Here is a 117,376-nt window from a genome sequence, read left to right as displayed (position 1 = left end):
GTACTTATTAAAGTGCCAGTGGGATATGAAAAGAGCCTGATGTATCACCTATTGCCAGAACTTTTAAATGGAAAGGAAAACGATAATGATTGTTTATATCATGTAATTATATTGTCACGTGATTCCAAGCGTTGACAGAGGTGTATGTGAAGCTTGCGTAACGCCCCCACTGATGAGAGAATGGGAATATGCAGGACGCCATTCGTGGTTTGAGAAAATCAAATCCCCGGATGTGTAACCCGGACGCAATTTACCCAAGATCGAACAGAGGTATATATTTCTAAGTGTTCCATGATTGGCTAATATCAAGGGTAAAACTATTTGAAATTAAAAGAATTGGTATAGAAGTTTAGATTAATTCTCGGGATGAAAAAGTATCGAAAAAATCGAAAAATGACTAAAGAAAGTATCAGGATAGAGGAATCTTTGACATAAAGGGTGTAATTCACTCTACATCATTATATATACGTTAAAAAATGTACAGATATGACCTATAAAAGCAATGGGATCTTACATCATTTTTTCCCGTTTTTTATTAGCACTTGGAATGAACTTTTAAATGTTTGCGATCATTTGTCTAAAACGAATGTTAATTAGTGAGAGAGCCAAAGGTTAGTATTGAGATCTACAGGAAATGAGGTGATGCTCTTTTCTCTATCGCTGTGTACCTGATCTGTGACATTTGTTGTGGTATTACATAGCACGATATTCGCTTTGTACTTGGTCACAATCTGGGTAATAATCACAAATTCTCACTTTCGAAAATAGTCCTAATCGTAACGTGGGATTGTCTATAAGGTCTACTCTATGATTTTACTGGTTGTGTATACTAAAGATCTTAGTGCAAAGGCTACATTGTCTGTTTAAATATGAAGAAATCAACAGTTATGGAAGTTCCATATTCCCACCGGTGCACTGAGGCGTTTGGGATCCATATTAAAATACTTTTAAATATACTGCAATTTGTATATTGTTGAATTCAAACTGAATTATTAGGGAGCGAAGTTCGCGACAAAAAGCGAGATAACGAGTTCACGCCTGTGATTTCACATTTGAGTCACATGATTTGCTCTTCATTACCTGGAAAATGATGAGGGTTACCCATAGTGCTCTAGAAAAAATGTCGTTGACGTCACTGCGGTATACTTCATTGACAAAACCGTAAACAATATAGATGAATTGTTTGTTACCACAAACGTTTAGAATTACAGACAAGCTTTCCCCCATCGTCGGAAAACCACGGTTTATTACGCTCCATTCATCTCTCCATCATCCCTATTCGCTCATTCTCATGCATAAGCTTTTAGAAATATCGCCCAATCAAAGTAATCGTTATAGTAACGGAACTCGTCTGTTTTTAAAGGTAGCATTACCTTAACTTGCTATCACAACAATTTTATAGCGAAATTGGGCTGAAAACGTCTTGATGGGATAAATTCACTCAGGATGTACTACCAGCGCCCAATCAACTTGCCTCATTAATTATTCATGAGAACGAGCGAGTAGGAATGAGTGGACCCACGGGTGACGGAGAGAGGAACGAAGCATAATCAACCGTGGGTTTCCGACGATAAGGTTTCCTATACTGTAAATGTATTACATTTGGCGGTGTATTCTATTTAGCGCCTTTGGCGGAACGCAGCTTCCGCTAAATCAAGTACATAGCTAAATGCCATCCGTAAATCTAGATGTTTAAAGTAATTCAGGAATGCACTAAATCAAATCTACAGTGTACGCTAACTTGTTGAAAAAACGATTTCCGCCAAATATCGTACACGCCAAATATAATACGTTTACAGTATTTTCGTATGTTTTGTCATTGTTGATAATTGCTTGGATCGCAGCTAATACGACAACACAATTGACTGTTTACATCGGCTGCGTCATATAGCCCACGTTAAATGAATAAACGGACTTAATGTCTAAAGTTCTGTTGCAAGACGTTAGGGGATTTTGTTCGCCTCCATGGTCAAACCGTTAAACAAAGGTATTTGATTCGTGATAACAGACCTATTCATATTTTTCATATTTATATGGAAAATCAATTATCAATCTCCATACTGATAGTCTATATCACTCAACTGGAGTCCTATGTTTCAATATACGTGATTTTTAGAGTTATAGAGGCCTCCCAGCGGGTATGGCCGGACGACAGGGAATGCTCAGTCCTCGGCACCTGACCCCACCTTTGGTGTGTCCAGCGGTCCATATTTGCCTAACTCTCTATTTTGTATTCCTTCTAGGATTTACTGTAAATGTATTACATTTGGCTGTGTATTCTATTTAGCGCCTTTGGCGGAACGCAGCTTCCGCTAAATCAAGTACATCGCTAAATGACATCCGTAAATCTAGATGTTTAAAGTAATTCAGGAATGCGCTAAATCAAATCTACGCTAACTTGTTGAAAAAACGATTTCCGCCAAATATCGTACACGCCAAATATAATACGTTTACAGTATGAGATTAATCACTGCTCGATATCTTCACCTTTTTCCAACTGGCTCAATATTACTAAAAGTATTCTACCAAGATTTTTTTTTTTTTTTTTTTTTTTTTTTTTTTCAAGTTTCAAGATTTTTATTTATGAAACAAGACAAAAACATATACAAATATACAAAACAAATGAAATACATGTATAAGATACAATGTGTATAAGATATGGTTATTATTTTACCATGGAATCAAAATAGATACAGTATATGTCAAACAATTGTAGTTATTAATTTACATCAACATAATTTCAAGTGACGGAATAATACTGCGTAAGAAACATATTTGGCAGTGTGTGTATAATAAAGGTAAGTTTTTGGTTGTTGTTTTTCAAAAACGCCCCGCTGCCACAATGAGTCCACACATATCACGACAGTTCATATCCGACTCATTGGGCAGCTCTATTAGAGGACTGACCCTCTGAATAGTGGCTTCAGATATAACACAAGTATATATAATACACAGATATACACATGTATACATACATGTGCGTGCATAGATATAATAGCAGTAGTAAAAATGTTTAAATTTTATGTTAAAAATTTTGATATAAAGAATATCTATAGATTGGATACAAAATTTTGAAAAAACTTCTGTTCTTTTGTTTTATATAAAAACCTGAGAACTTGACAGTGCGATCTCAAGTATTCCTTGATGGAACGAATAACAAAATCACTCGTCTCATCAACCTGCACAACTCTACAATACATCTTACATTTATAAATTCTAAATGCAATAAAAGAAAGAAAATAGTTATATATCTTTATCAACTCAGTATTATCCAAATAAAACCCAACAGCAATATGTTTCCAAGTAATTGTGAAATTAATACAGGTACTTGCGACCTTCCATATATGTCGTACATTAATACAATCAAAAATAAGGTGTTTTGTGTTTTCGATTTCATTTCTACACAGTTTACACTTATTTGTTACAGTGTTGTTCCATTTGCTAATAAGGAGATTACTACTCAATAAGTTGTGTATTAGTTTATAATTAAACTCTGCTAAAGATTTGTCTTCAATGTATTTAACTTTCAATAAAAATATTGATTCCCATTCCTTTTTATCTGTTATTTGGAACTCTCTACTTAACCTTGTAAGCGAGGGTTTTTGGAATTTATGCTTTATCAAAGTAGAATAGAAAATTTTAGTTTTATGTTGTAAACATAAATTTTTATCAATATTTTTGGTTTTAATGTAGGGAATTTTAGAAAAATCATATCCGAGTTCAAATTTTTTGAAAATATGTCTTATCATCTTATACTCGCATAGCCAGTTCGTTTTCTTAGTAAGACAATCATAAATTTGTTTACCTGATTTTAATAGCCCATCCTCATTAAAAATGTCTTTAACATATAAAATTCCACTTTTTATCCAATCATCAAAACATATTGATTTACCTTTGAAGAGAAAATTTGCATTTGACCATATTGGCTGAAGAAGGAATTTTTCAGTGGAGTTAAGAGTTTGGTTTGTGTTGTCTTGACAAAGGTTGAAGCAAGAAAACACCTGTTTATAAAACACTGGAAAATTTTTAAGAATGCCATAATTGTTAGTTGATGTTTCAGAAGTCTTAACTAAATAATCAATGTCAAGATTTAAAGTTTTGCTGAAACTTTCTGCATATTTTTTAATGATATGATTACTTGTAATAAGGCGTGGAATCCACATGGCCTTTAGGGCTTTAAGTTTAGACTCTATATCGACTACACCTATCCCTCCATCTTTAATATCCCCTATCAATGTGTTCCTTTTGATTCTATCTTTTTTATTCCATAAAAAATTAAATATCAACCTATTGATATCTTTTATAAACTTAGGATCGGGTAATTCTAAAATGCTTGCAACATAAGTCAATTTTGATAAAGCCAATGAGTTAATGATTGTACATTTTCCAAATAATGATAGTTTTCTTCTCTTCCATGATTCAAATAACATTTCAATTTCGTGATATATTTTCATCCAGTTTTTATTGTAACATTCAATCTTATCTTGACCTATATGAATACCTAAACATTTTACGGCTTTCTTAGTCACCTTTATTCCCTCTACTGTTTCAAGCTGGTTTCTCAGGTTTCCGAGTAAAATACATTCGGTTTTTGTGAAATTTATTTTTGACCCTGCTAATTCACAGAAACTTTTAATGGTGTTTATTGCATGTTTTAGAGAATCGGTATCACTTAAAGCCAGTGTCATGTCGTCTGCATGTTGAATATTTTTAATTTCATTTTCTAAGTTTTTATTTTTAAAACCGTGAATCGAATTATTTGATTTGATTTTATCTGATAGAATTTCTGCAACAAATAGGTATAAAATCGCAGAAATTGGACAGCCTTGCCTAATTCCCCTGTGCATCTGGCATGTTCTAGAGATCCAGCCATTATTTTTTAAACGGAAGATAGGATTTTTATAAAGTATTTTAATCCATTTAATAAAATTAATTCCAAAATTAAATGTTTCTAGAGTTTTGAACAGAAAATTCCACTCAACTGAATCGAATGCTTTCTCAAAGTCGAGAAATAATAATAAGCCCTCTTAATTATTGTTTTCCCAGTAATCAAAAATATCTAATATTAATCGTGCGTTGCTTCCTATAAATCTTCCTTTTATATATGCTGTCTGTTCGTTACTTATGTAATCATCGACAACTTTTTGTAAACGACGAGCAAATATGAATGCAATTATCTTGTAGTCTGTATTTGTAAGGCTAATAGGTCTGTAATTTTTTAATAGGGATTTCTCTCCTTTTTTGTGAATTAATGATATGACAGCAAGTCGTTGGGAAAAAGACATTTCATTTGATAAAAAAATTTCTTTAAGCATTCCAAAAAAAAGTTCCGATAACTGATCCCAAAAGCATTGATAAAATTCAGTTGGTAAAACGTCTAGACCTGGCGATTTATTGTGTTTCATACTCATAACAGCTTCTCGACATTCATCTAAAGTTGGAAATTGGTCACAATTATTTCTCGCACTCTCAGATAAACATTTAATATTGCTATTATTTAAATAATTCTGAATGTCAGAAGAATTTATATTTTTAGTATCATACAGATTTTCATAAAAATTACACATTTCACTCAAAATATCTTCATCAGTAGTTAAAGTTTCTTTTCGTTCGTTCTGTAGTTCATTAATAACATTCTGTGATTGATGCTTTTTTTCTAGACTTAAAAAATACTTGGTGTTTTTTTCTCCTTTGTCGATCCACTTAGCGCGTGACCTAATTTGAGCTCCTTTTGCTTTTTTATCATACAAGTCATTTAATTGCGACTCCAAGTCTCTCTTTTTATTCATATCAATTTGGAGATGTGGGAGAGATTCTATTTCATTTATTTCTTTTTCAATGTTTGAAATTGTATTCTTAAGATTTTTCTGCGATTTGATTGAAAAATGTATAGAAAGTAACTTAATTTTATGTTTTAAAATTTCCCATTTTTGCGTGTTTGTTCCTTGTGAGTTTTTTATATTTTGTATAATATTTACAATTTGGTTTTTATATTCGCTACTTTTTAAGTAGGAAGTATTTAATTTCCAGTAACCTGTTCCTCTCTTGTTATCGTGTATATTAAGATTAAATCTAATTGCTTTGTGGTCAGACATTCTGGTTCTATTAGAATGAGTTCCTGGAATTTTCTGTAGCATGGGAGATTTGCATTTATTTAGAAAAGTTTTACTAATGAATACAAAATCGATTCTACTTTTGGGTATGTCAGAAGCATCACACCACGTGAAACCATCTGTTTTATCATGTTTACTTGTCCATAAATCGACAAGATTTAACTGAATTATTATGTCATTTAACACTTTAGAGCTTTTATCTGAACAATTATCTATTTTACAGTTGAAGTCCCCACATATAATAATATTGGATGAAATGTTCGAGTAATTATTAATGAAAGTTCTTAATCTTTTGAAAAATTGGATTCTACATGATTCATTATTTGGTGCATATATATTAACTAAAGTCAATTCTATGTCATGTAATTTCACGTTGATTAATAATTTTCGTCCGTCTTTTGATCTGTGAGTATTAAGAATATTAATGTCTAATCCATTTTTAGTCAGTATTGAAACACCTCTGGTAAATGTTGAATCAGAAAAGCAGTGTATAGCTTTTCCATACCATGAAAAATTATACAACGATTCGTTTTCTTCAATGAAATGCGTTTCCTGTAAAAAGGCAATATCTATTTTTGAATGTTTTAACCAATTATAATATTTTAAACGCTTTTCTTTGGTATTTAAACCTCTTGCATTAACAGACACAAATTTAAGGTTGTCCATGCTTCAAACAAAAAATTCATACTAAAGAAAAACATTTCTATTTACCTTAAACAGAAACAAAGACATTGTCCTTTTGAAGTCCGAGTTAAGGGTTTGGATATTATGCGAGCACAAAATGTAAGGTGAAATTAGCCCTTTCCGCCGCGATTTTTAGAGTCAAATGCATTTCCTTTAGGAGATGCCGTTTTGGTTCCCGAGACGACACTCTTCATCTGTGTGAGAGTCGCTTGTTGAGATCTGGTTCTCTCTCTTGGGGTAGTCTGTGTCTGTGTGAGAGTCGCTTGTTTAGATCTGGTTCTATCTTTAGGGGTATTCTGTTCGAGATTTATTTGTTGAGATCTGGTTTTCTCTATTGGGGTAGTTTAGAGAGACTGAGGACGATTTGGAGGTTGGCGGAGACGCGAGGCAATTTCTGAGAGAATGCAGCCAAGTTTGTTGGTGCCTGGCCAAGCTTCAGCACACGTGTGAATGGTAGCATCCTTGTCCAGCCCAGAAGCCCAGAAATCATCATATGTGGACTCAACAAACACATGATTCCTTTTTTGGGTTTTGAGAGAATCGGCGAAAACCGGAACTTGTTCAGCTTTGGCCTCTATAATTTCTGTCATAATCTGGATTTGGTTTAACGAAAAACTGGGTGACGGCAAGACGTGTTTCCCAATTTTTTTCGCATCTAGGGCAGATTTAGCTATTTGTATTGCTGAAGCTCTCTGTAGATCACCGCTACGCATCGCTTTCACGTATTGAAAGGCGTGTTCTGCAGACTTATGGTTTACACCAAATAACTGCAAATCACATGGGAAAAAGTTAGACAAACAGTTGTCTTGGCCAGCAAAAGGAATGTCGTTGGGTGCTGATTCAGTATAGTATTCACATTCATGGTTTCCAGGTTCGTGACCTTCGGATTTGCAAATTTTGCAACGCTTATTGTTTGGGCATTCCTTAGTGTAGTGGTTTTCCTCCCAGCAATTCATACACCGTGGAGTGCGTTTGGTGGACGGTTGACCGTAGTGGTAAATAGTACATCTTAAACCGGCACAAATAGCTGTACGTGGAAGGAATATACCTTCGTCTAGCGCTTTGGTATAAATGAATCTATTACCGTTAAGGATGCCGGTCATTTTTCTAGTAACCGGGTGACGAATTTTTTCGTACTTCAGATCACTGGTGAGAGTAAGATTGAATTCTTGAAGCATTTTGATTACTTCGTTGTCATCAACCGATAGAGGCACGCCTTTGATTGTTATTTTCAGAACATTTTCAGTAGGATTGGATATCCCCGCTGAATAAGGATTCGTGTCGTATACTCTCACATTTTTACTTCTAAGGTCTATTCCCTCAGTAAGAAGTTTTGATCTACTTTCCATTGAGCCGACATATATTCTCCAAAGATCTCTGTCTTTTTGAACGCATTTTAAGTCATTTATTTTGTTTCCAACGGAGATCGACAGGTCAAAGTCTGAAAAGCGTGTAGATCCAAACTGAATTTCTCCGTCCTTTAGATAGACTGGTTTAAGCAATTCCATTGTCTTGGAGTAGTGGTTATAAATTCGATCGGATGAGTTACCGACGTGAATTTCACTCACAATACAAAGAAAGAAAAAGGCGAAAAATCCAAAAGTGTATGAAAACACACAAAAAATTCACACAATCAAACGTAAACATATATACACTGATATGTTCAAAGGAATTTTTGAAAAGTTTCCTAAATTCCTTGAAATTTGTCAAAGACACGGAGCAGACATAAACGCATTGAGCCTAGCCCGAGTCACGTGACTTTTTTCCTGTATTCTACCAAGATACCTATACTTTCTTTATAATCTGTGATAATTAATCATCTGATGCATCTCATGAAGAGCTTTCTTGAGAAATTATTTATTCTCCCTATCTTACCTGTCAAAAACCTGTGTTTCAAATTGGTTTAATGATAGATTGATTAGGCAATATTTCAACTTACGTGATTATTGTTTAAAAGTTTCCTAGTAAATCAATTACTATGTTAATGGCATGTTTAAAAAGAAGTGTTTTGATGTATAGTTTAATTTGTTGGGGGGGGGGGGATGGGTTAATAATGTATGAAAAAGTAAAAATAACACAAACTGGTTAATCTCATAACTCATATAAGGAATATAAAAGTAAACGTAAAGACTGGATATACCAGAGGTGGGGTCAGTCGACAAAGAAGCACGATTCGTGTCCATAGGAATTCCAAGAGACTGTTGGAAGACCTGATCCCCAAAGACTACGAAGATATTTTCAATGAGATACTCCAGCATATTTCTAATTTCAACGTCAAAGTACTTCTTCTGATAAGTAGATGATATGTTGACTGTGCTACAGTTTGCGCAAGCAGAAGCTAAATGTATGTACACATTTTGTAATGTTCATGATGTGATCAGTTTCAATTTAAACAATATCAATTTGCCAAATACTCAGTACATGAATGAAATTAGGCAGCAGAAACACCCCACTGTGGTCTCATAGCTCACAAAAGCATTACACGAAATGTTTAACGAAGTAAATGTTGATGAAATGCAGGCTACTGACAATTAAGTTGATGGTGCAGTGGTTTCAACAGTTTCGTTTAAAGTTAGCATTTCACGAATTCTACAGAGCGTAATATCGATCGAGTTTGCAAATACTACCTTTCCTTGGGTCACTTGCTGTCCGATGTGTCTCATACCGATTGTTAGAACTTCGACTACGGATAACTCCGTTCAGCTTATCAAGACATAGGACTCAGGTGTAACTGGTCCACAGGGGATGCTTACTCCTCCTAGACACCTGGTACGTGTATATCTAAGGGTCTGTGTTTGCCCAAATTTCTAATTCGAATTGCTTATAGGAGTTATGACCCGCTGAAGCAGACGCAAATTCAGTTAAGATATTGACGTATCATTATCTAGGTGTTCTGTTATAATTGTGTTCTAATACAATATGCAAGATAATATTGGTTCTGTCATAAATAAAACGTAAAAAAAAATGGGTGTCGCTTGTAAAACAACAGACGAGGATTTTGCGGAAGGACTCTATAGATGGAGACAGTTTGATGCATGAATAAGTCCGGTGCACTGAGGTATTTGGAATCACACTAAACATTTAATATTATCATTTGTTTATCGTTTAATTCAAACTGAATTATTACTACATTAAGGTACTTGATATATGCGTACACTTTTTTGTTTACATTTTAAATGTTTATAGTGTAAAATTGAATATAATCATGGGGTATATTCTGTATTATTGGGTCTACCTATAATGCAAATTACTTCACACCCCTATAATATAGACGTAGACATTTATTTCTTAAATTGTTACACCTTTATCATTGACAGGATTTGTGTTCAAATAAAAGTCTATGCCAAGATAAGATAGCATGCAAGTACTTTTGCCACTACATTATCAGTTTGACAATGGCTGCCTTAGTGGCATTTCTGTTGTTTCTTCTCCGTTTCTCCGTATTTAACACTTTAGCAGAATCTAGCTATGCCGTACATGATATTTCTCTTACAAATATAAAAAACTTGATTGATAGAGTCACCGTTTTGGAAAAGAGGCTACAGGAAGAGAGGGACCAACGGATGGACCTTGAACGTGAAGTCGCGACCATGGCAGAGGAGAATGAAGATACTATCAACAGTTTAAAAGTGGACTTCAATAACAAAACTAGTTCTAATTGTAACGGGGACCGTTACAGATGTTCCCCAAACCTCCCCCAATTAAAAAGTGATGTCCTTGTGAATCTATAGGAAAAAATCATTTTATTTTAGCCTTTAATTACATGTAGTACGTTCAACATGGTCATTTCAGTACCAAGAAATGAAAGAAAGCGTTGCACGTGCATACACGCGCACGCGTGTATGATTCCGATTTTTTGTTGATGTCGTTCAACAGGCATTTGTATCATATACCCACAGTATGAATTTCATAACGTTTCCACCAAATATAAGGAAGTTATAGCGATTTTAAAATCGTCCAATCAGAAATCAGCACACGTGCATGCACGTGCTGAGCAGTAATTCTAACCACAGCAATTTGTAAGGAGTACCAAGATACATCTAAACCCCTAATATGAATAGAATTTGATGAAAAACAAAAACGTTATCGTCCTTTAAAAATTGAACATTTAAAAAACGTTACACGCGCATGCGCGTGTGCGTTGGCATTTTTTGTTACACCAACATATAGATACACATATTGTCTACATATGCTGTGAATATCATCTCATTCGCTTCATAAATAAGATAGTTACAAACGTTTTAGCATTATCCAATCAAAATGAAGCGCACGTGCATGCGCGTGCAAATTGGTAATTTTGACCATGTAAATCAGTTAAGGGTCTCAATATCTACCTATGATATGAATTTCAAGCCATTTCAATGAACAACAAAAAAGTTAGACTGATTCCAAAGTTAGCGTACAAATTTTGTAATGCGCGTGCACGCGCATGCGTGCGCGTGCTGGCAAAATAACTATTATTTTTCATATGTACAAATGATATACTATCATCCTATTTAGGTTTTATATCGCTTCCTTCAATATTCTGATTTTCCATTTTTTGTACCAAAATTGCAATGCACGTGCGCGCGCGTGCATGCATGTGCAAACAAAATGACTATCACTATGCACATCTACAAACGCTATACTATCATCCTGGAAAGTTTCATATCGATCCCTTTTGTAGTTTCTGCGAACACTACCGGACAAAAAAGTACCGGAGAAAAAGAATAATAATAATAATAATAATAAGAAACAGAGTAAAAACAATATGTTCCCAAACTTTGTTTGGGGAACATAATAACCCATATAGAAAATCAAATCAGTGATACAGAGGCTGAGTATACTGAGGACAAAATAGTTAGGCCGACAATCAGTAAGCCCTTATCGGAACGGAAAGACAATTCACTGTGTGCAAAGAACCAATTCAAAGCTGTCCATGCGATGTTCTTTTCAAAATTTTGTAGAAATTCGATTAAAAGAAGTGATGGATTTGAAATAAATGAAGTAGACAGATTTGGTAAGAACAGACATATATGGATATTTCATTGTGAATTTGCATTGTTTGATGATTTCATGAAATACTGAAATACATAAGTGTGTGTGTGTGTGTGTGTGTGTGTGTGTGTGTGTGTGTGTGTGTGTGTGTGTGTGTGTGTGTGTGTGTGTGTCCATCATGGATGATCTTCTGCAATATATATATTTTCTCCATGTCTTTTCGTCTTAGGTCGGCTTCTTTCAGTGCCAGCTAGTTCCAACATTATCGCATTCTCCGCCTACATGTCGGCTACACTGCCTGCAAAGCTTGCAGTTGGACTGCACGTGCTTGTGTTTGATGTGGTCAGTACAAATTTGGGAAATGCTTATCATCCCACTACAGGTGTTTACATCGTGCCTGAAACAGGTGTCTACATCTTTACCTGGTCATTCCGGAACCATGATACTGGTTATCATTCTGTGCAATTAGTCAAGAATACGGAAATAATTACAGTTATTTATTCGAGAACAGTGGCCGGTTCACATAACCAGGCTACTGGAATAACGCCTGTTTATGCAACGAAAGGAGATGACGTCTTCATAAGAACACATAGATCATTAAGCAACGGGGACATTGTAAGTGATGATAATGGAAGGTCGTATTTTGCAGGATGGAAACTGCAATGAACATCACTCTATCGTACATATACACCCTACATGCTTAGAAAGAATAAAATATGAACTATAGTTATACTTATGTTATATCTGATATTAAGCACCTACATTGTATGATCATTATCTTGTCTAGTATCAACACTTTCATATGACCTTGAGCGCCTAGCATCCTTTCTTATATGACATGGGCCGCCTGACATAATCATTAATATGATGTGATATTGAACACCTGTTATTTACTATTATAAGACATTGGGTACCGAACATCATTCATGCTAAATGACACTGAGATATCATCAGTGTTATATAGAATGGAGCCTCTAGCATTATCAATGTTATATAATATTGGGCGCCTAGCATTATCTGTGTTATATAGTATGGGGCGTCTAGCATCATAAGTCCACTGCTATATGGTATGCGGCGTCTAGCATCGCCAGTGCTATATAGTATGGAGCGCCTAACAGAATAAGTGTTCTATAGAATGAGTCATCTAGCGTCATCAGTGTTATAAAGTATGGGGCGCCTAACATCATCAGTGTTATATAGTATTCGGCGCCTAGCATTCTCTGCGTTATATGGTATGTGTCGTCTAGCATCGTCAGTGTTAGATAGTATTGGGCCCCTAGCATTATCTTTGTTACATAATATGGGGCGTCAAGCATATTTATTGTTTAATATGAGGTTCCTAACGTTATCAGTGTAATATAACAAGGGACGCCTAGCATTATCAGTGGTTTATAATATGGGGCACCTAGCACCATCAGTGTTACATACTACTGGGTGCCTAGCGTGATCTGTGTTATATAGTATGGGGCGCCTAATATCATTAGTGTTTTTTAGTATGGGACGTCTAACATTATCAGTGTAATATAGTAGGGGACGCCTAGCATCATCAGTGTTATATAGCATGGGGGCATCTAGCATCATAAGTGTTTAAGTATGGGGCGTCTAACGTTATCAGTATTATATAGTATGGGGCGCCAATCATCATCAGTGTTATATAATATGGAGCGCCTAACATCATCAATGTTACATAATATTAGGCGCCTAGCATCATCAATGTTATACAGTATGGGCAACTAACATCATCAATATTATATAGTATGGGGCACCTAGCATCATCAGTGTTATACAGTATTAGGCACTTAGCATCATCAATGTTATACAGGATGGGGCGCTTAGCATTTGACCCCTAGCATCATCAACTTATATAGTGTGGTGGACCTAGTATTATCAACGTTATATAGTAAGAGGCGTCTAGCATAGTCAGTGTTATATTTTATGTGGCGCCTAACAACATCAATGTTCTATAGTATGGGACGCTTAACATCATCAGTGTTACATAGTATGGGACGCCTTCAATCATCAGTGTTATATAGTATAGGGTCACTAGCATTATCAATGTTATACAGAATGGGACGCCTAGCATTATCAATATTATACAGAATTAGGCCCCTAGCAACATCAATGTTATATAGTATGTGGCGCCTTCCATTATTAGTGTCATATGGTATCGAACGCCTAGCATCATTAGTGTTATATAATGTGGGGCATCTAGCATTATCAGTGTTATATAGTATGGGGCGCCTAACATCATCAATATTATATACTATGGGACGTCTTCCATTATCAGTGTTATATAGTATGGGGCGCCTAGCATCATCAGTGTTATATAATATTAGACGCCTAGCATCATCAATGTATTACGGTATTTGGCGCCTAACATCACCAATATTATATACTATGGGATGTCTTCCATTATCAGTGTTATTTAGTATTAGGCGTCTAACATCATCAATGTTATACAGGATTGGGCGCTTAGCATTAGGCCCCTAGCATCATCAATTGCTATAGTATGCTGGGTCTAGCATTAACAATGTTATATAGTAAGAGACGTCTAGCATTATCAGTGTTATATTGTATGGGGCGCCTAACAACATCAATGTCACATAGTATGGGGTGCCTTCCATTATCAGTGTTATATTGTATCAGGCCCTTAATTTCATCAGTGTTATAAAGTATGGGGTGCGTAATTTCATCAGTGTTATAAAGTATGGGGCGCCTAGCATCATCAGAATTTTTCTCTGTCCACCAGCTAACGAATGCTTTTATGCGACGGCCCATGACAGTTGAATTTATGAGATCTTATATAAATTTGTGCGCAGAAATTTTCATTTTGCCCTCGTTTTGTTATTCTAAGCGATATCTTTCCTGGAATCAATTAAATTACAGTTCCAATAAAACGAATTTTGCAATGTAGTAAAATTTTGAGACTTGCAATTATTTGGAGACTTGCAATTATTTTTACATGAAATGTTAAGATAAAGATCAGCGATCAATCTCATAACTCCTATAAGCAATACAAAATAGAAAGTTGGGTACACACGGACTCCTGGATATACCAGAGGTGTGATCAGATGGCTAGGAGGAGTAAGCATTTCCTGTCGACCGGTTACACCCGCCGTGAGCAGTATATCTTGATAAGGTAAACGGAGCTATCCGTAGTTAAAATCGGTGTGCCAAGAACGGTCGCAAGTTTGGATCACCTAAGCTTGGGTTAGTGAGCAACGAAATTGCAACTGTTATAATACATAATATATATTGATTCAAAGTGACATATAGGTCCGTCTGGGCCGGATGTTAAATCATTTATGCGCTTTGTTAAACATTGTGAATTACTGTAAAACACATGTCACTATGATAAATTACTGACATGTACTTACTTACTTGCAACGCAGGTGACTCACCCGACATCAACTGCTGAGTTGTACGTAAGTGAACTACAGGTACGCACCGGCCAGACATGATACTAAATTAAACACACACTTGATCATAACATTACCGAAAAGCTAAACGATTATGTGGATACAGACATGAATGATTAATTTCATATCACGATTTCAAACACACGAAACAAGAATCTACTTTTAAGACAATTCTGTTTCTAAATCAAAACGTATGAAATCTACCGCTTTCAGCAATGAACATTTTGTGCAAGATTTTAACTTGAATTAATCTTCATTTATGTTATCTACATTTTCAAAGCAAATATGATGTAATGTTTTGAAGATAGAACACCTTAGATTTTTCTTTCTCATGTAAATCCTAGCAGACTATAGACAAATGGGATGGTTTTAAATCCAGGCAGGCTACTGATTGATAAGTTGATGTTACAGGGGTCTCAATGGTTTCGTTTCAAATCAGCATTTCGCAAATGCTATGGTTATCGCCACTTCATAATTTATCAATACAACTGTTAGTTACACAGTTAGTTAGTGACCTGATGCGGAAAAAAGCATGGTGTGAAAAGAAAATACGTGCGAGGGGACGCCGACATTTCAAAATGTTTAAATCCGTTTTCTGGATCCCTCTGAGAACCCGAAGAGGTCCCAAGACTCCTTACATTTCCATTTATCATTTGTTACGCCCCTTGACACCCAAGTGTTAATTGGCTGACTAAAACAAGAGTGAAATTGTTTAAATGTCCGAGTTTATTGTCGGAATGACATATTATTGTACAAAGTAAAAAAACATTACTGGGGATATTGTCGTGGTAGTGGTGTATTTGAGATGACTGGGGATATTGTGTTAGTGGTGTATTTGAGATGACTGGGGATATTGTCGTGGAAGTGGTGTATTTGAGATGACTGGGGATATTGTCGCGGTAGTGATAGTGATGTACCGATTATCGTCGACTTTCGATTGTCGGTCGCTATAACTGAAACGATGTGAATAATAGATTGTCATTTTGAAAATCGAAAATGGCCGACGTCGGTATTTTTTTTCATAATACGAATATTCCTGCCACGACTTATCTAAATTCAAAAATGGCTGACGCAGCTGAATCATCCAATAAGATTGAATATTGTTTAACGTTTCTCTTGAGAATCTTTCACTCACATGGAGACGTCACCATTGCCGGTAAAGGCCTGCAAAATTTAGGCCTATGCTCGGCGCTTACAGTCTTTGAGCAGGGAGGGATCGTTATCGTGCCACACCTGTTGTGGCACGGGGCCTCGGATTTTGCCTCTTACAACAAGCAAAGTAATGAGGCTCTATTCTAACCCGGATCCCATAAGAACAACAGAAGTCGAGAGATATATCTCTATCTCGGGAAAATAAAATCGAAAGTGCGGGATTATTAATTTCAAATTTCTAATTATGATTTTGGACGTCTCCATATGAGTGAAAAATTCTCTCGAGAGACGTTAAACAAGATACAATCAATCTAATGATTTTACTCTAATACTTATCATTTCCATTAGTGGAACTCTTCAAATTAAAGACGCGTAAAGTCGTGCTACTGGGACATCATACGTAAACATTACTTTAGGCATACGTAATATAAATTATGGTATCGAATACATATTATAACCGACTGCAAACCACGACACTGATTAAAATTCTAAAGGCAAAAGGAATTGATTATTCTTGCAAGAAAACAGACGAACTTATTAAACTATGTAAAGGAGTGCAGGTACTAAATCTGCCAAATGTAACCGATATAAAGCATCAATCGCAAGAAGAACTGTGAAGGGAAAAACCAATATGCACATCCGACACAATAACTTTTCTTGTAATTAATGGGATTCATATGTTATTAAAATTATTCTGTCAGATTATGAAGACATTCTATTTTATCATACAATTTGGACAGGTTCATATAGCATGGACTTTGTAATCGTTAATACACCCCCCCCCCCTCTCTCTCTCTCATTTTCAAATATTTTAGAATAAGTTATATATTTGCCAAACTGCAAATTTTTTGTTAGACGTTTATAACACTAATTAACACAACAAATGCGTTTCTAAACTGCATGTAAGCTATTTTGAAAATTACAAAATATTGATTGACTTAGGACAGAGAACATCGTTGTTTGGAATTTTTATAAAAGGTGTAGTAGAGTTTAAAAAAACATGTAACATCCTTGATAAACTAGTGTTAGAATATTTTTAAAATGCAGTTTGACCAATGGCTATTTTATTTAAAAGTACACCATGTACTTTAACTTAAAAAGGGGGGGGGGTGCTATGAACGTTTCGTTTATGTCCCAGTAATCTCGTACTTGCTCGCGAGACTTGTGCATTTTCTTACCAATGACGCACAAGAGTCATCAAAGCGCGATAACTCTAATGTGCTGGTAATGAGAAGTATTAACTTAATATCTAGGGTAAAACATAAAGTAAATTTGATATATTTATGTCATAAATTTGAAATAATTAAAATTCGATTATTTTTCGATTAATCAATCGAAAAGGTACATCCGATTAATCCGATCATCGATTAAATTTTTTCCCCGATTGCCCATCACTAGTAGTGGTGTATATGAGATTATTCCGATGAAGGGGTTAATTCATTGTGGATTGCTAAGTACAGATATGACTTGTATAAGCAATGGGACCCTATCTAGGTATTGTTATTTTGTTTATTAGCACTTGGAATAAAGTTTCATTTGTATGAGGGTTTGAAATAAAAAGATGGTCATAGGTTTGCATTGAGCCCTGTGGGAAATGAATTGGTATTATTTTCTAGTATTATTTTCCCATTTAGAGCATGCTGTGTGATTTTGAAAGACAAAGAGCGGTAACTCTAATGCGTTTCATAGATTCATGGTAACTATTTGGGCATGAACGATTGCAAAATCCTTTTCCATCAGCATCCAGAATACTGTAGGCAGCTCCAACCAACTCTTATAACAAACATCTTCCCACCTCTTCCCCCTTTTCTAATCACGTATTGTCAAGCAGATCCAAAGCTTTCAAATCGTGGCTTATAAATACTTCCTTTTATTCAATTGGTCTTGTTCTTCTCGGATTTTCCTTTTCATTGTCATGGTCTATCGTGCTACTGAAGCCAAATGCCGTATAACAACTTGTGCCTATAATATTCAAGGATGTTCCAACAGTGATTAAACCTTAATGGTAACATTTTCGAACTAGAACATCATTTCGGAATGAGAGTTCTCAAAAGTAATTCAATTGAAAATTATGACAATTATATTTTACAGTTTACCCAATTCCTCATTATATTGGAATATACATAATGTAGCAAGCGATTTAATCAAACTTATAATTGCTCTAAATCTGAAAATTTTATTCTGTTGTAAAAATGTGCTATTTTATATCTGATAGTTTTGTATATAACTTAAACCATAATCATTGATATAATTAAAACTAAGTTTAAGATTTTATCCACAAAAAAAAAAAGATTTCGATTCTATTGAATACTGTAAAAGTGGTTATTTACACTGGGGGTTAGATACACGATTTTCGACGTTGAATATGATATACATTGTATCAAGTATGTATAACTATAGGTGAGGGGGAACTTTACGCGTTTATTGCGTTACCACACATTTTACAGAAACCGATTTTTGTACAGGAAGACTAAGATGTAATTTTGCTTTATTCAGAGCCTTTGGATAGATTTTCTAACACAAATGTTAAACGCAAAAGTTTATAAACCTCTTTTTCTGTCATTGAAACAGTAAATCACAATTTTGCAACAAGATATTTTGACACAAGAATGGAAGCTAGTATTGCTTTAAGAATCGAAACAAAAATGTAACCAAAAAATAAATATAGTCTTTTTTGTGCATAATGTAAACTACAAAACTTTGATAAAATCTATAATTAATTATTGCAAGAAAGTGTCAAGATACGATATGAATATTGTCGTCCCTGATCTGTCGCAAACTATGAGATAAGATCGGTATCGTGACTTCCTTTTTTAAAAGGTGACTCATTACAACAAAATGTTATCCAATGATTCGATTAAGCACTTTGTATGAAGCATGCGTTCACCATCGGAAGAGGAATACAAGCTCTTAGTTATCTTATTTGATTTTTTCCCAGAATTATAAAACACGAGTTTTCTTTGCGATATAGTAGAATTGATCACGCACCAACTTCATGTCGCATCCCAGATGAAACTAAAAAGAATGATATGTTAATTCTTATATTCATGTTTGTTCTGATCGAGATCCCATGCTTTTGTAGCAAATGTACCGAAATAACGATCGGACAACACACGATATAGTCTGTTAGAGTTTTATCGAATGAATATTTGGGAACAATATATAAAACAATATATAAAAGATATATATTTGATTTCGAAGGAATAAAAACATGAACCAAAATAAAGGCATTTAAGAGTGACAAGTGAATTCAATGGAAGACAAGAAGAGCGGAGTAAACTACATCCACGATGAAAGGTGAAGATACGAACAGTGATCAATCTCATAACTCCTATAAGCAATACAAAATAGACAGTTGGGCAAACACGGATCCCTGGACAGACCAGAGGTGGGGTCAGGTGCCTAAGAGGAGTAAGCATCCCCTGATATGATTTGATGGAACAGCAATGGAGTCGAAAAAGCAGATTCTGACAGGAATTCAGAGGATCTAAGAGAAATGAGAGAAAATGGATAGTTGGAGTTGACGTTAAGCTCTTGCGTCAGGTTTTTGCAAGCTAAAGAAGGGAAATATTTTTCTCACTCATGGCCGTGATGGTTGTTGCCTAGAAACAACAGTATACATGTATAATCATCATAAAGTAAATAGGCCTATGACTGTGTGTCAATTTGTTCGCTTCCAATCTTAAAGCCATCGAATTAAATTGCCATATTGCAGAAGTTTGCAGTTTTAGTTGCAGACAATGGTCAAAATAAAATAAATGGATGGTAGGTTGAATTTTTCTGAAATTTTATTAATTGAAGAAATCTCTCTATGTTGGCAGAATGAACACTAAATAAATATTCTGGTGCGTGTTTTTTTTTTTTTTTTTTTCATTTTGTTTGTGTTGTGGTGTTTTTAGATTTGTGAATGAGGTAAACACAAGAAAAGCAAGACAGAGCTCTAATATTTTTTTTTATGTTACAATAGCCAAAACCAGAATATTTCAGAAAGATCGTTTATCATTACAGCAGCGATTTTTTGAAACTCATTACCAGATTTTATTAGAAAATAAAAAACTACTACATCCTTTAATTCAGCCTATCTCAAACATTATTTTGATCCTCAATAATACTCATGTGTTTATTGTCTCTTTTCATTTAGTTCGTATCTGTATGTATATAAACTGTGATATTTCCATGTTTTGTAATAAATGTTCTCGATATGTGCATATGTTATAAACAGGACCACAATGTAAACTAGTTTATATAACTAATTGTGCAAATCTGTATAAATAAAGGATATTATCATCATTATCATTATCGTCATCAACATCATTATTATCATCATTATTATCATTATATGTTATTACGTATGCAAGAAGTCAGGGGTATATAGTACAATTGACCCACATACCTTTGAAACGGTGATCGTATCCATACGCAGGATTATCTTATCACGTGACCAACTTCATGTCATCAAACATTGAAAGTCATATAAGGAAACACATTGGCAAAAGTAGATATATACGAAATAACCCAACAGAATCTGCATTGAAAAAACACATCCTGAAATGGGAATCCTTGTTTTATAGAAGATGCTTTAATGAAATTTTTCAATTGCTAGCATGCATCGAGTATTGTATTTTCATTCCAAGTACATAAACAAGATTTGGAAGACATCTACATGTATATCATCTAAGCAGTGAGAGCAGTGAACACTTTAAATTAACATTTGCGCATTGTCTTAGTGGGGCCTTGAGTTGAGAAACATTACAGTTTCCATCCTGCAAATGAAGGTCTACCGGCGGTGGTACTGGCAATAATTCCTTTATTCCAACTTGCATGTGTTCTCACTAAGATTAAATCTCCTTTTGTCACACTCACAACAACAACACCTGTCTCCTGTACATCAACGCCTGGATTCGTATTCAAATGGAGGATACCATATTCCACGTCATTCACCATTAACTGTGTGGAATGGTAAGCATCAGAATCCACTCTAAAGGTCCATGAAAAGACATACGTCCCTGACATCGGCACGACGAAGTTTCCAGAGGATGGTAGATACCCGCCACCGATATTAGTTTTTACGACATCAAACACAAGAGTCTGCCGACCGTATATCGTTCCTGTGCTTTTCGACATATAGGCGTAAAATGCAACTGTATTACTCTGCAGTGGGGGTAACATTTGCGTAGTTGTCTTCAATGGTTGAAATATCTCTGAAAAGATTCATTTCAAAGTTAGAAAAATCACTTATGAATGACTACAATAGACATGTTACTACTTGATTTGTTTGATTACTAAAAGCACGTAGAATCAGGGGGAGGTGGCACCATTTTTGACAATGACTATTATTTAAAAATTATTTCAGAAAAATTCTAGACCGAGGAGGTTATCCTGCATCATCCACTAAAACATGAACTACTACGGCCCGGAAATATACAAACGAGCATTTTCCTATATAGTATACCAGATATATTTTGAAAACTATATCAAATATTTAGCTTAATGTTAACGGGTTATATCAACTGTTTTGAATATTCACAGTCCAAGAAAACTACACATACGTGGAAGAGGGATAACTTGTCCGTGCATCGACATGTTTGTTTACATGTGTATCAATCTCGCAAATGCAACATTGAATGACACGTTACATATGACATAGGGGTCCGCGTTTGCCCAACTCTCTATTTTGTATTGCTTGTAGGAGTTATGAGATTGATCACTGTTCGTTATCTTCGCCTTTCATATTCTTCAGTCCTTTATGAATTTGTTTTGCAACATATATTGATAAATTTGTATCACTACAAAATTGAATTATCCGGCATCGACTTTATTGTTGTATTGTAGTAGCAAAAACACGAAGTGCAGTTATTACACATGAAGGTATATCGCAGAATAAAGACCACGGCAATAACCGTGGGGAAATTGTTATTTTGCAATGTAAAATAATAGATATACATGTATTATGTACCTCCCAACTATTCTTAAAAGTAGTAATAAATAGAAACTATTTAGAGATTGATTGATTGAATATTGTTTAACGTCCCTCTCGAGAATCTTTCACTCATATGGAGACGTCACCACTGCCGGTGAAGGGCTGCAAAATTTAGGCCTATGCTCGGCGCTTATGGCCGTTGAGCAGGGAGGGATCTTTACCGTGCCACACCTACTGTGACACGGGACTTCGGTTTTTGCGGTCTCATCCGAAGGACCGCCCCATTTAATCGCCTCTTACGACAAACAAGGCGTACTGAGGACCTATTCTAACCCGGATTCCCTATTTAGAGAAGTATGATAACTAATAGTAAAATACTTCTGTCTCCTCCTTTTTCTTCTCAAAATATTTTGAGAACTCAACATTCAATTTTTCTTCTGGTTGTCCCCCACCACGATTGAAAATGAGATAATACATGCCTGTATTTTTACTTCACAATATATAGATTCTATTATTCAATACGAGCACACATCGTGATTCCACACAGCAGAGTAAATTCCCGGTAAGGCTGACATTTCAAACTAATACTTCTGTCACACCGACCTCTGCATTGTGAACAAAGTTAATTAAGAACTACTTATTTTTGTCCGAATTCAATCGATCTTTCTAAAAGATTGATACAATTCGGACTGTGTATTTTACAGCAGAAGAAACTTAACTGAAAAAAAGAGTGAATCTGCAAGACGCCATATGATTACTACAGCTCTTTTGTCAGTTTATTTGTAATCAAGTAAGCATGATGTTTACGATACTTAAACTGTATAGCAGGAAGATACCTTTTTCAACAGTTGAAAGGGATGAAGAAATATTTTTTAAACCCTCTTCTGTTTCTGTCTGAACCTTGCGAATATCATTAACCGATTGATATAAAGATGTTAGCTCAAGTTCAACTCTCTGGAAACGGAAACGGCTTGAATTGTGGGAAATCTCTATTTGATTTATTATTTCTTCATACTTCAAAAGTAAATTTTCATTTCTTGCTTGCAGTGCTTGGTTTGTTTTCTTGAGGTCAGTGACATCAGTTGTAAGGTCAGCAATACGTTTCTTCAGAAATTCATTATCGTTTTTAACTTCGACAACTGCTAGCGTCAATTCCTGAATTTTCTGCACCATTGAAAATCTAAGCAAACTCTCCTGGTTCACTAATTCGCGCAAGACGTTTGTAACTTGGGCAGCAGATTCTTCAGGCAAATCTTGGGACGTCATCATACTGAAATTACCGTTCAACAATGACATACTCTGCACATCACTCAGCATCAGCAAAACAAATAATATAACTGCTAGCATCATCGTTTTCATGCTGGACAGACTACGTGTGCGAATAGATTGAAATAATGACACCGATGACTTTTCGTTCCCTTTATGACAGCAATCAACCTACAAGATTGAAACTAAATTATATATACAATGAAAAGTGTGTTTATCAAAATTAATGCACGCCAGTTAAACTTTAACATGATTTATTTCAGCCCGGATTGTTTGGTTTTTTTTTTTTTTTTTTTTTGGTAAATCATCTGCAGTTTTATTCCAAAATCAATTCAGCAGTGAAAATTTATGAGAGATTTATGTTTCTCGACTTTTATTAATGGATATATTTACTGCATCAAATACTGAATTCCTTTTACAAATTATAGTTTTATAGATAGATAGATAGATAAAATTAGCGCCATATCCTACCTTTTAATCTGTATGACATTATGTGAACTGGCAGGTCCAGGAGAAATGGATAATCCTGTGGTTGAAAATAAATGCTTGCCAGGATGCTGTACTTTACACTTAACTCTCATTGGTTAACAACAAGAGAAATGGGACAAGATGAAATCTGAATATTGGAAATGTCAAGGTATTGTGTAATATATAAACAACCCCTGCCGTTTTGCTATTGACGTCTTTTGTAATGAGAAGATATTAATCACGGCTTCTATTATACATCATATCCTGCATCAGAGTCAGAAGATACTAATCACAGCTTCTATTATACATCATACCCTGCATCAAAGTCAGACTGCTTGCCTAATCTATTTGATGTACAGTATCATTGTCGACATTTTAAAGAACTGACAACTCGTAGAGTTCAAACCACGTGAACTCGGAATCTTTAGGGTTCTAATATCGGCAGACACTGCCTTCATCGAGAGTTCACGTTGGAATTCAAGAAGGGTACCTAATCAATGGTTACAACTCCATTTTACTGAGAAAGTAGGGCGTCAGTCAGATGATAGGTAAAGATATATTCAATCCAAATCTGCATACATTATCATTCACATCTGCACTATCATCAATATGCAATTTGAAATAGGGAAAGGGACCGATCCAATCTCCATCTAGTAATGCGAGTTTTCATATCCAATCAAAAACAGCATTGATGTTTTTGGACCTACTCATGATTTCCACCTAAAGTTTCAGGTCTTCCGACGCATATTATTGACACAATAGTGCACACTATCGGTATAGATAGCAACCATTTGTGAAAACAAAACATCAATCAGGGTATATACGTTCATGTATCATATAATGGGGTTGCCATTTTTGGATTATGTCTAACTTTGGGCTTACGGTTGATCTACATATTTGCTCAATTGATTCAACGATCACTAAAGTTGATATCACAATAGGAAAACAAATACATGTATATTCCACACGAAAGTGATATCTTCTCTCGAATTAAAACGGTATTCTTCTATAATATTGGATAAAAACCGTGCTTTGAGACTTTTATCGGATGTCGGTCAATGAAAGGACAATCTGGGATTATTCATGGTTTTTTTTTTTTTGGTTTTTTTTTTGTGTTTGTTTGTTTGTTTGTTTGTTGTTTTTTTTTGTTTTTGTTTTTTTTTGTCGCTTAGTCATATAACACATTATATGCATACAGTTATGAAAGTAAATGCAGTAAATAGAGAGTGCATAAAGTGTATATTATTACATTATTGCATAAACTTTGTATATAGCAAAGATTTATTTTACAGAGTGCATGTACTATATACCGCTAACTACACTAATTGATAGCAGTGCAGTTAAGTAATTTCATGGAATCCTCAAACTATTTACCTAAACTTTTAAGTTCCATTACGTTTTTACACCAGGAATCTTTATCAATTTATATACACTTGGTCTGACATAAAAGAATTGCTTTCTTCTCCATCGCCAACTTCCCATATTTAGGTAGCGATATGCCATCACCTGCATATGATACTCATGTTTCTGAACTGATTCAATACGCGAAGGTACATTCTGTCTATGATAAAGTTTTAAATCGGGGCAAGTTACTGTTGAAGAGGACATTATAACAATATAGCCATATCTAATATTGTACAGAATCCTATACGGCATTAATTTGAAAAGCAATGGCCACTTGTTGTGGCCTCGTGTTGTGGCCCCGTTTTGTTGTTCCGTGTTGTGGTCCCGTGTTGTGGTCCTGTGTTGTGATCCCGTGTTGTGGTCCCTTGTTGTGGCCTCATGTTGTGGTCCCGTGTTGTGACCCCGTGTTATGGTTCCCCGTTTTGTGGTTCCTTGTTGTGGCCCCGTGTTATGGTCCCGTGTTGTGGCCTCATGTTGTGGTCCCGTGTTGTGGCCCCGTGTTATGGTTCCCCGTTTTGTGGTTCCTTGTTGTGGTCCCGTGTTGTGCCCCCGTGTTGTGGTCCCGTGATGTGGCCTCGTGTTATGGTCCCGTGCTGTGGCCCTATGCTGTGGTCCCGTGTTGTGGCTCCGTGTTGTGATCCCGTGTTGTGGCCCCGTGTTGTGATCCCGTGTTGTGGCCCTATGTTGTGATTCCGTGTTGTGGTCCCATGTTGTGATCCCGTGTTGTGGTCCCATGTTGTGGCCTCGTGTTGTGGTCCCATGTTGTGGTGCCGTGTTGTGGTCCTGTGTTGTGATCCCGTGTTGTGGTCCCGTGTTTTTGCCCCGTGTTGTGGCTCTATGTTGTGATCCCGTGTTGTGGCCCCGTGTTGTGGTCCCGTGTTGTGGCCTCGTGTTGTGGTCCCATGTTGTGGTACCGTGTTGTGGCCCCGTGTTGTGATCCCGTGTTGTGGTCCCGTGTTTTTGCCTCGTGTTGTGGCCCTATGTTTTGGTCCCGTGTTGTGACCCCGTGTTGAGGCCCCGTGTTATGTTCCCGTTTTATGATCCCGTGTTGTGCCCCATGTTGTGGCCCCGTGTTGTGATCCTGTGTTGTGACCCCGTGTTGTGATCCCGTGTTGTGGCTCTGTATTGTGGTCCCGTGTTGTCGTCCCGTGTTGTGACCCCGTGTTGTGGTCCCTTGTTGTAGCCCCGTGTTGTGGTTCTGTGTTGTGGTTCTGTGTTGTGGCCCCATGTGGTCCCGTGTTGTCGCCCTGTGTTGTGGCTATGTGTTGTGGTCCCGTGTTGTGGTCTCGTGTTGTGGTCCTATGTTGTGGCCCCGTATTGTGATCCCGTTCTGTGGCCCTATGTTGTGGTCCCGTGTTCGCCCCATGTTGTGGCTATGTGTTGTGGTCCTTTGTTGTGGCCCCGTGTTGTGGTCCCGTATTGTGGCCCCGTGTTGTGGACCCGTATTGTGGACCCGTGTTGTGGTCCTGTGTTGTGGCCCCGTGTTGTGGTCCCGTGTTGTCGCCCCGTGTTGTGGCTATGTGTTGTGGTCCCGTGTTGTTACCCCATGTTGTGGTCCTGTGTTGTGGCCCGGTGTTGTGATTCGTGTTATGGCCCCGTGTTGTGATCCCGTGTTGAGGCCCCGTGTTGTGGTCCCGTGATGTGACCCCGTGTTTTGGTACCGTGTTATGGCCCGGTGTTGTGATCCGTGTTATGGCCCCGTGTTGTGGTCCCGTGTTGAAGCCCCGTGTTGTGGTCCCGTGTTGTGGCCCCGTGTTGTGGTACCGTGTTGAGGCCCCGTGTTGTGGTCCCGTGTTGTGGTCCCGTGTTGAGGCCCCGTGTTGTGGTACCGTGTTGTGGTCCCGTGTTGAGGCCCCGTGTTGTGGTCCCGTGTTGAGGCCCCGTGTTGTGGTACCGTGTTGTGGTCCCGTGTTGAGGCCCCGTGTTGTGGTCCCGTGTTGTGGTACCGTGTTGAGGCCCCGTGTTGTGGTCCCTTGTTGTTACAGGCATTGCCACGTTAAAAAAACCTCACTGCTACAGACATACAATGTGGGTCTGAACTTACATCAGATACATTCGAATAAGAGTGAAAAATTCTTGACAAGACGTAAAACAAACAAACAAACCGGTGATTGTTACGTCATTCATTATTTGATTATGTATCTATACACTACACAAACAAACAAAGCGGTGATTGTTACGTCATTCATTATTTGATTATGTATCTATACACTACACACACAAACAAACCGGTGATTGTTACGTCATTCATTATTTGATTATGTATATATACACTACACAGGACTATTTAAACAACATCAAATCGGACAGTTTTTGAAAATCATGTATGCAAATGGAGTTTTTGAAGTTGCGTAAACACACGCAGTCTGTTGTGTTGTGTGGTGGTACAAACTCATGTTTTAATATATATTCAATAGTGCGCCCAGCTTACCATACAAAGGAAAATATTTAATAGCTTCAGTACAAATTCCATTAGTTTAGTATATGCAAGTGTTTTTTCACTGAAATTTTGGATTACGCGGGACGTAATATTTTGAGAATATGCAAGTCAACTGTAATGTATACAACTGAATGTAATACTATGTAGAAAACAAATCCTGAACATTATTGACTTGTAAAGATAATAATCCTTTATGTACAATAATGAATCGAATTTATAAATTTGAATGCTTTGAACAAATATGATATTTTCTGTAATTTAACAGTAAGAAAAGGTATTAAGATAAAGACCCAATATTATGAAATCTACGTTGAAAACGTATAACTTGTATGACAATGATTTATCCATGTGTATCTTGGGTCTCACAGTAGATAATAAAATCACTAAATACAACCAGGGATGTAATCATACAAAATTAATGTAATCAGCATGTTAATGTAATCATACAATCTTGTGAATGGTGCCAGTGTGCGTGTAGATTAATATAATCCTTTATGAGTATGAGTGTTGGATAGGGAAATTCTACCGAGACGACAAGATTCGCAGTCTAGGACGAGGCTCTGCGGAGTCCTAGACAGTGAATTTTGTTCCAGAGGTGGCATTTTCCTATCCCACACGCGTAGATAATGAAGGATTATTTTTCCCACATTGTACCCACAGTTTAGTGCATAAATTTAAGAGCTTCGAGAACATTCAAAATTATCAATATTTTCATTTTAACTTCAATGCAAAAACTAATTAGACAGCCAGAACGAGCATCCCCGAAAATGATTTACGTCCACCAGAAAGCTATATCAAAATTAACTGTACAGAAAACAATATATAAACATTGCATGCAGCTGAGGGTAACATTGAAAATTTTCATTCATAGAAAACCATTGTCAAGCGAGGCGCGAAATTTTCAATGTTACCCCCAACAACATGCAATATTTGTTTTATTATACTGAGTATCATATAAACAACAAAAATATAAAGTGAATGGGGTTACAAGGCTTACTTTAATTCATATACGAGCAATAGCAGAGGAGTTGCTATTCTTCTTAAAAACTCGTTTCAGTTTGAGGTTTTAAATATTCTTAAGGATAACTCGGGCAACTTTTTAATTCTGAATATAAGTTACTTTAATGTAAAACACTCATTAACTGTGTTATACGGTCCAAATGAAGACAGTCCCGAATTCTTTGAGAATATTTCTAAACAACTTGAAACACTTGGTAACGATTCTGTGATTATTGGGGGTGACTTTAATGTTCCGCTTGACTACTCCAGTGATACAAAATTATATCGGAACAATAACAATCAAAAAGCAAGAGAACGGGTTTTGGAGATGATCTCCGAGCATAACCTAGTTGATGTGTGGAGAGAAAACAACCCGTCACTTTCAAGGTTCACCTGGCATGGACCCCATGGTAAACAAGCTCGCCTGGATTACTTCCTTATATCATCTTCACTTCAGGTCTTTACGGTCAATGCAGATATTGGTTATGCTTATAGGTCCGATCATTCTCCGGTCGAGCTATCTTTTAAATATGTTGAACAACCGCGAGGAAGAGGAAATTGGAAGTTTAACAATAGTTTACTGTATGACAAAGAATATGTGCAACTAATAAAACAATGTATTAACGAAACATTATCTGTTTATGAAATGTGTACCGATAACGAAGCTATCCAATATTCTATTAATGACCAACTACTCTGGGAGACATTGAAAATAGCTATCAGAGGTAAAACTATATCATATGCATCTTATAAGAAACGCGAAAATGAAAAACAGGAAAAACTCTTAGAAAATCAACTAATAGCGCTGCATAATGAAAATAATTGTGATACTGATAGGAGAGAGGATATAGAAAAAACTGAAAACGAACTTAAAAATATACGTAATAAAAAAATACAGGGAATAATACTTAGAGCTAAAGCAAGGTGGAACGTGGAGGGAGAGCGATCAACGAATTTTTTTTGTAATTTAGAAAAACGAAATTATATAGAAAAAATGATAACTAAATTAATTGATGAAGATCAAGAGTTCACAAATATTGACGAAATAATGAATATTCAAAAAACATTCTATGAGTCCCTCTACACATCTCGTGATTGTGAAATACAGGATCATCATTTACGTGACTTTTTCAATAAAAATAACCCATATTTAAATTTTTTAGATGCGGACGAGTCTGAATCTCTAGAGGGACCTATCTCAAAGAATGAATGTTTGTCCGCACTTCAAAAAATGAAAAACGGAAAGTCGCCAGGACTTGATGGATACACCGCCGAATTTTATAAATTTTTTGGTCAGATTTGCATCCGTTTGTACTTAACTCCCTAAATTATGCTTACCACTCGGGTTCTTTCTCCATAACTCAGCGACAAGGCGTAATTACATGTTTACCCAAAGAAGGGAAACCAAAGGAATATATAAAAAAAACTGGCGATCGATTTCACTTTTAAATGTTGACTACAAAATTGCATCATCTTGTTTGGCAAACCGAATGAAAAGAGTCCCATATAAACTTATTAGTGAAACACAAACAGGTTTTTTACAAGGTCGTTATATCGGGGAGAATACTAGGTTTTTATACGATTAAATTGAAAGATTAAATAAAGAAAAATTACCTGGGATACTTGTTTTAGTGGATTTCGATTCCATGGAATGGAATTTTATTACAAAAACATTAGACTTTTTTGGATTTGGTCCATCGTTTGTGAAATGGTTCAAAACACTATATTCAGATATTTCATCTTCAGTGCTGAACAATGGACACTTTACAGATTTTTTCAGAATTAGTCGAGGAGTTCGTCAAGGGGACCCTCTTTCCCCCTATATATTTATCTTAGCGGTTGAGTTTCTCAGTGCATATATGAAATACAACCCTAATATAAAAGGGATTAAAGTAAGTGACACAGAATATCTAATCAGCCAATACGCGGATGATTCAGCTCTAACACTGGCAGATGATCTCAATAGCTTAAATTCATCACTTGATTGTTTAGAATCCTTTGCACAATGTTCTGGTTTGGGAACAAACTTTCATAAAACACAAGCCGTCTGGATTGGGGTAAAAAGGGGCTGTGGTGAGGAGTACAAAACAAATCAAAATATAATTTGGAATCACAAAGGAAAATTCAAGCTTCTTGGTATTATATACGATTTAAAAAAAGATGATTTCACTGAAGATAATTTTAAGGAAAAACTGCAATCAATGAAAAATTTGTTACATGACTGGGCTTTTAGAAACCTTACAATTATGGGTAAAGTCACAGTGATTAAAACACTAGCTTTGCCAATTCTTATTCATTGTTTATTGTTTATCTGTCCTTCCAGATCCTAAAACTAAATTATATGACGAGATTCAAAAACTTATTTTCAAATTTATCTGGAATAATAAAAACGACAAAATTAAGAGAAATATCATAATGAATGATAAAGATAAAGGTGGATTGAAAGTTCCCCATATTCAATCTTTTGCGAAAAGCTTAAAACTCGCATGGATTAAAAAGTGTCTGAACCCAAATTGTAGGGCATTATGGAAAATTTTATTATCAGATAAACTTGAGAAATGGGGATATTCAAATATTTGGCAACTTCGGAAAGAAGGTCTTTTGATTGCATCCAAAGAATTTAATAGTTTTTGGTGTAATACAATGAATGTATGGGGTGAAATTGTACAACATCCTACCATGGCCCCCCTCAGAGATTCTAAAACAGCCAATTTGGCATAATAATGAAATATTAATAAATAAACAACAGGTTTGTAAAATATCTTGGATTAAAAAGGGGATTTTCTTTATCAACGATCTCACCGACGCACAAGGAAATTTTCTCCCGTTTACAAATTTTCAAGAAAAATTCGAACTAAAGACAAATTTCTTAACGTATAATGGAATTATATCAGCAATCCCAAAACGTTGGAGAGAACTTATACAGAATTTCCCTAATAATGAAATGTATGACAGTTATATTGTAAAATTACAAAATGTGACAAGGGTATCGAATTTTTTTTACCCTGTTTTTATGTCATCCGTCGTCGAGACCCCATGGAAGGTAAAACAGAAGTGGGAGGAGAAATTGTCGATAAAATTTGATGAAAATGAATTGGAGCATTACTTTATGATTCCACATCATGTCATAATGAACACAAAACTCGTCACTTTTCAATTTCAAATTTTACATAGAATACTTTCTACAAATTCAAAGCTTTTTATTTTTAAATTACTAGATACGGAATTGTGTTCATTTTGTCATGAAACTAAAGAGACAATAATTCATTTATTTTGTGAATGCCAGCCATGTACGAAATATCTGGATTATACTTAAGCAAAAGCTGGCAGAATTATGTGGTGTTGATGTATGTTTTAATGAACAAACAGTTATCTTTGGATATAATCGCAAAACGTCCGTGAACTACAGAGCAATTAATCTACTGATACTGTTAGCTAAAAGGTTTATATATATCTATAGATGTCAATATACGTTACCAAATGTGAAATCCCTGTTTGAATATATAAAATATTTTAGGTGTATTGACATCTACTCCTCCCACTCATTAGGATTACGAAAAGAAAATGAGATTAAAGAGAGCTGGCAGATCATCTCAAAAATCTTATAAATGTTACAGTTTGTATGTAAAGGTATATATGTATTTGTATGTATATGCAATTTGAAAATTAATATGAATGTTCTATGTGCATAGATTGAGAATAAAAATATATATAAAAAAAAAAAAAAAAAAAAAAATATAAAGACTTACGACGTCTCTCGACATTTTATCAATCACTGTCATGCAATGTTTTGTATGTCAATGCAGGCATTTCACGTTCACTACAAACACTCAAACGACGTCGTTTAACAATGTACGGTGAACCATACGCGCATAAATTCAACAATAATGTGTAATATACCATTGTCAAGTACTCTTACCCGTTAGTAGATACTATCACGCTGGAAAGTGTGCTTTCAATTCTCCTTTTTTTCCCCCATGTTTCTCGACCTATCAGATTCGAGCATTTTACGTGAAAGTATAACAATACAAAATATAAGTGTAAGCTAAAGAAAAAAACAAGGCTTTCTGCCAGAAACCTATATTGAATTGAAATTTGAAGAAAACAATACAAAATATTTTACTTCACCGTGTAAGGTAAATCATAGGGAATACATGACGTCACAATCAAATGGAGGTGCAGCAGTGTGAGACAGAAAAATCTCACATGGCTGTCTCACATGGGTAAAGTTGATCTCATATTGGTGACAGTGGGATGTAATCATACAAACTGAATTTCGTGAATGGTGCCAGTGTAGATAATAAAATCACTAAATACAATTAGAGATGTAATTATACAAATGGAATCTTGTTAATGGTGTCAGTGAACGAAAAATGAACTGTCAATATAACTAAACAATAGACAATCTAACAAAATAAACAATATCCCCACAGGCGGGGCGCGCCCCTCCCAATGAATGTCTACAAGTGTTTTCTATGAAGTATCGTGCTGACAGTGACCTTTGGACCCCGAGAACAATAGAGTCTCTTGATAACAAAGTCACATGAATGGAGCAAAAATATGGACCGTGATGTGTCACACACATGCACGCACACGCACGTACACACACGCACGCACGCACACACACACACACGCACACACACACACACACACACACACACACACACACACACACACACACACACACACACACACACTGAATTGGATTGCGAGAGGATAACACATTTGTGTTCCAGGCGAATATACACAGTGCAAGTTAAACAGATGAAAATTTTACAGAAGAAAAGGATACTCAAAGCTTTGTTGAGTGCATGCGATATATTATTTTCTGAATGCAGAACAGGTTATCAGTAGTAAAATGATAAGGGAAATTACTGCATTTTCCATTGGTCTTATGTTTCTAAGATACAAATTAATAAAACAACTAAGAATTTAAGTTTTTACATTTATATTATGTACGGTATAGGTCTTTGTGACAAGTTAAAAGGTTAACACCTTCAACTAAAAATAAAGCGCAAATGAAGTTTCAAATGTTTATTATTGACAAAATCATCGATTAGTGTAAAGATGGAGGTGCAAATGTTTTGTACATTACATACGCACTGATTCCGGAAAAAAACCTGTAGAATATCATCAGAGGCACTAGTGTGAGTTCCACAGTGTTCCAGTCCATGTACCCCAAGTAGCGCGTCTTTGTGATGATGTTTCTGTTGTACGAGTCCTGCAGCCAATACATCAAATTAGTGACCGCCAACATCAGTCCACAGCAGGAGATCACCCTCTGTTCACTTCTCTCCATCTCATAGCGAGCGGATTTGATAAAAAACAAAGTCTGGAGGAACGTTTCCAGCATTCCGAAGATTCGACTGACTATAGTAGACTTCCTAAAGGTAAAACCTGACAGTCCAGCCAAAAGACCAAGTGTAAAATACGCCATTATCCCGGTAGAACTAAAAATCAAGATTTGCTCTCTGGTCGTCAACGGCTTTGTTCTGTATACACAGTTTACATTCAGATATCGACAACAAACAAACACGATGATGCAGGTACAAAGGGCACTTAGACTTTCGCTAATGTCTAAAACGAGGATTGCAGTTTTATTCTCCCAATTATACACATACGTCAGCACAACAGTTGATACCAATATTGGTACATTTATCAAAATTCCAAAAATAAGAGCGAGAATATGACTAAACGCGATACTTTCATTCTGCGGAAGGGTGGACTGTGGTTGTGTATGATCAGCTGTATCAAACGCAAATGTATTTCTTGATGTCTGTGACTCTTTCGGATTTTCCCAAAGCGACATAAGAAGAGTTGAAGCAAGGATGCAAAATTCGAGCTGAGGAGGCAGCAGGATTGGAGATATACGACTTCCCAGTTTTCTCTCAATTTCGGAATTGTGAAAACACGATCTATTACGCTCTTCTGTGACATATCCGTTTGCAAACATATTGTTCACTGTTGAACTGTACCAAATTGAGAAGTTTGCTAGAAGAATGAAAACACACGAAACCCGAAGATGATACATTCGTTGAAGTTGTTCGTTTCTGTTATAAGTAATGAACGTCATCTGAAATATGGTGAACATCACATAAATGATGTTGACGAATATCATGAATGAATAGTGACCAGAGTCGTTCTGAGTCTTTGCCATACATCCTAGATATATGGATAAGTTTATACAAAAATGGATCATATTTGCCAATCCGAATATCCATAAGAATACCAACTGTAAGTTCAATGATGGATCTCGTTCTTGAACTTGTGTACCTGTCGGCAATCGTATCCGACAGCGGGAAATTAGTAACACCAACGACGCCAACAATCCGAACGTGATGAATATCGTAAGGATGGACCACTTGACAAAAATCGTTGTTATATACGCCCCATGGACAGCAGATAAAACTCCGAAAAGAACGATACTTACAGCCAACGCATGACTGAATAGTAATGTGGACACAATTGTCACCAAGGATCTTTTCCTCTGATTTCCGTTTCTGGACAAATTTGGATATATTGGCAAAAGCAGGATTCTACAAATAAAACACATCATCTTTATTTTTCCTGAAAGCTCATAATGAAATCGTATCTATTTCAAACTACACTAAGGAAGTTAGGTCACTTCCTTATTATTTGAAACTAAATAGAAAGCTGTATATTTTTTATGCACATATATCTCACGCCCTTGCATGATTAATCACAATATTAAACAATTATTTTCACTGGTCTTTTTCCTTGTACCATTCATCTGATTTTCCTCTACATTTTGTTTAAAGTCTAGGTATGCAATTAATCAATTGATGATAACTAGTTGATGATGATATATATATATATATATATATATATATATATATATATATATATATATACGTATTTACCTGTGTTGCAGTCAAGTATTGCTATGATGAAGGTTGATTTGAAAAACACCATAGAAATTTAGATCCGTCAATCTTTTATCAAATGAGAATAATGATTAGACCCACTACAGACGCATTAATGTCCAAAAAATCTTAAATAAGCTAAATATTGCATTAGATGTATTAAGATAGTTATAATTTTGATCTAAAACTTTGTATGTGAAGCATAACGCATTCTAGTAATTGTGCAATTAAAATGAAAAAAATTAAATCGTCAGTCTAAACGTTCCCTGGAGCTTATATTTCCTTGTTTTCATGGCATACCAACTTAAACTAAATCGTGTCTTATCTTAAATACAGCGACTCTCGTCTAACGAGAGTAAAGTTTAGGATGAGATTGGCCGAGTGCAAAGTCAATATTTAATGTAAAACTGTCAGTAAAAGATCGTGATTAAGTATGACTAAAAATAGAAATTATAACATCAAATCTCAACATCGACTGTGACATACTCTAATAATGATGTATAAATAAAGTTAAAATATATATTCAATTTTTAAATCGAATTACGCTATTGACAAATAAGGCAATGCCACACGTCTGGTCGTTATAACGATCTAGTTTGCCAAAACAACCTGTCATTGAGTCAAATGTTGTCTGACGTCTTTTTGACAATATATTAGGCCGTTGTTTACACGCCGATTTTAACTACGGGTTATTCCGTTTGCCTGACCAAGAAGATAGGACTCACGGTGAGTGTGATCGGTCAACAGGGGATACTTACACTTCCTAGGCACTTAATCCTAACTCTGGTATATCCAGGGGTCCGCGTTTGACCAACTCTCTATTTTGTATTTTTTATAGGAGTTATGATCCCACGTTTCATTGAATGTATGCACTAACAAGGAAATGAAACATAATCTATGGTTTTGAGAAACACCACCTGTTTTCTGTTAGTCAATACGATACAGATCGTATTTAAGTCACAAAATTATTGTTTTAAAATATCCATTTGTCACAATTCGTTGCCGTAATATCAAGTTTTATTATATTTTATTTGTTTCCCACACTTGCTGAACGAAACATTGTCACATTGTGCGCCAGTGGGTTAGTGGTGTCACTTCCATAAATATGAAGTTCGTGGTCCTGTTGGGTGCATCTGCTTTCATACTGGTAATATCGAATGGGAAGGAAACATCCTCAAAATTACAGAGTGAGTTGTTCCTAATATCAGTATTTTTTGTGTTTATCTAAGTGCATTATTATAGCTAAAATTGCACTGACAATGAACTTAAGATTTTCAAGGTGAAAACGAATTGTATACGATACACATAATGCAAGAATACATATAGATTAAATATAGCTTAGATAGATACAACTATACCTCTGTTTTGTTAATAATGATGCCGATAAAACCCCTGATACGAAAATCAACTTTCAACTTCACATAACAACGGATTAAATTATACGTGTCCGGGTTTTCTTGTAATATGGGGGCATGAAAAAAAAAAAGCATTGTACATTTGTACAATCAGCGTGGGGTATATTTCATGCTACTAGTACTTCTATGGACATTGATCATTTGAGTGGTCCGAATTTTCAGTTGACGACCGAGTTTCAAGTCAGCAGACCAACAGCGGGTCCATGTCACTGTAGCTGATGCTTTCATGTCACATATTTACTAACAATCTGCTTGTGATCCTATTCACAAAGTGATACACATTCATATTGAATGACTCTGTACTATTGTTGTAATTATTGATATCTGGTGGCGGATTCAGAGATTGAGGTGGCTGGGGGACTTGTGTGGCGGATTCTTCAGAAATTGAAGGGACAGGAGACTCATGCGGTGAATTCAGAGATCGAGGGGGCAGGGGAAACGTGTGGCAGATTCAGGGGTTGAGGAGGCAAGGGACTCGCGTGGCGGACTTAGGGATTGAGAAGTCAGGGGACTCACGTGGCGGATTCAGGGAATAAGGGACTCGCGTGACGGATTCAAGGGACAGGAAACTCGCATAGCGGATTCAGGGATTGAGGGGCAGGGAACTCGCGTGGCGGATTCAAGAATTGCGAGGGTAGGGGACTCATGTGGCGGATGGAGGAGACAGGGGACTAGTGCGATGGATACAATGATTGAGAGGGACTCATTTGGCGGATTCAGGGATTGATGGGGCAGGGGACTCGCGTGGTGGATTCAGGAATTGAGGAATCAGTCGATTCACATTGTGGATTCGGGAATTGAAGGGGCAGGGTTAAGGCGACTCACGTGGCGGATTCGGGGATTGAGGGAGTATAGGACTGGTGTGGCGTATTCAGGGATTGAAGGTTCAGGGGACTCGCGTGGCGGATTCAAGAATTGAGAGGGTAGGGGACTTATGTGGCGGATTGAGGGGTTAGGGGACTCGTGTGGCGGATTCAGAGATTGAGGAAACAGGGGACTTGTGTGATGGATACACTGCTTGAGAGGGACGGGGTAGGGGATTCATTTGGCGGATTTAGGGATTGAGGAGGTAGGCGATTCGCTTTGCATATCCAGGGATTGAGCGTTCAGGGGACTCGCGAGGCGGATTCAGGGTTTGAAGGGACTGGGAATTCCCTTTGCGTACCATGGGATTGAGCGGGCAGGGAACTCGCGTTTCGAATTCATAGATTGAATGAGCAGAGGACTCGCATGGTGGATTCAGGAATTTAGGGGGCAGGGGACTCGCGTGATGGATCCAGGGATTGAAGGGGCAGGATACTCGTGTTGCGGACTCAGTGATTAAGGGGGCAGGGGACTCGCATGGCGGATTGGGGAATTTAGGGGGCAGGGGACTCACGTTGCGGATTCTGGAATTGAAGAGGAAGTTTCTGTGTCATTGTGTAATTCTGAAGCGATAAGTGGCTGTTATTGTTATTTTATCATCTTTTCATCATTTTAAATAACCAAAATACGATAATGTTTAAAATGGCAAACGATCTTGAACACAGCCCAAGATCACATGTAGCGTAAACATGACCCCTGTAACGTTTCTTTTCCCCACTGCAAAATGTTTTATCCGTATGAAAAATCAATCTAAACAGCATGACTCGTATAGGCATTTATTGCAATTGCATCAAGTATCTCAGATTGCTTTCTATTTACATAGCAGACAGACTTAAACAACGACTTCAGAACATCCATTGGTCTTGGAAACTGTCGGATTCCAAGATTCAGAATATCCAGCCTGCCTCATTTCGGGTAAATGTCGTGTCTACCTATAACGTGACAGGAACATCAAAAGACAACTGTAAGTATTCTACAAACAACTAATATAAACAAAAATTCAAATAAAGATGAGAATACTCCCAAATAAATATATATCGTCTACAAAAAGTTTTCCTATTGCAAAATATTTTTATATACCTTAATTCGCAGCTATTGTTTGAAAATGAATTTACAGAGTAAGACAGTGCATTACTGACACAATAAATGACTACATGGTGACACGTGAAAATAGAACATTAGGACATTACATTTAATATTAGCGATTAATCATTTGGGAAATCTTAAAAATGTAAATAAAATTATTGTCTATCGAGTATTCATCAGCTTGAGCAAAATTAAAAAGTCTGAGAGCAATTAAGTTGTTGGAAAAGGATATTTTGGATTTAAAAACTAAGGTAAATGCTTCAGGATATAAAGAGGACACGGGACTCCTTAAGGAAACAAAAACAATCCTTTCAAAATTCTAGAGAGAGAAAATTAATTGTTGGTTTAATGTTAAGGTCAAAAGCAACATGGTATGAAACAGGAAAAAGAGGTAGAGACTATTTTTGTAAATTAGAATCATAGAATTTTGTAAATAAAACAATATCAGACTTCCTTGATATTGATGGAAACCATATTACGATTCAGGAGCACATATTAGAAAAACAAAGAAATACCTTCAAAAGTCAAAAGAGATATTGCATTCAATGAAAGAATGTAGAATTCATGAAAATGAACATATTGAGATATGTATTGTACAAAACTTGTTGTCAACATGCAATGCTAATTGTTATGTCAATTATTTAAAGGAACGGAGTTTATAGACCCAACTTCCAAAAAAGGAAAAGTGGGAAACTTTATTTAAAGAACCCATTTCAGGAAAAGACTGGGAACTTTATTTTGTAAATGTATCATTATGCACAAAAGAGACAATAATTTACTTTCAATACCAAATACTAGTGAATTACATTGCTACCAACTCATTTCTTTACAAAATTAAAATTTCAGACAATAATTTGTGTACATTTTGTGATTGTGAAGCAGAAACAATAATTCACATATTCCATGATTGTGTATATGTCAACTTATTTTGGAATGATTTTGAGCAATGGTTCAATGAACTAGAAAATGATTATAAAATTTCAAGAAGAATTGTTTTACTTGATAATACAGAAGGAAATTGTTTAGACAATTTTCTTTTATTGGTTTCAAAATAGGTTATATATTATTCCAGATCACAAGGAATTGGGCCAAAAAATTTTTTGAGGCAGTGAATCTATTTAAGTGCTACAGAAAAATGGAAAAGTATTGAGAAAGTGTATTTCAATGCAAAGTCAAAATAACTCAGTAAATGGTCAATATACGATATTGTATATAACAAATGATGGAAAGCTAGAGCTATGTAGATTATATTTGTTATCATTATATTTAGTATCATTTTATTGATATGTAAATTTCCAATGCCTTTAAATTAAGCTTACCTGTCAAATACTATAAGATAAAATAAGATAAGTTTATTCCAATTTTGGGCCCAGAGGGCATAACAGTAAGACATTTTATAAAGAAGGAAATTCAAAAAAGAAAGAAAGTTTACAACATTAACTACAGGTTACATAGACTGCAAACTGCATGTGGATGCAGCATGTTGGGGAAACAAGTACATACATATATGAATTGCTAATCATGTATATATACAAGTAGATGGACAGTATCAGTATTATACCAGTATCAGTATTATACTATATTACATTCAAAGTTATGAAGAAAGAGTTTTTACATGGAAGATTGGATGCATGTGTGTGATTTTAGGTCTGATATCATGTATTTATATGCTATTGTAAATATCTGAAAATAACACATTATCAACACTATTTCATTGGATTTTTAAATCGAGTTTTAACTTCGCCAAATCGCCCTGCATTAAAAGTGAAGGTCACCGGTCTTTCGGATATGACCTTCACTACAGAGGTCCCATCTCACGGTAGGCATGGGCTCGATAAAGGACCTTTATTGGTATGGCACTAAACGCCATGCATAAAACTTCATCGCACTTCACTTAAGGCGGGTGACGTGCTTTTATTCTCTAAGATGTCTCAAGGGTTAGTAAAAGAAACGTCTACACACCCTTTTTTTTTTTTTTTTTTTTTTTTAGATGAATGCATCATATTTTACGTTCACTTTCCAGTTCAGCACAAAGACTGCCTGAGCATATTGAAACATAATGAAGAAAGGAAGGGAAAAAGTGGGGTGTATACTATTTACCCAGACCTAAAGACAAAGAAACTGGTGTATTGTGACATGACGACGGACGGTGGTGGTTGGACAGTAGGTATTTTCTGCTTATTTTCTTTAGCTACATTGGCTACGTGTTTGCAATGAATATACTCGATATCTATCTATCTATCTATCTGATTAAACTTTTGATTTGAATTACCATAGATTAGTTATATTCCCTCTCCCTCTCATTATCCTCTATCCCCTTTCAATCAATCACATACTCTTCTCTCTGTTGATCTCTATCTGTCTGATGAAGCATACGGTTTGTATTACTTTGTTAATAATAATTCTATTGAAAGGTCATTCAGAAACGGCGGGATGCATCAACAGATTTCTACAGGACTTGGAGAGATTACAAACATGGATTTGGAGATCCTTCGACGAATTACTGGATAGGTAAGTGCAGAAACTTAAACACATTTATTCAATATTTTCAAAGCGTTACAAATATGTATTGTGTGAGCATATTCCCTTTCAGCAAAATCCAAAACATAACCAAAAGTGGGACTTAGCTAACACATATATTGATCATAGATATTCTTTAAAAACATGTATGACAAACAGCATTTTCTAATCAAGAGACATTGTAACCGTTCACATCCTTTAGGTTTGGTTGGTAGTGTTTAACAGGAACCACTATAGTATTTAGGAAAAGAGATACTCGCCACATTTTGCTCCGAAACCTCCATTTAAGTATGGGGATGAACAGCAGGGTTCCTTTCATCCCATGTAACATTTTACTTCCTGTCCCTCAATTTCTTCTCATATCTTCCCTCCTTCATCTCTTTCTCTATTTTTACCTTTCTATCCCCTCCCTTCAATTCTTATCTCTCCTACTTTCCTCCTATGTTCCCTATCTCTACATTTTAGATATTTTCTTCCCATCTGCTCTCTTATATCCCTATCTTTTTATCTCATCCTCTCCCTTTGCCCAAATCCCTCAATTTTAGATAGTACCCTTTATCCTTCTTCACCCATCCCCCTCTTTCATTTCTCATCCTCTCACTCCCCTATCCTTCCATTCCGTATGGCTTCCTCTCTTCCTCCTCTCTCCCCTATTCATCCCTACTCCTTTATCTCCACCTCTTCCTCTCTCAAATTATGATATCCTTCTTTACTCCCTCAACTCTCCACTCATCTCTTATCTCTTCTTTTTTTCTGTTCCTTTGTTTTCTTCCATTTTACCTTCCCCCCTCTTCTCTCTCCCTATTCCATTACGCCTCTTCCTCTTCCCTCCATCTCTCCATTTCATCTACTCTATTAAATAAATGAATGGATAAATTTCCTTTAACCTTGCCCACAAGTTAGATACATGTATTACATATACATGTAATTAGATTTCCTGAGAATAGTTTACTGAAACATTTCGTTGGTAATATGCTATTCAATATGTACATGTTAACGGAATGTCATTCTTGTTTTTGCATTTTCAATTTTGAAAGTATAATTCAAGAACAGTTTCAAAACATCGTTTGTTTCTTTCACCTAAAGGAAATGACGCGCTACACTCACTTACCAAGTCAGGGAACCAAGTCCTCCGTGTGAACCTTCAGAAATTTAATGGTCAGAAGGCGTATGCTAAATACTCCAAATTCTCTGTTGGTGATGAAAGCAGCAAATACAAACTAATTGTGTCAGGATACAGGGGCACGGCAGGTTAGCAAGATCTTTAATTTTTATATGTTTATACTTATAGCTCAATACCGAAACGATTATTATTGGGGAAAAAACACTTCATTGTGTCACTGTTAAAAGTATATTTGTCCTTACACCCAGGAGACAGTCTTGCTTACCACAATGGAATGCAATTTTCAACAAGAGATCAGGACAATGACAAGAGCAGTGCCCATTGTGCCAGGACATATTCAGCGGCATGGTGGTATAAAAACTGCCATAAATCCAATCTGAATGGCCAGTATGTTCACTCTGCCAAGGTTAATGGCAAATATATCGTCTGGTATAACTGGGGTCATAGTTCGGCATCACTGAGAAAAGTAACTATGATGATCAAGTCCGGAAAGTGAATATAACTTGTAAAACATTTCATCAATACAGAAATAAAAGAAGGTAAAAGAGTGGTTTTAGAAGTACATAATTTATACCTTGATGTGATCTGATTATTTGAATTTCAACTGAGTTCCGAGATTGTCACATCAATACAAATAATGTGCACTTACACAGGTTCAAATCCTTCACCGGAGCAACCATTGGCTTATTTTTAGCCAAGATTAATTTACTGAATTTCCAATCCACATTCATTTAAATTTAAACAAATTCACAATGAATTTCAATACTTTTTCAATGTGTACAACACAGTTTACCTGATCACGATATACAATGTATGACCAAGGGCGAGTGTGACCGGTCGACAGGAGATGGATGGAAGATTACTCCTCCTAGGCACCTGATCCCATGGGTCCTTGTTTGCCCACCTCTCTATTTTGTATCCCGTATAGGAATTATGAGATTGATCACTGTTCGTTATCTTCGCCTTTCATGAAATGAAATGTGGCGTGATTTCAACTCACGTTTCTTCGAAATCATTGACAAACATAAACCTTTTGAAGAAAGGCGAATAAAGGTTAAATCAGAGGAATGGATAAACGATGAAAGTTTGAATGAAGAGCATAATCGAGAGTACCTACATGAAAGCATGAAAGAACATCACGGTCCAAATCGGAGGATGAATGAGGTCTCTACAAAGCGAACAAAATCTTATCACTCATAAGGTCAGAGAAGCAAAACGGGGCTTTGTGGAGGAGGCACTTGATAAATGTACCACTCGGCCAAAGGACATGTGGTCCAGATTGAAACAATGTTTACAATCGAAACAGAATTCGACAACATCTACAAACTGACAACGGTAATACTACATCCTTTGAAGCAATGGTTAACTGTTTTAATGATTTCTTATGCAATTTAGGACATAAAATAGAAAACATTTTGATTCTTCTTTCCCAAAAGTGGAACAACTAAAACCGCTGGGTTCATTTAAAATTCCAGCAATTACAGTTGAATTTCTTGCAAATGAAATTATCAAAATGGCATCTTCGAAAGCCACAGGTATTGATGGTTTTCTGTTAAGCTTTTAAAGTTGTCATTGATCATATAGGTGATATTTTACAATTTATTTTCAACAAATCCGCATTTTCATGTACATTTGCTGATGCTTGGGAAAGAGTAAGTGTAGTTGCACTGAACAAAGCAGGTAATGAGCATTTGGTAAATAATTACAGACAAGTTTCTATTTCACCAGTTGTCAGTAAGATTAGTGAAAGACATGTCTTCAATTCCTTTTATGAATATGTATCCACATATAAATTAACTACAGATAGCCAATCTGGTTTTAGGCCAAGTCATTCATATGAAAAAGCTTTGAATGTCTTGGTGATAAATGGTTCAAAAACATGGACGATGGAAAGTTTACAGGAGTTCTTTTTATTGACTTGCGTAAGGCCTTTGATACAGTCAACCATGGAGTTCTTTTGCACAGACATATGTCTTTTAGAATTTGTCACAATACTTAATGGTTTCAATCATATCTTTCAAATAGTAAATAATGTGTCAGTTGGAGAGGTGTGTTATCTAAAGAAAAAGGATATCCTTAGGAGTTCCTCAGGGGTCAATTCTAAGACCATTATTTTTTTTATTTTGTACATTAACAATTATCCAAAATGTCTTAAACATTCTTCATTTACAATGTATGCAGACGACACTTCACAGGACGTGAGTGATAAATCTGTTGATGTAATTGAATAAAAACTGCAAGATGACTTTAAGTTGGGTGCAGAATTGATGCTTAAAATAAACTCAGTATAAATCTTTTAGAAGTCACAATACATGCTTATTGACACGTCTGAAAGGTTGAGCAGTGAGGACTCTTTAGCGTGCCACACCTACTGTGACACGTGATATCTGTTTTTAAGGTCATCTCCGAGGACTCGTGACATTCCAATCTAATTAAAATTAGATGTTGGATCCGCTCGCATACTCGCTACGTTTGTCTAGCGAGTATGCAAGCGGATCTAACATCTAATTTCAATTAGATTGCGTGACATTCACACATTATGCCGAGCGTTTGGTGATGGAACTGTCACTACCTGTTTTAACGATCTGGGTCTGTCGCGGCCGGGATACGAACCCCGACCTTCCGCATGCGGGGCGAACGCTCTAACCTCTACGCCACGGTGGCAGTCAGGTAGAGTTACTTGCAGAATTGAATTGAATTAGACACCAAATTAAAGGCGCAATGGTTAAAAGCTGAATTAGATATAAAGGAAGAGAACAAGCGGTGACTGGATATATGATACATTGTGTTGGAGATGTTGGACATTGGTTGTGTCGTAGGAATGATGGAATGCACGACTCGGCTACATTTCAATATCAAGATCAAGTAAAAAGCTAACACCTCTTCATCTAAGACTAAATCGACCTCGTTGAGCCCCATATCACGCAATTTGATTTCTTGAATATCTCCAAGATCAAAATTCGCCGCTTGCTCCGTCATGTTATCGAAATCGTTAAGCAGACGGTATACACCGAGAAAACTCGTGTATATCTGTCTACCTCTTCTACCATACCAGTCAGTGGCCCCGGACATTAAATTGACTATTCTGCCAAATCATCACTATGTGTGTTGTTTCTTTAAATAAATTTTGTGTTTTATTCATATCTTTGTCCATGTTTATGTTTGGTAGCAAGGAAATAAAAAATCAAACGAATACATTTCGTTTACAATGTTCTTGTGGAATTTCCTGTTTTATAGAATAATGTTAAAATTAGAACGGGTAAGACGCATTCCACAGAAAAAATAGTCCCGCGTGTTTAGTGCAGATGAACTCCGAAGGATTGATGTTTTTTTTTTACTAAGAAATCAAACGAATTGTTCGTCCAATCAGCATCGTTGTTATGTTCTCACTCAAAAAGTATTCAATGATATTGAAATGTTCAACTACAGTGTTTATATCAAATTTGTCATTTTATGTGAAAATTGTAATTACATGTACTAGGGAATACATGGAAATTGATAAAATTGATGTTGTTTTTACATAAATCTATACAAATAAGCACATCCCCCCCCCCCTTTTACAAGTATTTCATACTTGGAATTCTATATTGCATTGATATGCACATGACTTTGCTTACTTAATGTAAGCACAAATGAAATGGGAATCTATTTCAAATGGCAAAAAAGTCTTTCAGATTACTTTATAATCATAGTTTCCATGTTTACGATAATGCAATTTTAGGATAATTAACTTGGGATACGATTACCATTGGGACTGTCTTCATTGGAGGCAAGGATATATGCGTTATCTGAACTTGTGCTGCTCGATTCATTACATGGTTGTATAACATCAATAATTACTGAAAATTGATATAAGAAAATGTATTACCAATGAGTAGATCTTCAGTTATTATGAAATTAGTGCATACATTATTTTGAGTAGTCCGAATTATTCAGTATCTCTATGTACCAGAGGACATGTCACAAAGGGCTCGGTCTTTACTGAGATTGGTGATGGAGGTTTGGTCCACCATCAATAGGCGACTGATGCGTGGCATATGGATTTTCTTTTGCTGTAAGAATATGATCAAATATCATTTATCATTATTCTTTGCTTGGTATCATTGTGTCATCATACATACAAGTAACATGCATCTATTACAAAATTGCTCTATGAAAGACATTGTTGAATGAAATAACATCAAAGTCAGTTTTGTTGTTTTTCCGTCTCCACCCCCGCCCCCGCCGATTTTATATGCCCTACCCATGGTTGAGGAGGCACCTAAGGCGCACTTGATCAGTGTACCGCAGTTGGCTGGTTATAAATGGTGGATATGCTGTGGTGTGGTGGTTTGGTGGTGGTCGTGTGTGTGTGTGTGGGGGGGGGGATCCTCGGGAAACGGGGGTGATCCCGCACATGCGGGTTTTGTGTCCGACTGGGTCGTGGTCGCTGATGGTTGGTGGGATAGGAGTGTTTCCTTAGAGACTAAGAGGCTAACCCCTCAGGGCTGACAAATCTCTATGTGATGAGAAAGATGGGTTTGTTGTCAGTAGCGTTGCGCGTTCCAGTTGGTTTTGGGGTGATGGTTGTGAGCTCCAGGTTCAGGTGTCAGTGAACCAGATATAACATAGGTCCAATCATCGGAAGGGAGTACAAAAGAAAATGAATGGGTTGTTCCGCGAGGAGTGTAAAATTTCCCATACCCACAAGGCCCCCAAATGCGGAGGGAGGGGTATTTAAGCCTGCACTAACCCCGTCTGGTGTCTCCCCCTGTGGTATTTCGTCGCAGGAGTATGTGATGTGATGTCTTTTCGTGTTGTGTGCGTTGTCCAATGTCAATGTCCAAGATGATCCCTGTCTTGTGACACGTGCGTGAATTCCATGTTCGTGATTTCCTGCGATGTACCTAGCACATTGATCTCGGACGCGATTTGATTTTTGTCATATTGTGATGTGTTCTGTGATATGGTGTGAAGATGTTTTGAACTGTTTTAAAAATTGTTATCATGATTTTATAAAGTTTATAATGTTGTATCATAGGCATAAATCATTGATTTGTAAGATTGTATGTATTGCAATCTAGAGTGATGCAGGTTAAAACGTTCGGAGTTGGTACATATAAACCTCATCAAATTGGGGGGGGGGGGGGGGGATGAAGTGAAATTCGGGGATGGGTGGATTTTCGTATTTCCGGTCGGGCTCGGTGTCCTCTGAGACCCCTCGCGTCTCTCCCCCCCCCCCCTCTCTCTCTCTCTCTCTCTCTCTCTCTCTCTCTCTCTCTCTCTCTCTCTCTCTCTCTCTCTCTCTCCACGAACTATTAACGAGCTGACGTATATCATTGAACTTAACATTGTAGTTGTAATGTTCGTCTAGTCTTTGTAAATGACATACAATGTACAATCCTTACACTGGAAGTAGGAGAGTGCTTACCATCGCTGTCAAAATAGTATAGTAAAGCTTACAATACCAAATTCTTTATTATGCTAAGTTTTAACAGTTTGTATTGTATCTATGATTAAAAACTATATTTAATTTTTTCGAGTTCATTGAATTGTTTTTAAGCGCATTGTGTGAACTTGTAGGATTGTGAGGGGGTGTTGCAGCCGTATTTGATGTTTTATTTCTTCCAAGTTATGATGCAATTAATTCAGAGAATTTATTTCAGAATGTCCATCAAAAGGGTTGCTGGGGGAAAAAGTACGATGAAAGCATGTGATATAATCAGGCACGAAGCATCTTTTTTTTTTCAAAAAGGGAGGGGGGGGGGGGGGTGAGAATTAGTTGACAATCAAAATAAAACAAATCCAAACCTCTTGATCGAAAATCTTGGGGAATTAGGGGGCATGGGTTGATCCTTGAATTAAATTCAATGGTTAACTATTACGTTTACACTGTGCACAAATCGCTACTCCTATGCAGCCTACATCTATAGATAAAATTGACAATGCCGACTTTTTATGAAGAGGTGGGATCAGGTACCTAGGAGGAGTCAGCATCCCCTGTTGAACGATCACACCCGCCGTGAGCGCCATATGAAGTTTCCTATGCATATTTTTATTTAGAAATTTGACGCGTTTTGGGTGCCAGCTTTAAAATGTAAGAGAGAGAGAGAGAGAGAGAGAGAGAGAGAGAGAGAGAGAGAGAGAGAGAGAGAGAATCGATATATTATGTTTTCAAATGTATATCTAGGATGAATGTCTGTATTAGTGAGTAGCAAGTAAACGATATTCTAGAAGATTTGAAACACCCCCCCCCCCCCCCCCTCGCCTAAAGCAACAGAAAGAACATGAGAAGGGAATTGGTTGAAAATTATGGATATTGAAAAAGATAGGAAAAATTTTATATGAATATTCAATACAAACTAAAATAATTATAGTTTAAAACATGTTGACGTTTTCGAGGTTTTATATGGCTTAAGAGAGTGGATATTTCTGTGTTTTTGTGACGGGGATGGTGATGGTGAGGGTAAATAAACAAATATATTGTTAGATAGAGATAAATTTAATTGTCTTTCTGGTTAGAGTATCAAGACATGACTGAACTATATAGATTATTTTTAATGGCTTTAATTGGATTCAAAATTGAAATAATTATTATTATGTAGAGGATACTCCATGGTTTTTTGTTGGACATATAGTTTATTTCACGAGTGAGGAAGGGTTTTTTTTTTTTTATATTTTCATGAGTGCAGTGAAAATATAAAATAAAAAATCCTGTCTCACTTGAAAAATAAATTACACATCCAACAACTAACACATTGAATTTCCTGTTCATAACATTTTCTTCGGTAGCACTTTTAGCTGTCCCTGTACTGACGTTCAAAACAATATTGTACAAGTATAGTACCTTATGAAATATGACAAATATATAGAAATAAAAAATCAATACATTTGAACAATCACACAACTTTAATTTAATTCTAGTTTGGATATTCAAATAATATAAAAAAACAAAAACATGTCGGCATTAAGATAATATTATCGGAAAGTTCGGTTTATTAGTATTAACTATTTATGTTATTGGAAATAAGGTTTCCATCGTGTTTCAAAATATCTTATACAGCATTAACTACATGTAGACATTAAATTGATGTTTTAGTGATAGAAAATTCGTGAAACTCTTGTTGTTAAGTGTCCGGAGCGCAGTATTATAGTATTTGCGTTGCATTATCCTCATTTTCTGGATACTGAGTTGATAGATTAAAAAGAGTTTTTCCGGTGACTAATTGTATATGTGTGATTAACTGTCAGACAAAATAGTAAGGTGGTACATGAAAGGTATGGACCATTTTCTTATAGGAGGAGGGAGCTTGGATTGATGTCAAGTTATAAAATGATCGAGTATTCTTTTTTCCTTAAAAAAAATGTGTATTTTTGAAAACATTGAAAAAATCTAAACCCCTTGCCATAAAAATGGTCCATGACTATTTTCAGATTGTTGTTCTATAATTTAGAAATATGTCGTGACTGGCACATGCACCAAAAACGCACTAATATAAAACTCAATCGAGACGGACGGACAGGGATATACGCCCCTTTCTCCATCGTGATCAAACCCCAACTTCATTGGTACAATCATTTTCTATCACATGAGGACGTCTTTTCCGACTATGCATAACATGCAATTTGGTGCCATTGCAATTTCGTCCGATAATATTACAAAAAGACGCTCCTTTTCACGCGCTTGACACAATCATTCATTGACCATTTGATATTATGCTATAGGGCTGGTTCTTGCCCGATCGTTTGATTATTATTATTTTGTCTTTCGACGCATTTATCATTTTCATTGCATTCTTTGAATTTCACACCACACATACTTGTACGTACATGAATTAAAATATTCACACTTATTTGAATAACGTTGTTATTTATGTCATGCAGAGTATTATATGTCGCTGTTAGAAGATAAAAAGATGCAGAACTCCGCGTATTCTGTATCTGGTAGTCATTTCTAATCTAACTATATTGTAACATACATAGAAAAGGAGCAAACCCCGATGAAGAGATCATAAACTTATCAATTAAAGTAAACAGGGCAAATGAATAGCACTCTTTGATAGAAGAAAAGTCTTTTCAACCTTATATTATTTCATATACAACTCATTAAATGGCCAATGCTAAGTAATTCGTGTGATTCTTACTACCATTGTGTTGTCGTGGACAAAATTTTATCATCGCTCTGTCCTCGACTGCATAATATTAGTTTTCCTTCAAATGAGGAGGACATTCGCCAAAATAAAACGGAATATTCTAAGAAGGCACAATTTCCAAATATGCTGGAAGCAAAATGACCGTGGACAAAAATTCACGATTAGAAATTATGTGAAATTGGGAAATGTCACGGGACAAAAGGTCACAGTTCATAGGAAACTTAAAAAATAATATTCATTTTTATATAATTTTTTTTTAAAAAGTCTTTTTGTAAAGTTTAAGAAAATATATTTGCAAAATTATATATTTTCTATGAGAATTTATTTGAATTTCAAATTTTAAATTTTAATACTGATAATACAATACTTATCATTGAATTTTTATTCGTTTGTGAAATATGAATTAGATTTAAAAAAAAAAAGAAAAGAAAAAAAAAAAAGATTTTATTGATATCGAATAAAAATGAGCTTTGTGATTAGGTTTATAATACTACATATATATATATATCAATGGTTGACAAAACAAAATCTGCTGACAGATTCCATACACTCCAGATTATTGTGAAAACAAGCCGTCAGCGATTGCTATATAAACATCATCCTGCACCACCCACTTGGTTATCAATATGGAAGTTTCTACATTTTGATAATCAACTCTTTACATAAGTTTATGCCAAAAAAGTAGAATTTATTTGTTGTGCCTATTGAATTTCAAGACCTTAACAACTGTGAGGCTCGGGTAAATCCGTCAGGAGAGAGAGAGAGAGAGAGAGAGAGAGAGAGAGAGAGAGAGAGAGAGCGTCTGTATGTTTGCAAAGGGACTCTCTTCAAAACTGATAGTATGTCAAAACTCGGACACACAGGTAAACAAGAAGTAGTATTACGCAAGCTCAAGATCGCACTGCACAACAGATTAGCGGGACAAATGAAGTCAGTCACAGACACAGTTAAAATCTAACATTCTATTAGATTGCATTTACATGTACCAGTGAGATGTACAATTTCCAAAGAATGAAATGATATGCATAATGAATGTAAATTGAATATTTAGGTTTTTTCGCAAGTAAATTCATTAATTCATCAAATATTGTCGTATCCTTAATATTTTGCATAGATAAAAGAAAAAGCTATGTATTTGTCATTCTAACAAATAAAAGGATATGTAGCCTGTGAAGCTTAACTTTCAATATTCTTACAATGATAATGAAAGGGGGAGGGGGTATACGGACAGAAAATCACAGGACAAAAAGACACAAAATCTGTAGGACAAAAAGCCACAGAACAAAAAGTCACAATGATAACTTTTGATTAGATGGGATAAAAATTCACAGGACAAAAAGTCACATACTGGACAAAGAGTCACAAAATCGGTAGGAAAAGTCACAAAAATGCTCACTAAAGCTGTTGTTCAGACACCAGCCATTTCTTACAGTGGATGGGAGGTAGACGGGAATACATGCCATCATTTTTATTGGTGTTTGTTTTGCCACATTTAGCACTTTCAGTTCATTATTAGATAATAAGAAAGGAAAAATCATCAACTTGTTTATATAGCAATTAGTATAATAAGTATGTATATATATATATATATATATATATATATATATAAATATAAAACATATTATGACAGTTCACTTACTTCTTGTTTTGACAATAATCTGGAGTGAAAGGAAGCCAACCATAATTCTGCCATCAGATTTTGTTTTGACAATCATTAATATGTAGTATACTAAACCAAATGATCATAAAGCTTATTTTTATTTTATCTCAATAAAAAAAAATCTCTCTTTTTAAAAATCAAAATAATATTTTACAATAAATATGATAAAAGGAATAACAATTTTATAATTATTATCAAAATCTCATAGAAAGTATAAATTTTGCATATATATTTTCTCAAACTTTACAAAAAGAACAGCTATGTTTTCAAATATATATAAAAATCAATACTTTTTATTTTCTTGTAAACTGTGACTTTTTGTCCTGTGATATTTTGTTCTACTTTCATAAAATTTCTTATTGTGACTTTTTGTCTGTGACTTTTTGTCCTGTGACTTTCTGTCCTACATTCGAAAGTGGGGGAGGGGGGGGGGGGTGGTCTCCAACCTTAATCTGACCACATTCTGGGTGATGTTTGAAGAGAAACCAAACTGCTTCAAGGGGACTTTTCCTCGTAACACTCGTGCACCAGTATTTCAAAACTCGGATCCTCGGGTAGACAGGAAGTATTACACAACCATAGATCCACACTATTTACAACATAACAAGATGACTAAGAAAATTCTAAATCACTAAAACGTACATCTTCCAACAAATAATCCGATATGCAAGATGAATGTTCTAAACAAAAACGACAAGATTCAAGTAGAATTTAAATTTATGTTTCATTTTACAAACGACTTTCTAAATTCATCAAATACATGTATACATGTTTTATAGAAGACCGAGTTTTTGTTAAGATCAATGATCTTATTTTAAGATTCCAATACTCAATAAAAAGATATATATGTATCAAACAAAGACACATGTCCCATCAATTTTAGTCCCAGTTTAATGTATTCGCCATGGTTTCGCTTTCCAACGAATCATACATGCATTTCAATGCCCAAGTATTATTTTACAAATAGAAGTATTTTCATTTTATCTTATCATGCCTTTTCGCGCGATGATCATCAAGGAAATATCTATTATAATAAGTTTCAGAATTGAGTTTTAGATTTATTTTAATCATTAAAACATTCATTAAATACTGTAATATGAGATACTGATTTTTCTTAAAATCTATGCAATTATTTTTTTTTTATTTTGAAATTCAATTAAATGAAATGTATGCAGAAGAAAGATACTTGTCCATGCACGTGCAATTTGCATGTTTAATCTCAGCTGACTAGAAAACTACACTGTAAGCCATGATCTGACAGGAAAGACAGAACTGTCAAGATATCTTCGACATGTTATCTAATATTTTCTAAACTCTAGTTTCAAACTAATTTCTATTAAAACAATGTTTATAAATACCGATTAACTTTCCCGTGATCATCGCTGACAATACGAAACCAAAATCTCTGAAGTAAGTTATGTTTTACATTGTCGATTATACGGATAATGCACGTATATATTCGTTCTGAAATACTGCGAAAATTTTAATTCACAAACATACATGTATAAGATTTAAATTGTACTTTACAATTAATTCTATCCATTGGAAGTAACTGTCATTGGAGACAAGACACAGTATTCAGACCTGTTATCGACTGTGCAAATACAGGTAGTTTACTCCGCCACGGTATAAACGTGGTCCCGCGAAGTCCCGCTATGAAAAACCGCGACGGTGTAATGCGGAAAGGAACTTTCCGTCGCGATGACGCGGTAAATAAGGGATCCGCGTTTGCTGTGCTGTGTGTGTGTCTATATATATATATATATATATATATATATATATATATAAAGCACTAAATAATCACAACTAGGTACTGAAAATTTTCGCCCCAGCCCGGGGTCGAACCAGCGACGTACGGCACCCACCGCCTAGCAAGATTGTCAAACCAGTGCGTAAGTCCACTCGGCCATATACATGTATACCACAATCACATCTTGTCCGCAACAACTCTGCTGTCCCATCCATTTGTCGTGATAAACTGTAAATAGTTTTTCGGTTCAGACAGTACGTTTACTCACAAATACATGTAGCAGTCTCATCAGAGTGAGTTCAGTGACAAAATTGAGATTCCGGAGGTCCGTGTTTTACTGTCTCCAATTTTGTATTCTTAATAGAATTTGTGATAAATGTTAACTAATATCTTTGCATTTTTCTTTTCACTTAACAATTACATGACTGCGTCCACTTCTGCTTCATATTTAAATATTTTATTGAAAGTAGATACTGGCAGCTCGGCCTTGTAACGGGATGGTTTCGGCTTTCCCATCGTCAACTTCCCATATTTATGTAACAATATTCCATTATCACCTGCAAATGGTGTTTATATCTCTCAACTGATTCGATACGCAAGAGCTTGTTCTGCGTATTGTCCGTTTTTAAATCGAGGCAAGCTACTGACAAACAAGTTGATGGTACAGGGGTTTCAAGAGTCTCGATTGAAGTCAGCATTTCGCAAATTTTATGGTCGTTATAACGCTCTAGCTCGTCATTACAACCTATCATTGGGTCAAATGCTGTCTGATATGTTTCATACCGATATATAGTTAGGCCGTTCTTGGCACACTGATTTTGACAGCGGATAACTCCGTCTACCTGATCAGGATATAGGGCGCACGTCGGGTGTTACCGGGGCGGTCGACAGCGGATGCTTACTCCTCCTAGGCACCTGATCCCACCTCTGTTGTGTCCAGGGGTCCGTGTTTGCCTAACTATTTATTTTGTATTGCTTATAGGAGTTATGAAATTGATCACTGTTTGATATCTTCACCTTTCATGCATACATACATGTATCGAACAAAACAAAAAAAACAAAAAAAAAACAACCCCCCCCCCAAAAAAAAACAAGTTCAAAACTGCTTCACTTATTTCGTGAAATGTTTAAGAATCAGTTACTCTATGATCTAAAAACTGTATTATTGTGGGCTGTTACTTGGAACATTTTGGTCCAGTACAATATTCATATATCAAGCTATATAGCTTTATAAAGCTCTATGAAATAACTTAATCTAGCTCTTTCAATTTTTTTATGAAATTAATTTCTAAAAGCACAAATATCCAATTTCAATGAGTAATAAAATTCCATCCACGTGGTCCATACAAAAAAATGTTAACAAATAATTCTTTGTAAACTAAATTCATCAGAATTATAAATTTGATTCACAAATGTTACTTGTTACTTAGGTGCCTCATTACACCTTGAAAGAGTTTCTCAAATCAGCATGAAATGATTTAATTTGAATGAGGATATAAAAAAAATAATGGATATTAGGCAATCACATTTTACATGTGTAGTTTCTGTGGAAACGAGGTTATTCATTTTTAGTTTATTTTCCGTCATGTATGAAAATAAAATAATTTTTGATAAAATTGTTACAGAAAATTAAGCTTAATAAAATTCTAAAAGCTTTCCACAAATTATGACATTGGTTAAATTTGTTGATAGAAAAACACCAACAGCTGTCCAGGTCTATTTTTGCATTCAGAAAAATGCAGCTAAATATTTGTGAGACTTAGCATCTGCACTAGTAATGAACGAATATATAAACAGAAGTACTGAACACGAACAGTGATCAATCTCATAACTAATAACTAATGAATCACTTTAATACATTGTGTTTTGTTTAATCACATACAACATTCTACAAAAAAGTAGTAATTATTTTGATATACCTATTTGGTAGGTTTCACCGAGTCTAATACGTTCTTTCATATCCCACTATGGTTACTACTGTACATTGTACTAGATAGAGTTCCTATACAGTTAGGCCTTGTTCATCTGTAAGTTACACTGCAACATCGTCGTCTTGACTAAGTCATCCGTTGAATTTGACCAATGGTAGCTTATCAAACGGTGATAAACAAATACTTACTCCCATACATCCCAAATTAATACAACAAAATTAAGTTTGATACACGAAGTGTTGGTAAACAACGAGAAACCGAAAGTAACCCTGCTGAACAATTTTGAAGCGGCGTGACTAAAACACAGAACAAAAACTGCTTTCCGGAGGAACTCGAACACGGCTATTGTACAACTTTTGAAGGGTGCATTGAATATTTTTATGAAAATTTTTTCCAACCCAAAAATGATGAATGATATTTATATTTATTGGTCAAGTACTGTATCACATTTCTCCTGACTTATCTAAGCATTTTACTATCAAGAGATATGGATCAAGCTGGCGATCGATGATGGTGAAATTAGAATTTTATTGAATGATAAGCATAGAGGTGAAGCACAGTCATGTTTATTCAAAAATGCTTGAGAATGTCATAGAAAATCATAACTTCGTTAATGTCCGACCTTTTCAAATTTGAAGATACTATTCACCAACACTGCTGGATTATAACAGCATCGAAGATCTTACTTTCCCAAGCGAGATTCGTAGAGATTACATGTTTCCTCTCATGTTTTCACACAAAATCATCATCTTTTACCTGAGTCATGCTGTTATTTATGTTTCTTCATGTATTCCAAATGCCGATGCCTATTAGGGGCAATTTTATGGCCACAACATATAATCGTAATGTATGTTTATATACAGAAAATTGTTGACTTTTATATCAAAGAAAATAATTTATAAAGAATCATTTGAGAAACATTACTATTATTTAGTCATGGAGATTTACACATGCACTTGAAGTAGATGACAAGTAAATATTTATTACATTTTCTCCATGATTCAACTATAATAGACCTGTATGTCGTGACGTACGTTTTTATTGTGTCATCATAAAGTATAAAGTGCAACGGGGTACATCAATAGTTATCTCTGTTGTTGCTAGTCTCGTGCAACCAGACGATCTGCTTTCTCCGTAAATATCCGACGAGCAGAGCTCGTCGGAGATTTGCGGAGACAACCGAGTGTCTGGTTGAAAGAGACTATGTTGTTGCAAATCTTACCTTAAACCTCTTTTACTAAGATGAGATGACGAAAGTTATTGAAATTGTCATTGATTCTATTAGATCTCAACCATTGATCTTTTTTTTTTCTAGCAAATTCAACATGTATGATTGCCGAATTTTCTGTATTTTTGTCTGCAAAGTGCAGGTACTACGTCATAAGCTTTTAAGATCGCGGCATTGACCTTGTAATAATCTAAACTCTCAGTTAGCGCCGACTAAATATCGACCGCTTTGGCAACCCAAACACTTTGTAACAAAGTTGACCATTTCAAATTTTCTGCAACTTTTTCAAAATGAGGATATTATTTATCAACTGATTATTCCTACAATTTCGGAACTAACCTGCTATTTTTAGCTGCATCGACTTCATTTCTTACAGGTCAATTTCAGATTTTTATTGTAATTTTCATTTTTTTTATTCAAATTGTCTTAAACTTTCTCTCTCTGCTCTTTCATTTTCTGCTTGCATTTTTCCTCGCTCAAACTCATATTTCTCTTGTATTTCTTTTTCTTTTTCAGCAGCAGCTCTTTCATTTTCTTTTTCTACTCTTTCATTTTCTCACGTTGCATTTTACTTTCTGTTTTTTATTTTTCTGATTCAAATTCAAATTCTGTCATTTTGCTGGTTCACCTGTTTGTTTCGGAGAATCATGGAAATCACATGACTTAATATATGTTCTTCTTCAAGTTTTTTAGCGACCTTAACTCGAATATCTTATTTAGGCATTGTAGATTTAATCTCTAACCCGAAGTGTCAGCTAAACTGATCGACTCATCTTTTTTAAGGCATCGAACACATGAACCTTCGGCGAGACAAGAAATTCTGAGTCCGAAAACATGGTAAATTCTGTTGTCTATGATATTCAATAATGCAGAAAAAAAATGAAATAGAAGTCTTGAAAAATGCGATATATTTTTTATTATTATATCGGATAAGCCCAAAGTTCTGTTGTGGCTCAGAATTTACCCTTTACAATACAGCAGCATTTACTAACAAAGGCAAACAAACAATTAATAAGATTAATAAGATTTACAATTAATGACTGAAAGAAAAATTGTATCAATAGCAAACTACTAACTTACGGTAGTTGAACAATAAATTACAAAATCCGTGCCGAATTGAATCTACACACACAAAATAGTTAATTCTAAAATCCTCGTACGAAGTTATAAAATAATCCAAAAATGTCCAGAGCTTTTCTAATCAGAGCTTTTTTATCATAAAAATTCACAGTATATTCATAATAAGATTGAATTTTCTAGTACAATCTTGAAAAACAATAGCGCTCAGAACAATCAACAGTATCATCAAGTTTTTTTTAATATAAGCAGACACTTTGGTGGTATAAAGATTAAAGATATGTATAAACCTCTGTACAAGTTGAAAAAGATTTGCTCCGATTAATCCATTGACAGTCTCTACAAGTATTTCATAAAATTGTAATAAACTTGTTTAAACGTTTCTTATTAATATACCCATTCCTCCAAAGTATCGGTTGTTGTGTATTCCAAAAACACATCTTCACCAGTGAATAATTATCACTGGTGGGGGAGATTTTTAAAAGTAGTTAACTAAAGGGGAAAATAATGAGAAATGATATATATGCACCACTCGATGTCTAACGTTATATCTACATGTGTACATATTATATATCAGTTAGCAGCTTATTTATGCTGTAGTCTATTTGTACATCCTACATCCAATGCAGTGTTATTTGTTTAGAATATTACATTTTACTGTTTCTTAAAACCCATGATGGAAAGAAAATATTAATGGAAGGGTCTATAGGCCTACACACCTGTAGGTTTTATCTGTCCAAATTATAACCCCTTGTATAATTTGTTTTCAAGTCATTGAGAAAATATGAAAAGTAAAAAATTAAAGAACATCCACTCAATAAGTACACTTTACATTATGTTATGTCCATGAGGCGATCTTTATCTTAAGTGTACAAATAAGAATCATGTTTAATATCATATGCTACTGGTCCACCTATGCTAAACCCAAGGAAGAAAACGACCTCTTCTCCTACACGCAATTCTTTGTCCTTTTTCCTGAACATGTGAATATTAATGCCTCGACCTTTACTATTTTCTAGTGCTATATGTGGTGAAGCGGTATTACTTTGTCTCACAATTCCTTTCATTTTAAGCAGCTCATCGGTCTGTGGAAATTGCTGATTCATGAAAATCTTAGATCTGTGATGCAATGAACGCACTCCTGGACCCTTTCCTCGAAGAAAGATTATAATTGGTTGATGTATTTTGTCTTCTGTAACAACAAACATATTGACTTTTTGTGCAGTGTTCTTCGAGGGTGGAATTTTTCTTTTACTTTTCTGCAAATAGTTTAAAGCCTCATGAAATTGATCGTCATCGTAAATTGTTTTCATGCCTTCCAAAGGCCACATTAACATGCACAAAAACATACATGCTAAATCAACCTTTTCTTGGTTTCTTTGAATTATTTCAAGACACATCTTTATGATATGTTCTTCTTTTGAAAAATGACCACCTATTATTCCTAATGCAATATTTACACAGATTTTGTTTGCAAGATCTGCCGATGTTGTGGATTTAATAGCATTAATATGGGAACGTATTTTTTGTAATCTGTCAACGATCTCCTTCTTCTGCTCTTTGTTAGTAATTTGATCAAATATCGTTTTAAATGAATGACCTTTCAAATTCAAAAGTCTACCTCTGTGAAATGCATCCTGTAAAAGAGGTGTTATACCCTCATCAACATTATCTGTGTTCTCTCCATAATATGAAGAAAACTTTGCTAGATAGGGTGAGTAATTTTTCTCTAAATCAGCATAAGATCTGTGTCCTTTTACATTCATTTCACTATCTTGCAGATCAAAGGATGAGTAAAAACAAATTCTATCATCAATGAGGTCAATGGCTCTCTCTCCATCAGATTTCATATCCTTTATTTTTTTATGAAATTCAGCCCACGGCTCTAACAGAACACCAGGAATAAAATCTCGCTCTATTATATATTTACGAAGATCTTTTTTAGGAAGATTGAGCTCAATTTTTCTCAAGAAATCATTGATGGTATTTATGGTATGTATAGTATCATGAAAAGCTTCGTATGTATCCAAGAACCGGTCTCTTTTATTTTGAGCCTCCACGAATTTTTCAAGAGACCTCAGTATCAGTCTTAAATGTTGGTCAGCAGTTTCCAGCTTCACCCCAGCCGTATCAGTATTTTCAAATTTCTCTCTCAATAAAATACCATATGTATGAAGACAGAAAGAGAGCGATTGATGTGTTGCAAAATCAACAGATGTTTTAGCCCATTCCTCGGCTTTATCATATTGTTTTTGCTTACGATACAATCTAGCTAAAATTTGAGCAAGTATGGGGTCATGGAATATTTCGAAACTATCACTGATTAAATCAATCGCTGAATTCACGTCAGATGCTATTATGCTTTCAATGAGTGGGCTAAAAGCTGTTCTATTGCCTTTAGGATGTATGCGAATCCTTTCTTTAAGCATAGCTAGCGTAAAGTCTCTTAACCGCACTGTCCCACTTGTTTTACCTTGCACAATAAATATTTCTAAAAAATCTGTCGCCACTTTTCCTATCTGTATTTGTTCCTTAGCCATGATTTCCTGCAAAACATCCTTAGCTATTCTTGGGTATACCATTCGCACGTATCTTTTAGTTCTGTATTCTGCCTTTTCGATGATTAGTAACGTGTTAAATGCAGTGGATTTTCTTTCGGTTTCCCAAAATCGTTTCTTCATTAGATAATCACAGCATTCTACTGGTATACATAGTCGTGTCCATCGTCTTACAGAGGGGGTAAATGCCGACAGAAAAGAAATATATTTGATCAACTCTCTCTCCGGAATATATATGTCATCGTTATATAATAGATATGCCAGTGTTTCTTTAATTATATCAATGTTAAATCCATTTCTCATTATCATAAAAGATATTAAATATTTCGGGTTATCATCACCAAATTTCCTGTGATTTTCTTCGAGCTCTTCAAATTTTTCCCGAAGCCATTTTTTTTCTTTTTCATTCAGCTTATGACGTACTTGAAAAACATTAAGATTTTTATTTCCTTTGGAAAATGAATCGGAATTCTCCCTTTGACATGTAAGTACCATGCAATTCATTCCATGACCATCTGATCGTTTTCGAAATTCTGTTTTCAGATTGCTCATAAAATTGTCGTATGAAACCTCAGACTGCAAAAGATCGTCCAACAACAGTAAGACTGGTAAGGGCTTCGAAACATTCCCAGTGTCTTCCCCATATTTCCAAAGTTTGAGAATTTCCATAACAGTAGAGTCCGTTATTTTCCTTAAAACACAACATCTCACTTTCTCTTTTCGAAATTCCCAAAGAATATGGTGACCGAGTGTGGTTGCTCCTGCACCTGCCTCATGAGCAATTGTTATAACAACAACGCTTGCCTCACTCTCCGGGTCTTTCAGTTTATCCCTAATCCTTTCTGTCAAGTTTTCCAAATAATCCGTTCTGGGGCACACTTGATTACTGAAGTAGAAATTCCACCATGTTACTTTAGCACCTTTATAAAACTGCATCTGTTGCGTTTTTTCTAGTTTTTTTCTGGCTTCTGTATCTGAATATTCATTTTCACATTCGTTGCTACTTAAAATTTGGATGTCTCTGCATGTATCAATAAACAATGCATTTAGTGAAATTGGTGTTCCCGAAGAAGATGGAACGACATAGTCTACATTTTCTTCTCTTCCGCAGACCTGTAACATAGTTTGTTTGACATGAGCCCATGGGATTCCTTTTACACTGTGTTTTTCTAACTCATCATATGTAGCCTTACCGTCCTTTACAATAAGGCTCACAAATTCATCAAATATATACTCATTCTCTGCAACTATAACTATTGGATCCCAGCCAAACTTTGCAATGACATCCCAAAAAGTATCAAGAATACCAACAAAGTCGTCATGAAGTAGAAGGATAAGAAACACTATTCGATTTGTAGGAATAACAAAGGGTTGATTAAGAAATGACACAGCAGCACTTATCTGGGCGTAATATTTCGAAAACCATTGCCCTCTCTGAAGATGAGGTGCACCAAATTCTAACCTTCCATTAGCAAATAGCCATATTTTTTTTGTACTGTACTCTAAATTTAGGTTTTCAGCAAGTTCTTGGAAATTTTTTGTATGTTTGTGAAAATGATCACTCTCGACAAACACAGTTTGCTCTGGGATATGAAAATGGGCACACAGACCATCCTTATTAGAAGATTCATCAAAGTCAAATACAGCAAAAAAAGGCATATGTCTCACAAATGAAAAATTTTCCTGGAAGTCTTTATCACTTTTAAGATCATTTGAGGGTTTCCCAGCAATCAAAACAGGGCATATATACTTGTTATCTGTGTTTTCAACGTTGAAGTCATGACTGAAGTCTCCTAAAGTAACTAAATGTTTTAATTGTGAACACAGATTTTTCTGGTGTCGGTTCCGTTTTTCAAACTCAATCCGATTTCGAATATGCCTCTTTAAAATTTTACTTTTGAATTCAGATTCTTCGAAAGGATTCAAAGATTTTGTTGAAGATCCATCTCTTAGAAACATGATATATTTATCTTTGATACTCTTACCACATATATTTTGGATGTTACCAAGGTTCACTGCAAATGCTTTATCTCCACATTTTTCATTTGATGGTTCAATATCAATTTCCATGACAATTCTGATATTTTCTTCTGACTGATTTTGCACAGTTCGCACATATTCCGGATTTTTTATACAATCAGATGCAATATCTGGTTGGTCAAAGCAATCTTTGATTCCACGTCTAAGAGCATCTGAAAACGCTGCTCGAGTGTTCTCCCCCTCCTCTGTCATATGGAAACCAACTATTTCGCCGTTTTTATAATTTTCTGTGTTTTTATCATCCCCGATGCCAAAGTAAATTGTACCATTTATGCGTTTATTTAAACATCCGCATGCAAATCTGAGAACTTCTTTTAGAAATTTCACAATTTTTGCTGTGGAAAATAATTTAAATTCAATACATCTCTCCGCCAATGTCCCATCATCTTCTGGTTGAATGAATATATTTCCCTTTCTGTATACAATACCGCAACTGCTACTTTTAAACTTTCTTGGAGGCTGCAGTTTCATTTCTCTTGGTGTTGTTGATGGTGGTGTTTCACTTTCATTCCCGACAGTTTCGCATACATGTTTTGTCTCTTCAAATGAAGGTTCAGGATTTGGTATATCTTGAAAAGTTTTACTTTTAAATCCTGATGACAATCTCTCTGGATGATATGAAAAATAACGTTGATTTTTTGTAAAAGTAAAGTAAAAATCTCCATTTCTTTTCGAAGATTTGCTCAAGGGTGTTTTATAAACACGTCCATCATTTTCTAGTATGCATTGACTCACAAGAAAAATGTAAGTAGCAGATTTATAAACCTGTAGGGACGGAGTATTAACATCCATTATCAACTTTAGCGCTTTGCACTGGTTACAAATTTGTGATTCATCGTTTACCGTATCTTTGTCTGGTATTTCTTTAGCCCAACGGGGAAGATCTTTGATAATTGCTTTCCAAAGTTGTGATTTCCGTTTGTTATTGTTTTCAAATTCATTTGGCAGTGAGACAACAAAGAATATTACTTTTCTTTCAAAATTACTTGGACTATGCCAATTTGAATGAATCGCTATATTTATCGTACAATCTACAACGTCCGTTGATACCCTGCACCCTGACTCCATAAGCATTCTTCGTTCTAAAATTTTACATTTGATATCAATATCAGTGCCCCTTTCTTCTTCAGATACATGTTTGACGGGGGCACAATCCATGTTTTTCATTTCTTCTTTGCAACTGGTATAATCTCGCGGAATATCTGCATGCTTATGCTTTCCTCCATCGATATCAGGGGTTTCGTTGGGTTCGATACAAATATTCTGGATATCGGGTGTTACCAAGGACACGGGTTGATTGTTTTCTGTTGCATGTTTTTCTCTTTTCTTGATCGGAATAGCAGATTTGCTAACCTTTTTATCAACCACAGATCCTTCTCGTATATACAAAACAGACACTCTTCCTTGTTCATGCGTTTTCATTGACTTCACCTCAAGTTCTTTCTCTTTCTTTTTTTTACGTTTTTCAGTATCAACAGGTAAGGGCCTATCTAGATCACCGAAATTTTCATTCCCATGTACTGCGTGACGAAAGTCTTTCGTCACAAATAATCGTGAGTCGGTTGTAGTCATTATCTCTCTTTCTTTTCTTCCAGGAAAATAATTCGTCCTATTGAGAAGAATTTTTTTAAAGCATAACTTTGGTATATCAAGCGTTTGGAAGTCCTTGCTAAATTCTTCTTCATTGGGGTACAATCTAAAATTGAAGCCATCAATATATTTCTCGATTATTTCTTTGCAAAGATCTTGTTTTTCCTCTTCTTTAATACCAATTTTTTCAATCCGTCTAATGAAATCGCTAACTTCCTCAGGAGATTCATCGCAAAGATAGTAATCAGTCAATTTCTCAGGTTTTTTTTTACAAAAGTATATCATCTTCCTGGCAATCCCAATTGGCAGACGAGCATCAGTCGCCAATTTATCTTCTTCATGATAGGATAATAGTAATTCACCATCAATGGAAGATAGAATATCTTCATATTTCTTATATACATTATCTGGAATGCCAACATGTGTTTTGATCCATTCCGTAACCACTTCCTCTGAACAGTCTTTGGTTATTTTCGAACCAAAATCTGTGAAAAAGACAACAAAATATCAAATTGAAAAATCAACAAGAGACACATGCATGTAGGCCACAATACCCACCCGAGTAACGTTGCTTCTTCATCCGAATATTTGTAAAGAAAAATCCTCTACCTTTTTCAATGCTGAGATAAAATTGACCCTGAATCATTACCCCATCCTAGCCCAACAACCACGGGGTCATGACGTAACCGAACTTGAATCAATGATCATACAGCTAGGGATGCTTCAATATCGATATTACTATGATGGCCTTGCTCTTCTGGAGATGACATTTAAAGATTTTCTCCCCATATTTATGTATCATGTAAAATTTTATTCATGATACCACATGTCCATAATGTGAAAAGAAGAGCAAAAGTATTTGGAAATGTTTCAATATCAATATTAATATGATTTAGTATGGCTCTGCTATTGCATGTGGATTTTAAAAACTTCCAAACACTACTTGACGAAAAATGTACTGAGTCCCATTTTTTGCTGATAATTACTGATATCGAGCAGTTGGTGTTGATATACTCTGATAAATATGTATTATTACTACAGTAACAGGCCAGATACAGACAGGGAATCAGAAAACCACATGGTGGTGATCCGGAAAACCGGATCACACGCTGTGAAATCCACGGTATCAAAGAACGATACATTGATCATTAATAATTACAAATATTTTTACTGTTGGCACTCATAATTTCTGTTGGTGCCTAGAATTGCTTATAATTACATAAGGTTTGCACTGAAATTTCTTATATTTTCTGATAAGTGCTAAGGAAAGTGTTGTCGGTACTGAGAAGTGCTGATAAATGATGTGACTATCGGTGTCCTTGCAGGAGGTGTAAAAATGTGCCACAGGCTTAATACACAAGATAAAACCAACCAAAATATACATGTTTATGAGAAAACCTAGTGGTGAATATTTTTATTTTAATCCCCATTCTTAAAGGACACATCGCATGTTTCTAAACTTTTTTCCCCCAGTAAAATCAATTCTTTTCATTCCTAAAAATATTTTGAATGTGCTTTAAATGAAATAGTTTTCGTAGTTATCGAGTTTGAAAGCGATGGAATTCAAATCTTGCCATGGTAATACCTTCTTTGAAATTGTATGCGTCATTATGTGTGACGTCATACGCGATATCGAGCGAAAATGTTTGAAAACAACTGTTAGCCATTTAATAATTGGCCCAGTGGCTCATAAGATTTTTAAAAGTTGCCATATAAGTTTTACTAATTCTTGATTATCTCCACTTTAAATGAGTGTGACAATGTATTTGAAGAAACTTGAATCCTCTCTATCCAAGCATACTTTGTGGCAAGTGTCGCTAAAATCAACCCTGTGGTTCTAAAGAACACGTCCAGGATGTTGAAAGTTCACGGACGAACGGAATGACGCCAGACGTAAATTAATCAGAATACTAAATCACTTTTCAGAGATAAGAAATATATATGGTGAACTTAGAATGTAGTATGAAATGTGAAAAGTAATTACTGCAAGTTACCAACCATCAAGGGAATAAATCAATGATTTTTTCTTATAAACATTTCAACTGGTGACCCAGCATCAAATACGTGCATATCTTGCTTTTTCAAATCAGTTGCAGTTGTAAAAGCAAAACGGAATACCTGTAACATTCCCTGGTGCTGGAGAATCTACAAAAAAGAATGAAAATACATTCTCAAAAACTGAAGAAAACCAAAATCCTTGCTACATACACATTATCAATACCCATACACTCTGTAAAATAAGTAGGTGCTCACTTGAAAGACAGCTAGACAAATTATGTACTCTCTATGTAATAAATCCTCAAAACTGTCTTAAGTTCAACAACCTGTAATCTTCTCAAAAACTGAAAACAGGTCAAAATCATTCCCACATACACATCCTCAATACCCATACAAACACTCTGCAAAGCAAACAGGTCCTCACTTGAAAATTGTGGAAGGTGTTAGCTGGACAAATAATGTACCCTTCATATGATATCAAATTTCAAATAAATACAAAAGAGGTCGATATGGATCAAATTTGTGAAATGATCTAGAGTGATCCACAAAGAAGCTACAAATCAAGTTCCAACATGATATGTGACGGAAAAATGAAAATAGAAAAAAATTAATGGAAATTAATATCCACTGCTTTAAGCAAATATCGGGGAACGATAAGTATTACGTCTACATTGCACAGCCAATTGTGTCTAATGTTAATTTAACGTTAAATTAATGTTAACATTATTTTATCAAATTTACGTTAATCTAATGTTAATTTCATTTAAGGTAAGGTTTTGCCCACAAAGTCATGTTGTATATCAGTATCTTCAGTAGGCATTCATCTTTAAGAAATTGAGTTTTTAAAAAGAATTACCCGTGTCGTTTTTTAACTAGATGGACTTGATTTTGGAATGATTTAATACGTTTTCTTAATCTTTATACAAAAGGGAATAAGCGGTGTAAAAACTACACAAGGTAAATCTATGGAGTAAAAAAGATAGTATAATGTATAAAAAGAGTAGCATCTACCATATTATACTAATTGGTAAAGCCATTTTAATTAAAAACGCAAAAATGCACTTCTTACATCTTGAATAGAATTTAAATACTTTACCATGACAACAACAATGCATATTGAACAGCATCACAAAGTCTACGTCAGACAAGTTCCACTTTTAACATAATATTTGGATCATAAACATTTATAAAAGTAAATTAAATTTCTACACACCCGACTTTGTTTCCATGGTAACAGATTAAAAAGAATTATTTCATTTATGTGATTTGTACAACTTTTGAAGGGTGTATTGAACATTTTCACGAAGAAACTGATTCCAGTCAAAAATGATAAACTAACTATATTTATTTGTCAAGTGTTGTAGTATGACATTTTCTCCTATTTTCTCCTGATTTACTTAAACAGTTGTACTAGCAAGGGATACGAATTTAAAAGCTGACGATCGATGAAGGTAAAATTAGAAATTTATCAAATTATATCAAATAATATGACCTTATACACGATGATGAACAAATAAGATGAATAAATAAATGAATATGTGTGTGTCTGTGTGTTGTTTTGTGTGTGTGTTTGTTTTTGATATATTCAATATCAAGGGGACAACAATGCAATATCTGAATCCCATATCTTCAATTTCCCTACGGGTTTTCCACGGTCCCGTTTCGTCATAAATTCCGAGTTCCATCAGCCCGAAACTGTCTTAAATACCACATTTGAAATAAATTTGCTCTTCTTCTTCCATAGCATGATGTTTGTTGACATCGTTGGACAGACGACTGTCACCTTCGCAACAATGTTGATAAAAGCCCGTTCAATGGTGGGTCTAGAGAGGGGATTAAAGTCAAGTTAGTTAAAATGACACAAAACAAATAGATAGACCGGTCGACAGGGGATGCTTACTCCTCCTAGGCACTTGATCCGATTTCTGTTCTGTCCAGGTGTCCATGTTTGCCCAACTATCTATTTTTTATTGCTTATAGGGGTTATGGGATTGATCACTGTTTGTTATCTTCATCTTGCATACATGTAACGAGAAAATAGTGTGACATTTTTCCGACGATACAATTATGTAAATATTTACACCATGACGTACTTTTGAATTGCGATGTCATAAAGGCACACCAATATTTATCTCCCTGTTGTTGCAAACCTTACCTTAACATTAAATCATCGTAAATTTTTAACTTCAAATGTGAAATTAACATTAAATATTCAATGTTAATTTAACTGTGCAATTTCATATAATATGTAAATCAAGAAAACGATGCAAGATTATAAAATTGATTGATTGATATTTTCCGCCACACTCAACAATTTTTTAGTTGTCTGGTGGCGCCCAGTTTTTATTGGTGGAAGAGAGAACCCCGATACAATGTACCTGGGAAAGAGACCACCGACCTTCCGAAAGTAAAATAGGAAACTTTCTCACCGGCGCGAGCATATGAAATTAGCGTTAATTTAACGTTAATGTAATAACGGTCCACTTGTTTGGCACGCTGTTTTTGGCTATATTTAGATCTAAAACTTCATAGTTATTTCGGATTTCAAACATTTCAGTTGAGTATCACTGAAGAGACATTATTTGTCGAAATGCGCATCTGGTGCATTAAAATTGGTACCGTATAAGTTTTACATTAACGTTAAAACTAAATAACGTGAAATATTTAAGAGCAATTCTCTGTAACAACCAAAATATTTCTGCAAGCACTGCAAAAAATATTACACTGTAAATGTTATTCAATTAAAACAAATACATAAACCCTTTAAAAGTATTGTTACACTTATTCTGAAAAGTGATTCGTTTCCATAGTAGCAGGCTATTTATATTTTTAAAAAACTGAAATATTGGAGTTTTATAAAAGTTTTACTTCAATTTGAAATGCCACGAATATGTGACAAGGAAGTTTATGTTCTATGCTAAAAAGTAGTAACACTTTATCAATATGTAAATTTATCTGGAAATAGTATTATTATTGAAGCACAGATTATAATTCAAGTTCAAATATCCAAAATTTAGTAGTTTTACTGTGTACTTTGACCAACTCCTGAGTAAAAAGCCAGCTACATTAAAGATGGCCAAATATTAATTAAGAAAGTAAATAAGTGATATAATGCAGTTTAAAAGATCATGGGCATATGACATTTTATAATAGAAAATTGGCATGGAAAGTAGGAATTTATTGATTTTTGCACATTGAATTATCTCCCTTTGTGGAATTTCTAATGTAGGTTATAATATAAGTAGTGGTATTATGAACTGGGGGGAAAAGGAAAGAAATGAAGAAAACATGTTTTGGGGTATTTTAAACATGTTTGTCCATTACTTTATATGTACTTGGATGTATTCTAGTGTGAAGGAATTGATAAATTCACACGGCATGTAGTAAATAACTTTGTTCCACTGGCAATGCATAACTTTGTAAATAATGGGTTATCCATTCTTGTAATTATTTACCATAAGCCTAAATTTCAAACTAATTTGGTTAAGGAAACGGATAAAAGAGGACATAATCATTAGTTGCTGCATCACTTTCTAAACTGGTGAATATCAAGGGTTTAAAATTGTGAGAGTTGTAGTTGTGTATCAGCAAGGCATGGATATATCAATATACATGCAGAAAGGTTATTTACAGAGTGACCAGGAAGTGCGCATAAACCATAAACCAAGGTCACTTGCAAAGATCATTAAAGACAACATATGTAGTCTAGGTTGACTTCATTTTTAAAATATTATCCCACCTCTGGTGTGTCCAGGGGTCCGTCTTTGCCCAACTATCTATTTTGTATTGCTTGTAGGAGTTATGAGATTGTTCACTGTTCGTTATCGTCACCTTCATTACACATAATGCGGGTTGATGGGAGGAGGGAAAAATGGGTAATAATAATCTAAATGAAAACAGAATAAACAAAAACGAAAAATTAAAAAAGCCAAAAAATAATGTTCAATTTCTTTCTCTAGGCGCAACATCACAAGAATAATGTTTTGATCAGTTTTAAGGTATTTGAGATTTTGAGTATATCGGGTATTTAGTGTTTTCATTAAAATGACATCTTGTCAGCAGTTGATGCTGTTGAGGAAAAAGAAGTCGTGTAAAGTCTACACAAAGAACATTATTAAAGTATGAGGAAGTAAGTAGCGTATAATTGATGTGAAATTTTAATTGACAGGTCCGAAATTTTCTACATTAGTCTGAATTTTGCTGTTGTCATAGGCAAGAAACGACTCCGTGACTTGGACCGGTATATGTCCTAGTAAAAATAAACAAGTGAAATCGAGAGAATGATGACGTATATCTTTGTTATTGTAAGAATCTGTGACTTGAAATTTGGCATGCAAGTAGTTAAAACATCAATCTATGCAAGGAAAACGACAAATTACGCATAGCGTACCTAGTTTAAGATTTTTAAGGCCTTTGAAGCGAGTGGTTAGTTTTTCTATCTTGGTCAGAGTTAGACCCCTTTCTATATTTATGGTATCACAGAGTTCGGGCCCAAATCGGGCTTAGCCCCTATGGATGTCCCGGGATCTACTTGTGTGTAATCAACCTGTAATCTAGAGGTATGTAATCTTCTTTAGGTTATTATAATCTTTAAATGTTTTATTCACCATATGAAGATGTGTATGTATATTAAATTAAAACACGTAACATATTTTTATTATGAATAGGAAATTCATCAACTTTAAAGTTTAGTTTTATGGACTAGTTCACGTTATGTTAGATTTTTTTCTCTCACGGGCTGAGGAGAGGGAATACCTATTACTGGAAATATTACGTCTATTTGTTTGATTCTGGACAGTGTTAGTTACATGTATAACTAGCGTGCAATTTTGTAAACTGATTGTCAATTGCTTGTCTCTCATAGATTGTACATTTTTCACAATTTTGATTTCTTCACTGTTCGTTATCTTCACCTTTCTTTTGATCCAAGGTGAGTACAAATACAGTCATTTGAATGTGTATCCAGTGTTATTTATTCGTTTTACTTTACTATGTTTTTTAATCTTTAATTAGCAATACCTTCTCTCTTCATCCCTCCTCTTCCTCGTATGGAAATATGTATATTGTCAAATGGTTCTATCTTAGCCTTTGATTTTCCTGTTAACAGTTTTCCATTGTGAAAAATTAACTGTAATCGAATTGGAATTCTCAAGCTTTTGTGGATCTGTCTTTTGATGTCAATAATCTCTGTCGAAGTAAGTTTCAAAAATGTTGCTTTTCTCCCTTGCATCAAATAGACAGGGATAAATATGGAGTTTTCGCTATCTGTGTCCAACGTACTATTATTGTCTGGTCTTTGAAGCTCCTGATCCGATTTAGTATCAGATTTCGGTAAATGTAAAAATTCTTTCTTTTCTATCCTCTTCTCTTTACTTTTACCATTCTGTACAAATAAGATATCCTGAGAAAATGAATCATTCTATATTTAACCTAATAATCCAGTATTTGATATTCAATTGATAGATGATTCAAACTTCAAGATACAGGTATATTGAGATCTAAATTGTCCTTTTTCACTACCTTTAATGAAAACATTACCTTTGTTTTTGCTTGTTTATCTTTGATCTTCTTACAATTTTCTTTTTTAAGAGTGAATTCCTCCCATTTCCGTCTTTTCATTTTCACCTTTTTATGCAGAGGTTGACATCTTTCATGCAATATATCAGTCCAAAAGGTGCTCTTACCATGAACATATTCATTGTACTTTGATTCCTTTTCATCATGTTCATGCTTAATACAGAATCGCTTGAACTTTCGTACAGGATTTGACGGATGCAAATTTCCACCAAGCTTCTTTTGAGACAGGATTAGTTTCGATCCATTGATTGACCATTGCTACAAGTGAAACAAATGGAACAATATTTCCTGTTCTGTATAATCAATTGAGATAGTCAGTAATTTGTTACGCCCACTTCAAATATATCACTCATATTGAGACGTCATCAGCTGTAGGTGATGTACAAACCCTGACCGTGCTAATAAATCTCCAAAGCCCCCCCCCCCCCCCCCCCCCCCCCATTTTGTTCCATGCAAATTGTTTATAGTTTTGTACAATTCGTACCATGCACATCGTTCATCGTTCCATGCAACCCATTCACAGTTCTGTACAAACCGTTCATCCCTCCATGCAAACCGTTATGTGCAAGAATCGTTCCGTGCAATATCAAGCCATGCCCAAAGAAACGTACAGACCGTGCAAGTTGATCTTGGAAAGGTGAACATTGATGGGAAATCGCGCAATTATTTCAGAATTACTCGAAGTTGGATTTTAAATATTTGAAAATCCAGCAGATCATTTAAACAAAATAATCATAGCAAAACTACCAGGTAGAGCAAACCCGATACATTCGTAGCTCTTGAAGCAATTTGAATATCCTCTATATTTTTGTTTTCTTCTTTTTCGCAATGCATATATTCAGAAATGATTTGTCTCGTTAGACGTGCATAATCACGTTTCGCTATTCAGTAAATATTTTTTTCATTAATATTGTTTATCTGTCTGGATAATGCAATGACCTGTCTATAACTCGTATTCTATGCAAATCCCAAAGGTTTGAAAACAATGTAGATGTCCGCTGATTTGGGCATTCAAAGTAACAACAGTTTTTGGCTTCTCACAGAAGGCAGAAAATCGGCTGTGGCAATAGAGACAAAACAAAGACAATAAAAAGTGGTGCTTATATGTTTTATCTTAAAACTAAACACCAAGTATGGGTTTTCGTCGGGTTTTTAAGACATGATAAGGATGCCAAAAATTTCAGGAAATATATTCTTAAAAGAATTAGTTTTACTGATACTGGTACCAGAAATAGACTTACGATCGCAATATTATAATTGTTACCTATCTAATATTAGAGAAGAGTTGTAATTTTAGATAAAACCTTGGATCACAATACTAAGAATCGGTTTGGGATTCCCCATCAATAGAAAAAAATCACATTGAACCAGCATCCACGGCATGTGACGTATACTTATCATTTCCACTTACCCCACTGAATTTCGATCCCAACAGGTAGTTTGCTTGTAATGATTACAATAGTTAGTCATTGTGGTTTATGTTTTTAGGTCACCTTAGTAAACTCAGGTGACCTATTGCAATTGGTTGTCGTCCGTCGCCGTCCGTCGTGCGTTTTTACAATTGAACATTTTTAGCTTCTTATAAATATAGAGACGTCACCATTGCCGGTGAAGGGCTGAAAAATTTAGGCCTATGCTCGGTGCTTATACCATTTGAGCAGGGAGGGATCTTTCTTGTGCCACGCCTGGTGCGACACGGGACCTCGGTTTTAGCGGTCTCATCCGAAGGACCGCCCCATGTAGTCACCTCTTACGACAAGCAAGGGGTACTGAGGATCTATTCTAACCCGGATCCCCGTGGGATTGAAAATAAGAAATGAAATAAATCATTTTCCACACACAATTTTAAGAAAATTAGATTGTTATTGCAATTGGTTTTCGTCGGTCGTCATCCGTCGTGCGTTAACAATTGAACATTTTTAACTTCTTAATAACTTGCCAGTCCAACTCTTTTCAAATCTGGTAAGAAGCCTCATTGGGACAAGGGAGACATAAATTGTAAATATCAGGACTCCAGCATTTCTGGGGCCCTAGCGGCGGGGCAAAAACTGCCCAAAATTGACAAATTTTCAAAACTCTATTTCCCAAGAACCACACACGTGTAAAAAACACTAAATGCATGGTGATGTAGGCCAGGAAGGCTTCTATCAAAATTGTAAATTGATCCCCGGAGTAGGAGTTTAGACCCTAGGGTGGGGCCAAACTTGGTATATAGTGTTTATGTGTAAAATACTTAAATAACATCTTCTTTAGTGCTATTGATACTAAATTGAAAGTAAATATATATTTAGAAAGAACAGATTGTCCTTTACCAAAATTGTAAATTCGATGATCAGGGGATAGGGGTTTTGGTATCAGGATGGAACCAAAATGGCCAGTTATTAAATATGTGAACATTAGACATTTCTAACTTCTTCTTGATAATTATCATTCCAATTCTTTTTCATATTTGGTATGAAACATATTTGGAACAAGGGGTGGGGGGATCGATTGTAAATGTTATGATCCCCGGGATAGGGGTTCTGACCCCAGGGTGGGGCCAAACTTGGTATATAGTGCTGAATGGATAGAACAGGTAGTCTTTTACCAAAATTGTAAATTTGATTTTCTCCAGAGTTAGGGTTCTGACCCCAAAGTGAGACCAAACTTAGTATATAACATGTATGTGTAAGTTTGCTGATACTGTATAAAATCCAAATGCATACTTAGAGATAGCAGTAAAGGATTGATTGATTGATTGATTGTATCTTGTTTACGTCTCGCTCGAGAATTTTTCACTCATATGGAGACGTCACCAAGACCGACGAAGGGCTTTAAATTTAGGCCTAAGTTCGGCGCTTACGGCCATTGAGCAGTGAGGATTCTTTAGCATGCCACACCTACTGTGACACTGGTCATTCGTTTTTAAGGTCATCTCCGAGGACCCGTGACATTCACACCTTATGCCGAGCGTTTGGCGATGGAACTGTCACTACCTGTTTTAACGACTTAGGTTTATTGCGGCCGGGATTCGAACCCCAGCCTTCAGCATGCGGGGCGAACGCTCTAACCTCACGGCCACCGACGGTGCAGAAAAGGATGTACAAAAAATGGGGAATTTCATAACCCAGGGTTATAACTTTAGGATAAGTCCAAATTAGTCATATTTTTTGATATTTTAATGTTAATACACCTATTATTTAAAGCATGTCATCAGTGTATGCACTTTGCAGGGCAGTGAAGTTTTAAGAACACATCTTGTTTTATACTGTTGCTGAACATTAAAATTTAGCTTAGATATTCAGAACAGGATTTTTTTTTCGAGATTTTATAGCCCATTGAAGTAGTGATACTTTTTCACTAGTATTCAGGTGACCGAAAAGGTCTATGGGCCTCTTGTTCATTGATATATCTATCTGAGCAAGTGTATGAGAAAAGAGGTATTTTCATATATATCGCAAAAATTGGCTTTGATTGATTTTTAAAGAGGAAAATAAGTACAATTCAACAGGAATGAAAATGCAGTCGTCGCGCAATGTTCCTGATGTTTATGGCGTTTTCTGCGTATTGTGACGTTATATATATATATAAACACTTTGTAGAAATATTTCGACTGTGTTACCGGTCTTCTTCAGTCGTGTAACGTAACGCAAGATCACATACACGAAAGTAATATGACGGCACAGTAAGTATTATAAAATTGAAAAGCCACGTCAAAGTTGATATTGCGCGAAAAATATTTGAGAAAGGTAAGAGTCTAATAATGAAATGAACAATACTCACCCGACGTCGTGGACACTTCCTAAAATATGACTATGCGTACAATTAAATATTTGGTACGTAATAGAACAAAATTTTATAATACTTACTGTGACGTCAAATTACTTTCATGTATGCAGCCTTGCGTTACGTTGTTATGAGAGATAAACACGACTGAAGAAGCCCGGTAACACGGTCGAAATATTTTTACAAAGTGTTTAGAGTTTTTTAAAAAATACTTTTCTTTGAAAAAAGAGACTATATATATATATATATATATATATATATATATATATATATATAAATAAAACTGATACGGTACCAATTGTGATGCACCATCTGCACATTTCGACAAATAATGTCTCGTCAGTGATGCTCAACCGAAATGTTTGAAATCCGAAATAACTATGAAGTTTTAGAGCTAAACATAGCCAAAAACAGCGTGCCAAAAACGTGAAGCCAAATTCGTCCAAGGATAAGAGCTGTGCATGAGGGAGATAATCCTTAATTTTGAAATGAATATATATATATATATATATATATATATATATATATATATATATATATATATGTATATATATATATATATATATATATATATATATATAACTTACCATTTGCAAAACGGTGTTAACAGAACATTTGTCATGTAAATACACTTCTGCATGACCCTGAAAAGCAAAAGATGTATCAGTAATAATATCCTAGTGGGGATCATCCGTACTGGGACATATTTCAAATATTGTACAGGGAGACCAGAAAGGCAAGATCTTCAACATTATGCATGTTCCAACTGAATACAGGTTAAAGGATACATTTTTAACCTCGCTTTTCATTAATAATCATGATCTAAAAGAGTTCATAAACTTTCAGGAAAATTCGTACACTAGTCTCTCGGAAAACGTCCAGACAAAACCATGCTCACATACATACCGAAGGAAGGAAAGACAAATCGATACAATTCTATTTTACCCTCTCCTAAACTCTATGCAAGAACATCTTACAAAATCTAAAACAAAATGACTTAGCCAATAAAGTTAAAAAATACCCACGTAAATGAAGGAAATATCAGGCGGCCGTTTCACTAATACCGCTTTCACATTCACGGAGTTTTCTTACGAGTCCTTACGGGTCTCCGACTCGTAGTCAATCGCAAGCATTCGTAAATCACTCGTCGGTACCCATTAATAACTCGTCACAACTCGTACACACTCGTAAGGATCCGTGAAAGTAGGGACATATTTTTTGACACGTCAAAACAAATTCACGATTGCCCATGGATTTCATTTTCCGTAAATAAATTGTAACAATCCGTAAGTATCGTAAACTGGTCGCATGAACACGTAAACTGCTCGTAAGAATCCGTTCTTTTACGAATCTTTGCGGTTAGATTGTGATACAAGCGTAAGGGGAAAATAAATTTCAAATTGAGTCCATGATTTGTTTGAAATTCGTATAGATATATGAATAGTGTTACAGCGTAGTTTACAACACACAATGCATATATATCTCAGGTTTAAAGCGAGCTTGATGTAGGATAAAATATCCCATGCTTGTGTGATATGTACTTATTATCATTTTTTTTTAAAAATCATCAAAGTTCATTCTATTTTTTTTTTATCTAAGAATTTGCTTTATGTTATACTATTGATCGGGCTCAATATGTCAATTATTTTCGTTAACAGCATGGACATATATTCATAGATTACTGCAGACCATCAGGATAGATTCAAAATTGTGAGGAAATAATGAACATTGAGATTAATTCCTCCACATAGAAAAAAGTTCTAAAAATTAAAAATTAATTCACAATCGTAAGTACTATGACTGCGATAAGTTTTGTGAAACGCTTGTATACGTTTGTGTCAAAGTTATCGTATCAAACGTAATCGTATGTTTATGATTTACGATCGATTAGTGAAACGGCCGCCAGGTGTATTCGTTATGTACATATGGTGAATAAAGAGTGTGCATATTTGAAATATCCACGCGCTAGTCTCTCGGAAGATGTTCAAACAAAATATCGTTTGTAGGGGTTATAACAGTGATAACTTTTTAATTGAAACTTCTTTCGAGAATATCAAATTGGTTCTGAACTATCATCATAGTTCATTAAATTCTCACCTGTTCTTTATTCAGGTACACCTTTTTAACCTGGGCCACTGTTGGAAATAAATATAAATAATATACTAACGTAATTTCGTCATTATCGCATGCAAACAGATACAAGAATACAATTGAAGAATTGTTCCATGTACTGGATATGATATTTACCTCTTTGAATGATTTTGTAGATATACATTTCTCTACAGGTTTGTTTGGGAATTCCAAATATCTCTATGCAGCTCATTCTTTATCTACTAGTTGTTATCTGAAATTTAACACAAACAAAACATCTATATAATTTAAGAATACTGACCTTTAACCCAGAAGATACTCGTTAGACAAGACTTGCAGATATGATAAAAGGTGGAGATAAAGAACAGTGATCAATCTCATAAAATCTACAGTGTATAAACTATACAAAATAGAGAGTTTGGGAAACACGGACGCCTAGACCCACCAGAGGCGGGATCAGGTGCCTAGGAGTACTACTCATCCCCTGTTGACTGGTCACATCCGCCGTGAGCTCCAAATCTCGACCAGGCAAATGAATTCATCCGCAGTCATAACCAGTGTGCCAAGAACGGTCTAACAAATGGTATGAAACACGTCAGACAGCATTTGACCCAATGGTAGGTTCTATTGGCAAACTATATCGTTATAGCGACCATGGAATTTGTGAAATGCTGACTTTAAATGAGACCGTTGAAAGCCCTGTATCATCCACTTGTTTGTCAGTAGCTTGGCTCGATTTAAAAACTAATCATATGCAGAACAAGCTCTTGTGTATCGAATTATTTGATAGATACAAACACCATTTACAAGTGACAATGGAATATTGCTGAAATCGTCCCGTTTGTTGAGTAGTTAGTTTGTCGTTGATATCTACTTTCATTAAATTGACTAGTTCACTATTTTTGAACACAATATTTTTCATTTTTGATGTTAGATATTGAAATTATAACTCATTTAATGTTGACAGCCTCAATTTTGACCTTCTGAATGCAAGCAATATTTAAGCCTTAACTCTGTTCGATGTAAACAAAGTCTCGAGTCTTTTTATGCTTACAAACAAACCAGTGAAATACTGATTTTGTTATATAAAGCATCTTAACTTTCCAAAGTCACAAATCAAACTTATAGATGACACACTTTACCTAAAGAATACTTGAAATGTGATAGATTTGATAAACCTAGATCGACATCCATTTCCTTTGAAAAATTCGTAAAGAATAACATACTACAATCCTTGTTTACAAAACAAATAATAAACTCTCTAAAATGAGCTTTGTGATAATGTATAACTTTGATTTTTTTTTTTTTTGTGAAACCTTTTAAATAAATTAGACAGTAGATTTTGATCATGAAAAGTGGAAAACAAAATTTTGCAGAAAATCATGAATCAGTCCCTTTAAAGTATCGAAGTATGAAACACAAACGGACGACTCTGTGGTGTGTTTTATTTCAAGCTCACATGGATATATCAAATCGACATTTCAATGAAAGTTATGATTTAACCTTGTCCATAGACAAAACGTCGTCGAGATATCTTAATATCGAATTGAAGGCCACAGGAAGATATTTTTTTCTTCTCACGTAGATGTTTTTGAATAAATTATCCTTCATATGAATAAAAACAGGTCGGCTTATCTATTAGTTGCTCGAAATAAAAGACACGTCCATTTCTGTTTGATTCTTAGATATTTTATTGAAAATAGACATTGACGGCAAACTGACAACTCAAGTGTATGCCAAACGGGATTATTTCAGATTCTCCATCGTCAACTTCCTATATTTATGCAAAAATATTCCATTATCACCTGCATATGGTGTTTATATCTCTCAACTGATTCGATACGCAAGAGCTTGTTCTGCATATGGTCTTATTTTTCCTCTTCTTTAGTGAGAATTTGTCCGCGCGATTTTATGAACATGCTTCGACTGATCCACTTCAAACTTTGTGAGCTGATAGAGGGTCATTAGGAGGGGTGCAATCAAATTTTCAAAATGGCCGCCGTTTCAAAATGGCGGCCAAAAAACGTCAAAAAATTAAGGTTGTTGGATTTCAACCAAATTCTATTTCTAGGGTATTTTGGTGACCCCGAGTCCATTTCCACCATCCAAAAAAAAAATTCAGCCGCCATTTTCAAAATGGTCGTCATATACTGAAATATTTGAAAGTGTTAAAATCTGTACAACATTTGGGTTCTGGGGTAAATGGAGGGTCCACAATTCATTTCTAGCATCAGTATTTTCAAAATGGCCGCCGTTTCAAAATGGTCGTTTTCGTTTGAGAAACAGAAAATCGGCCATATTTTCCTACCGGAAGTGAATTTTGGAAAAACAAAAATAACCACAGCAAATTCATTTCATAAGACATTATTCCTGAAAATTTGAAGAAAATCTACCCAGCCATTTTTGAGAAATCACTCGAAGAAATCGGAAAATCGTCATTTTTTTCAAATACTTCCGGTATAGAGGGGAAGTGACGGACGAAAAAATTGAAAGTATGTGTACAATGACCTAATGCTAGTTGATCAACCCTACAAGTTTCAAGCGTCTATATATATTCATTATTGAGAAACTGAAAAAACAAAGTTTCAATTTGTCCAACCTCTATCTCACGACCGGGAGTGACTTTCGAAAAATATTTGACGTTACTCTAGACATTTATAGTGTCTACAACATATGTTAGATACAAGTCAAACACTTGTTTAGTAAACAAGATTTAAGGCATTGAAAAATTACCGGAAGTCGACGTTTCGACTTCCGGTGGGGTCAACGGTTTTAAATACTCCAAAAGACACCTGATAAAGTGGTATAGGTTTCGATTCAACAGCTACAACTTTAATTTTTCGATTCATTATATCACTTCCGGTGACGACCGGAAGTGACGGCCGACATTTTGAACCCCCAACTGCACGCCTACAAAGTGAGATTTATCAACTCTGAAAATTTGGTGACTCTATCTTTTACCGTTTCTGAGAAAACCGCTGGACAACGAAAACAGCTAATAAGCCATATTTGCTGACCGGAAGTGAATTTTGAAAAAAAAAAAATTTGTCCGAGGTATTTTTATTCTCTATCATCCCTGAAAATTTCAAGAAAATCCATCCAGACATCTCTGAGAAATCGAGGGAAAAAATGATAATAATAAATAGTACAATCACTAGAAGGTCTTCCGTTGGTAACGGAAGACCTTGATAAGAAACGGAGCAAAAACAATAATTATGTCTCCGACACTTTGTGTTCGGAGACATAATAAGAAGAAAAAACAGTGCGACATTTAACTCTGGACATGACAAAAGTCCGGAGTTTCGCCAACCCTTTTATTAAGAATACAAATAAACCCTTTACAAAAAAGATGGGATTTTATGTCCACAAGACATGCACCAACATTTACACTTGTAACTATTGTAGTTTTTAAGATATTTCACCTGAAATCAAAAAATCCCATGGGATTTTGGAGGGATTTTTAATCCCACTTGGGGGATTTTCACTCCCACCAAAAATCCTATGGGAGAAAAAATATAATTTCTCCCATAGGATTTTAACTCCCATATTTAAATTTAAAATAGGATACAATGTCCCATAGGAGGAAATGTCCCATAATGAACATGAAATGGCAGTGAATATCCTATTTGAGCATGAATGGGAATAAATATCCCAAATAAAACACATGATGGGGACATTTATCCCATGAATATAGTAATAAAGCAGAAAATTGTATCTTAAAGAGTGTTTGTCATGATTCTTAAGAATGTACTTGCAAGCTAAGGAATGACATTAACTTTATATCTAGTAATTACACTCCTAAATTATGTAGACCTATACATGTGTTAATGGATAAATGTCTAAACAACATGAGAAATTAAATTATATTAGAGCTCTGCATTACTAAACTCTTTCCCGTGCAATTTTAATTGTATACACATAACCCTATCACAAAAATATTAGAATAAAATTGAACGGTATTAAATTATGCAGTTAGAACACTAACTTATTTACATGCAGCTGTTCACATTCACTATTTACAACCCTTTACAGGTCGTCAGGTGTGAATATTCACAGGAACCGGTATTTTTGTTTGTAATAATAATAGTAGGCCCTATGGTACCATCCCCAATGAAAAAAATAACCCAAAAGGAATGGCACAATTTCTTACTCAAAACTTCGCTTAAAATAATTCGAAAATTCTGCTTTTATCGTCCCCACCCCAATTGTCATTCTGATTCGGTAATCCCAGTGCTTTTATTAGGGGTGTGTGGTATATACCCCTACTCTTATCATTATGGGGTTCCTCTGATATGTTGTGGAATTTTGGAATAGCCTAGCTTACACACTAACAAACGTTCTCTACACTTACTATGCTCCTTCCGGAAGAGCGCAAGTGCGCAAGCGCACCTTGATTAGCATATCAAAATAAACAATATTGTAAACGTATCAAGTACGAACGTTGCACGCGTCTTAATTGAAGTAGTAGCTAGTAGCGAAACTGCACTGTATGTACAAATTATGGAGAATTTTAAAGTGTTGCCCTTTAAATCGATAAATTTAGAGAGGGGGAAATCGAGTAGGAAAAGAAGGGACTTAGAATTGATCAATGGTGACTTTTTTCCAGCAGAGGGTCATACTTGTTTGGAGGTAAACAGAACTAGGGCGTTTGATGCAGATGAAGATGATCACATTGATAGTGTGCGAAAGTAAAAGCATTTTGAGCGACACGAATTGCAAATTTTGTTCGGATGGATACTTTTATCATCATACTGAATATCAATTTTGAAAAGGGAAATAAGTTCATTTCTGTATGGAGCAACTGGACAATAAGCTCGACTTTTCCTTTTTTGAAGGCTACCACATACTCGACAAAATTTTGTCAGATTTTCAATATGTGTGGAAGCATTTTGCAACTCCTCAAACTCCATCTCAGACATCATGCAATGAATACTGCATACTGACTAATATGATCCTAAAAAAAGGTATAGAGTGTAAGGACAGTGAATTACACAATTACAAATATATTATAAATGAGAGACAAATTAAATTAAGCTATGGATAGCTACTATACTAAGCCAAAAGTAATTGGTGCACACTGTCACTGCACTGCAATAAAAAAAGCATATATGAACCTCCCTACCCCAACTGGTAGCTACTACTTTGCTAAGCTAATGCAATGTATACCACCAATATGCATGTGTAAAATGCACATATGTACACTGGCAGTCGCTGCACTGTGTATCAGATATATGCATACATATATTTCGTTACAAAGTAATAATTCAGATCTAGCAATTTCTGAAATGTAAAAAAACAACCTTTAATCAGACAGAAACATCCAATCATGAACGAACACCCAATCTCAATTGGGGTGATCGACGCAAAAATCCATAGAACGACGCATAATGAACCTTTGCGAAATCGAAAGTAGAAAGCCTAAATAATTTCAAACAATTGTCACAAAATCTGAAGAAATTGCACATAATTGTCTAAACTTGTTTAATTTTTGCATCTTTAATATGTAAATCCCTTTTTTTAACCTACCATAACTTTAAAAAAAATCGCCAAAATTCCAAATATTAACCGATTTCTTTGCTGTTTGCATGTCACGTTAGAGTTAAAAAAGAGTTATCAAAGGGCAATAACTGCGCATACTTCATTCGGAAATTACCTATACTATTTTTAGTTGCGCAGTTAGCTAGACGAATCGAAGCGTGGGCAAAGAACGATAACTCATTTTCAATATGGTGGTCAATTTGCATAATTTATTCAAGAGGAAAAGTTGCATTGACGTTTGTTAGTGTTACAGTTATAATTTGTTTACAATATATTAAAATTAGTGTTAATTAAGTGCTTACGGTGAAATCTGCTACTGCTAGATGATGCTAAGTTGTTTCGTGAACCGAATCAGACATCTCCAACAAGATTCTCGAAGATTTAACAACACAAGAATCATTTTACAAAATGCATGCTTCGGTCCATCATTCTCCCTCTGACAATCACATTCATTCTGAAGTCAAAGTACTTTCTCCTATACCTTAAGCGTCAAAAAGACTTTGACAGGTAAATACGAATAAACGGTTAACAGACATCTCGACCCTAAGAAAGTTCAGTCCTGGATGTTCTAGTCCAAAAAGAAGTATGACCCAATCTTATGCATTAATTTATTAAATTTCCGGTTGAGCAACACCCAAATCCTCTAGAGACATTGTTTACAGTTATATGACATTGCCTAAATGTGTGACACAATATTAATCCACCCCTGCTCAAAGGGGCATAAGCACCGAGCATAGACCTAAATGTTGCAGCCCTTCACTGGCAATGGTGACGTCTCCATACAAGTGAAAAATTCTCAAGCAGGACGTTTACGTTTTTGTTTTGTTTTTTTAAATTTTGTTTTCATTTTTTTTAATGTTAAACATGAAAAGTATTACTGAATCTGTGTTTACAGCCAAAATTTTAACCTTCTGGATGCAGGAATAAAAGCAATATTTTAGCCTTCATTCTGTGTCATGTAAACAAAGACTGGAGTGTTTTTATGTTTACATTTAAGGTGGCTCACTACACCGGGAAATAGTTTCTCAAATCAGTACAAATTGATTTAATATTTTAAAAAAGATCTGATGATATACAATAAGTGTGTATGCCAAAAACAGCAAAAAATGCAAATTTGGATAAAAACATGATTTTCAAAAATATTATTTCAACACATGAACAAAAGACTGGTGGATTTGAGCTCAAGATCTGTAGTTCACCAGCCCAATGCTCTCTCTCTCTCTCTCTCTCTCTCTCTCTCTCTCTCTCTCTCTCTCTTGCCCAATGCTTTATTAATTAACCACTTAGCTATGGTGTTATAGACGAATAAATCGATCAATACAAATACTTTCCCAAAACATTTAAATCGCCATCTTGTAACATAGTGTCATAAAGCTTTAGTGTAGTGCGTATACCTTAACAAACCAGTGAAATTTTTAATTTTGTAATTGAATTTTCAAAGCATCTTTACTTTTGCACATGCAATTTTACAAAGATTATTCAATAAAGGGTAAAAAAAAAAAAAAAAAACCACTTAAAATACTTGTTTTTGATCCACTGTAGATTTTAGGAAAATATTAGATTCCTGGGTCAGAGAAATCTAGACATCATTAAATGATAATGAAGTATTGTATAAAAAAAAATTTAAAAAAAAATTAAGACTTTGTGACAGACAGACTTACAGATATGGACAGAAAGTACAAAAACCATATAATTATATGAAATGATTTTGCAAGTAAAAAGTACATGAAGTGCACAATTATGATTTAAATGTAATTATCATTTTTATTAGGAATTTAGATGTCTCCTCTTTTTGCAAACAATTACACATCTATATATGAAGATGACATATATAGTGAGCATATAAAACTCTCCTACCAAAAATGCAAACAAATATGTGCAATGTGAGTTTGAAAAATATGTATGTCTTAAAAAGTGATTGACTAGATATCAGGAAGCAAGCAAGCTCACTCCATGTTAATGTGCTACAACTAACTTAAATTCACTACATTATCCAAAATCCACCCAAAAAGAACCAAAACCTACCAACACTAAATACCAATATATATCCATGTGAGGTCAAGGTTTCGGGAGTGAAACAATGTGTTTTTTAAACTTTAAATCATTATGTTTTACTTTTGTAGGATATTCATAATGTTGAAATTGATTTAAAGCAATCAATTTTCAATTGGAGATACAAGGTACATGTATGCACATAAATGTACCACCCTGAATCTCATATCATACCTTATTATAGCTGGCAAAATTATGAAATGAAATTTAATGTCACCACAGAATTTATAATTTCCATTTCTTTCTCTCAATTCACATGGAGACCTCCTTTTTTAGAGTCTTATTTTCTTTTACTTGAATGTTCTAAATTGAAATCTATGGAATAATAATCTTGGAAGAAAAATCTACATGAAAATATTTTCTACTTTGAGAAACAAAATGACAAACATAACTGTTTTAAATGTAAGTCAGAAATAGAAAAATAATTCAATTTAATGCACTTACATGTGTAATTGAAAGAAAATTCCTTTGAGTACATGATTTTATTCAAATTATATTCAAAAAAGTATTTCAATTTCTTCAAAACTTCGATCTTCAGATGATTTTCCATCCATTGACACCCCAAACGTATGATCACACACATGTATAGCAGGAACATATGTTCCTCAAATCTCCTTCACATAACACTTGACTACTTTTGAAATGCAATTTAAGTCTTTTTAGAAATTAACAAAGATGAGTGTACAGATTCATACCCTAGCTGTTGATGATTGCTAAAACTGATCACTACTCAAAACTCTGAAACAAATCTTTATGGATTTTTTGTATTTCACACACACACGCACACATACACGTACATGCATTCACACATCAAAAATATCAACAAGACACTGACCTTACCAGTCACCTGAGTTATTTAGTTAAAAGTATTACTAACCTCAATATGAATGAAATCTATATAATACAGTAACTTTTCTTGCTCTAGGCATGCATATATGCTAAATTCTAATATTCAGTAGAAGTATAATATAAGGTGTAATTCATTCCCCCAAAAGCGTCTATACTGATGAAACATTTTACAATTATAAACTTGATATACACTTTTAACACTATTTGGATCTGACCTTGAATCAGAACCCTGGAGTTGCAAGCATCACAATTTTTGTACATCTCTTTCTGTTTTTCTTGACAATGCATCCATCATTTATAATATTCTAGTGTCAACAAAATTAAAGAAGGATTCTTTTAAATCATAAAGACATGTGATTACTATGACCATTTTGGTTCCATCTATTTTAAAGCTAGTATCAAAACCTTTAGATTCTAACATGTATATATAAACTATGTTTTTAATTATCAAATACTCCCCCCCCAAAAAAAAACCCCAAAAAACCAACCAACTTTTAGCTATTGATCTTAATCATAGTGTTTTATTTTGATAATTTAATTTACAGATACATGTATAAGTTGTCATAATGTCATTTAAGGAGGTATGCTACACCAGAGAAATTTGATGTAGATGAAAAGTGTAGGATATGTACAAAAATATTTTGAATTTGAAAATTTTCAAATTTACTTTATTTTGTCAAAAAATACAGTTTTAGTAGAAGGTAATCTGAAAAAAAAATTTAAAACCCCTGCTGGACTCGAACCTGCGACCAACAGTTCAGCAGTCGGTATTCTAACCTACTGAGCTACTCGGCTAGGTATTTAAATAGAAAAGGAAAAGTCATATATTGCTGATATCGATTTTGTCATCCATGTTTTTAAAGGAAGTCAGCCATTATGACGATGTAGAGTACTACCTTAATTCTATTTTATTGTTGCATTCCTCTTCTTGCCCTTGTAAAGCACAATCTGATTAAAATAAGATCTTTGATCCGCTCCGTTATTGTTATAAATAAGATCTTTGATCCGCTCCATAACAATAACGGAGCGGATCAAAGATCTTATTGTAACGACATAACAATAACGGAGCGGATCAAAGATCTTATTTTAATCAGATTGTGTAAAGCACCTTGGAGTAATAAACTGTTTTATATAAGGCTGCATGTATATAAATTTTATTACTATTATCACTGATCGAGGTCATGAAATTTACAATTACCTGTTCCTTCTTTACCTATAAAGCATCAATAGCATTAAGGAAGATGTTATCTAAATTTAAATGTTTTACACATAAACACTATATATCAAGTTTGGCAAGTTTGGGTCCCCTTGGAGTCAGAATTTCTACCCTAGGAATCATGATATTTACAAGCTTGATGTTTTGTTTACTGTCACATTTAACAGAAGCTGACCACTAGCAATAGGTCACATGAGAGAATCAATTGACCTAAAAATCTATTAATTAACATGATTGAAATGTTTTAATCTTTATATCCATGATAAGATATTCTTTATATATTTTATATTGAATTCAATTTGGTACTTTGACCTCTTTATTTTCAAAATAATTGGAATTATGTCTATATACACACATGTGAGAGTTGGCCTCCAGCTAGGTGTCCAATGAAGAAATTATGAATAATGGAATGACAAATTAATGATTGTCTAATGCTTACAGGGATGGATCCAGGAATTTTTGAGAGAGGGGAATTTTAGCATTAATTTGGGTTATCAAGGGAGGGGGGTCCACACTCAAAATGTGTTATTTTTACTTTATTTTAGCAAAATTTCCTGAACCAGCACCCCCTCTGGATCCACCACTGGGTTATCATTTACTCCTTCATTCTTGATTACAAACCTAAGGACACTAAATTGTAATTTCACATTTTTTTTTTTAATTTGACAATATTTCATTATCACACAACAGCAAAATTATGAAAGCATATACATGTACGTACAATAATAGCAAATTGATTGTTCTGACATATCATTTGATATACATATATATTCATAAGAAAATTTGAACTATCATGCATATTATAGATTATCAGTCATCAAGTTTTTTGTTGTGGGTTTTTTTTTTTTTTTTTTGGTTCAAAGTAATTTCACATTTTGAATCTTGCTTATTAATTGATATGTTGATATGGAATCAAATGACATGCATGCACGCAGAAGCTATGTGAAAAATGCCAGATCTTGTGTAGCAATTTGTAAACCCAATGATTACAAAGTCTATTAGTATTCTATTTCAGTAAAAGAAAATCCTATTTTAATTCATAGTTTGCAATAGATATGATAAAAGGAATAAGCATTTAATAATAATTATCAAAATCTATAGTTTAAAATTGAAAAACAATCTCATAAAAAATATAATATATATTTTACACATGCATTTTTGTAAACTTTACAAAAGGAACAGATTTCCCCCCTGAATTTATATAAAAATCAGTATTATGTCCTGTGACATTTTGTTATTATGCTTTAATAAACTTCTAATATTGACTTTGTCCTTGCATGGTCATTTTGTCCATTTTTTTTATATCTGTACCCAGGTTTTGTCTTGTGACTTTTACCCCAACTAATCCCTTTGTGTATAATACACATGGGATGTTCTTTACAGCTCAGCAAGCCCCTGGCTTTGTTTCTCATTGTTCCTTATCTACAATTACTGGGTGAATGACTTTGTGAAGATGTAATTTGCCATCTAATACTTTTATAAGCATTTCATATCATGATCAACATATCATGCTATTTCAGTCAATATTATAAATAATTCATTTGATACATAATATGTAATATTGTAGGCTTATATGGTGATATTTGGAAAATAATGGCAAAGCAATTCTCAGCATGAACATTGAAAATTATGTTGCAATATACATCACCCAATACAAAGGCAAAGGATACATTTTAATTTTTACGTTTAAATTCATATGAAATATTGTGAAATCCATAATCATGTGAATGCATAGCTGCAGAACTGTAGCTCTCTGAAAAAATATTAATTGGTACAGATCTGTCCCAATATTTTCTCAGAGAGCTACAATTTTGCAGCTAGTGAATGTGGTTAACTTATACTATATGTAATCTCTTTCTAATATTTGTTTAATTTGTACCTTTTTCATATTGTACAACAAAGTATAATTTAATGCACATTAATCCTCGGATTATAATAATGTTTTTAAATTATTTTTTTTTTTAGGCTTATTTTTTTTTTATTTATTTGTACAAATAGAAATTAAGTGCATCATAATATATACTTTTAAAGGTAAGATGTACAATTGATACATAATCACTCATACCAACCATTCATACTCCACTCAAACATTTCAAAACTATGGATTATAAATTTTGATTAGTGCAAAATTTGTTAATTTCTATAAGGTCATCTCAAATCTTTTAAAAACATATTAGTGACTTTTGGGGGGGAAACACCTGAAACACTTTTAAAGCCAATTTAAATGGTCCAGGTCAAGCATATTTTGCTTTTAAGCCAAATCTTTGTAAGATCATTTGTGCACTTTGACAATTATTTCTAAATATTCGGGCTAGTATAATGAAGAAGTATGGATGTTTCAATTTTCATTAACATTTAATACCAAAACCATATCTCCTTTGCTTGACCAAAAAAGCCCCCCCCCCCCCCTCCACACACACACACACAGTGAGGTCTAGATCCGCCACTGTTTAATCTGTGATTTTTGGGCAAAGTTGGATCAATTTCATTTTATGAACAGGTCCAGTGGTACGATGGATTTTTCATTTTCAAGACAAATTAATAGAAATATAAATTGTTAGCCAGTAAAAAGAAGTAATGATTTAAATCAGATACTTGGAACAGTGTTGATGTTAACAGGGACCTATATACTAGTTAGTATATAGGTCCCTGATGTTAACTTATGAAATTCTTATATTGTATACAAGATATTATCCAACTAACAGATAGACTTTTGCGATTATATCTTATGCATTATGAACTGTAGCTAAACAATATCACTATTAAAATCTTATGTCCATTTCCATGTAGTTGGGAATCAATTAAGCTTTCCTGGTTCCGATTTTGATTTAATTTTTATTTTGTGAACATAAATCAATATTTGTCTAATCCCAGGAACCGGTAATTTTGTCTGTAATGATAATAATGAGAGTCTATACGATACCACCACCCCCCCCCCCCCCCCACCCACCCCCGTGTTTTTATTAGGAGGTATTGAATACACCCGTAAATATCATTACAGACAAAATGCTAATATATTTACAAGTGCACTTTATGTACTGTTCTCCACGGGCAAGGGCACAGGCACCGGAAGTATGGATACATGTATTTAGAGATTGGCCTTCTACTGGTATATTATAAAATGAATTTTATTATACCGGTAGAAGGCCAATCTCTAAAGCTTACAAAAAAGCGTGAAACGATTACATGAATCGAAAGAGGGATGAAAAATAGACTACGAATTCATACATTTCAGAGAAATTATTCCCACCAAAAAAAATATGAAAAAGGTGGGGTGGGTGGGTGTAGTAATATCCATATTTAAGGTGCCTGTGGGCAAGGGCGCATCCAGGAATTGTTTAAAGGATGAGCGGATTGCGACCCAAGTTTGTGCCTATTCCGCCCCGGCCCCAAAGATGGGTGAATATCGCAAACTGGTAAAATGACCAGTTTTGTTTAAAACTATGGAAGTAAAGTGGAGTGACTACAACCCTCTTGATCCGCCACTGATGAACAAGAACTACATTACGGGGATTAGGAAGCACAGGGTTCATTTAGAATAATTGTAATCTTTAAGGAAATCTTCGTGGAGCATATTATCGCAAATAGTTGCTGAAATTGAACCTTACCATAATTCCGCCGGCGAGGATTGCAGCTATTTTCACTTTCACATCGCAGGAGGTGCGTTTGATGAGCTATCAACTTATACAGACTATCTACATGTACAGGGGCGGATCCAGGAATTGTGGTTACGGGGCGCCACTTTATGAGGCAGTGGGTCCATGGCGAAGCCCTGGTTGGGGCCCAGGGGGCGAAGCCCCCGGAAACTCCTGGGTTTTACAAATTTTATGGGGCTTGAAATATTTCTCCTATTTAGTCATTTGTACTACATATCATGTATGTATTTTCTATCATTTTAATAAGGTGAAATTAATAAAATGACCCAAATTTTAAGGGTTTTTTGGGGAAAATATTAAGTTCTCCCAATAAAGTAATTAAAAAAATTAAAAGATTTTGTCATTTATTTCTCCGCCTGCGCCCCCTCTAAATCCGCCACTGATGTATATTGCAATAATCTACCAGAATATACTGACACCTTATAGGTGATACTTCATTAGTACAAATGGACACCACCACCATCCCTCCAAAGGGAGGGGGTGAGACTAACAACGAAAGGGGAAAAACACATTCATAGGCGTAGCTTGGGTTCGAATATTACCGAGGCAGGGGGTCTGCCTCGGCTATCGACATTTTAACAACGTAAAAGGTGTTTTTTTTTACCGAGGCAGCTGCCTCGGTTGCCTCAATGGAAGCTACGCCACTGACATTCCGCAAATTATAATATACATGTAACAGGCTGTCTTTGCATTTAGTCCGAGTTTTTTCAGTTATCTTTTTAAAAGTGCAGACTATCAGTATAGCAATGTGCATACTAAAACAGAACCCGCCCCTGATATTACGAAGTTCATACAGCCCGAATCATCGAAGCTTAGACTGGGTATTTTGAATTGAAGATTTTAAGATTTCCAAAACGCAATTTGACAAATAAGAAGAGGCCCATGGGCCACATCGCTCACCTGAGTCACCTTGGCCCATATCTGAAGACTTTCCATATATATTTGCATGTAAAACCTTGGTCCCTATTATGGCCCAAACTACCCTTTGCAAACTTGAATCTACACTATGTCAGAAAGCTTTCATGTAAATGTCAACTTCTTTGGCCCAATGGTTCTTTTAAAGCTTTTTTCTATATTGGTATGTAAAAATTTGACCCCCCCCCCAACTTGTGGCCCCATCCTACCCCCCGGGGACCATGATTTGAACAAACTTGAATCTGCACTATGTCAGAAAGTTTTCTTGTAAATATCAGCTTTTCTGACTCAGTGGTTATTGAGAAAAAGATTTTAACTATATATTTGTATGTAAAACTTTGATCCCTCTTGTGGCCCCATCCTACCCCCGGAGCCCATGATTTGAAGAAACTTGAATCTGCACTATGTCAGAAAGTTTTCATGTAAAATTCAGCTTTTCTGGCTCAGTGGTTCTTGAGAAGAAGATTTTTCCTATATATTTGTATGTAAAACTTTGATCCCCTATTGTGGCCCCATCCAACCCCCGGAGCCCATGATTTGAACAAACTTGAATCTGCATTATGTCAGGAAGCTTTCAGGTAAATCTCAGCTTTTCTGGCTTAGTGGTTCTTGAGAAGAAGATTTTTAAAGTGAAAAATCAACAATAGACTAATAGAAGGGTCTTCCGCTGAAAACGGAAGACCCTAATAACTGAGTCACCGTTATATCTAAAATATAGACATACACTATGCGCTTTGCGATCAAAAATACATCCTGTGTATTTATAAACAAAACATTTGATTTAGCTTAATAAGATGTATGCTAAAAGATCAAAAACATTCATGACAAAATATTCCTGTGTTGAACCTCTCATTGTCAAAGGGGAAAATGAACATCTCTGCTTTGTAAAATTTTATATTCTTATATACCTTATTTATATCCGTAGAGTAACTGGATAAAAAATCCGAATACGTCATCCGGACGTGTACGAATAGATGTCAACGCATCTTAATTGTAAGCAAAATTATACAGGAATTATTTTTAATGGATTTTAATTTCATTCCAAATTTTACATTTTAGGTGGAGAAGCTATGCTATGTGTTCGGGACAGGATGATTTAATAAAAAAACCGAGCAAAATCAATAAGTCTGCAAACTTTGTTTTGGATACGGCGATGAAACGGAGAACAAACAACATGTCACCGAAACTGTTGGGATATAAAAACAATTTTCCTTCCGACCCACAGGGCAGTTTACGGTTACGGGGGTTTAAATAATTGTCTTCCGCATTGTGGAAAATAACAAAAAAGTTGATAGAAATACGAATCCTCTTTAAAAATCTCCCCATCAAGTCCTTTTGATAACGATGTCGACACGTTTGGGTAATTCGCCGTGAATATAACACACCCTGCAGGTAGCTTCTGTAGTGGAGGTCGGCAGGACTAGGGCTAATCAATTTGTAAAATTTCAATGATATGGTTTATGCAACGGAAAAAGAAGAAATAACAAATAATATAACAATGACATGAACGAATGACAATTACTTACAGTTCTAGGTTGTCGCCGATATTCCACACAAATAGCATGGATTCATAAATACCAGGTACATTCCGGGGCGGTACCTGGAAAAGCGGGTAAAAAGGGCTATGACTCATTCCAATCTGACTAAAGTACAGACCTATATTATTATATATATACAGATAGGTCTGTACTTTAGTCAGATTGTGACTCATTCGCTATGACTATGTGAAATATGATACTTTAAAGGGACTGGTTCACGATTTTTGATAAAAATATTTTTCATTTTGGATGTTAAACATTGAAAATATAACTCATTTAAAGTTGACAGCCAAACTTTTGACCTTCTGAATGCAAGAATAAAAGCAATATTTTAGCCTTAAATCTGTGTTATGTAAACAAAGACTCGAGCCATTTTATGTATACAAACAAACAAGTGAACTATTGATTTTGCAATATAAAGCATCTTAATTTTGCATAGTCACAAATTTTAACTTTTAGATGACATATTTTACCTTAAAATGTTTGAAATGTGAAAGATATGATAAACTTAGTTCGATATCCATTTCTTTTGAAAATTTCGCAAACAATAACATACCGCAATCTTTGTTTACAAAACAAATAATAAACTCTCCAAATGAGCTTCTGTGATGATGTATAACCATAATTTTTATGTGAAATCTTTTAAACACATTAGACAGTAGATTTTGATCATTAAAAGTGAAAAAGAAAATTTTGGGGAAATCGTGAATCAGTCCCTTTAAAAATCCGCATTAGCTATATCGATTTACCCAAAGTTTATGGATTTTAGCAAACCGACAGTAGATATTAAGATGATAACAAAATACCACTGCGGCAATCTGATGCAATCGCCAGGGGCGGATTCAGGAATTTGCGGTTAGGTGGAGGGGGACGCAAGATTATGAGACGGGGGTCTGGGGTAGCCTTGAGGCCCCCAGTGAATCCAAGGCAAAGCCCTGGTTGGGACCCAGGGAGCGGAAGCTCCTCGATTTCACGGATTTTATAGGGCTTGAAATATGTCTCCTAAGTAAACATCTATACTATTAAGGTGAAATTAATGAAATGACGCACATTTTAAGGTTTTTTTTTTGGGGGGGGGGGGAATGGAAGTTCTCCAAATAAACGTAATTTAATAAATCAAAAGATTTTGTCATTTATTTCTTCGAGAGTGGAAGAAATTATTGCTTCATTTATTGTTTACATTTTTCTAAACAAGAGACCACGGTTTACTTTAAATTTGAAAAAAATTAGGGGGCGCGGGCCAGAGGAACCCTCTTAAATCCTCCACTGACAGGGGCGGATCTAGGAATTGCGGTTACGGGGGGGGGGCACCTTATGAGGTAAGAGGTCTGGGGGCCGCCTTGAGGTCCCCAGTGAATCCAGGGCGAAGCACTGGTCGGGCCTCAGGGAGTGAAGCCCCCGGAACCTCCTGGATTTTACAGATTTTACAGGGCTTGAAACTGGTCTCCTATTTAGTCATCTGTACTATTTTCTCTCATTTTTGATAAGGGGAAATTAATAAAATGACGCAAATTGAAGGGTTTTTGGAAAACAATAAAGTTCTCCCAATAAAGTAATTCAAGAAATAAAAAGATGTTGCCATTTATTTCCCCGGGAGTGGAAGAAATCATTGCTTTTTTTATCGTTTGGTACATTTGTTTTCAAACAAGGTATCACGGTTTACCCTAAATTTGAAAATTTAATGGGGGGCGCCTGCTGTACCTCCTTAAATCCGCCACTGGCATAGGGGTGTAATACGGATTTAAGGAAGAGAGAGAGGGGTGGGTGGGGGGGGGGGGGGGGTGGGCAGCCACGTAACATCGTTTTTCAGGGAAGGAGGGTGGGTAGCCGGAGGAGATGTCTTCACAACATTTTTTCCTCTAAAATATTTGACAAGAATGAATAAATATTCAACATCAAAACATGTTCTTTTGACTGATGTTCAAAATCTTTCAAATTCCAAATGCATGGGGGACTCATTAAGACCCCGCAGTCATTTAGTAATCACATTGTCCGTCCGTCCGTTAGCGTTTTCATGGTAGAGTTTTTAAATTTTGTACAGAAATGATTTACAATAAGAAGATACCTACAGATTTTGGGGTCATGTCAGTTTGTCTGTCTGTATGTATGCCATCATCTTTGTTATTATGAACACTTTCTTTGTGACAGGATAACTCAGCTTTCATTGTACAGTTTTCAAATTTTGTACAAAAATAATTTACAGTAGGAGGAAAATACCTATAGATTTTTGGGTCATGTTACTTTGTCTGTCTGTATGTATATCGTCGTCTTTATTATTATTACTATCTATTTACCATTATCTAAGGGATATATTTCAATTTGATAATGATATATTGTATTGATATAGAAAATTTACCAAAAAACTCCATACCATTGTTTATATATATTTAAAACATTTTTGTTACGCAATCCTTTGTCTTTTTAGGCTTTTATATAGAAGAAAGTCTACTTGTAGTGAAAAGGTTACCTGCAGGTGTCCAATAAGTTGACAATTGCTGTCCCATTATTTTTAAGAATGGACAGATACTGTCCGTTCTTAAAAATAATGGACAGTAATTGTCAACTTATTGGACAGTGCCAGGTAAACCCAATAACTTATTAGATATGAACAGGTAGGTTGCAAATGAGAGAAAGACAATACATTTGTCAAAGAGATACAAATTTAATTTTAAATACCCTACAAGTAAGAATCAACACATATATCGAAGAAAATCATTGAAACATTTAAAACGATATTTCCCCTTAGTAGAATTTTCTGCTCCAACTTTAAGATTCACAAATTTTACAATTCCATTGGCCATTATTATATCGCATCAAAACTTAAATTTGAAAGACATATTTCCATACTGTAATTGAATTTCGCTGGATCCAGGGGCACATTACGAAACTTCTTCACAACGCTTTTATTTTCTTTATTAGCATATCCTAATTCTGAATTATTATTTTCGCTTTCATGAATAATTTCATTTCATGAGATAGGCGTATTAGGTTCTTTTGGCTGGCGTTAAGTATTTCCTCATCCAAACATTCGAAAACACAATGCTATTCAGATCAAAATTGGCTCCATAACCTTCTCACTCTCCATATCCAGAATATAACACTCATTAAGATAAAATTCCAAGTACATTCATTAAAATCCTTAAATTTTGATTGTGCAATGAAAATGATCTCCCCATCAGAGGACGACATATTGATATGGCTCAGTACTACAGAGTGAGTGAATATAAAACCTGCAGTACAAGATTACTAACTTGACATTGTCCAATAAGTGGACCAAAAACAAAACAAAACAAAAAAAAAAAAACCAAAAAAAAAAACCAAAAAAAAACAAACCAAAAAACCCAGACTTCTACGCAAGACTGGTTATATTGTCAGACTATTCAAAAATAGCTTATTCATAATATTCATAATTATCATTGTCAATGGGTTTACATGTGTACCTGAGCCTGTCCATTCTTAGAACAAAAGATGTTATGTTTTAAGTAGGATATAAGCCTCAAACTGTCCATTCTGTGAGAGAAAAAGAACTGATCTCGGCCCTACGATTATTGCGCATGGTCAAGATGATAATGTTGCGGAGATTGATGATAATCACCGATGGCATTGCACTAATCAAGGACATAGGAGTTGTCTATCTTGAGCACATAGTTGTTCTATTCGTTCTCAATAACAGGACCAACTCGTATTGAGTTAAGTCTGATTATCAGCGTTTGTAGGTCGTCCCGAAAACCCCTGGAATATTATGAAGTGACTCAGTGTTTATTTATGATTGATAAACTTTTTCCTAATCCATATAATTATTTAGTATAAAGGAAAAGCATGAAACTACAAGCCGATGACCCATGCCTTTTTTTTTTACAATTAGTAAGCTTTTTGTCTAAACTCTATTGTAGATTTTTAAAATAAAATTCTTTTATATTGCAGATTGGAAATTTCCTTATAATTCTTTTGCAATTACGACTACTTCTTAGGCAACTTTTGACCCCCCCCCCCCCCCCCCCGCCACCCCCCTCCCCCGTTGAAAAATAGATACGATTTTCATTTGGTTTTTTTTCATTGATTTTCTCATTTATGTATGTCTTACCTTATATCAAAATTTGAATAAAATCTCTATTGTAGAAACGATTTAGGTTTGTCACCCTTAAAACAGAAAACGGGGAAAGAAATGATACGAGGCCTTAAATGGATTTTTCGAGACGGACGTCGCCCCATTCGCATTCAATCGGATCAAGGGAGAGAATTCACGAATAAAGAATTTCTGCAAGCCTTCAAAGCCATTCATTTCTTTACCACGCGTATAATGCCGAAACCAAAGCCAGTATCGTGGAGCGTTTTCAACGCACGCTTAAAACACGCAAGTGGCGTTATTTTACACGTCGTAAAACACGACGATATGTGGATGTCTTTCCCGAACTGGTACACGGTTAATAACACACATATGCATATTATCGCAGTATTCGGAGAGCTCCTGCTCAAGTCAATGCTAAGAATGTATTGAAAGTATGGAAAACCTTGTCTGGAAAACCTGTCTACCACATCATTACCAGCGGGAGATCGTGTACGGATCAGAAAAGCGAAACGTACATTTGAAAAATTTAAGGCTATCTACCTAATTTGACTACAGAATTGTTTACCATCGCCAGAAAAGTTCCAGGACGAAACGTATGTCGAATTAAAGACGACCATGGGGAAGAATTAGAAGGGAAGTTTTGCGACAAAGAATTACAACAAGTGATTGAAAAAGACGATATGTACGAAGTGGAGGAGATCTTAGGGTATAAAAAGCGCCGTGTGGGGTAAAAAGTCATTTCAGAAGTCAAAATGCGCTGGAAAGGATATCCCCTAGTTTTGACTAATGGATTCCGTAAGCGGATCTCATTCTGCCATGGCAGTACAATGGAAATTCTAGGGTGAAAAGCCCCTCGAGCAGAAATTGTGTATTTTGCACAATTATTCCTGTGTTTTACAATCATTGCGGTCGTAATGTTAGCCGAGGGCGATTCCGATCGTGATTTTTGAATGGTCGTATCATAATGAATATTTCAGTGTAAATGAAATATACATTTTCTAAATGAAAACAATATAGTTTGATTGTCTTTGCATTTTGTTGATAAATAATAAGCATTATTGAGTAAACACGGCAAGCCGACAGTAATTACGGACACTTGCAGGTTACTCGATAGATAATGCACAGATGTTAGAAATAATTTGTTTACGTGGTCAGTGGGTAAGAATGCACTATACCACTGTGGTCAATTCAGAAATAAGTAGCTTCTCACATAGAGCCAGGGAGATGAGAGTGCTGCACCCCCTTGTTAGGATAGGCGTTATGTAAGAATAATAATAGGTGGTATAAAAACGCGGGCAAGGCGAAAAGTCGTCAGAATTCCTTCGCTAAATTCTGACGAAGTCTTGCTGTTTTTAGGTAAGAAGAAGTTGCGTGATTTTGTAGTTTATAAGATTAACTTGTTGAATTTGCTAAGATAATGGATTGTTTTATTGATTATTTATTTGTTGATGTTTAAGCTTTACTTTAATATTTGTAAATATAAAATTGTATTTATTAAATGTGTGTGTTAAAAATAAAGAATTCCTTCGCTAAATTCTGACGAAGTCTTGCTGTTTTTAGGTGCTGACGACGCTAAACACCAAAGTTAACGAGTTGGACTTATCGCATTGGGATTGAGATTGGTTAAGTAGTTATCGCTAAATAATTAGTTGATAATTCTTAAGGGGAGACTGAACTTGTATCAATTCCATTGAGCTAAGACCCAGTAACTATAAGGGATATCCCGAATACGGGAAAATCATAAATATCATAACAAAAGAGAAATAAATGTTATGATAAAGTGGTGGAGTCCTAAATGAATCCGAACCTCTCATCGCTATTAAATCTTGACTTTATTCAACTAGACCCAAAGGATTCTGAGGTAACTTTTAATCCACGTACTTTTCGGCCAATCCTACAGGTATCTAGGAATTTACCGGTACCACAATCTCAAGTGGATCCTTTAAACGTATCACGAATTCCGCAACCGACATTGGTATCCTCAAGCCTCAGAGACAGTCCATCTCCAGCGTCTAACATTGAAAATTGGTTCCCAGAATTAGCGTCAACACCAAAAGAGCCAACGGCACCAGAACTCCTAGACGAAAAAGAACAAAGGGTCGCTAACGCCGCTACGCAACAAACAGAGCAGACAAATCACGAAGATACTCTGAACAAACTCACTTCATTTTCATTCTCACCAGTAAGACGACTAGCAGAAAACTCATTCCAAAGGTTACGCCCGTATTTTTCTCGTTCCCCAGTTACACAGTCGAAGGATTCTCAATTTGGAAACGGTGATAAAAAAACACAGCTTAAAGATACGCCAGAAACAATATTCTCTGCAAAAAATCTCATGATCATTTATTTATAACTTCTAGTCAGCCATCCAACCAAAGACAACACCTTCCAGAATCAGGGAGTGCCAGTGTGTCCAAATCACAACCAACAACTTCACCTGTGCCGACCACTGTTCCTGCCAAAGACCAACGCCCTGTTATAAACAATTCTAGGGTTAAAGTGTCAGGTAGGACAGGCAATTTTTTAACCATGTCATCCACTATCAAATTAGAAAAATTTAAAGGAGATGGTAGCCAAGATGTTAACGCATGGCTTGTCAATTTTTCTCAATGGGCAAATTTTCATGATTTACCAGATAATAAGATTCTGGATGCCTTTCCATTTTATTTGGAAGCCAATGCCAAAATTTGGTATGATGCTTTGCCTAATGAAATCAAATCCCACCCTGATACTATTAAAGTACTTTTTCAAGAACGATTTAAGGAATTAGACAATTTTTTGGATCTTTCTGTCTTGCAAATGAAACAAAATACTGCTGAACCTGTCTCTGACTATTTAAGTCAGATAATAAATCAGAAATGTCCCGGAAAAAGTATCATTATCTGTGGCAATGAAAAGTTTGCGTTCGGATATAAAAACATTTGTGGTCACACAAAATCCAAAAACAATGGAGCAATTGCGTCAAACTGCAATCTTGGCTGAAAAATCTCAACCTCCTCAGATAAGTACCCTTGAAACTTATGGGAATTTGTTGCAAGAGATTAAGACACTCAAAGAGCAAGTACTAACTCAAAATTCACACATAAATGCAGGGTTTGACACTAAGGCACGTCCGACCGACTGAGTCTTCTAAGTAAAGGATATAAGCCAAAAACTGCCCATTCTGTGAGAGAAAGAACTGATCGAGGCCCGTAGGGCCGAGATCAGTTCTTTCTCTCACAGAATGGACAGTTTGAGGCTTATATCCTACTTAAAACATTACATCTTTTGTTCTAAGAATGGACAGGCTCAGGTAAACCCATTGACAATGATAATTATGAATAAAGCTATTTTGGATAGTCTGACAATATAACCAGTCTTGTGTAGAAGTCTGTTTCTTTTGTTTACTTGTTGGACAGTGTCAGATAAGTAGTCTTGTGCTGCAGGTTTTATATTCACCCTGTAGTACTAAGCCATGTCAACATGTCCTCTGATGAGGAGAGTATATTAATTGCACAATCAAAATTTAAGGATTTTAATGAAAGTACAGCGAATATTATCTTAATGAGTGTTATATTCTGGATATGGTGGGTGAGAAGGTTATGGAGCCAAATTTTGATCTGAATAGCATTGTGTTTTCGAATATTTGGATGAGGATATAATCAATGCCAGCCAAAAGAACCTAATACGCCAATCTCGTGAAAGGAAATGAAATTATTCATGAAAGTGAAAATAAGAAATCGGAATTAGGATCTGTTAATAAAAAGGAACTTTAAAAAGCGTTGTGAAGAAGTTTCGGAATGTACCGTACCTCTGAATCCAGCGAGATTCAACATGGAAATTTGTCTTTCACATTTAAGTTTTGATGCGATATGATAATAGCCAATGGAATTTACAAAATTGTGAATCTTAAAGTTGGAGCAAAGAACTCTACTAAGGAGAAATATTGGGTTTTTTAAAAGTGTTTCAGTGATTTTTCCAAAATCTGTGTTGATTCTTTTATTTGTAGGGAATTTAGAATTAAATTTGTATCCCTTTGACAAATTAATATATTGTCTTTCTCTTGTTTTCAGCCTACCTGTAGATATCTAATAAGTTATTAGGTTTACCTGGCACTGTCCAATAAGTTGACAATTACTGTCCCTTATTTTTAAGAATGGACAGTATCTGTCCTTTCTTAAAAATAATGGACAGCAATTGTCAACTTATTGGACACCTACAGGTAAACTGTTCACTATAAGTGAAATTTCTTCTATACAAAAGCTTAAAAAGACAAAGGATTGCGTAACAAAAATGTTATAAATGATAGGTCCGTTCGGGTAAAATGTCGATTTACTAGTCCGACTGGTCGTGTTGAAAAAATAAACAAGCAACTTTACTTTAAACCATAAGATATTTTTTCTCATTAAAAAAAAAGGAATAACTGTAGAGTTTGCGAGCAATTTGGAACCGCATTATGACACAGTCTCTATTTTTAGTTCTAATAAATAAGTCGCGGTCGGAAGTGATGTTTTACGACATCTACTCGATGTTAATGTGTGTAAAGTTATGTTTTAGATGAATTTATTTTCATTTCGTTTTAAAAACCCAGTTTATTTGAATCAAATATAAGAAAGTGTTTATCAAATTAATAAATTACGTCGTAAACAGCCATTTTTCGGTGTTGACATCTGTGCGGGAATGTCTCTATATTCAAATACGACTCCTCGTCCTTAAGGAAAGATATCCCAAGAGAAAAAAGTGAAAGGTTTGGAAGAAACAAGGCTGGGCTTATGAAATAGAGATAAAAAAAAAACCGGTTGGGGTCATTTTATTTTAAATGGACTAGAGAATTTCCGTGCGGGTAGAATTTAAAGAAACAGAAAATGTGTTTGAAAATGAAAGCATTAAATTGAATGACGAGACTAAAGCTCTTGTTTGAGACAATTAAGTACGTTTTAGTTCATGCAAACTTAATGTTTGTCATTTGAATTAAGTACATTTAAATATGGAGAAACTATCAGTTTCTGGAAAGTTGGTCGGGGCTAGTGGATGTAAGGTAAGGTCTAGCAAAAATCATTTGAAGTAGTCCGACTGGTCTACTGCTCAAAAAAGAAAATGTCAAACCCTGGAATGCTATACAGCATGTTAACCAACAACCCTCATATAGACCTCAAACTGTTCTTGCACCTCCCAGATTTCGGAAAACACCATCCTTCCGAAACAGACAAGTACGACCTCAACAGTATTTCCCCAGAAACGCTCAAAGTGTTTCTGGAATGCAACCCCTAATTGTTTATCAACAAACACCTTTATTTCCGCATGGCCGACAACCTTGTTCATATTGTTTGGGTCTCTGTCAGATTGGCCCCAATTGACCAGCGAAAAATGCCATATGTCATTCCTGCAGTAAGGTTGGCCATTATTCACGTGCACGTCGTTTAGCAGCCAAACCCACTAAATAGGGATTCCAACCTGTCTATAATACAGATCATCATGACCAAGTGTATTCCCATTCATTACATACTCGAAGTCGTATAAAAGCCAGGTGCACGTCACAAAGCATGAATGCTATTGTTTCATTTCAGGATAAATGTTTTATTTCAGTGTCTTTACAAAATTCCACCTTGAAAGCATTAATTAATACTGGATCTTCTATTTCTGCCATTAATAACGATATTATCAAGAAATTAAACTTTCCAAATCGAGAAATTTTGTCATCCGAAATTTCATTTATTACCGGCGCAGGAGGTTCAAATCGTTCTGTCAGAGGTAAAATTCAATTACCAATCAAAATTGGAGATTTAAAAATTTACCTTAAAACTTGTCTTCTTAGGCTTTTATATATGATAGTTGCATTAAGTTCTCTCGTAAAATACGTCATGCCTAGTCCACAAATGAATTTAGTGGGGCAGAGCATAAAACAGAAACGGTCGTCTCCAGACCGATCAGTTCATCATGGTTCAAATTTGTTGCCGCTTACTTTTGAATTATTCAATCTAAGGAATGTTGTATTGTCGATTTTTGATAGTCTATGATGACTTCGATGGTCGTGTTTGGAGATAAAGGCAAATCTGTGCCTGTATTATTAAGTGAGTCCATTCTGTTGAAATGTATGTTTGGATTTGGCGCTTTGTATACTCTTTACCGGATGCTTGTTTTTACCGTCCAACACGAACGATAGCTCTTACAAGCAAACATTACGAAAAGAGGGAATAGTCATAACCTCTACCTTATAATCGTCCTACTCACTAATATAGAATAAAAATAGTGGGGAGTGTAGTATCCAGAAATCCATTCTTCGTTCGATATTTGTTTATATGTTAGACCACCGGAAGTTACTTACTGTGTTATATATGTTTTACCGCCAAGAATGCAGCAATAAAAAATACTCAAAATATTACATTGGCGACGAGGATCCACGGGCAAAAGGAAAACAGCGGGAGACAATTGATAAAAAGTGTAAACAGAACAGTGCACAGAACATTCAGGTATGACATACATCCCGAATTTCCCCGAATTTGACCCTGAAAATGACAAACAAACATGGGCAAGAGATGGGAAAAGTACACTGCCCGGTTAGAAAATGTCTTTCTTGCAATGAACACAAGACGATGCCCGGAAAAGAGCACTATGTTAGAGAACACACACATGAAATATACAATGCAAACAAAACAAAGCTTGAGTCTGAAGACGGTGAAAAATACATATGTACAACAGAGCTAAAGCAGGCTTTAAGAAAGTGTTTATACCAAAGAAAAACGAATTCGTTACAGAAAATGAATGTACTGCATGCAGACAGAAAGAAAGCCAAACGTTTGATGAATATAAAACAGAATTGCGACAGCTTGCTAGGTACTGTTCGTTTACAAACGCAAATGATCGAATCACATCACAACTGATTTCACACTGCCAACTTTCCCAGTTAAGAAAGAGAGTTTTCAGAGAACCAGATAAATACACAGGCCTAGATGATGTACGTAAAGGGAGGTTGATGGAGGCATCTGACAAATATTCATCCCAAATTGATAGGGATCTAGGATTTGCCAAAGCCATCACCACACAAAACACAAACCACAGAAAACCTACAGCTAAATGTGACAGAGGAAGGTCAAGGAACAGAAAGCCAGACACACTTCACTACAGATCAAAATCAAGGCCAAATTCATCACAAATGGACACATGTTTTAGATGTGGCGGAGTATGGCCGCACAAATCTAAATGTAAAGCTATTGATGCTACGTGCAACTACTGCGGAAAGGAAATTCACTTCGAAATAATGTGTTTCAAAAAGAACAGAAAAGCCAAACCACTCAGACCAGTAAAGGTTGTGATTTATGAGACAGATTATGAACAAGACGGATCAAGCAGTGACAGCGATGAATACACATACAGCATTAAAACAGCAGAACAAAATCCAGAAGTACAGGGAGCGCCAAGAGTTCACGTGAAACTTAACAATATAACATCAGAATTACTAGTTGATACAGGTGCGTTGATCAACATAATCGACCAGTCAATCTATGAAAAAATCGGGTTACATAAAGTGAAGAGAGATAAAGGTCCAAAACTACTTCCATACAGAGGTGGCAATCCATTGAAAACTCTAGGGACTCTAAAACTACATGTGGAGACAAAGACGAGACATGGTACCTGCATATTTCATCTTGTAGAAGGGAACTATGGATCTCTTATTGGATTTCAGTCTGCATCGGACCTTGGACTTGTCCAAGTCATCAACAAAATCAATAGAGTCACCAACCCGATCGAAAAGTACCAGCATCTCTTCAATGGCATAGGGAAGCTAAAGAATAAAACAGTTAAATTACACATAGATAAAGCTGTTAAAGCAGTAGCTTTACGCCACAGGGGGACACCCGTTCATCTGCGTGACAAAGTAAAAGCTGAAATTAAACGCTTGGTAGATGAAGATATCATAGAAAAAGTTGAAGACGAGCTCACTCCATGGATATCACCAATCGTTACTACAACAAAAAAAGGAGGTCATGAAAACCGTCTATGCGTAGACATGAGAGAACCAAACAAAACAATAGTAAGAGAACGCCATATTGCACAGCGGGGTTAAGGTGTCCCGAGCAAAATAACAAGTAATAACAGCATATTCATGTTAAAGTAAAATTCTTCCAAGCGTCGCATTTTTTAGTAAAAATCGTTTGTCAATACACAAACAAACAGAGTATCACGTGGGGAAATCCTTCGCTTAACTATCACTTCGTCACACAAGTGACGTAGAGCTGTTTTATACAATAGACTTTTAGGTGTTAATCACTTCGGCACAGGTGAAAGATGCACTCAAATCAATTGCAGTTTGGGCTTGATATGTTGACATTGATATGGTAAATTTAAAAAGTGATACGGATCGGTACAATATCCTCTCAAATATAGCAATTTCCATAATATCAACTCATGTGTTGGATATTTTCCACATTCACATCCAAATCGTATCTAAACGAGGCAAAATATTCTACCTTCCTAAATCTGAAAGTAGTTACCGTTCAGAATATGCCTTGATCGAAATGAAATATCGTCATCTTTCACCTGTGCCGAGTCGATATGTACATTTCAAGGTTACAAAGTAATATAAAGATTGCTTTACAGTCTTTCGTGCACATTATATATAAAAATATGAGATTATCAAAGAAAACTGAAGAAAAAAAATCTGACAAACAGATTTAAACATATACAGCTTGAATACCAGATAACGGCATTAATAGCGAGAAAATATTATGACATTTTCCCCGCGATACAATTATAGACCTCTACGTCGTGACGTACTTTTATATTGTGACGTCATATAGTTTGAAGTGCACTGAGGTACATTTTATGATGTTTGTTTCAACTTTACTCGGGACACCTTAACCCTGCTGTGTATGCCGATGAACTTGTCAGTGATCTGAACCAAGCAGACATTTTCAGTAAACTTGATCTGACATCAGGATACCATCAGTTAGAGCTTGACAAAGAATCCAGGTACATCAGCACCTTTTCCACACACGTTGGATTTACCAATATAAGAGACTAAACTTCGGAATATCCTCAGCTTCTGAAATATTCCAAGAGGCAATACGCAGTGTTATTCAACATGTTCAAGGAGCGAAAAACATATCAGACGACATTATTGTCTACGGGAGAACAGAAGAAGAACATGACAAAGCTCGTGAAGAAACACTTGATGCTATCAGCAACGCAGGACTAACACTTAACAAAAAGAAGTGTTAATTTAACCAAAGGAAAATATCCTTCTTTGGAGTAGTATTCAGCCCAGAAGGAATCTCTCCTGGCCCAGGAAAGGTCAAGGCAATCAAAGAAGCAAAGCAACCTAAAACAATTAAGGAATTAAGTAGTGTCCTCGGCATGACCAGTTACAGTTCTCGTTTTATTCCAAACTATGTAACTGTCTGTGAGCATCTCAAGAACTTTACACACAAGGATGTATCTTGGGAATGGAATGAAAATCATGAAAAGACTTTTGAAAGGCTAAAATACTATCTGACAAAACAGCAATTGCTTACTTCAACCCCAACAAGGCAACTGAAGTAATTGTAGATGCCAGCCCTGTAGGTCTAGGAGCCGTTTTGACGCAGAACAACAAGGTTATAGCTTATGTTAGCCGAGCATTGGCAGCAGTCAGACAGAGAGGGAGGCACTAGCTGTTGTGTGGGCCTGTGAACATATCAATGCGTATCTATATGAATCACCTGGATTCACAGTATTAACAGACCTCAAACCTCTGGAGAAAATATGGACAAACCTAAGCCAACTCTTCGGATTGAGCGATGGGGACTTAGATTGCAACCATATAAGTTCAAAATAAAATACAGACCAGGTGAAGAAAACACGGCAGACTACCTCTCACGCCATCTTTAAGAAGGCAATGTTTCAACTGGCCATGAGGAAAAGGTAGCAGAATATTACGTAAACTTTATCTGCGAAACATCTGTACCCAAGGCAATGTCACTCGGTGAAATAAAACCAGCCACAATATCAGAGAAAACCATTCAGAAGGCTATTGAGCCTACCAGAAATGACCAGTGGCATAAAGTCAACCAAATAGAATATGACGATATCGACATCTTAGAACTAAATACTTTCCGGAGCCTACGAGATGAGATTACAATACATACCGACAACATCTTACTCCGTGGAACTACAATAGTGATGCCAAAAGATCTCAGAATTCGAGCCGTAGAAATAGCCCATGAGGGACATCAAGGAATCACAAAGAAAACATCTTTTATTCGCACCAATATCTGGTTTCCAAACATAAATGAAGAGGTCGAGAAAATTATTGGAAAATATGTTGCATGCCAAGAACGGGAAAACCTGTTATCCAGCGTGAACCGTTGAAAATGAGCCCTCTACCAAGAAGACCATGGGAAAGACTTAGTGTAGACATTTGTGGTCCTCTTCCATCTGGAGACTACCTGTTTTTAATAATAGATGAATATTCCAGGTAACCAGTAGTTAAGATTGTCAGAAGTGTCTCGGAAAATGTCACTATACCAGTGCTGGACAAAGTGATAAGCATGTTTGGAATTCCCAACGTTTTCAAGACAGATAATGGCAGCCCGTTTAACTCCAAAAAGTTTGCACAATATACACATCACATTGGTTTTGACCACAAAAAGATTACTCCGCATTGGCCAAGAGCAAAAACCCAAGCAGAGACATTTCATAAGCCTCCAATGAAAACAGTAAAAGCCGCGTCCATTGAACAGAACAACTGGAAACAAGAAATGCAGAAATTTCGTCGTCACTACAAGGTAACCCCTCATTCAACAACAGGAGTGGCTCCATACAAATTATTGTTCAACAGGGACCCCAACACAAAGTTACCAACCGTGATGAATGAGTTACTTACGAAAACGGTCCCTACTTGGAGGAATTGGTAAATATAAACGATGACCTGAAGATTGATTGATTGTATCTTGCTTAACGTCTTGCTCGAGAATTTTTCACTCATATGGAGACGTCACCAAGACCGGTGAAGGGCTTCAAATTTAGGCCTATGCTCGGCGCTTACGGACATTGAGCAGTGAGGGTTCTTTAGCGTGTCACATCTACTGTGACACGGGTCATCCGTTTTTAAGGTCATCTCCGAGGACCCATGACATTCACACCTGATGCCGAGCGTTTGGCGATGGAACTGTCACTACCTGTTTTAACGACCTAGGTTTGTCGCGGCCGGGATTCGAACCCCGGCCTTCCGCATGCGGGGCGAATGCTCTAACCTCTCGGCCACCGCGGCGGTATGACCTGAAGAAGTAAAAAATGAAATCCAGAGAAGACAAAAGGAACAAAGCAGTCAATGCATCAGGAAAGCGTATAAGAGATTACGTGGTCTTAGAAAATGAAACAAGAGGAACGATAACTCCGATTTGTGACCCCAACCCGTACAAAGTTGTGTCAAGGAAAGAATCAATGGTAACAGCAAAGAGAAGAGAAAAGAATATGACCAGGGACTCATCGAGGTTCAAACCTGTAACATTTGATGTACTGAATGATCCGACAAGTGAAGAGGATGAAGAAGCTGACATTGACTCTATTCTTAATCAGACACCAAAGACGCACACTGCACAAGAGAAGAGACCAGTAACAGAATCGACTGATAACAAATCAAGCAAAAATAAAGTACCCAGTACAACATCAAGGAAATCTCCTAAGAAGTCCGTTTCATTCGCGTTACCACCAAACAACCCAGCAAGGAGGTCGTAAAGGATTCGAAAGGCACCAACATTGTTCGGTGATTATTGTGTGAAATAACTCTGTGTAAGTAGGTGTAGAAGAAAAAAAGGGCACAATAACCCCGTCAGTGTATTTGGATCAAGTAGATCCAGAGTCTCAGTGTTTCTCTAGTCTCATTTAAATGTTCATGTATTTCTAGTTTGTAGTATTTTTAAAATGTTTTTTTATGTTTGTTTGGTTTTTTCATTTTTATAATGTTTTTATTTTACTTTTAAAATGCTGACATTCAACTCCAACACTACATTTATGGATTTATTCTGGTCAATGACTGGTCATTTTATTGTGAAAATTCATCCGTTATGGATCTGCTGTAAGAGACTTACCATGGACAAAAATACTCATTAACTTTAATATGTATCATGTGAAATAATTATCTAAAATTGAGGAGGGGTGTAGTATCCGGAAATCCATTCTCCGCTCAATATCTGTTTATATGTTAGACAACCGGAAGTTACTTACTGTGTTATGTCTGTTTTACCGCCAAGAATGCAGCAATAAAACAATACACAAAATCGACTATTTTTAATCGGGGGGGGGGGGGGGGGTAGTCATTTCATACATAGTGTCAATACCCATAACTTCAAGGAGGGGAAGGGGGCAGTAAACCAATATACCGTTGCATATGAAATTCAAGGTGCATCTATAAAAAAGTGTATGCTACACAGAAACATTTTTGTGGTTGCCAGATCCGCGGGGACTTTGCTTGTCTCAATACATTACCTGGTAGTGGTAGGCTATAGGGGTTCTCGAAGTTAGTCTCTATATATGATGATGTACAATCTGAAGGACACTGATCCTCTTATGAAGGTTCATCATCTAAGGTGGTTTCCCGTTGGTTTGAAGTAGTTCTAAGTTTACACAAAATTTCTCCGACGTGCCTCGTTGGTAAAGGTAAAGAAACTCTTTTTCGTGCTGATTCATCTATCTATTTGTACATCAAGTGATATACGATATGAATATTTATTCGCAATAGTACTTGCTATTGCTTCTTTGCATAATGAGTATTAAAACTAATTTCTTATAGGAGTTGTGAAATTGATCACTGTTCGTTATCTTCATCTTTCATGAAATCATGATTTTTTTTCATGAAATTTAGCATTTGAATTTATTCATTTGCCAAATAATCAAATATTGGCAGTTGCCCCCTCCCCCCCCCCCCCCCCCCCCCCCACTTCCTATGTATGATCATCCTTGAAAGGTTCTGAGCATGCGCATATTAAAATGAATCTCGTAAGCAAATAATTAATTCCTTTCCTTTTTATCTATTTATAGAAAAGTATCATAGGAGCATTCAAGCGAAAGGCACACAAAAATTCTTACACGATAAATGATAGGATTGATTATATATCATAAAAAATTGTCATACTATTTTGTTGATATACGGTCTAGATAAGCTTCGGTACTAATTTGAAAACGTTAAAAATTAATATTTCCGCCATCTACAGAGGCTGACATGATGTGGGACTCTTTTGTATTCAAGACCACAAAAATCAATATTTTTGACGTCACACCGTCTGTTCCGGTTTTGATGAGATTCTAAGATCATCAACGATGTGCATGTGGTAGATTTTACGAATACCTTCCTGTCAAGCTGTTAATTGCACTAATGGAAAGGGGATGTGAAATTTTTCTCTCGAAATTCTTGGCCCAACTAAGTCATCTGAAAAGAAAAGGCTATGTAAACTGTGGATCCATCATCTGTGTAATGACAAGTTGAGGTTCGGGACATTTGTATGAAGAAACGTGTACCGTCTGCCTGGTCTGCGACTTGAATGAACATATTCTTTTCTCAATTCTCTCTTGCGAAAGAACCTACGGGCTCAAATTTATACGGCTTCAAACTTAGCTGTTCGTGACTTGTCATGTTTACAGTGCTGATGATGAAATAAACCGGAACCGACGATGTGACGTCATAAATTCAACTTCAATGGCCGTTCTCTTAGCGGCGGGCAATGTTAAAATATATGATAGATTGATTTTGATTTAATCGTTAAGCAAGGATTTTTGGTGTTAAAGACTGTCACTTACGATATTAGTAAGTGATACTATATACATAAAAACGACAATGTGGTTAGGGTTGCTTTTCCCTTTCAAAATTGATAATACTTATGTCAATCATTTCTTTCTGAAGAAACATGATAGGAGGGAAAATAGTATGTAAAAACGAGCAAACTCTCCAACTACCACCCAGTCTGAGTAAATGGCTGTTTGACATGCAAATCTTTTGAATGCATTCCATCCATTCAAGAATATAATACGAATAGTGGTCATGATTTAATCATGAAAAACAGAACAGATATCCGGAATTTTACGAATATTGAAATACAAGTGTTGGGCGATTTAGAGCTGGAAAAAGTATTGAACAGCATACACACTCAGTCACATGGTGGATACTTAAGCTTGGAAGAAAAGAAAACGTAAGTGTACAAAACGGGTGGCTACATATCACGTTAATCTTTAAAACGAAAGCTCAGAGTTGACACACTATAAGTTGTACTTGATTGTGTTAACTCTGAAGATTTTTGATAAGGGAAGTCCATTTGGTTCTGAGGGATGGGGGTGGGCTGGCAGAAATTGGAAATCCATTGTTGTAGTATGATATTGAAAATGTCAAAATCCGGTAAAAGCTTTTTGTGATTGCATCATTTTGTACTTCATTTCCCACCCATTCTCTGGGAGAGAACCTCCATACCCCGTTAATTTATCATTTTTGACAGTTACTAGTAATAAAATACATGTACCCCCCCCCCCCACACCCCATTGAAATGTTTGATTTGCTTCCAATGCACATAGTCTTAGAATCTGCATCTTATACTTTTGAAAGCTTGAAAAATGCATAGAGGGGAGAGACTAATATAGATATTCTTTCAAAATATTATGATTTTGACATTCAAAAGTATGGTCAGCCGCCCCTCCATAATCCGACGTATATACATAATGTATGACATCCGGTTACGACGATGCAACCAAAAAAAAACAAACAAGCAATAACGCTGTATTACAAATGACAATGAAAATAAAACATCTCATTTACTTTTCAAGCATGTACATGTATATAAGGAGAAGGTGTTCATTCTTCCCAGCGTCCAGTATATGCATTGAAGATAATGTAAAATGTATGTTTGTTACATGGATATATTAATTAATCATTCGTGGGTCCATAGCTTAAATTAATACTGTTTTGAAATTTATCCCGTACAGGATATGTGAAAGTTGAAATCCAAGAAATCAGTTTATAAAAATCGCCAATTGAGTATACCTGACTAGTTCTTTTACTTGTTCAGGAGTTTATAGGAGTTTATAATCATGACGAAATAAAGAAAATAGTCGAGTATATTCAATGGGCGTTGTGATATTTTTATTATATATAATATTTCATAAGTGACCTCTGTGATTATGTACCTGCAAACCTAATATAAAAACCATAATTTTCATTGAAACGGGCGTAAAACAACAAGTGAACAGAACAAAGTAAAGCCATTTTAGTCTACCTAGACAAATAAATGAAAAAGTGAAGATAATGAACAGTGGCCAATCCCACAAATCTTATAAATTATACTAAATTAAAACAAGGGGAAAAGCGGGGCATTGGATACTCCATAGATGTGATCTGGTGTCTAGCAGGAGTTACCCCGACGTGAGCCAAAAATCTTGATCAGGTAAACGGAGTACATGTATATTCGATAGTCAAAATCAGTCAAGAACGGCCTGACAATTGGATGTAAACAAGTCGTAAAATATTTTACTTAAGAAGAGCTTGTATTTTCAAAGTAGGTGCAAATGAGACGAGTAAAACGCAATATACCACTATGTAAAAGTGCGTAACTTTATTACCAATATCGATCTGATGACTACAATTTAAAGCCTGAAAAATATGACCAAAAGTTGCCATGTATGTATTGCCCGTGCTTGTCGTGTGCTCTGATCCACACCTGTTCTTTTTTCTTCATTTTAATGTTAACCGTGGACGAGCTTGTCAGGTAATGACCACTCTTTACTATTCTACCATCGGCGTAATTATAAGCAACGATATTGCCATCCTTAACAATCTCAGTGTGAGACGTCTTTCCCGAGTAAGCCAGAATATTCCAGCTAAAGGAGTAAACCCCATCCTCTGTAGCAGTAAATTTTCCCGTTTTGACGTCATATCCTGATCCTTCATTTAGCTTCACTGTGTCAAATTTAACAGTCTGATACTTTCCAAGATTTGATAAGCGATTCTGAAGCATGACTTGGAATGCGATAACACCTACAATAAAATACATTTTGATACTACAGAAAAATAAAGTTCCTCAGCAATAACTACTTACTCTCTTTTACAAATCAGGTTCTTTACGTTAGAACGTTGTTTTCTTTACAGAAGCGAGAGATGATTCTGTTTGAATTCACTAACCCTTGCTTGGACAAGATTCGTCTTTGTATCCCAGTCCACTGCATATCGTGCGATAGTTTTTATACTTGTTCACGATATGTTGGGGTGTCTCGGATAATGCAACAGCAAACAACAAGGTAAGACAAAGAAATAAAAGGAAAACCCTGTAATGAATCCATTGAATTTCTAAACAATGTGTTATTTATCAAAATCCATGATATCCAATAACTAGAATACAAAAACTTCTTCGTAACTCCATTTCTTAAAAATGTTACCTCCTAATTAGATCTGAACACGGGGGAAATAATTGACGACAGATATTTGAATATTGAATAGAGATAGGTAATTTCTTAAATGAAGTTATGTTTTAATGATATCCATGCTTTCCTGCTGAATTCTTTCACAACAAATTCACGAGAATGAATGAATTGATTATATCCGATTACATAGCCGGTTTGAAAATAAAAGAGTTTTCTGTACACAAAATTGCGTTTGACAATTGCATTACTTACCTGTGCATTTTTATCGTACTTAGTAAAAAGTATTGTTGGAAACTATTGCAAAAACAGCTAACCAGGAACAAAACTGGTGAAGATTACTTTCCTTGACAAAAACACATTACCTCTTATACATGTATGTACTCGTTGAAGGACAATAAAACGACATATGGTATGTGGTTTTCGTGATAACACCAAACCGTAAACATTTGAAATTATGATAATCGATCTCAGCGCATACTGATTTCAAATTTGGACGTTTTTTGTGATATATGGTCTTTTTAAAACATGTTACTTTACATCGTTTGTTTATAGATTATCTATGTAAATACCTGTTTCCTTCCTTGCACAGGTTTTACTGTTTTACTGATTACATACTTTGTGCGTTTTGTTATTTTCATATTCTTATAAAATTGAAAACTCGGTATTATCTAGCAAGATACAAGACTGGTTATATTGCGTATATACCCACAGCGATAAAAGCATTAGCAACAAATAGTCTGAAACAAAATTATGAGCTATATAGGTAAATATCTTTAAAAGTATATTGGAACAACTGGTCAATCTTTCTTAAATGGATTAACTAAATTCGCATACGCTATACAATGTAATATTTCTTCACCTTTCATTCATGGAATCTAGACATCCCGTGCAATTTCATTGATTGACAAGGAATTCTATATTAAAATAACTTGATAAACTTTCTGTGTTAACGATAAAGACATTTCACCTTTTATAGTTTTTATGAGATTGAGCTTCACGCTTCTCACGCTATGAAATCATCACAATTTATATATTAAAATTTTGGCAAGTCCATTAACGCCAAAAACGTTATGTAGACTATTGAATATTTCCGAAAAGGAGTATCCAAGTTTTTCGTAAAACTTTGGCAATCATTCTCTGCCCAAGTATCACTGAATCACAAATGTGGAACAAATCATTAAGTAACTCTTGTTAAATCTAGCACATGTGTTTGACTATATGCGTGCCAACATTCATCCTGATCTGAAACGTGGTTATGCAGATAGTTTTTTATCCTTCCTTTTCCCGTATATATTCGTATTCAGAATGTGACTCGATGATTTTCTATTTACGCAGCGGAATTGTGTATAAAAATGCAACAATGTACTAGTAACCTACATGTCATTTCGTTAATTTCCTGTCTCATTCTATAGTCATTATACTGGCCTCATTTGTAAAATTACAACCTATGATTAAGTCGAAAATACCTGGCATGTTTCATATGAACCAATTGTTTGGACGGTCTTCACAAACTGAATTTTGTGTACGGATTACTCCGTTTACCTGATTCAGGTATAGGGCTCGTGTTGGGTATGACCATTGTCTACCCAGAGTTTCGTGCGCTACTCGCACTATAGCGTAACGTGCCCTCTGGTGAAAAAATGGGGTGTGATCTGTCAACGGGGATGCTTCTTCCTTTTGATCACTTGGGAACCGTTCTACAAAATGAGGAATGTTCTAAAATTAGTTATACGTCATAACTTATGATGTGCGGCGGTTTTACAAAGATTTGGGATTTGCGGGTTACAATGAAATTCGATCGCACGTCTACGGCGGCAACATTACGTTGCTCCTTTGCTAGTTGTTCTATAAAATAATTGCTACTATGGTTATTGAAATAATTTTAAGCAGTCCTAAAATCGTGATTTACAGGTGTTTTGCGATAGACATGATATAATTTAGAGATTGTTAAGAAGTAATGAATGTCAAGACGATAAATCTACCACCTAAAAAAATTACTGATGGTAGAGGTAAAGCAACCTACGGATTTAAGCAAGATAATATCACCTGTCATTCAAAAACATATAATGATTCATCAGCTTCTGTAAACGTATCATATCTTGCCATCTTTATCTACTATAATACGTCAATTCCCCATATAATTTCATCACACAAGGGTGCATACATATATGTACAAATGTATGCATAGATTGCCGTCAGTGTGCGGATCAAAGAAAAGCGGCAGGTGCGTGCCAATATGTTTTGTATATCTCCAGATAAACTACACATTTCCCAGTGATGTAGATTATTTCATGCATTTTTTTAACGCATGCATGTCAAAGTAGATCCTTGTTTCGATACATTTTTTCCACATGTGCATATACGTACAACGATATTTGATAAAAAGCGAAGATAACGAACAGTGATCAATCTCATAACTCCTTCAAGGAATACAAAATAAAGAGTTGGGCAAACACAGACTCCTCGATATACCAGAGATGGGATCAGATACCTAGGAGGAGTAAGCATCCCCCTGTCGACCAGTCATACCCGCCACGAACTCTACGTCTTGATCAGATAAACGGAGTAATTCGTAGTCAAAATCAGTGGGCCAAGAACGACCTAATAATCTATTTTAGATCAATGTTCTCGTTATCTTCACCTTCTCTGGAGACGTCATTATTTCCAATGAAGGGTGTCAAAAATGAGGCCTATGATTCACGCTTCCGGTCTTTGAGCAGGGGGAACCTTTCTCATGCTACACCCGTTGTGACTCAGTTTTTCCGGTCTTATCCGAAGAAATGTTCCATTTAGTCGCCTAGTACGACAGGCAAAGGGTACTGAGGACCTATTTTAAACCGGATCCCCACAGGATAAAATGCGGAAGTTGCCAAAGTAAAACATAGCTTTCTAAGGAAAACATGGTTTTCAAACGTGCTGGGATTGTAGATGGTACCCTGATAAAGATACACGGCATTTTAGGGAATGAAATCAGCTACATGCATGTGTTCCGTAAAGAGATATATGTCCTTTATGTTAAAGATGCGGCCGAAAATAAATTCCAAAATATATTGCAT

The 117,376-nt window shown here is 35.4% G+C and overlaps 6 protein-coding genes across 9 annotated transcripts; 2 read left to right on the top strand and 4 right to left on the bottom strand.

Moving 5' to 3' along the window:
• The first annotated feature begins 11,576 nt into the window (after positions 1 to 11,576).
• LOC125676560 (complement C1q tumor necrosis factor-related protein 3-like) lies at positions 11,577 to 12,500 on the top strand. The gene is made up of 2 exons (XM_056160447.1): positions 11,577 to 11,796; positions 12,004 to 12,500. The coding sequence occupies exons 1-2, from the start codon at positions 11,721 to 11,723 to the stop codon at positions 12,438 to 12,440; spliced, it is 513 nt and encodes a 170-aa protein (XP_056016422.1). The 5' UTR covers positions 11,577 to 11,720; the 3' UTR covers positions 12,441 to 12,500.
• An 8,402-nt stretch (positions 12,501 to 20,902) lies between these two features.
• Positions 20,903 to 24,681, bottom strand: LOC125674939 (uncharacterized). The gene is made up of 3 exons (XM_048912335.2): positions 24,003 to 24,681; positions 23,102 to 23,702; positions 20,903 to 21,546 (listed from the first exon to the last, which is right to left on the bottom strand). Exons 2-3 carry the CDS (start codon positions 23,622 to 23,624, stop codon positions 21,095 to 21,097), a joined length of 975 nt encoding a protein of 324 aa, XP_048768292.2. The 5' UTR covers positions 23,625 to 23,702; positions 24,003 to 24,681; the 3' UTR covers positions 20,903 to 21,094.
• Positions 24,682 to 33,773: 9,092 nt separating this feature from the next.
• On the bottom strand, positions 33,774 to 37,636 carry LOC125677288 (uncharacterized). Of its 2 annotated transcripts, none has more exons than XR_008801900.1 (2): positions 37,085 to 37,636; positions 33,774 to 35,378 (listed from the first exon to the last, which is right to left on the bottom strand). XR_008801900.1 is itself a non-coding variant. In XM_048915300.2 (2 exons), the coding sequence occupies exon 2, from the start codon at positions 35,039 to 35,041 to the stop codon at positions 33,899 to 33,901; it is 1,143 nt and encodes a 380-aa protein (XP_048771257.2). In that variant the 5' UTR covers positions 35,042 to 35,378; positions 36,485 to 36,610; the 3' UTR covers positions 33,862 to 33,898. The 2 variants fall into 2 exon arrangements, 1 of the variants encoding a protein (XP_048771257.2); XM_048915300.2 differs by lacking the exon at positions 37,085 to 37,636 and adding an exon at positions 36,485 to 36,610 and having other exon boundaries at positions 33,862 to 35,378.
• LOC125677292 (ryncolin-1-like) lies at positions 36,754 to 43,284 on the top strand. The gene is made up of 6 exons (XM_048915305.2): positions 36,754 to 36,913; positions 38,829 to 38,969; positions 41,082 to 41,254; positions 41,506 to 41,602; positions 42,698 to 42,862; positions 42,983 to 43,284. The coding sequence occupies exons 1-6, from the start codon at positions 36,832 to 36,834 to the stop codon at positions 43,228 to 43,230; spliced, it is 906 nt and encodes a 301-aa protein (XP_048771262.2). The 5' UTR covers positions 36,754 to 36,831; the 3' UTR covers positions 43,231 to 43,284.
• A 15,049-nt stretch (positions 43,285 to 58,333) lies between these two features.
• On the bottom strand, positions 58,334 to 94,083 carry LOC125676565 (sterile alpha motif domain-containing protein 9-like). 3 transcript variants are annotated; one of them, XM_048914415.2, is made up of 8 exons: positions 93,884 to 94,083; positions 78,288 to 78,384; positions 78,138 to 78,175; positions 76,628 to 76,684; positions 72,237 to 72,533; positions 71,718 to 72,081; positions 66,819 to 66,845; positions 58,334 to 65,185 (listed from the first exon to the last, which is right to left on the bottom strand). In XM_048914415.2, exons 2-8 carry the CDS (start codon positions 78,361 to 78,363, stop codon positions 59,376 to 59,378), a joined length of 6,669 nt encoding a protein of 2,222 aa, XP_048770372.2. In that variant the 5' UTR covers positions 78,364 to 78,384; positions 93,884 to 94,083; the 3' UTR covers positions 58,334 to 59,375. The 3 variants fall into 3 exon arrangements, with proteins under 3 accessions (XP_048770372.2, XP_056016407.1, XP_056016408.1); XM_056160432.1 differs by lacking the exon at positions 93,884 to 94,083 and adding an exon at positions 83,658 to 83,876; XM_056160433.1 differs by lacking the exon at positions 93,884 to 94,083 and adding an exon at positions 83,658 to 83,876 and having other exon boundaries at positions 59,699 to 59,771.
• Positions 94,084 to 113,504: 19,421 nt separating this feature from the next.
• LOC125674944 (complement C1q tumor necrosis factor-related protein 3-like) lies at positions 113,505 to 114,680 on the bottom strand. The gene is made up of 3 exons (XM_048912343.2): positions 114,573 to 114,680; positions 114,082 to 114,224; positions 113,505 to 113,937 (listed from the first exon to the last, which is right to left on the bottom strand). The coding sequence occupies exons 1-3, from the start codon at positions 114,578 to 114,580 to the stop codon at positions 113,540 to 113,542; spliced, it is 549 nt and encodes a 182-aa protein (XP_048768300.2). The 5' UTR covers positions 114,581 to 114,680; the 3' UTR covers positions 113,505 to 113,539.
• Between the last annotated feature and the right edge of the window lie 2,696 nt (positions 114,681 to 117,376).

This window comes from Ostrea edulis, chromosome 3, assembly GCF_947568905.1.
Source record: "Ostrea edulis chromosome 3, xbOstEdul1.1, whole genome shotgun sequence".
Lineage (NCBI taxonomy): Eukaryota > Metazoa > Mollusca > Bivalvia > Ostreida > Ostreidae > Ostrea > Ostrea edulis.
Note: the sequence above shows the minus strand (reverse complement) of the source record. Positions and strands in the feature narration are given on the sequence as shown.

Coding starts and splice junctions, on each gene's coding strand:
- LOC125674939 (XM_048912335.2), bottom strand. CDS start 23,624: ATGAAAACGATGATGCTAGCAGTTATATTATTTGTTTTGCTGATGCTG. Junction 21,547..23,101: donor CCTTTCAACTGTTGAAAAAG/GTATCTTCCTGC, acceptor GAATCTTTTCAG/AGATATTTCAACCATTGAAG.
- LOC125676565 (XM_048914415.2), bottom strand. CDS start 78,363: ATGAGCTGCATAGAGATATTTGGAATTCCCAAACAAACCTGTAGAGAA. Junction 72,534..76,627: donor TTAACACCGTTTTGCAAATG/GTAAGTTATATA, acceptor TTTCACTTGTAG/CAATGGTCAATCAATGGATC. Junction 65,186..66,818: donor AGCACCAGGGAATGTTACAG/GTATTCCGTTTT, acceptor TCTTTTTCACAG/ATTTTGGTTCGAAAATAACC.
- LOC125677292 (XM_048915305.2), top strand. CDS start 36,832: ATGAAGTTCGTGGTCCTGTTGGGTGCATCTGCTTTCATACTGGTAATA. Junction 41,603..42,697: donor TTCGACGAATTACTGGATAG/GTAAGTGCAGAA, acceptor TTTCACCTAAAG/GAAATGACGCGCTACACTCA. Junction 42,863..42,982: donor AGGATACAGGGGCACGGCAG/GTTAGCAAGATC, acceptor CCTTACACCCAG/GAGACAGTCTTGCTTACCAC.
- LOC125674944 (XM_048912343.2), bottom strand. Junction 113,938..114,081: donor CGAATCTTGTCCAAGCAAGG/GTTAGTGAATTC, acceptor ATTTTATTGTAG/GTGTTATCGCATTCCAAGTC.
- LOC125677288 (XM_048915300.2), bottom strand. CDS start 35,041: ATGATCCATTTTTGTATAAACTTATCCATATATCTAGGATGTATGGCA.
- LOC125676560 (XM_056160447.1), top strand. CDS start 11,721: ATGTTCTTTTCAAAATTTTGTAGAAATTCGATTAAAAGAAGTGATGGA. Junction 11,797..12,003: donor AAATGAAGTAGACAGATTTG/GTAAGAACAGAC, acceptor TTTTCGTCTTAG/GTCGGCTTCTTTCAGTGCCA.